Source organism: Crocodylus siamensis, chromosome 4 (assembly GCF_052110815.1).
Source record: "Crocodylus siamensis isolate JL-2025a chromosome 4, ASM5211081v1, whole genome shotgun sequence".
Classification (NCBI taxonomy): Eukaryota; Metazoa; Chordata; order Crocodylia; family Crocodylidae; genus Crocodylus; species Crocodylus siamensis.
The window spans coordinates 235,935,880-236,056,392 of NC_143398.1; the positions used below are offsets into that span (position 1 = coordinate 235,935,880).

The following is a 120,513-nucleotide window of genomic DNA, read 5'->3' on the forward strand; positions in this document are numbered from 1 at the left end:
TACCAAAATATAGAAGTGTGATTGTATGGAGCCATAATGCTGGATTCACTGAAGCTCCAAGTCATTTGGGAAGATCCACCACACATGTGAACCAGACCTTGCAAAGTAAAACAGAAAAAAAAAGACAGAAAGAGCAAGATCTTTCCACACTAGGAAAGATGCATTGGCTTGAGCGCAGAGCATCTTGTACACCCAGTCCACCCCAGGCAGCAAGCACTTGCGATGCATGTGAAAACGACCCTGCGCTGGCTAGCACTATACTGTAAGTGCACAGTACGCTTCAACAAAGGTCCATCACAAACTTACTACATTTCAAAGTATCCCTGATAGCCTGTAACCCTCACAATATCCCAACCTCTCTTCCAAACCTACAGCAGAATAACAACATCTAACAGTAATTTGGGCAACAAGCAGGACGAGCTCGTCCTCCTGCTCAGTGCAAAGAAATATGATGTCGTTGGGATAACAGAGACCCGGTGGGACTCCACCCATGACTGGACCATGGGTATAGAGGGCTATACCCTATACAGGAGGGATCGTGTTGACAAAAGGGGCGGGGGTGTAGCTCTCTATGTGAAGGAAAGCTACATGTCCCTGCAAGCTGATGTCGGCGACCGGCATGGACAGCTAGAGACCCTCTGGGTAAAAATTCATGGGGAATTCGGCATAGGGGACGCAACGGTGGGAGTCTACTACAGACCTCCCACTCAAAGTCCCGAGCTTGACCAGGAGTTCACCCGGGAACTGACTGAGGCCACTTGCTCCAGGACCTTGGTTGTCATGGGTGACTTCAATTACCCGGACATCTCGTGGGAAGATCACTCAGCTAAATCTGAGCGGGCGCAAAGCTTTCTCTCGTGCGTGGATGACCTCTACCTGACTCAAGAAGTCTATGGGCCAACGAGAGGCAAAGCGCTGCTTGACCTGGTACTGGTTACGGGGGACGACCTAATCGGCGACCTAGTGATTGATGGGAAGTTGGGTGACAGCGACCATGAGCTGATCACCTTCACCATCTGCCGTAAAGCTGGCAAGTCAGTCAGCAACACAGAAGTCCTTGACTTCAGAAAAGCCGACTTTGATAAGCTCAAGAGGCTAGTCGGTCAGGCCCTCAGGGACCATGACCCCAGGGAGATGGGAGTTCAAGAAGAGTGGTTGCTTCTCAAGGAAGCGATCCTCAGTGCACAAGCTAAATCTATTCCAACATGGAGGAAAGGCAGCAAGAAGGCACAGCAGCCCCCCTGGCTCTCCAGAGACCTAGCAGACCTACTGTGGCTAAAAAGGAAAGCCTACAAAGGATGGAGGACGGGATTCACCTCCAAGGAGGATTACTCCGCGCTGGTCCGGTCCTGCAGGGACCAAACCAGGAAAGCCAAGGCTGCAACTGAACTCCAACTAGCTTCAGGCATCAAGGACAACAAAAAGTCCTTTTTCAGATATGTGGGGAGCCGGAGGAAAAGCAAGGGCAATGTTGGACCCCTGCTAAACCAGATGGGGCAACTGACAACTGACGCCCAGGAAAAAGCCAACCTATTAAATAGGTACTTTGCGTCAGTCTTTCATCAGTCACACGGGATGCCCATGCCTACTATGGGACAGGGAAATCTGGGTGAGGGGGATCCCCTACCCTCCATCAATGCTGACCTCGTGAAGGAACACCTTGAGAAGCTGGATACCTTCAAGTCAGCTGGCCCTGACAATCTGCACCCCAGGGTACTCAAGGAGCTGGCGAGCGTCATAGCCCAGCCCCTGGCACGGATCTTTGAAAACTCCTGGCGCTCTGGTGTAGTGCCCGAAGACTGGAAGAAGGCCAATGTGGTGCCGATCTTCAAGAAAGGGAGGAGAGTGGATCCGGCTAACTACAGGCCCATTAGCCTGACTTCTATCCTGGGGAAGATCTTGGAAAAGTTTATTAAGGAGGCCATCCTTGATGGACTGGCCCAGGCTAACATCCTAAGGGATAGCCAGCACGGGTTTGTTGCGGGTAGGTCTTGTTTGACCAATCTCATTTACTTCTATGACCAGGTGACCTATCACCTGGACAAGGGAGAAGAGATTGATGTCATATATCTTGACTTCAAAAAAGCTTTTGATCTGGTATCCCATGATCACCTCTTGGCCAAACTGCCCAGTTGTGGCCTTGGCTCCACCACGATCCGCTGGCTGGGAAATTGGCTTCGTGGTCGGACCCAGAGGGTTGTAATCGATGGCAGTCACTCATCGTGGTGCCCTGTGACCAGTGGGGTCCCTCAAGGCTCTGTCCTGGGACCCATACAGTTCAACATCTTCATTAACGATGTGGACATTGGAGTCAGGAGTGGACTGGCCAAGTTCGCCGATGACACCAAACTTTGGGGCAAAGCATCCACGCCAGAAGATAGGCGGGTGATCCAGGCTGACCTGGACAAGCTCAGCAAATGGGCAGACGAGAACCTCATGGTGTTTAACACCGAAAAATGCAAGGTTCTCCACCTTGGGAGGAAAAACCTGCAGCACCCTTATAGGCTCGGCAGTGCTACACTGGCTAGCACTACAGAAGAAAGAGACTTGGGGGTCATCATTGACCACAAGATGAACATGAGCCTGCAATGCGATGCTGTGGCTAGTAAAGTGACCAAAACGCTGGCGTGCATCCATAGATGCTTCTGGAGCAAATCCCGGGACGTCATTCTCCCCTTGTGCTCGGCCTTGGTGAGGCTGCAGCTGGAGTACTGCGTCCAGTTTTGGGCTCCACAATTCAAAAAGGATGTGGAGAAGCTTGAGAGAGTCCAGAGGAGAGCCACGCGCATGATCAGAGGTCAGGAAAACAGATCTTACGATGACAGGCTGAGAGCCATGGGGCTCTTTAGCCTGGAAAAGCGCAGGCTCAGGGGTGATCTGATGGCCACCTATAAGTTTATCAGGGGTGACCACCAGGATCTGGGGGAACGTCTGTTCACCAGAGCGCCCCAAGGGATGACGAGGTCGAACGGTCACAAACTCCTGCGAGACCGTTTCAGGCTGGACATAAGGAAGAATTTCTTTACTGTCCGAGCCCCCAAGGTCTGGAACAGTCTGCCAGCGGAGGTGGTTCAAGCACCTACATTGAACACCTTCAAGAGTAAATTGGATGCTTATCTTGCTGAGATCCTATGACCCCAGCTGACTTCCTGCCCTTCAGGCGGGGGGCTGGACTCGATGATCTCCCGAGGTCCCTTCCAGCCCTAATATCTATGAAATCTATGAAATCTATGAAATTCTCAACCAAGGCACCCTGAGGTGCCTTGAGATCCCTCCAAGGGTGTCACAGGATGCCACTCAATGTTATCACTCTTAGTGTGCAAACATGATTCAGAAGATAAATCTAAAGACTTCAAACAGGAATTTTGCCCTGCTGTGTCTTTGACTTCTTTGCCACAAAAAGAAACACTCCATTATATTTCAGAGGTCCAAAATAATGAGTGAAAACTAAGAGCTGGCATTTTCTAAAGGGGGCCTTGAACCTAAGGAGGTTGAAAACCACTGATCTACCACCTGGATCTGTACCAGCCACTCTCACTTTCCATGTCTCAACAACCATGGAGATACGGGCACCCAGACCCGTCCCATCACCGCCATTTCTACATCTGCCATGGATTTTCAATTAACCCTTACAAAACAACTCTCTCCACTTCTTTAGCTTGATCCCATATACCTCCCCTCCTGCTGACCTCTGGGAACTGCACTTTATCTCCGTGATTTCCCTACATATAGTTCACTTCGAAACAGCACGTTGCGACAGTGGTCTTGCCAACACACCACCTGCTTTCTTCCGGGATTTGATCTCTCAACCAGATCTTAGGCCCTAGCTCAACACTGATCTTTGTCTTACAGACACCCTTTCCTGACAACAGTACCCCACTCCTTTGCAGAGGGGAACTGCCAGTCTCCTCTAGGAATCCACATACCCTTTGGCAAAAGACAATACAGGCTGTGTTGGGCATGGGGGGAAGCTTCCAAAATCCATATGCATCTCCTGGAGCCTGTATTTGGAGCAAGATACTTCCAGTCGCTAGCTTACAGCTGTGATTGAACTCCTGTACGTGGCCCAGAACCTGCTGTGAAGGTGTCGCCCTTTGCTGCAAAAATCTTCCCATTTCCAAAGCTGCTGAGGAAGGGAGACACCACAGGCAGCTAAAAAAAGCCGCTCTGGGAACTAGGGCCGCACAGTATAATGCAGGAGATGAAGTGGAACATGAGCAGTGCAGACAAGGCTCTGCGCCCATTGACAGACACTGCAAAGTGGCTGAATACACCGAGTGCTCAGCTACCGTGATCCCCTAGCAGCACCTTGTGGCTCAACTCATGAACCAGAGAGCTTGGAGCAGCTTGTGAGACTACTCCTGGCTTTTGGTGCTCAGTCGCTAAGAGCCAGAGCAGCACAGGTTAATAGACTGGCCCTGTTTCTCAGTCCACATGAGCAGACTCTGCCAGGAGTGATTACCAGCCCTTGACATAGGCCAGGTCTCCCTGATCTTTACATCTGGGTTTGTTTTCTTTTCAGTGGCAAATAGTTGCTGATGCTCAGGTATTTCCATTTGCTTCCTTTCTGACAAAGGTGTGTAACCCGGGCAGCACTCCAAGAGGCACCCCCTCTCCAATTGAAGGGATCAAAGCAGGTGCACAAGCACTGTGGGGGGTGTAGGGACTCTCCTCCCCCTGTAGAGCGGAGCCAGACCACCAAAGGGGACTTAACCATATACCTTTTAATACTGGGAACATAACAGCCATAAATCAGAGGGTATAGCGGACACTACAATGCCCCAAGGGGGCAGGATTCAACAAAGGTTAGACACTTACAGTCACTGACAAAAAAAACAGGATTAACAAAATATACAACGCAAACAGCAGAACAAACAATACGGGTTGGTGAAATATAATAAAAGCACAAAGTGCAAAATGTCAAGTGACAAGGAACTATAGGGCCTTGGTACCTGGAGGGGGAGAAAGTGGGGGGGGACACAATGGCACCTTTCCACTGCAGGAAGATTTGCTTCTTGTTATCTCACTCACCCCAGGTCACCTCAGCTCGGACACAGTAGGCATGAACACTGCCACACAGCCACCACTGGGGGCACTGCTCCTGCTTGCTAGGGGTCCTGACCTTCCCGGAGCCCCGGCCTCACGTCGAGCTGCCTGGCCTCTGGTCGGAGGAGCTGGAAGCAGATCTGGGAACCTCTCAGGTCGCTGCTCAGATCCTTGCTGGAGCGGGGGAGCCTCTCCTGCTGGCCGCAGCCTCTCCCAGGGATCCCGGAGCCCAGCGGGGAGCCTCTCCTGCTGGCCGCACGCCGCGCTGCTGAGGGTCCCACTGCTGCCTGCAGGTCCTGCTCTTTCAGGCTTTTCTGGGGCACTGCTCCTGCCCCACTGGCTCAGCTCTTGCCAGCTCTGTGAAGCTCCTTCCTTGTTGTCCCTCACTGGTCTCTCCTGAGTCAGCCCATGCTGCCCCTTTTATCCCCCTCCAGATGACCCAAGGCACCAATCAGGGGACACGGGCGGGGGGGGGGTGAGTCTCTGGGGCCTGATTGGTGCAGAAAGGGAATCCCAAGTCCTCCAATCATCTTTTGCCCTTTCAAAACCGCCGGACCAGGTCACTGCCAGCCAGCCCGTCACAGGTGTTTTGCTAATAAACACCCATGATTCCCTCCTGAGTGTTGCTTTCTTCAGTCTTCCCCTGCTGCTATTGCTGGGAAGAACAGTCACGGTTTGCAAAAATCATGAGAAGCGAAGTGCCACAGAAAGATTGCCTAGGACGGGTGCAGCTCAGCACATAGGTTTCAGCTCCTGCAGATGCAATTATCTGTCCACACACAGAATAAGAGAATCGTACTAAAGTAGGGACCTCCAGAAGTCATCTAGTCCAACCCTTGCCATCCACCTCCTCAAAGCTGGTTGCTCTATCCAGCTATGCCCTCGTGCCCCAAATCTGAGGGTCACTGTGACCACTGTATTTCTAGTAAACACAGCTTCATGAAACACTGGGAAAGTGCCGCACAAGCAAAAACCACGCTTCACAAACACTGTTGCTCTAGGCAAGCACAGTTTGGAATTTGAGCTTCTACCTACGCATTTGGATTGGGAAAAATACCCCTTTTTTCTAATGGCTGGGGTTGGCACGTAGATGCCCAGGATACAGTCACCCAAATACATGGTTTTCAGAAGTGCTAAGCACCCATAGTTCCTTTTGGAGAGAACTGGACTCCTGGTCCCAGAGATACAGACTCCATCCTATAGTTGATTCTTACCATGGTGGCAATAGAGTTAAATCGATCAGCACAACCTGATTCACTGGAAACAGAGGGAAATAATCCTACAGTATGATAAGTGGTTTCAGTTCTGACCTTGCAAGGGGTTAATATGAACAACAAAGGGGAAAATTCCCTTTAAAAATAACAAGCCACAGAAAACCATGGCTGATATCTCCAAAGCAGGCTGATCCACACACAGCAGTCAGCCCATTCCCTACAAAACAGGGATACCCAGGATTAGAACGGAAGAGCTGATGTAAGCGAGTAGAAAACACTATCTATTTGGTATGTGAGCATATATGCACATATATCTATATAGATATAGATATATGGTATCTACGTGAGCAGAGAAGCAGACTCATTACATCTCACCTCCGCAAAGGAAACTCTAAGCCCACACATGGCTCACAAGCAACTTCAGGACAGCATGTGCTGGGCGCAAGCTATCGGGCTTCTGCCTTTACTTCCATCCCCAACATGCTGTGATCCTTTCAGCCAGTCACTTTGCCTGTCTTTCCCCTCCTACCTTTTGTCAGTCTGAATGATCTGGATGCCTCCTGCCCCAAAGAGCACAAGAATTTCTTACTGCCCATGCATACAGCACTGGACAAAGTGTCATTCAGCCTGACAGGGCTTCTGGTGCCACCCTACTGTTAATCATGGAAACCACAAATCATTCAGGTATTAGAGGTAACTGGGCATGTCTACATGAGACATTTACTGAGGAGCTGCCTAACTAGCTCTGCAGTAAAGTCTCTGCATCTACACCTGCAGCCCTAGCAGTAAACTAAGAAACACCTGCCCGCTGGCTAGCCCCGAACTGGAGCACCCTTGTGCCCCAGCCAACCCCTTTGCAGCACATTGAGCCAGGTCAGAGCAGCACCTGGCTGGCAGGCTGAACCCCCCAGGCTCCCTGCCAGCTCAACATGCTATAGTGCTGGGCACAATATGTGCCCAAGTTTATTGCTTCATACTAACTGCATGTGTAGATTCACCCACTGAATGTAAAATACTTGCTCCTCTTATGCCTGTATAGCCCTAATCCCACCTGTGCTTCCAAGAGACTGGCCATCCTTTGGCAGTATTCCCTTCTTAGCGATTGATGCAGACCACTGGCTCCTGCAGCAAGGACATCATTAAACTGTGTCCCTGGCTGCTGTCATTATCTGAGTTATCATGTCTCCAACCACGGCTGTTCTGCAGAAATGTCTTTTTTCTCCTCTAGTCAGGTCTTCCTTTGTCCATTGACCCTTTTTTGTCTCAGTAACATGATGTTTTCTTTCTTCCCCAGCACAAGGTCTCTGTTCTCTCTCTGCATGAGCAGCAAAGCTTGGGTGGAGTGCTGTTGACATAGTGTGGTTAATCATACGTAGCCATTCCCCAGAGTTATCACACCTGCTTTGGTGCAAAATCTGATGCCTGTTCTGCCTTAACTCTAGACCATGAGCGTCAGACTCACCTTGTGCCCTAGGCCAGAGCTAGGAAGTGTGGCTCTGTGACCCAGATCCAGCCCAGTGTGTGTGGCAGCTGCAGCAGTGGCAGCTCGGGCCTGGGGTCCACGACAGCAGTGGCAACTCAAACTCCAGCCCTAGTGGGAGGCATGGGGCACGCAGTGGCTGCAGCAGGTCCAGCATGGGGCAGGGGCAGAGCCAGCAGCCAAGGAGGTAGGGCCTCAGCAGTGGCGATGGACAAAGCAGCCAGAGAGCGACTAGGGCTATATTAGCTCTCGCTCCCCCTCCAGCCACCCATCACCATGTTCACTGGATTCTGCCTCAGGCCACTCCTCTCTGCCATGCCCCCAACTTGCAGGTGCCTGCCAAGTCTGAGTGGTGGGCCATATATTTTACACCCCTGCTCTAGACCGAGTAACACAGTCCCATTCTGGTGTAACCCAACCACCCATTAAGGCCAGCAGAAACCAAATATCCAAGGCATAAAGGTTTGGCCCTTATGGTGAATATTTGTGAATGCTTAAACTATGAAAACTTTAAATAAATACTTCTATGATACTGATTTGCAACGTGTGGTCCTAGCTGATGGACATACAAGTGCACTCATATATTACTTATCCTTCAAAACCAGTTCCTAACTGGGCATTCTGAAATTCAGACTTAAAATGTTCAGTTTGCAATCGCATGTGTATGCTCAAACTATCACATCCTTCATCAAGACCATGATTCAGCATAGCACTAAAGCACATGCCTAAATCCAAGTGATTTAATAAAATTAAGATCATGCTTCAGTGCTGTGCTGAATAGGGCCATAATCCTAAAGAGAATTATGCAGATGCTTTACCTGAAGTATGTGGGTATTCCCTTTCATTTATATTTAGACTTTAAAATACTGGGGATGTCATTTTATTAAGTTTTGCACATCGTCTACCATAGCAGGTTTTATTATTTTTACTGGCAGTGGGACTCTGTGCATGTTTAAAGCCAAGCCATGTACATAAATCTAGAGGATTGAAGCCCAAGGCTTGAGTAAGCTGAGGATCATGCTTATGTATTTTACTGAATCAGTGCCTAGATGTGCCACATTACTGGTTAGAGAGCTGCTATGAGAACTATTGGCTCTTTTGCCACAGGAAGAAAATGCTGCCTATATAACCATAAGTGAAAATGTACAGACAAAACTCAGGGGAAAAAAACCAAACAAACAGCCACTGTCTTTTTTTCCTCCTTTAAAATCACCCAGGAATGTAATCTATATTTATTAAAGTATTTCTAGCATGTGCAATGTCTCTTTTACCCTTTAATAGTCTTTTATTTAATATTAATTTTATTTAATAAACACAAAAGTATTTTGTGTTTTCCCAGTATATAGTGGTGTCTAACCAAGTCCTAAATAATCCTGCCTCAAGCCAGAGAGCTCTTTTTTATAGCGCAGTGATGGATCTATATAGCTCTGAGAGGCAGATTCTCCTGAACACTCAAGGCATGTCTTAGAGGAGGCTACTGAACTGATTCTGTCAAAAAGGGTTTGTATTTTCTTCAGGGTTAGTTAGAAAAGGAAAAAAATCTAAATGTGTTTTGACATTTGTATTTCGAGAGTTATCTGTCAAATATGCCAGGACTAGATCACAAATTTCCTAAAGATTGCCGTGGCCGTCCAACATATCAATAGCAATCTGTAGCCCATATGTGATCTAGGCTGAAAGACAAATTTATAAAGCACAAGGCTACATTTCGCATTTGAAGAGGAGAGCGGGTGGATGCTAACACCTTCATTAAAGCTGCACAATAGACCTCTAGATAAGTGATGTCTGACAACACTGTTGTCAAAATCTGGACAGGAAAGAGCAATCGGAAAGGTCAAAGGAGGTCACCAATCCACCACCCAAATCAGATAAGTATCCAAGAAATGTACTCTTCTCACAGGCTTTTTACCATTTACTTTTCGATTTGCCGCAGGGAAAATTTACTCTTTAATAAGTTTAGTCCTTTCATTTACTATTTATAAGGCTAATTGTATCAGAACAATGTCTGTTTTCCAGTTCCAGATGCCTATTTCATAATTTATCTTAAATCAGTGCGGCATTGCCAAAATAACTTGGGGAAATCAGAGCAATGTCATCCGGGGTGAGGAAAATAATAAAACAGAAGCATCCCCTTGCTCTGGGCTTTTGGTAGTAACCCACCCACTTCCCTTCCCTGCAGAAGACGTACCTCCTTAGGTGCTACCCCACGTTACCTGCTAAGGATAGGTAGGGGTAATCAAGCAGGATACCCCAAAGGGAGGGAAAGAGGGAGGAGGATATTCAGGGATACAGCCTTGCACCTACTTATCCATAATCAGCACTGCTCAAAGAATAGCAGTCAGTTTTGCCCAAGACTGTATAGACTCCACGTTCCTTTAAATATTTAACTCTATCCTCACCGGGGGTCCATCCTCCCATCATTTTCAATCAGAACTCCCCATTGACTTCAGAGCCGGTCCAGACAATTTTGGATACTCCAAAAACATTAAATTAGATCTATTTCAAGGTGATTGATCGCATACGCCGCTGCAGAGCACATCCTATTGCTGTTTTTAAAGCATGGTATTCTAATGCTGCATCCTAATAACATGCACAGAGGAGATCTGCAGGTCCCATTATTACATTAAATTAAAATTCATTGTATTGGATACATTTCTAAATGTAATATATTTGCACTGCCAGCAAAACAGCAAGAGTCCATCTAGCACAAGCTGCTGTGTATTATATTAGCTACATTGATTTGTACACGGAGAATGCACAAACTGATGACACATTGTACTCTAACATTATAACTAAAATGCCAATAAAATGTAATATAGTGTGAAGAAATGCAATTTGCTCTCAGCTGCATTAATAGCTGGACTCCAGGTTGACCCAGGTAAAAAGGTACATGTTGGCTAATTTTCTCAGGATTATGCAGGGAGGGTTGATTTGAGCGCATATTGCTTGAGTGTATATTAACTTTAGTGAGTCTACATGTAGCCTGAGTTTGTCAAGGCCAAAGGTGAAGGGATACTTAATTTCCCAAAGGGTGCATCTCCTGTCCACTGCTGTAAAGTTTTGTCATCACTGTTATTATGAACCCCTAATTTCGAGCCGGGGGTTACCCATGGCCTCACCGGATCTCGCTCACGCACACAAAGGAATGCCATGCATTCAAAAGCTTGTCGAACTTTTTCCCAACCATGCAGTTGGTCCTGTAAAAGATATCACACACAAATTCATGCCAGCTTCATATCAACACGGTACGTAAACCTGGGCTGAATATCAGTCTTCTGAGTAGTCCCATTGATTTAAGATTTCCCTCAAAGTAAAAGCATCTTCCCTCACTTGGTGAATTTAAATAACTCATCTAAAAGCAAAGCACTGAGGCTTCAACCCTGCGCTGGCTTTTATAGATGCAGGCCTGTCTAGGTGGAGCGTTTCCTTTGACCGAGTGCTTGGTCAGAGCACAAGGCAGCATGGCCTGGGAGGTGAGGAAGCATCTTGACCCCTCTTCTAAATGGTCTGCATTTTTGCCTAGTTTTAGGATCTGTGATCACTTTCAGCCACAATTATTTCAAAAACCACTAAGATTAGAAACTGAACTTGTAGGGCATGGAAGGGCTGGAAAATCCAGCTTGCCTTTTCTAATCTACTACAGTTTCCCTTATCTAATCTAATCTAATCCAGTCACTTTTTTAATCCTACTGCTTTGCTTTGCAAAGTGCTGAACCTGGAAAATCACATCAGTCTGAATGCCATCCTTTTTTTCCCCCTGCCACTTCAATTCCAAGCTAGTCTTAATTAGCTACAATTTCCAGAACCCAGGCCCCATTTTGCATGCCAGTGGTGCTGAGTGCTTCGGCCCCACCGCATAGCCTTTTATGACCAGGTCACACCCTGCCTTGACACAGGAGCGGAGGCCAATGTCATCTACCTGGATTTTAGGAAGGCCTTTAACACAGTTTTGCATCCTGTTCTCATAGGGAAGCTAACGGGCTGTGGAGTGGATGCCTACACAGTCAGGGGGGTGGCCAACTGGCTCAGGGACCGCACTAGAGGGTGGTGGTGGACAGGTCATTCTTGGCCTGGAAGGAGGTGGGCATTAGGGTCCTGCAGGGTTCGTTCCTTGGGCCAGTATTATTTAATAGCTTCATCAGTGATTTGGAAAAGGGTGTGGTGAGCAACCTTTCCAAGTTCGCAGATGATATCAAATTATGGGGCAAAGTTAATACACCAGAAGGCAGAGAACAGTTACAGGCCGACCTGGACAACTTAGATGAATGGGTGGAACAAAATAGGATGCAGTTCAACAAAGATAAATGTAAGGTACTCCACCAAGGAAGGAGGAATCCCCTGTACACCTACAGGTTGGGGGATATCCTCCCCAGCAGTTCAGGGGCTGAGAGATCTTGTAGTCATAGTTGACTACAAGACGAACATGAGCCAGCAGTGCAACGAGGCCATCAGCAAAGCCAATCGCACCTTATCGTGCATTAGCAGATGCATGACCAACAGATTGAGGGTGGTGATGCTCCTCCTCTACACGACACTAGTCAGGCTGCAGCTGGAGCACTGTATCCAGTTTTGGGCACCGCGCTTCAGGAGGGACACAGGGAATCTGGAGAGGGTTCAGTGGAGGGCCACCCGCATGATTAGTGGTCTCCATGAAAAACCCTACGAGGAGACGTTGAGAGATCTAGATTTCTTCAGCCTATACAAAAAACAGCTGAGGGGTGATCTTGTGGCCACCTATAAATTTTGGACTTTGCTGGAGGAAAGAAGCAGAGGAAAGTGGAGAACACTGACATTTTTATCTCCTGTGAAACTAAACCAGCTTTACGCCAGAGCCGGGAAAGAAATGACTGAGGACAAGCAGTGCTGCAAAGCAGGTGACATTCATGTAATAATGTTCAGGGTTTTATGACATACTGAGACTCACCCACCACCACTGCTCCAGCTGTCCCCAGCTGAGCCCAGCCCCCTGAAAAGTCCCGGTGCAGTGAGGCTAGAGCAGCTCTGCAGCTCCCTTGCCCCAGGGGCAGCTGGACAGAGACATCAGCAGGTGGAGAAGGAGAAAAATGGGAGAGAAGAGGAGAGGAAGGGACATAAGGTGCTGCTGTGCATAAACAGATGGGGTGGGGTGCTGAGAAGAGGCAGGGGGAGAGTTTTACTTGACTCTGGCAATTAAACTCATCTCTGGCTAGTGCCCAGAGAGTCTCTACCCCAGCTGTGGTCTGCCCATGCCAGGGAATGGGGGAAGCTGGGAGTAGGGGTGCACCCCCCTGTCCCCCACAATGCCAGTTGTTGCTCATGCAACCCCCTTTACAAAACCCTGGATCTGCCCATGATTACCATCGTCCCAAATAACTGGGTTCACAGTTCTGGGGAGGGAGAAGGAACTTGTCTCTCACCACCACTCCTGATGAATGAATCCTCACTTCATGGTCCCATCCATAGTTTAGTTCTTTGTCCATTTGTTTAAGAGTTAGTGGAGTCCTGAGCCCTGATCCTGTCTCCCTTGAGGATGCTCGGTGCTATTACTCCAGGCTGTGGGACGTATGGCACTAATGCCAATAGTCAGGCTGACTGGGAAGGAGAACCAGACCTCAGCAGAGAAGGGGAGAGGCCTTTTCACCACTCTAAGTCTTCAGGGATATGACTGAGTGCGTCTATGGTGCTGACACCTTCTGTGGCCTCTTAGAGTTTGCACATGCCAGACCCTATACATGCCAGACCCTATACACTTTGGGAGCTGGACAGACCCTGAGTATTTTGAACTCACCAAATCTGCCCTTCGGGCGGGGGGCTGGACTCGATGATCTTCTGAGGTCCCTTCCAGCCCTAATGTCTATGAAATCTATGAAATCCCAATAACTAGGACAAAATGAGTCTGTCATTTGAGGAACTTCACCCTGTCACAGCAACAACTGGGCATTCAATGATTCTCCTAACCATAACCATTCAGAGGTCATCCACACAGCTATTAAATACACACAACAGAAACTCTTACTAGAGATGAAATCACACTAATAAGACAATTCTAGAAACCCTCCCAGTCTCCCATAGCAAGGTCACCCCAGGACAATCAAAAACTGCTTCTAATGCTTCACTAATGGCTTGGATAAATATTTAAACTGCATATTAGATTTGGCACTAACTACATACAATGCACCTGGATCCGTGCAAGAATTGTAATGCTTGGCTCTCATGTAGTGCTTTTCATATTCAAAGCACTGCAGAAACATTAGCATTGCAGTCCTCACAGTGCGCCTGTGAGCTAGGTAAGTACTAGCAGTTCCAAAGTTTGGCCCGAGTTACAGTTGCTGAATCTGAGACAAAGAAGTAACTTAGCTAACCATGGCAAAACTCAGATAAAAATTCTGCTAGTCCTGGCTTTCAGCCCTGTGATCAGTCACTTCATCATTACCTTTTTAAGTTAATGCTCTACCCTGGGATGCACCTGTGCATAAGTGGGCAGGTAAATAAATCTGATAGGCAATATTGAGGCCATAGATAGGCTGCTGCAGTGGGACACAGAAGTGTGCTGCAGGGTCAGAAGATCAATGAAAAAAAAAATTCAAAGGTCCATCCTGAGCTTGCATCCACCTAATATGACCAGGCAGGTACCAGATAGCAAAAGGGGAGGATGCTATCTGTAAAAGGGCACCAGAAATGCCTGTGTATTTTGCACTCAGGAGTCTGGCCAGGAGGATTATTACCATGGCAGTATGACCAGCTGCAGGAGCAGGCTTTGGCTCGGCCTAAACAAGCTCACAAGCTTCACGCAGCATCAGTGTAATCATTCCCACATTAGCAACATGATACTAATGTTGTGATTTATTAGCGTGTAATGCCAGCCATTGCACTGCACTCAACAGTCCATGAATATTGCCCTACACCCTCTTTGACACATGCAGCAGGGTACACCAGGCAGAGGAGAGAGAGCCTGGCCCACCAGGAGCTCGTTTGTCTAAGCACCTCATTTGCAAAGGCAGGTCTGAGCCAGATGACTTGATGAAGATATTTTTGTGTGTGATTCTAAATACATTGGAAGCCCTTCCTATTGATAGATGCACTTGCAGTATAAATAGTTACATCCTCTTCATTTAGCTCAGTGCTTTAATTAATATATAAATCAAACGCTTATAAAATTCACAAATGCTTGGGAAGATGTAAAATTTAATTAGTTTGCCTACACAACTCCATATGTCAACTGTTAGCTCAATTACTCTTTGCTGTGAAATACTGACTGCACATTTTCCATAGTAGTAATTTCCCTGCATCTCAGAGATATGGTTAATCAACACCCTTAACTCAACACACACGCATTGGAATTAAAGATTGATGATAAGAAGATGCATTAATGATGTCACAGCCAAATTTTGCTTACCGCAAAACTGAACACCACCCCTGGTTGTAGCTGTGCTCCTTCATGGAAACTCTCCTTCCAGCCTGAATTGATGATCCATTTGGCGATCAAGGTGATTCAGGTGCCAGGATCCCATGAAAGGCACTGAGACATTGGCCAAAGTGGGGCTTTGCAGGTCAAGTAGCTGCAATGGCATGGCCATGAAGGGTTGGTGTGCTTCACTGAGGGACTCTACATGGGATCAGACAGCAGGAGAAGGAGCTGTGAGTGAGTAGGAACATTTTCCTGGCCTAAAGTCTCCAAAAAGGAGGCACAGGAGGAAAGCATCTGTTACACCTGGCCATGGTACAAGGGGCTTGTTTCTACACACAACATTTGTTGGACTCAGGCTTTGTCCATTGCAAAGCAACTGTCATCACAGAGGCTAAACAAATTCAGGAAATAATCAGAGCACCTTCTTCTCTCACCCCCCATTTTTGTTCTCGGTATGAGCTTCAGAGAAGCCACGAGACACAGCACCAGCTCTACCTCTCTCATCCTTTCTGAGAACGCTCCCTCCTTATCCGGGCAGAGGGCTCCTGTTACTTTGGTCTCCTTCCCCCATTCCTGAATGCCACTTTGTTCACACACAGAGGCTAATCTTGATGCGCATCATCAGATCCCCTGCACTCTACTTGGAGCAACTGGGTAACATGGCTCAGCCAGCACGTCCTCCGCTGCATGCTCCTGGAGTTGTTGGCGGCCTTGCCCAGTGCCTCCCTCTCTTACCTCCTTACCCCATGGACCAGCTGTTACTCCACAGAGTGGTTCACAGTCTCCCTCTCCCTTCGGAAATGAGAAGGAAACATTGGTACATACCCAGCTGGAGGACAACAGGCTACCCTGCTTCCAGAACTACCTCCTGGGTTCTGGCTGCATTTTCCTTGCATCCCTTCGTGGCCTTACTGACTTGCAAAGCCTCCCAACCAGCCAAGATAGCCCTCCATCTGGCTGGCAGGAGGAAGTTTGATGGGAGGAGCTCGCAACTTTGGGTCCTACTTCCATCCCTGACGTCTCAGGACACAGCTCCTCTAGACAGCATCGGCCAGCTCCTTGGACTTCTCCGAGGAGTAGTGGGCACTGCCAGGGCTTCTCTGCCAAGTGTCTCCCTCTGGATCCTTCATATTGCATCTCAGCCTCCTTCCAATCCTTGTTTTCTCCTTATTCATCCCCTGTATTTAGGCAGACCCTAGCCTTATGGCCCTATCTTTCAAAGCAGGACTTTAACCCACCTAGCCCAGACTTTTCTCCCCTTATGCCTGCAATGGACACACCTGAACATCCTCCACTTCAAATCCACCTTAAAAGGACTACGCTGATGTGTCTGTCTCATACCGCACCAGGTTTTGGATGACAGGATCTCCAGTGTAGGGACTTCCCCTCAGGCTGCTTCTTTGTTGTTCATTTTTTCCAGTTGAGAAGCACAATAAATACCTCCCAGGCTATAGAAATAATCAGGAGCAAGCACTCATTAAAACAAAAACAAGTATGTAAAGCAAGGGAAGCGAAGGAGGCTGTCATTATTTATTACTGGTTTTCACTGGGCTCTGAAATGTGTTAGGCATTTCCAAAATCAATTGGAAAGATGAGTCTCTAATCCTTAAAATTTACAAAGGTTTAATCGTGTGCCAATGATTACAACCCATATGGCTCCAATAAGAGAAGACATAGTTATTTATGATTACTAATAATTATTTACATGATTTATAAGAGCTATATCATGTTGCATATTTGTGTCTGATCCTGCAAACAAGCACTTGCACATGATTAGTGCCCTGCAAGCTATAGTCTACTGCTAATAATGTCACACTACTACACAAAAAACTTATAACCAAGATCAAGGAGATGGATGCTATCGAAATATGGCTAAAGAGACAGTTCCTTCTCTTGCAAACTAAAAAGACTCTAAAATATAACATCAGTGATGGGAAATCACCCCCAAGCTAATAAACAGAGCTGATTGGCCCTGGGGTGTTACTTGCCCGAGGGAGTGTCTGAGTGCTAACAGAGGTGGAGAGAGGGTGAGGAGGAATGGTAGAAATAGGGCAGTGAGGAGGAGGAGGGAGACAGGGAAGAGGAGAGGATGAGATGGTAGGAGATGACAAGGGTTACACAAAGATCCTACGGTTGCTGACCAGGCAGGGTAGCAGGAAGAGGCTGCAGAGCTCTACAGGAGCTGATGGAAATGATGCACTAATATTTGCCCTCTATTTACATTAACAATATGTTCCAGCCCTGTGGTGATACCAGAATGAGTGATTAGCTCTGCTCGGTTTCATTGTCTAATTTAGACATGTTGATAACAGTCAAAATCCTAGTTTTGGGGGGGAAAGCAGGAAAAAAACTGACAACACTTTCAGTATTTTTTTGTTGTTGTCTTGATCAGCTTCTTCCATTGACACGTTTCAAAAGCACCTTCCACGGGAGGATCTCGAACACTCGCTGATCCTTGTAGGGTAAGCAAGTATCATTCCAGGGCATGGTGTCCAGTGTATCACCTGTCAAGGGCTCTAAAGGTTTTCTTTTTTCTGAGCTGCTCAGACCCATGGAGATAAATGCCATAAAGGGCCTCGTGACTTTGAAGCGACCCTTCCTCAGGTCTCTGCTCCAAGCACTGCGCAGCTGGCTGGCTACCCAGCAAACGGGGACCAGCTCTGTGAACCCTGTGCAGACAGACACCAGCCAGTCTGTGAGTTCAGAGAGCCAAGCCAGGCTTCGGCCTCATTCATATCGTGTCCAAGAGGGGTATCTGCTTCTCTCGCAGGACAAGTCTCCCCAGCATGTGTTATCTCCCTTTTCCCGTTCTCTCGGCGCACCTCAGCAGCCACTATCACGGGTGCACGTATGAATTGAACAAAAATGAGTATAGCAGACCCCCAATTTACATGATTCTGACTTACACGTGTCTTGCATTTACAGGATTTTTTATTAGGGTCCAGACTGGAAATTGCCCCTGGAGATGCACGTCATTCACGTATATACGCGAACACCTCACAAGAATTGCAGGCAGAATCAAGTGGAGCTGTGCCGCCATTGTGAGAGCGGCATCTCAAGATGCATAGGTGAGATACTGGACGCGCCTCCTAAAGGCGATTGTGCTGAGAAAAGGGGAAATGAAGCTATGACTATGGTATGTTTGGGGTATGCAACCCCTCGCTATTCCATTATTTCCTATAGGGAAAGTCATCCCGACTTACGCGAATTCGACTTGCACCAAATTCCCCCGGATCGCAGTACTTGTGTAAATCAGGGGTCTACTATACAAGAAGAGAGCACAATCAGACAAATCAACTATGTGCTGCCAATAGCAACAAAATCCAGAATAGGGCTCTCAAAGGGGCCAAAGTCACTGCAAGTAGAAAAGCAAATCGCTATAATTAGTGGATTCAGTATCCAGAAACCTAGTTACTTCACTATCTTAAAGAAAAAATTGAAGGGGGATCTTGCAGGCTAAAAGTCATTTCCTTCTGTAACAAATAAAACCATAAAATAACACTGGTTTAAAAAAAAGCATATGCTTTTTTATTTATTGATGCTATTTGTTTATTTATTGCATTTTTTTTCTCATCTTACACAATAAAAAAATAGACTATTAAGTTTCTCTCTTGGTCTATAACTAGTTTCTTATCACTTTCACTTTCAGAATCTCATGAACTAACTGGAAGATGTGCAGCGGATGGGTTGCACACTGCAGCGATCTGACAATTTGTTTTCAAAATTGTTTAGATTGGAATTGTAAAATCATGGACGCAATCCTATTTGCTTCGGTTTGGACATCAAAGTTTGTGTGTTTCAGGAGCTAAAATCTGGGCCAAATTTGATATGACAGGGTCCATTTAAAAGAAAAATAGCATCACACAGAAGTTCTAGCTATACCAAATGCGTTATAAAATTTAAAAACTCTTCTTTAGTACCACTTTCACAGTCTGCTGAGTTTACAGTACATTTTGCCCTGTTTTAAGCAACTGCATAATAAATGAGCGTGAACTGCCATGCTTCCCATATTATTATACTACTCAGTATTTGTGTTGGGGAAGGAAAGCCTAATGTCTTATTTTTATTTAATAAAAACAAGTTTTACTGAAATAATCTTTGGTATTCATATGGCCCCTTCACTGCAGTATCTGAGACACTCACACTGATGTGGTTATTCTTCCCACCCTGTTCCAAGAAGTAGGCAACTGCTATTTTTGCAGGTGGGAAACTGAGGCATAGGATGAGTATGGGTCCAGATGTGGCATATTTACACTGGTGTGATTTACATCATTGTTGTAGGCTGATGTAAGTTATACCAAGATCCAAAGTGAGTATCTGAACAGCTATTCTGGGCTCTCTCTACACAGAGCAGGCTGCTATTAATGCATCTCACCGTTAGATGGCAGAGGAACAGGCAATAATGTGTTTGTCTGGAGCACATGGCTCTCTCAGGATAGACTGAAAACACCTGGCATGTTCATTCTGATGTAAATTACACCAGTGTCACCTGACCCTTGATTTTTCGTTGAGCAAGCCTCCACCAGATTCAGAGAAGTTACGTCAGTGTGGAACTGCACACCACATGCCTGCTTCTTTTTTACCTCAACATAACAGGGTGCTAAAGTAGAAACCCTGTTACCTGGGAAATAGTTTCAGGAGGCAGGTAGCCAAAGGGGATAGGGTCACGAAAAGGAAAAGGTCGACAGCCAACCGAGCCCCAGATGATGAGGATCAGCAAACTGGGTGGAAATAAGGGAAATGAAAGCAGCTGCCACACTTAAAAGGCAGGAGGTGAGGGACAAAACCTAGCCCTCTGGGCCCTTGGAGACAGAGAGAAATAATACATGGCAGATGACACGCAGAATAGGAACACATAAGTCTGAGGGACTGTGGGTCAATGGCTGACCAATGAGCAGCAGGGTGCCTACTTGAGGGGTCACAGGTGGTGAGGGCAGCTGAAGACAGGCTCGGGGAGCCTGGAGGACAAACACTGGAAAAGGGAAACAGGGGAGGAAGACATGAGAGGTTCAGCAAGGTGGTGAAGAAACCACTCCCCTGCTAGCGAGCAATAAGCATGGCCAATAAAGACTTGGCAACCAGCACTCAATAAATGTAACACCTTGTTAAACTACTATCTGGGTGGTCAATGGTATTTGCTTCATTCAGGAAATAACTCTTATCATTTCTCCCGTCTCAAGTCGTGGCAGGCAACCGCTGAGTGAGGCCGAGGAGATGCATTCACCCTCCCACACTCAGCAAAAAGGTGAATTAAACCACTGTAAATGTATTATAGGCCTAATTCCTACAAAAATAATTGGAAGTCACACAGGGACTCAGTGTCAGAGCAAGGAACTGAATGTAAAGCTCCCAGATCCCATGCTAGCAGCCAAACCACTGGGCCAGCCTTCTTCTGTGAAGGTTAGCTGCTACCACCACCAGGTGTTTAACAAGAACCTAGTAAGATGCCGTCCCTGATCCCTACTCAGTACTACTCAATACTCATTCTATTTACTGAACAGTGAAAAACATTTGTAAAAGAAATTCCTCTTAAACGGTTTTAAGGTCTTAACCCAGAGCATTTGCACACTTGCTTATCTTGCCACCTGCCCATAGTCCCCATGCTGTCTGGAGGGCTACTTACATGTTTAAAGTTAAGCCTAGGTTTAAGTGCTTTGCTAGGTCAAAGCCCTCCTGTCTATTCCTAGTAGAGACAGAATCCATTCTGAAATAGATAGTCTCTCTCCTTTCTTTTCAGCTTTCTCCCCTTATTACTGCACTTGTCATTCATCTAATCTGCATAGGCAATTTTTTTCTAAACAGAGCACATTGACTTCAATCCTAGGGAAACTCCTCAGTCCTACAGAAATGCCTCAATCCTAGGGAAACTCTTTGAGAAGATCATCATGGAGCACATCTGCGATGGGCTGGCCTCAGGGATGATGCTCAAGGGCAACCAGCATGGTTTCTTTAGGGGCAGGTCATGTCAGACCAATCTGATTATGATCGGGTCACAAAAGCATTGGATGCAGGTGTCGCCGTGGATGTAGTCTTTCTGGACTTCAGCAAGGCCTTTGACACCGTCTCCCACCCCATCCTCATTAAAAGATTGGGTGACTGTGGCATTGATACCTACACAGTCAGATGGATTGCAGATTGGCTGAAGGGTCGCACTCAGAGGGTGGTGGTGGACGGGTCATGTTCATCCTGGGGGGAAGTGGGCAGCAGAGTCCTTGGGCCCGCGCTGTTCAATTCCTTTATCAGCGATTTGGACGACGGGGTGAAAAGCAAACTGTTTAGATTTGCTGATGATACCAAAATTTGGGGTGAGGGAAAGACTGCAGCAAGACCTGGATAGGTTACAGGGGTGGGCTAACAAAAACAGGATGTGTTTCAACACTGACAAGTGCAGGGTGCTGCACTCGGGCGGTAGTAACCAGCAGCACACTTATAAGATGGGAAACTCCCTTCTTGAGAGCACGGAGGCAGAAAGGGATCTTGGAGTCATTATTGACTCCAAGATGAATATGGGCTGACAATGCGAGGTCACGGTTGGCATGGGCCGACAATGCGAGGTCACCTGCATCCACAGATGCATCTCAAGCAGGGCAAAGGAGGTGATCCTCCCCCTCTATGCGGCACTGGTCAGGCCGCAGCTGGAGCACTGCGTCCAGTTCTGTGCGCCCCACTTCAGGAGGGATGTGGACAACATTGAGAGGGTCGAGAGGAGGCCACCTGCATGATCCGAGCACAACAGGGCAGACCCTACGAGGAGAGGCTACGGGACCTGAACCTGTTCAGCCTTCACAAGAGAAGGCTGAGGTGGGACCTGGTGACTGTCTATAAACCCACTAGGGGGGAGCAGAAGGGTTTGGGAGAGACCTTGTTTCCCCGAGTGCCCCCTGGCATAACAAGGAATAACGGCCACAAATTGTTGGAGAGGAGGTTTAGATTAGAAATCCGCAAGAACTACTTCATGGTCAGGGCGGCTAGGATCTGGAACCAACTTCCAGAATGACAGAGTTGCTGTCCAGCTGCCACGCATGGGACCGCTAGAAGCACTGTGCCTCACAAACGTGCTTGTAAAGCCTGTTCATTTTAACAGGAGGGACGTAATCTGCCAGGTCTAATAAAATAGCCCCCTTGACCATGGGATCTACACACCTCAAAACACCCCTGCTCAGCCCATCATCCAGATTTCATAGACAGGAAAGCAAGGCTCAGGGAGGCCAAGTGACATGCTGAAGTTCCCGCAGGAATCCGATGACAGGGATGTGAAAGTTGATCACCCGAGTCCAAGTCCCACAGCTTGACACTAGCCTGTCTTTCCCTCGAGCACATCAAATGGAGGAGATTCCTGTAAGCTGAGGTAAGAAACCCTCTTCCCCTAGCAGGTACCCATGTGAAACGTGAGACAAAACTCCACTCGTTTGCACCCATCCAGCTCTATTTGTTGGGGTTGCCAGAGCAGAACCAGAGCAAATTTGAGCTTGCCATTGCTTGTCTGCCTCAAGCTCCATATAAAACCCCCAAGGAAAGGAAAAGCGGAGAAAGCAGCCACTCTGTTATATAGTCCCCATCCCACCCAAAGATTTTGATGGGACTGCTCATTCAAGCAAGGGCTGTGCAGCGGGGCCCTAAATTTGATAAGCTGATACATAAGGCTTTGCTTAATACCCATGCAAAACAGAATGACAACTGTAGAGGTGATGCCATGTGAAGCCCCTCCTCAGAATATCAAGCCAGCACCCTCGTTCCCATCAGATCACACACACGAGGGTTACAAGGAAAAGAGTGAATGAATACACGAGGTCCTGGGGGGCCAGGGCTGATAAGGAATTTATTTGTGATGACTGGTCTACAGTCATTTGGGATACGTTTTGATCCAAAGGCCATGGCATTTCGTGGGAAGACTTTAACAGCCTGTGGGCCAGTCTCTAAGGTGGATGGGCCCAGTATTTGCCACACATTTCACTGCTTCTTCAGTGTATTTAATCAAAATGCCCGATCTCAAACATTTTGCTGCAAACTAATGACATCCTGTCGCCAGGCACCGGCAGACATGGAACAGCTTTGAGAGCACGCTAAGCCTTGGATGAAGGCCTCCACAGCACTATATGGGTTTCAAATATCCCCTAATCCTAACTAATCAAATTAGATCCTGCTCCCTGCAGTGTGTGACACTGTTGCAAACATTACCATTTCAAATGTAAAAAACAAAAAACCCTTTTTGGGGCTTTTTTTTTCCTCCATACACAGCACTTACAATGCAGATGCAAAATAAAATCAGTTTGATTTTATTCTTCAGGCAAGTGCCTTCTTTCTTTAATTCAAATTAGCTCTTCATATTCAAGTCTCATTTTATTTAATCTTCTTTTTCAATTAAATTCAATTGTCTGTGATCTCCTTAACTTTCTCTGCTTCTCTGCATTGTAAATCCAGAGTGGAGACCAATTTTGCATTCGTCCCTTTTGCTATTTTTTTTAATCCAACATTTTGCTTAATGAGACCTTCCTCTAGAAGAGGCAAAGTTGTGGTTCTGATATCCTGATGTCATTTAAGGCTTTTGTGGCTCATTTCAGAAGAACAGGGGTGATGGCTTAGATGCAACTTGCATCAGGTAGATGAAAATAATGGATAATAAAACTAAGAATGTTTGGAGGTGAAAAATATTTTCTGTTGGATGAATGTATTCAGTTATCTTACAGGAGCTATTGCTACGCACATGCAGCCAGAGACATCTAACTAAACCCCAAAGCACGACTTTAACCACAAGGGTAGAGGCAAACGCCTTCCATCTTGGTTTGCCAACATTTAATGAAAAAAAAGCGAATTCTTCTCTGTCATGCAAAATGTCCCAAACCAATCTCCTTGTCCATAATTCGTTTGTGTGCCATTTGCCCAGGTCATGCTGGTGGGCCTGGTGGCAATGGGGTGGGGCTACTCGTGCCAGAGTAGCTCCTATAAAATACCGTAAAGTTGCAACCTCCACAGTAAAGCAAGTATAGGACACCTCAAAACCCCAGACCCAACTGCCCTGTGGGTACTGCTTGGTTGGACAAAGGTTAAGGGACATCACCTGGACAGTCATGAGCCCTTGCTGACGCATAGGCAGTCAGCACCAGTTCTTATCTATTGCTGTCGGACAGAAGCTACAGCCATCAAGGCAGCGAACGCCTGGACTCAGTCTGGGGGTTGGATTCTGTCTCAATGGACTAAAGGAAGGATGATAGGACTTGGGCAGCCTCCACTCCTCCATACTCTTGCCTAGGCATACACATCAAAGGTCTTGGCATGCTGGTCACAGGACCCTGTACAAGCAGATTCATCAGGCACCTAACTACGCCTTTTATACATACACCATGGTCCAGAGGGTCAATAGTTGCCTACACATATATATTTATCAAATAAAGCTCTAGGTATGAAATCTGCTATCTCTGTAAAATGGAAGGGAATATCTCCCTCTCCAAGTGAGGATGAGGAGGGCAGACCCACCTGTGGCTGCGAGGCACTCAGATATCAGCATGAGGCAGGCAAGGGGAGGAGGCAATTCCTTTGCAGGTTGTGAAGGCACCATGAACACAAGAAAACAGTCGGTGGCAACGTTTGGGCAACGGCAACAGAACAGGGCTTGGGTAGCAGATGCCACCAGAAAATAATCTCCTCTGTGCTCAGACACATCAACAGCAATCGTATCCTTTGCAAGGTACCTATTTTAAATGGAGCTCTGCGTTCCTTGCCTGGCCCAGTTTCCATCAGGCTCCGCTCCATGCAGAAGGGGCTTTTCGGGGTCTTGCAGCTTTCAGGTAGTTTTATCATGAGCATTTGGTGTTTTGCTTTAAGCCCCAGAACCTGGAAGCAAGTGCAAAGTGAGAAGCTTAGCTTTCATTTGAGAGTGCTAGCCTTCGTGGTGGCAGAAAAGGGTGAAAGTGTTGCCCCTGTGTCCTTCAAAGGCTCAGACACTTGAAAGCTAAGAAATAAGACTCCCAGATAATTTCCCCTTTTAGGGCCAGGGTATAATTGGAAAGCAGACAGTGTCTGCAGCGTGCCATCCCTGGGACTCCAGATTTCAATAGGAAATCGATAAGGAAGCTGCTGCTGGTACAGAGGTGTTACCTCTAATTTACCCAGATGCAACTGAGGTCAGACTCTGGACCCTCATCTACTCCACTCCAATGGGAGCAAACGTTTATCAGCCATTTATAAATCCCGACAAAAAACCAAGTTTACAATGGAAGCACTGGCGGAGCCTTAATTATAGCAGCACTTGTGGGAGCTGTTATAATTAGGAGTTTCTGGTGTGCTGGAAATCAAAGTGATTCCTTAATCTCTCCTTTAATTAATTCAGGCTTTTATCTGTGGAAGTGAAGATGAATTTCTGTTCTGCTCTGGGCAGCGTGCAATAGCTCCACTTCACTCCTAAGCACCGGCTGATTTTCTGCTTCCAGGACATGCTAGAAATGGCCTGGAAATAAATACAGCAATGTTCTGCTTTGGGTGCCTTGTGCTCAGGAGACTTTTACCAAAAGAGACTTTTCTCACCAAGCAGTGTTGACCAAAGGCCAAATAAAGACACCAACATAGAAAAGTTAAAAGTTAAGTTGTGCAGGAGTCAGAAGATTCAGGATTTTCAACAAACTGTTTTAAAAAAATGCACGTTGGGTCCTTTTCACTTGGCCTTAAAGATTCAGATTCCCAGGGTTTCTCTTCAAAATCTGAAGAGCTAGAAACTTTAAAAAATAAACCACCACACACACCCTCCTCAGCCTGAGGAGCCAAGACTGGAAACTGTCTGCTCAGCTCTAAGGACATAGTCTTAAAGCAGATTGCCACTCTTGGCAGCTAAAAAAGATTTCTGAGTCTGCTGGTTCTCACATGCACACCAAAGCCAGGACATTTCAGCTACTCCCTAAAGACTGCGAACCTAAGCCCACACCTAGTACCTCCCAGCCAAGTCTAAGGGTATCCTGTACTTTCAGTGCCAGCTCAGTCTAGTGCAGTGGTTCTTGATCTTTTTAGACTCAAGACCCACCACCCGCCACCTAAGTTCCAGATTCAGCAGCACCCCATTTCAAAACCTATATTTTCTCATTTTTCTAAAAAAATTATAGAGCAATTTTTTCTGAGCAAAATTATAGAGCAAAATTTTCAGCCCAAACATTAAAGGCTTGGAAATTATTGTACTGATGTACTTAGGTTACCTGTTACACCCTTCAGTGGCTTTGTATTACAATGAGCTATCTTTAAACTGCGGCAGAGAAATGGAGGTTGGATATTAAGAAGAAGTGGGTAAGCACTGAAACAGGCTACCTAGAGAGGTTGTGGACTCTCTGTCCTAGGAAGGGTTTAAAACAGGTTAGACAGACACTTGTCTAGGATGGGTTAGGCACGAATGATCCTGCTTTAAGCCGAACTAGGTTAAACTAGGTAATTTCCTGAGGTCCCTTCCAGACTTCCTTTTCTCTATACTCTTCAGGTTACCAGTAAAGTGAAATAAAAAACTGCTCACTGGGTGTGTCTACATGTGCATTAGATCCAGAAGCAACTGGGAGCAGTTTACTTGTGAATAAACTGCTCGTGAGTAAACTCTCCCAGGCAGGCATCTACACGTGCAGGGAAGCGGGAGCAGAGCAGCAAAACCGCTCCTGCTTCCCGGGGCCCTGCCACGGGCCCCTGCCACCGCCAGGGGGAGATCTAGGCTGCCCCTGGAGGCTAGCCCAGGGGCTAGCAGGGAGCACCAGGCCCAGGCCCTTGCTCCCTACCCCCAGGAGGCTGTCTGCTGCTGGGGGGGGGACAATGTCCCCCTGTCCTGCCAGCAGAGAACTCCTGGCCCTGACTCCCGGATCAGGCCAGGGGACTTTGAAAGAGCGGCATGGGAGGGGCAGGTCCCAGCACTCTGCCCTGCCCTGATCTGGGGGTGCGGCAGCTAGCAGCGAGCCTCTGGCGGAGCAGGATTCCCCACCCAGCCGGGGGCTCACTGCTAGCTGCCCCACCAGCGGATGAGGCAGGGGGCCAGGACCCACTCCTTCCAAGCCCCACACCTCAATCGCCTGATCAGCGTGGGGCTGGGACCTGCCCCCGACCAGGATTGTTCCCAGCCCCAACTCTGCCATCACGGGGCGGGGGCTGGGGAGGCTGTTCCCCACCCAGCTCTGTGATGCCTGGGTGTACTCCTGCACCGTAAAGCATCTCCTAAAAGCAAATGAGTGTTTCTTCTTTAGCCACTAGGTGTTGCTGAGCATAGAAGTACTTAAAGTTTTACCTTCATGGCTGATTTGGGAAAAGATTTCAGATATCTTAACCCCACTGTGTGTTTCCACTGCTAGATCTTGCTTCCTCTGCTCAAACAGGGCACTTCAGTCAAGGATTTTTGATTCTGTGTCCGGCTCGCTGTGACACCTCAGATACACGGCAGAGTAGATCTGCACCTTACAGACCAGGGGCGGCCAGTTATTTTGAGCGGAGGGTCGCTTACTGAGTTTTGGCAAGCCATCGAGGGCTGCATGACAGGCAGCTAGGGGCAGATAAACTTTAATTTTCTACATTTTTAGGGATCCTGCGGGCCAGATAAAATGGCTTGGTGGGCTGCATCCAGCCTGCAGGCTGCATTTTGCCCACCCCTGTTATAGACTAAATCAGCTATATATATATATATATATAGTGTAAGATTTCACGAGCCCAAGCTCACTTCATCTGATGCTCTGAAAGGACATGCACAAAGCAGTGTATGAAATGGAGAGGTGCTGAAATACGAAAATCAGGAAGGAGGTGTGGGGGGGGGGCGCAGTTTCACTTCGTCACTCCTTGCCTCAGTTTCCCCATCAGTAAAATGGGAAAGCTAGAGAGTTACAGTCTAAGCTTCTCAGCATTTTTTTTTTTTCATTTTCCTCCATGAAAGTGTTATGTTTCTAACAACTGTGGAGGCAAAGGGAAACTGAGGTAGGGACACCTGCCTAAATAAAGCAAAAGGCTTGCATTTAAAAAATAGCATTCACCAACGGGCACTCACAGCCCGCTCAGTGCTACCACCTGCACCTGAAATGCAGCTATGTCTGAGATCGAAGGCGCCAGCCTTTGACCAGGGCGCAATCTATCAATACACCCCCTTATCTAATCACAACAGTAAGAGACAGTCAGTTGCACAGCTGCTGCTTGGCCCGACGAACGGCTGTGCCTGCTCCTGTGAGGGCTGCAAGCTCTGCGCCAGCAAGATCGGACAAGGGATCATCAGTTTTGGGTGCTTCTCCCAGCCCCGGGTGCCCCAACCCCATGACCACACTCTCGTCTGGATAAAAAGCTGGAAGCACGTGGACTATGGCATTGTCACTACAGGTCCCTGAGCACCTGTATTTTCCTTGCTGGCGTATTGACCGCACTTGACACTGTTTAGCTAGTGTGATCTGACAAGATAACAACCCTGCCAGCTAATCAGCCTCACGCTGCTGCCAGCACCAGGTGTGCAGGAGCACAGACACCGCTGCACGTGCAGGTCTCCTCCCCTGCTGTCCTCTCTCTTTTCTGAGCGGGAAAAGCAACTTCCAAGGAGAAGAGCGAGGCCTTGAAAAGGGTGGAAAGATGTGAAGGAGGGGAAGAGCAGCAATGGGGAGGGGGGAACGTCTGCCTCTGTGGGAGCCTGGAATAAGGCAATACAAAGTGATCGCGCCCTCGTAGCGCCGACACCGAGCTCCAGCTGTCTCCCCTGCTGATGTGCAAGCCAGGGCAGCCTCAGCAAGGGTGTAGGCTCTGGTGCTCATGCTTCGTGCAAATGCTTTCAGCCTGCCAGCCTTGGTGGTACCCTTGAGTCCATGCCCATGACCGCACTGAACTCACAAGCCCCCCCTGCTGAGAGTATCCCAAAGTTTGGGCAGGTTGTGGATCAGGCCTTGCATGAGGCATACTTCTCAAAATGGAAAGCTCCTGGGAGACCTGGTCCTTCCCCCTCAACAAAAGCCCCTTGGTGATGGCTACCAACCAGCACTGAGCTCCTGCTAGTTAGGCTGCTCACAAGTCTCATCCTGACCCCCAAAGAACAGCAAACCCGAGCTCAGGGAGTCACTGAAGGGAACAAACTGCTTCATCAGTTCAGTCTACGGCAGCGTTTCTCAACCTGTGAGCCATGACCCAAAAGTGGGCTGCAAAAGTATTTCAGAGGGTCACGAGCAGAGGAAGGGGCCAGGGGGTGGCTGGTGCCCATGCTCATGGAGACAGCGGGGTGGCTGGGAGCTGCTGCTCAGGGCAGGCTGCCTGGCATGGTGCAGGAGCCCCAGCCCAGGGTCGGTGTGCCACAGGCCTCCCCTCCTCCTCCCTCCGGCCCGTGCCGAGCCTGACTCCCTCCGCTACTGCCAGCATGAGCCAGAGCCGCTGCGGCCACCGGGCTCCGGCCCCAGCGGGATGGGGGCAGATGCGGAGTTGGGGGTGAGGGGCCCCAGCATGGCCTGGAGGGGGGCAGGGGTCTGTGGGACAGGCGCCGGCAAGCCTTTGATCTTGGCAACTGGGTCCTGGTACAAAAAAGTTTGAGAACCACTGGTCGTGGGGACAGACAGCAGGAAACTTACAGCTGGACATCTTCAAGAGGAGACTGGACGGTCACCTTGCTAAGGTTATTTGACCCCAGTTGTCCTCTCCTGCCTAGTGCAAGGGGATCAGACCCAATGACCTACAAGGTCCCTTTCAGCCCCTGACAATCTGTGGATCTGTCAATCTATGAAGCTGATTGCAAGCAATTGCCTTTCCAGGGTGCCTTGTACAGATGTAGAAAAGTAATCTGTTTCAAGTCCCGTAAAGTAGTTACCTATTTAATCCTCACACCTCACACCTAGCCAGGTGAGTATTAACCCATTTCACAAATAGAGAGACTGAAGCAAAGGATGGTACCCCAACAGACCCAGCTCCCCTTCTTCCTCTCCAGGATGCCTGAGACAGGTTGTGAAGTCTCTGAAAGTTGTCAAACCTTGGGCTGGTACGGCTGAGACAGGGACAGTCCTGCCTGCAGCGAGGGGGTTAATGAAATGACCTCCCTTCCCATCCTATTTTTCTATGACTCTTGTTGGAGAGGTTGTTTGCTTTCAGTTCTTTCCAGGTTTGTCACATTGACCCAGGCTGGCTTTCTCCTAGTGAGCCCAAGTATATTCTTAATGCTCTCAAAGTATCCCGGTGATCTCTTCAGCGTTCAAAGGCAGCCTTCTCTGACACCCGTGGTCTTGTTCTCCCCAGACCACTAAGATGCAGTTGCTCTGGCTCTCGTTTCGGCACTGTTCGCTCTGCACAAGCTCTCTCCTCAGAGCTGGAGTTACCTGTTCTCAGTCTGTCCTCTCTGGCAATAATTAACCTGCTCTGTAGGTCATTCACTTTATTTGAATCACAGTCAGATACTGCTAACTTTTCTGCTGAATTTCTGCCGCTCTGTTCTTGAATACACACACGCAGTGCAGAGTTGCATAAATTTCATAGATTTTTAGGGTCAGGAGGGACCTCAGTAGATCATCGAGTCCGACCCCTGCCCTAGGGAGGAAAGAGCGCTGGGGTCAGACAACCCCGGCCACGTGTTTGTCCAGTCTCCTCTTAAAGACCCCCAGGGTAGGGGGAGCACCACCTCCCTTGGGAACCTGCTCCAGACTCTGGTAACCCTCACCATAAAGAAGTTTTTCCTCATGTTCAGCCCAAATCTGCTGTCCATCAGTTTGTGACTGTTGTTCCTAGTTTCTCCAAGGGGCGCCTTAGTAAACAGAGCATCTCCTATACCTTGCTATCACCCCCCAACATATTTGTAGATGGCCACCAAATCCCCTCTCGGCCTTCTCTTGCAGAGGCCAAAGAGATCCAGGGTCCTCAATCTCTCCTCCTAGGACCTTTCCTGCAGGCACCTAACCACGCGAGTGACCTCCTCTGGACCCTCTCCAGGTTATCCATGTCCCTCTTGAATTGCAGCACCCAGAACCGGATGCAGTACTCCAGCTGTGGCCTGACCAGTGCCGCATAGAGGGGGAGCATCACCTCCTTGGACCTGTTTGTGATGCACCTGCTCATGCATGATGGAGTGAGGTTAGCTCTATTGATCACTTCATCACATTACCGACTCATGTTCATCTTGGCAGTCAACTGTGACTCCGAGATCCCTTTCTGCTGCTGTGCTGCTTAGAAAGCCATTTCCCAATCTGAATGCGTGTTGGTGATTCCTAATTCCAGCTAACGCCATCATCATTGGTAAAGTCTCTTTGAACTTTTCTAATTACACGCCAGGTATTAGTCCTTATATGAATGTAATTTGGAAATGAAAAATGCCAGTGGAAACAGCCCTGGAAACAGGCTCTTTCTAACATCTCTCAATGACCTCTAGACCAAATAGACTCTGTTTATGTATCCAAAGCTGTTGACCAGTTGCTAGTGTTGTAAACTTGTCCTGAAACCCAGAAGTCAAGCTGAGATCTGTGCCTCTTTCATAGGTTCATCAGCAATGAACAGCCCACAGATCAGATTATGCCTCCAGTGACACCTGTGCAAATCCAACACCATCACAGTGTTTCCACTGTCATTGGGACTCGGCCAGCTCTTCTCTTGCTGCAGCACAAGAAGCAATGGACTCCAAACCATTCTCTCTGGACAGGGCTGGCCCTGCAAAGCAAACAGGATTAAGCACAAATCCAACTCGTTATTCTAGTCACAAGAGTCATCAGATAAGACTGACTATACCCAGAGCAGGGCTGGTCTGAAAAACAGTGCTGTTTGACACATGATTCCCCAGTGATGTTTTCCTGGAAAAAAAAAAGATCCAGATAGAGAGGGGGAGGCATGGTGGCCTTGCTGCTTAGATAGGTGCAGTTTGTCTACACTGTTCAGCTACTTATAAAGAGCAAAATTCAGCAGGGCTTTTCCTCCACCATCCCAACCTCCACCATCTCAAGGAGGATATGGCAAAATGCTCCCGCAATTTAGCAACCGTCACCCCTTTAAATGCCCTTGCAAGTCCATTTCCCAAGAATGGCGTGGCTCCCATTTCAACAGGCTATAAATTCTTCAGCAAACAAGCACAGCTTTTGTGGCCTTGAGCAGATTTTGTTTGGACTGGTGCTGTTAAGGCAAGCACAAGAAGGGAAGCAATTTGGTCTGGCTTGCACTCACATACAGCTGCCTCTGATGATTTATGCATGAAAATGATGTTGGAAAGCTGTCTGATTGCTCAATTCCCGACCAATTTTAGCTGCAGGGGCCTTGAATAATGCGCTTCTGAGCAGCCCCACTGTGTTACTTCTCTCTATTCATGGCTTCTCACCTACAAGGGAAAAGACTAGTGGCTAAAGAGCCTGAGGCAATTGAGAGAGGGAGTTAGTCACTAGCCAGACGGTGGGCAGGTTAGACAGACACTTGGCTAGGATGCTTTAGCCAGGGATGATCCTGACTTGAGGGTGAGGGAGGACTAGATCCCTGATTCCCTTCCAGCCCTACTATACTATGATTCTGTATCTGGGAATAATTCTTTCTTGTTGCTACTGAATAACCAGGAGGGAAAAGGGCCCGTTTCAGTGCTAGAAAATGTGGGGGAATTGGTTAGACCGAGCATGGCCAACCTGTGGCACAAGTGCTACAAGCAGCCTCTGTGTAACATGCTGCAGATCAGGGAGGAGGGAAGCAGTATAGTGGCAGACAAGCCATGGAGCAGAAAGCAGAGTAGCAGATTTGGCAGGGAAAGGGCATCGGAGGGCATAGGTCATCCCTTGATGACCTGCTGAAGTCCCTTCCCACCCTATCATCTATGAATCTATGGGTGGCTCTTGGAGAAGCATGGGACTTGATTTGTTGCAAGCCTCCTAACAAGGTTTGAGTCGTCCATCTGACCCACCATCCCAGGGGGTGAGCTGCTTGCCTGGAACCAAAATCTGAGGCATCCCAAACAGGTTTTTGGGTTCATCCAGCCCTCTCACCACTGCTCCATGATGCTCGCCCACCTGGACAGCAATGATACTGGAAGGTCTGAGCTGGAGCAGATCAGAAATGACTACTAGGCTCTAGGAGTCAGCGACACAGGTGATGGCCTTGTTAATTCTCCTGGTTGAGAGCAAAGGCCCGAGCAGAGGAAAATGCATCCTAAAGGTGAATGCATTGCTGTGCAGTTGGTGTCAACAGGGTGGCTTCAGTTTTCCTGACCGTAAGCTAATGTTTTGTGAAAGCAGACCACTGGCAACAGATGGGGCCACCTGACAAAGAAAGGAAGGAGGTTCGTAGCACACTGGCTTGTGGGGAAAGCTTCAAACTAGCTTGAGTGGGGCCAGTGAAAAAAGCACTTGATGAAGGAAAAAAATTGTTACCTAATCAAAGGGCAGGAATCTGGGGTGGAAGGAAGGAGAACAAGAAATTGCAATCGTTTCATAGAAGAGACAAGAGAGAGAACAAGGGGGAAACCTGCCAAACATCTGAGGATGAGAAAGGCAGGAGTAGAGAAAAAAATGAGGAGAATTTGAACGTCTCAGCAAACCACTAAAACTCTAACACAAGTAACAGACACTTGTTAGGACAAATCACAGGGCCTGAATATTGGTACAAAAGGGTATAAATTGCTCAGGACAGGGAGCATACAAGGAAGGAACGAGAGCACCGTGTATCACAAATGGGGAAACTTGCCCTGAGGCTCAGGAAGAGGCAGGTTGTGGAAAGTCTCTGGATAAAGACAAAGATGAAAACAGCAAGGATCATGTCCTGATGGGAGTCCGCACTATAGGTCACATAAGCTAGAAGAGGAGATAGATACAACTTTTTGGCATAATTAAAAAGAAGCGACCAAAGGACTGGAGGCAGTGGGATTTTAATTACCCAGGTATCTTCTGGAAAAGGACTACGGGTGACAGTCCATACAGGGCACATGACTAAGCATGAGACCAAAGCATCATTAGCATCATTAAGCATGAGTATAAGGCAGGGGTGTCAAACATATGGCCTGCAGGGTTCGTAGCGGGGTTCAGTCTGACTCCATGAACAGGGGCCCACTGCCAAAATCCAGGGTGCAGGGTCCAGCTGGGGATATGAGCCAACAGTGGAGACTGAAAGGTGGCAACATTGACACCCCCAGCTCCCTGACACCACTCAGCCCACCCGCCGCTACCGCTTTCCCTGCTGTTGGAGGTGTCTCTGGATCCAGCCTGCAAGGAGCCCTGTGGTCCAAATCTGGCCTGTCAGATAAAACCAATATGACACCTCTGGCATAAAGGAATAGTACAAGCAACTATAAAGATAAAATAAGAAACAATAAGGTGCAAATCAGTTAGCATTAACAAAGGATGTAAAAGGCTTATGGAAAATATTCTATAAATTGATTATAAATAAGAAAAAGAGGAAGAAAAGATGGGCCCACTACTTAACAGAAAAGGAAAGCAAATCATTGATGCCACAAAAAGGCTGAAGTATTCAATGCTTCAGGTTTCACAAGAAAAGATTCATTAGAGCTCAATACTTGACTAAATTAATTTAAACAAGAGGATAGGGTCACAGGCCAGAATAGGAAAAGAACAGGTTAAAGAATATTTCGATCAATTAGATGCTTTCAATAGAGTGAGTGTAATGAAATCCACCCTCAAGGGCTTAAACAACTAGCAGCCACAATCTCTGAACCATTAGCGATTATCTGCAAGAACTTGTGGAGGATGGGGGACTCCCTGAAGACTCTTGTAGGGCAAACATCATACCCCCACCGTGAAAGGGAGCAAAGGAGGAGTCAGGGAAATCGTTCTACCTTTAGTACTCAGAGAGGCACTTCAAAGGATTAAACAAGCAATGAATGCATAAGCACCTAGACTACCATACCATAATAACAATTGGCTAATACGGATTTGTCAGAAACAAATCATATCCAGCCAATCTAATGTTCATCTTTGACAGGGTCACGAGCTTACTGAAAAAGCGGGGAGCAGCAGATGTGATCTATCCTGATACTTACCATTGCAACAGGGAGAACCTTTCCGGGGTATATGAAGAGCAGCGTGGCATGGGGGCAATTCCTCTTCTCTTCCTGGTGCTAGTGAGGCTTTGGCTGGCATATAATGTCCACTTTTGGGCACCACACTTTAAGAAGGCTGTAGTGCCGGATTATGACATGCTGAGGCCCTAAATTATGTCCAGCTTAACAGGCCCTACATGATAAACAGCATTCATGAAAATGGATTTTCATGAAATTTTAAGGTGCACAAATTTATGAACTCAATATGAATAATAACGGTGTATATTTTTTATACATTAGAACAAAAATGTCCCGGGTTTTTATTCTTATTTAGAGGCCTCTCATATTGGGAGGCCCTAAACTGTCACTTTAGTCGTTTGAGCCTAAATCCGGCACCGAGACAGATTGTCCTGAGAGCAACAAGCATGATGAGAAGCTTAGAAACTTTGAGGTCTGAGGAGAGTTCGAAGAAGTTGGGCTGGTTAGGTCTGGAAAAGAAGATTAAGGGCGGAGATGATAACAGCCTTCCAATAAATAAAAAATGTTAGACAGAGGATGGTGATTCGTTTCTTGGCAGTACTGGGGATAAGACACAAAGACACGGGCTTAACTTGCAGTAAAAAAAGATGTAGGTAGAACAGTATGAAAAGCTTTCTAAATGAGAAGGGGAGGGATGCACTGGAGCTGGTCTCTCGGGGAAGTTGTGCAATTTCCTTCAAAAAATGTTTTTAAGACCTGGTTAGAGAGCAATTTTTGCCAGGGATGGGACTTGGCCCTGCTTCAGTGCCGGGAGCACTTCTTGAGGTCACTTCGAGACCTATGTTTCCAGAAGCCTTCCAAAAAACAGGTTCCTACCGAGGTCTGCTGTTGGAGCAAGAAAAAGACACAAAGGAACAAAAGGAGGAAAACCCCCTCCTCATTCTCCATTTCTGCTTATGGACCTTGCTGTGCTAATTACTTTTTATGCCCATCTTCCTGTTGATGGTGTCATCCAGACCCTTAATCTAATGGTAGCCTGACTACAACTGATCATTTCTCATGGGACCTTTCCTACAGTCGTTAAGAGCCAGATCCCATGTTTCTATCCGGACTATGATTGCTTCAAAGTCTAGCTGTTGGCGACCTCACAATATATTACTGGGACAATGGAACAGAGCTGGGAGGTAGCTGTAATATGCCCGCTTTCTCCACATCGAGGAGGAAAAAAGATTATCTCTTCCACACCCACTTGTACCGCTTTCAAGAGCCGATAAGTGCCTGGCCACTGATAACCTATCCAGAGGCCCAGAAGACCACTCCCTGCCATTAAAACGGAAGGCTGTGCAGCTCTAAAATGTACTTGCTAATAGGGAATTAAGATCTGCTCAGACTTCTGTCGGTAATGGATCCAGGATATGTCTAATCTTGGCAACGGCGCTACAACAATCCAGCCCGTGGCACTTAACCCCTGCCAGTCGCCTCCTATTTCGGTTTCGTCGGCAATACAGCACTTGCTGTTTCTCTCCCCTGCTGACCAGGTCGCTCGGAGCCTCCCGAAGCTGAGCTGGAACCAATACCACGCAGCGACCGGCCCGCGCCTCCGGACACGGCCCCAGGTAGGGGCGGAGCGGGGCGCCCGGCCTCCCGCGCGCAAAGCCCGCGCACCGGTGCCGAGCGCTGCGCCGCGCCCTGGGGCGGCCTCGCGCGCCCTCCTTGCCGGCACTCCGCTGCCGTTGCAGGGGCACCTCCCCGAGACAGCTCTCGCGCTCCTCTCCCGCGTGTCTGGGGAGGGCCAGGCCCTAGCGAGGGCTGTGGCCGTGCTCCCTCCGACCCCCCGCCCCGCGCGCGCCCCACTCCTGACAAGTGGGCGAGCTGGGACCAGCCGCTCCCGCCCCCGGGCCGGGGGAACCCGCCGCGGCCCCTCCCCCACACTCCGGGCCCGAGGGCAGCGCGGGGCGGGCGAGGGCGGGGCCGGCGCTGACGTCACAAAGCAGAGCGTTACAGCGCGGGGCCGCCGCTCGCCGGGACGTGAGTGCGGGGCCGGGGCCAGGGCCGGGGCCGGGGCCGGGGCCGGGGCGGCGGGGGAGGGCATGGGCATTTCCCGCCAGCTGCTCCCGGTGCCCTGCCCCTGCCCCTGCCCCTGCGCGGCGGGAAATGCTGCAGCGTGGGGGAGCCTCCCGCGAGGCGGGGGAGCTGCCCGGGCGGGCGTCGTGGGGGAAGCCGGGTCTGCTTCCTCGACTCCTTTATTTCCCCCCCTCCCCGCGGGGGCGGGCTGGGTGCTGGGCGGTGCCCCCCAGCACGAGGGTGGCATCGCCCCCCGGGCGGGCAGGGGTTGGCGTCCCGCTTGGCCGGGCTGGGTTTCCTGTCACAGCTGGCGGGAGCGAGGTGTGAGGTGAGACGGGACTGTTGCTTCTGGGAAAAGAGCAATAGTCTCTTTACCTGGACGGGAGAGGGGGCCGGACCCTGCTCCGGCCCAGGCTGGCGGGACCTCGAGGGTGTCGCGTGGGCGGCACGCGAGGGAGTTGGGGCATGGCACAGCCAGGCGACGTGTGGGCATGGGCCCGCGCGAGCAGGCCGCTCGTCTACGACTGGCACCTCGCTTGTGGCGGGCTGAGGGGGGAGGAACGGGACCAGGTGGGCCAGCTCGAGGCGGGGAAGGCCCCCGCGATAGCACTGTGACACAAATGTCTTCGCGGTGCAGGCCCTGATTGTGGACCCGACCGCACGTCACGTTTACTCCTCTGCAGGCCAAGGCGGCTGCTGGATGCGCGCCGTTGAGTGTTTAAGCTTTGTGAGATTCGTATGTGTGTCAAGCGGCCTTGTTAGTAGCACCGTGAGCTCCTGTGCTGCAGCCACGCAGCAATCCGGTTCGGCTGAGCCCACTGTGACTGACCTAACTAATGCAAGCCTGCATTTCGAACAGTGCCCATGAGAGCTCACTGTGGGAAACACTGGAACGGGTGGCCCGGAGAGGTGGGGAAATCTGCATCCTTGGCGGCTTTTTGTCCCAGCTAGACAAAGCTTGGACTGGGATGATCTAGTTGGGGATGGTCCTGACTTGAACAGTGGGTTGGATAAGATGGCCTCCTGGGGTCCCTTCCAGCCCTAATTTTCTCTGATTCTGCACAGTGTGGGGCAGAGACTGACCACACAGGTTTGCAGGACTAAAGCCCAGGTGTGGCTAGCTGTCTGTTAAAGAGCAGGAAGTCTGAGAAAACATTTGTTCTTTGTATTACGGTTGTACTGAGCCCTGCTGTGAGAGCGGTGCACTCACTGTACAAGTAAATCAGGAAACTGGCCCTTCCCAAAGAGGAATTGAATCAATATAATCTGAAGTAAAACTTGCACATGGAAAAATGCCACCCCCACAGAGAAAAAATAAAATCCAAACTTGCTGGGGGATGAAGAATGCAGCTTATACTATTAGGCTTCCAGTAGGCTGGGGAAGTGGATTAAGATTGGCGTACTGCCCCACGCTTGTTTTCTCCTTTTTCCTTTAATGTGCTACATTTAATATATAAAGTGTTAACATATAAAGTACAGTGCAGTAAAATCAGATCTAATATTCATGGTGCACATTTGATTTCCTCTATAAAGGAAAAAAGTTGCAGTCGATGACTCAGCAAGATTTCCACAAGCAGCCACGGAAAAATACCATTTTAAAAATGTTAACAAAAAATAAGGGAACTGTGCCATGACTTTGACCTTAACATTATAAAAATAGTGGAAAAGGCCTTGTATTCTAGGGAAACTACATTTTTCGTATCCCAGAACCGTTCGTCCAATATTAGTAGTAAAACCAACTTGCTGAAGAAATGGAAAACTTGCTGAAAAAGTAGTTGTCATGCTGACAAAATGTGATATGCCAACTTTTTATAAATTAGTCCTATATTATGACCTTCAGCTATCAAACTTAGAAGCAGATACCATCTCATTTTCACACTTAAAGGTACTGTTTTTCGTGCTGTAGTTTTCCATCTGATCCTGCATTAGATTAGGCTCCCAATCATGCTGGGCTTGCGTTAGTAACGTAGTTTCCTAGGTCAAGAGGTAAATATATTAAAAAAAGGAGTCAGGTGAACTGGGAGCTTAAGTCTCATTTTCAAAAGATATTTAGGAGCTTTTGAAAAGGCCTGAAAAACTAATACATAAAGTGTGATTCTCTGCAATTCTTTTCTAGCTTCTCATGTTTTTCAGAATTTCTGAGGCCTTAAACCTGCAACCCTTAGATACGGATTTAATTTTATCCAGACGTGTATTTCCATGGAAATCAGTGCTTATATAAAGTTATCCACGAGCACCAGGGCTTCAGACGTTTCCAATACGTCCATCCCCAAAGTATCTAGGCATCAAATATTTATTATATACAAGTAACAAAACATATCAACTGGCATCACTTTTATTGTTTAGAATAAATTAACTTTTATTTTAAGATGCTTCTTCGCTGTAGAGAGGTGAACTAGGCAGCAAGCCAGTAGACTGAGCCATCAAATATGTATTAAAAGACTGTCAAAAAATAATATCGGAGAGAGAGAACCTGAAAGCAATAAAGCATCAATTAACACACCATGCCAAGGGCTCTTGGAAATCAAAGTGCAGCTTAAAAGGGGTGGACTCCACAACCCTGCTATGTTCAAGGGGCTTCACAAGAAAGAGGCTGCGGAGCACACAAAAGCCTGGCAAGACCTCGGTGTCTGTGCTTGACCCAACGGAGAAAGGAGTCCTAGGAGATCCAATGAAGTAAGAAGTTTGGACTGACTCCAAAAAGGGCTTTACAGTTACGAACACAAAGGTCATCCTTTCTACCTTGCTAATTGGCCTTCCTACTCCTTCTGCAGCTGGCAGAGGTATTTTTGGGAGCAGAGGCTCTCCAAAGTTAGGCAAAGCCTGCTGATTCAAGAGCTGTCAGGGGAAGGGTGGGTGAGTGCCTTGGCATAGGAGACCGGGGGTTGGCCGACACTCTGAAAATCCCTTGTCCAAGTAGAGACAGCAGTGATGTAGGCAGCAGCGCCGTGTGTCAGCGCTCAGATAGGAAATGCAATAGGGTTCATTCGTATCCAGCAGCTCTTTGGGTAGATGTGATGTCTTTTATTAGACCAAGTAGTTGGAAAAAAGTTCTTTGCAAGCTTTCAAGCATAATATCTCGCATTCCCTCAAAGCCTCCATGCTGGCTTTGGGCTTTCTCCTGATCTAGGAAACCGTGCATGGATAAAAAGGCATAACGATAAATAGTTGATTATTTAATATTTGTTATGGTAACACCTAAAGGCTCCTCTCAGTTATCAGGATCCATTGGGTAAGGCACTGTGCATCCTCCAAAACATTTCCTGCCCGCAAATGCTCATAACAGAAATATCATTTTCCGCTTTTCCCCCTTCCTAGACTGTCCTCAGCCAGGCAGAAATGGCAGTACAGATTTGCATGGTGTTTCTTAGGCATGTATGAAGACGTGCCTGGAACAGCAAACAGCTAGGCAGAGACATGTGGATGTGACCTGCAAGCAGGCAGAGGAAGTGGTAATGTAAGGGTTACTTCCATAAGTCAATGCAAGGCAAGTAATTGCCCTTCTTCCTCCTTTATTTTTAACCTTGTCACCACCTTCCTTTGCATTTGCTGCAGCTCAGACCAATGCCCCTGATATGTTTGTTGGTTTAAAGTGTTGCTCCGTTGTATTGTGCACTTGGACAGGGTGGAAAAGAAGAGAGAACCAGCTGGCTGCGTAGTGGTAGCAGCACATAGATAGGGTCCCTGCTTCTGAACAAGGGGTAGGGAGGAAAAACTAGGGAGTTGTCAATCAGGTACAAACATCTTGCTGAAAGCTGGGGTGTAACGGAGTAACTCTGGATATCCGGGAGCACAGGTTGCAAGAACAGCCGTTGCAGATTCTCAGAGTAACAAGACAGCTGCTATCTCAGCCCTAGAATTGCTCTCCAGATAGGTGACCAGCCCAGATGGGATATCAATCTGCATGGCAGGCATTCCTGGCATTTTGCGGTGTTTTCACTGTCAGCCGGCCAAGGAGAACTCCTGCCTCCTTTGTTGGGGGTGTCTCACTTCCCCCACAAGCTCAAGAGAGGAAAAGTATAACCAAGAGGACCCAAGAGATACCAAATTGCTATCCTATATCAGCCGGTACAAGATCAGTCCTTCAGCTTGAATGCAAAAGAGGGCTGCTGTTTAGATCTGGTTAAAGGGAGCTGGCTGTGCCAATTCGGAGTATATCAAAGAGATACAGACTCTGGGCCAAATCTGAACAAAAAGCAGGGTCAGGTCACAAAGCAGCAAAGTATGAGCACCTGGAAATGCACAAAAGGGAAGATAACCCATCCCCTGCCAGCAGTCTCTTTGAAGTTGGGGCCTTGCGGGGCCAAACCCACAACCGTTCCAAGATAAAGAAAAGGAAGCTAGCTTGTCTGTAAGGTTCAGGAGAGAGTCAGCACCTGTTTTGTTCAGGCTCCTTCTGCACTAGGGACAAGCCAGTCCCGTCTCCCATAATAGAAGTCATAGACACATAGGGTTGGAAAGTGACCTCAAGGGTGACTAGTCTGAAACCCAGGAAGTCCAGGAAAGTTTTGTCCAGCCCAGGATGACAATGTGGCTGTCAAGAAACAAGAGTTTCTAGCAGTTCTCCCTGGGTCCCAGAACAAGGCTATCTGGTGCCTTCGCTGAGCCAGGCCTGTCCTTTCCCTCTGAAGGGAGAAGGGGAGAGAAGTCCAGCATACCTGCTCATGGACCATCCTGAGTCCATAAAGACAGGGGCAGCTATATGGTTTCTCTTCCCTTAACCCCGAAACTTCCTCTCCCTGCATTTCAGGGGCAACACCTGGAACGCAGGGCAGGCTGGGGTTGAAGTATTTTCTTGCAAGCCTTACCAGGGAGGACATACCCAGTTCCTGAGACCCCCAGTCACAAGACAGCACCTTCAAATACCTCCCCGCAAACCAAGTGCTATGCTTGTCCATCTATACTAGGAAAAAAAATAATAAAACAAAGCCATTGTAGCTCAGAAGTCTCGACTCTTACACACCAGCCCCAGGATTATAGCTCAACTTCAGGCACAGTCTGCACGTGAAAAGGTATCCTTTGTATTGTCTTGGGAAGGAACACCTCCTTGCATCCCGCCCGTTATCTACAGGGGGCAGGGTATTTTTTGATGTCTCAGAAAGGATCCTTCTGTCCAGGTTTTTCACCATGCCACACTTCCAGCGAGGTGCTAGTCCTGCTTTTTTCAGGGAGGACAAATTCAGCTTTAGGTAGTAATTAACTTGATAAGAGCAGTAAAAAAACAGCCCACAGGTGGAGTTGATAGAAGCCACGTGGGACTTAATTGCAGTACTCCAGGCTCTTGCAAAATACCCGTCTGAGCCTCTTAAGAATGGTGAGATGAGAAGTCATGAAAATAACCTTCTTATTAGCAGTTACATCAGCTATATGTCATCAGCATTAACATTAAATCTACCATCCTTCAGCTTAAGGACTCTGCTGTACTTCAGTGAGCTTAGCCAAAATTCGTATTCTCCTGGCACGTTGGCTTTACAATTAAATCCCAGGCATTTGTACCCAAACCCCCCAATTCTGACTTTATGAAACTTTTATTACAGAACAGATCCTGTTCCAACGGTTCATGATTGCATCACTGCAACAGCGATGTGCAGCAAATCCAACAGACTGCAGCTTTCCTGAGCGCAGAGAAGCAAAGGAAGCTGCTTAAATGTCATGTTTGTCACAAAAGGAGAGAGGTATCTACTGCAAAGTGAAATCTTTTGCCTTTTCGTTGGCAGTAGAGGCTCGCAGAGTGAATCAGCCTCCTGAGCAGAAACTGGCAGAGCTGAGATTTGACCCTGCCGACCGTAATCTCTCCATAGGCAGGAGCTCTTTATTTTTGTCTAGTCACAGCCGTCATCGTCGGCCAAGCTGGTAGCCCCATCTTTTATTAGCATTGCCGGACACTTTCCCGTTAGAAGAGCCCATTTTCAGTAGCAAGGACTTTGCCCTTTCGACCAAAGTGTTTCATGCCAGGTGTCTGCCACAGGCGGTAGAGGGTTTTTTTTCTTTCTATTTGAGCCAAAACCATTCAGGCTTTTCTGATGGGGAAAATCGCAGTGTTTTTGCCCATATCAAAAAATGGAGGTGAGCTGTTCTTCTGTACGTTCTAGCACTTGCAGCGGGGACATCAGTGGAAGGAGAGCAGATGTGGGGGACTCCGGTGTCCCTCATGTGCCTTTAGCCGTCCCTGTCAAAATCCAACTAAATTTGACCAAGGTTACAAAATCCCAGCTTGGTCATGCTGAAGGGCTGCAGTTTCACAGTTGAATACAACCAGATTTCCATCCGCAGAGAGGCTGCTCCAGCCCAACTGCAATTTTAGGTATCTCCAGGCCTTGTTAGGGTCCAGACACCTTAATGAAGGGCACCAAACCCAGCTGGTACCCAGATTCAAACACGGGGGGAAGGGGAGCCTGCAGAGACCATGTCAGGACAAGGAGCCAAAGCGGGAAGAGTCTGAGAATGGGGGGGGAAAAGGAAACATAGGGCTGGAAATTGGGGTCGGGCATTGGGAGACCTGGGCTGAGGCAGGGGCACCCGCATCCAGGTGCCAGGATTAGCTGGGTAAAGAAGCTTAGGTTTGGAGTTGGGAATGAGACTCGGAGAATGGAGGAGGAATCTGCAAAAGGAGCCTGGGACTAAGAGAGAGGGAGGTTGGAGAGCATGGATTTGGTGGGGAAGGGAGGGAGGGATGAAAAGCTAAGCAAGGGAACTGTCCTGGCTTGACAGAAAGACTGGGAATGTGCTGAAAAGCCTGAGAAATGAAGACTTAGGTGCAGAGAACTGGCCGGGGTGGGAACAGGGACTGTGTGAGAAAACAGAACTTCCTTCTGCTGGTCCCCGCGGAGGCCTCACCAGCGTGCCGTGCGACCGCACTTTTTTCAGCATGCTGTTTTTAAAAACCTAGCAAATTATACATTAGAAACCTGGGGAATGAACAAGTGATTCAGAAGGATAAGTCAAGCATGCAAAAGCAAGGAAATGCCAGAAATAAGGTGCATGCCTATTGTGATACAACCAAAAACCCTGCATATTGTGATGCAGTCTTTATATGATTACCTGCTGTTTTCCCCCTCGTGCAGCGCACAACATGGATAGTGCTCAGTCTCACCTAATGAGTAGCTACTGAGTATTTTGTTTCCCCCATTGCTAGAGGTGTGACCTCAAGCCTTATTTACTGTGCTCAGTTCAGACCTTCTCTGAAGATGAAATGATTCATTTCCTCCCAGGCTTTACTGTGAGGCTCATCACTACAGGATCCAAGTGGTTCATAAACATTCATGACTCTATTTTCACAACAGCTCTTTAAGGGTAGGAGATATTTTTATCCTCCTTTTACAGATGGCAAACTACGGTGCTGAGAGGTTAGGAGCAAACTGCCTGCTAATTTTGGAAGTGCAGGCAGAACCTGGGGCCTGATTTTGCAGGGTACTTAGCAGTAGATGGACCTTTGTGTGTTCAGACCTGACTCTCACTGATATCAGCTGCAGGTTTAAATGCTCATCATTGCACAGGAGGCTCCAGGGTCTCAAATTAGGCACCTGGAAAATGAACCCACAATTAGGGCCTGGACACAGGACATGTTTTCACCCATGTCATTTATATCAGCTTTGCACAATGTGAATTACACTGGCATCCAGATCAGACAGACAGACAGCAATCCTGGGGTAGCTGCTCACAGTCGGTGTTATTACAGCATCTCACCACTTAGGCAGCAGGTAATAGCATGCTGGAACAAAGAGATACCTGAGGTTAGCTGTGGGGTTACAATGGTGTAGTTTTACCCCCCAATTTTTCTCTGGGCAGTTATTCACCAAAACTGAGCAATTTACCCTGGTATAAGGCTGTATGACGTGTGTCTTCTCTTTTTTATATATCAGCATAAAGCCAATTAAACCAGTAGAAATATTCCATGTGGCCAGCTCCTTGATGAAATGAGCTTGGGTTCATGAAAGCTTATGTGCGCACACTCTCTCTCTCTCTCTCTCTCTCTCTCTCTCTCTCTCCCTCTCTCTCTCTCTCTCTCTCTCACACACACACACACACACACACACACACAAAATTCAGTTAGTCTATGACTGGCTTGTCTAACGTAGCTAAGTACCTCTCTCTGCATGTGGATAGGACCATCTGTGAAAAATACGGCTGAAGTGATTTATTCAACGTTTTATAGGCCACTCCAGTCAAGACAGAGCTAGAGCCCAGCGCTCAAAGGTAGTGGGCCCCTGCCTTCGCTATGAGACCCTTGAGTCACATGCTTCATTCGCTGCTCACCGTCCAACTTCTGCCGCAAGTGAAACAGGAGACCTGCGGCCTCCTTTAGCACCACAACTCTCATTCATGCCAGGAGCAGGTCCATCCCGTGCAGTGAAGAAGGCAGAGGTCATGTGCAGGAATATCATCTGATCGTGTAACTAAAGCCCTTATCATAATGCATGTGCAAAGAAAAGAGGCAAGTGAAGAATGCACTGGCAACTTGAGTTCCAGTGTTTCCTAACACTGAGTGTTTGGCTTTGCAGCCTTGATATTCTTTTCACCTATTTGAATGTGTCTGAACAGAGAGAGACACTCATGCATTCTTCATCTCATAGTTTCATAGATGGGTTGGAAGGGACCTAAGTAGAACATCAAGTCCGACCCCCTGCCATGGCAGGAAAGAGTCCTGGGGTCAAACGACCCCAGCAAGGTGTACATCTAGCCTCCTCTTAAACACCCCCAGGGTAGGAGCCAGCACCACTTCTCTTGGAAGTTGGCTCCAGATCCTAGCCGCCCTGACAGTGAAGTAGCACCTCCTGATGTCTAGTCTGAATCTCCCCTCTGCCAGCTTGTGGGTGTTATTCCTTGTTACTTCCAGTAGTATTTGGGAGAACAGGGACTCCCCCATAGCCTGCTGGTTTCCCTTGGCCAGTTTGTAGACGGCCATCAGATCCCCTCTCAGCCTTCTCTTGTGGAGGCTGAACAGGTTCAGGTCCTGTCGCCTCTCCTCGTAGGGCCTGCCCTGCTGCCCCTGATCATGCAAGCGGCCTCCTCTGGACCCTCTCCAGGTTGTCCACATCCCTCCTGAAGTGCGGCACCCAGAACTGGACGCAGTACTCCAGCTGTGGCCTGACCAGTGCCGCGTAGAGGGGGAGCATCACCTCCCTGGACCTGCCTGAGATGCATCTGTGGATGCACGACAAGGTGCGGTTGGCCTTCCTGGCTGCATCCCCACACTGCCGGCCCATGTTCATCTTGGCATCAATGATGAGTCCAAGATCCTTTTCTGCCTCTGCACTGACGAGAAGGGAGTTCCCCAGCCTGTAGGTGTGGTGCCGGTTCTTCCCCCGCAGGTGCAGCACCTTGCACTTGTCAGTGTTGAATCCCATCCTATTCTCATCCGCCCACCCTTGTTACCTGTCCAGATCTAGTGGCAGCCTGTCCCTCTCCTCCAGCGTGCCCACTTCTCCCCACACCTTAGTGTCACCCACAAATTTGAACAGGGGACTTTTTACCCCCTCATCCAAGTCGCTGATGAAGATGTTGAACAGTGCGGGGCCGAGGACCGAGCCCTGGGGGACCCCACTGCCCACATCCCTCCAGGTCGAAAATGACCCATCCACCACCGCTCTCTGGGTGCGGCCCTCCAGCCAGTTGGTGACCCAATTGACTGTGTGGGGGTCGACACCACAGCCCCCAGTTTCTTAATGAGAACAGGGTGAGAGACAGTGTCGAAGGCCTTCTGAAAGTCCAGAAAGACGACGTCCACCGCGACACCTGCATCCAAGGATTTGGTGACCTGGTCATAGAAGGCACCAGGTTGGTCTGACAGGACCTGCCTCTAATGAACCCGTGTTGGTTGCCCCTAAGCATAATCTCCCCTGCTGGCCCCCCGTGGACATGTGCCAGGATAATTCTCTCAAAAAGCTTGCCCAGAATCGAGGTAAGACTAACGGGCCTATAGTTTCCCAGGTCCTCCTTCCTCCCCTTTTTGAAAATGGGGGCCACATCGCATCTCATCTCCCAAACATGCACTCTCCTGGTAATGATGAGCTTAGAAAGAGAAAGGACAAGTTTCTTTTTTTTTCCCCATTGCCAGGAGTCTTCCCCCCCCCACTTTTTTCTTGCTGTATGTAGAGCTGTTTACAGAACAGGAGCGTTATTTCCATGCGGTCTGGATGGAGGTGAAAGGATTCCCCGAACGTGTAGCAGAGCCTGGGATAAAGCAGCTTTGGATAAGCCCTTTTCTTATCTGAATCTGTTCTAGTCTCAGCAAGTCTGTGGCCCCTGCTGTATTCTTCTCGGGGGGGCCTCTTTGGGTTTGGGAAGGAAACTGCACAACTTCTTTTCACTTGTAACGAAGCAGCTGTGAATAGAGAAAGTGAATATTTCTATCTGCCAGTGAAAGTACACAAGCCTGTCTCAAGAGTGTAAACCAGAGGTTACCTAATGCTTCTTTCCAAGTTTATCTTTGGGAAGCACCAGGGGACTTGACACTTAATGTTGAGGCTTTGCAACCTGTGGTAGTATGGACAGGTATGTCCTTAGCTCTAGAGCCCCTCAGGCAGAGGCCACGTCTTCCTCTGCATTTGAAGAGCACAAGCCCCGTGGGGCCCCAGTCCTGACCAGGGTTTCTGAGAACTACTGTAGTGCAAATGAGCCAGGGGCTAAAAGGGATCATCTGGCTGCAGAATGCGTGCCCTTAGTTGGCACTTGTATCACTTGAACAGTGATTTGATCCAAAGCCTCTTGCAAAGTTTAGTTTCTGCTTTTGTGGTTCTGTTTGACCAACCTATCCACATAATGATGAGTAGTGAAGACAAGAGCCGACACTGTAATCAAAATGCTGCTGGTTAATCCCAGCACTCAAGGGGCAGTCCTATGAGAACAGGTTTGCAAGACAGGACTTGAGTAAGCTTTCGTTTTGAAGAACTTGCTATTGAGACCGTAGAAGCGTCCCCTAGCCGTGATGACAGTCTGGCTGCTTGTCGCATCCCAAGCACTGCTAGAGTAGGAGATTTTTAAAAATAAGCCACCCTTTTCAAACCTAGGACTAATAAAAATACATCTCAATTTATTTACCCAACCTAAGGTGGAGCCTGTTTACAGCCAACATACAGACTCCATCCAGTGCAGTCTTTGGAGTCGACGGCATGTGAGAATTCCTGTTAAATCTATTAAGAGGGAACTACAAAAAAGGTGATATTGGCCAGCCTATTTAATTTGCATTATCCAAAATGAGTAAAAGGACTGGAGAAGGTTACTGAACTTGGGTCTTGGAGACCTGGGTTTCCTTTTGTGACACTGACTGCATGTCTCGGCTCCCCTGTGTATCATGTGAGGATAACCAGACTTCATGCATTTTGGTGTAAGTTCGATTTCTCCTACTACACGTGTATCCGACCAACAGCACGGTGCTCATCTTGATTAGGGGCATCTCACTGTATTGCACTGCAAATAGTAAGACTGACTGACACGCAACAAGTAAACAGCACACATAGTGACAAGTCAATTAGATGTTACCAAAGCATCCAGCTATAATGACCCGAAGTACTATTAATAATGCAGTGGAGAAGATTACCTTTTTAAAACAGACAGTGGTATCTGCTTCTTACATCGGGTTGAAGCTCACTGGCCATTACAAGCCTATGTTTTAAATTATCATATGCTGTGCCCGATAAGGAATGAGCCTGAAGTATCTTGGGGCAGTTTCTGAGAAGTTTGGTGAAGGTTGATCAAGGAGCTTTTGAATTACGGAGCTCAAGAAACACATCTGTCTTTCACTGCATTGAGGATGTCCCTGGTTTGGATACCTTGACTGTGACTTGGCCTAGATTCCCCACATCTTTTTTGATGGGGGCTGACCTTGCCGTTGAGAAATTATTTGGATTTCCCTTTGGAGGGCAGAGCTGGCAGTGCATTTAGAAAAGATGGACTGTCTTGTTCACCTTAGCAGGAAACGGCATGTTTGTAAACTGATTTGCCACTGACTCCCGGGCTTACCTGCTGAGCGGAGTCAGATGTTGGAGGCTTCTCCATATTGGGAAGGGGAAGTAGAAGGTGGGCTAGGAGTTTGGGAAGGGTGCATGAAGAAGGGAAGGGGACCAAGAAGGACTTGAAAGTTGACAGGGAGCCATGCTCCCCAATGCAAGAACAGCAGGCTCTGGCCAGGTCAGGTGCTACAGGCATCGTGTTGGTGGGACATGGACGAAGGGCACGGGACCCCAAGGCCGAGAGCAGTGTTGATGCATCCTGGGGTGAATCATATGTAGGTCCAGTGAAGGAGTAATGGAGGTGTAGGGGGAATCGAGGATGCATAGCAGATGGAGGTGAGTCTGAGCAGAGACAGACTGTGCCAGGAGGATCGGGGAAGGGGAGGGGAGGGCATGGAAGGACATTAGGGTACAGGCCTAGCTGGGAAGGAATGACAGAACAAGGGCTGGGAGAGGGAGAGAAGGGGCCTGGGGCATGTGTGTGTGTTTGAGGGGGGGATACAGAAGTTACAAAAATACCATTTCCTACTTGAAGAATCCATTCCCTATCATCTCCTAATAAGATCTGTCATGTTATTTGTGTGAGATTTAGAGGAATCTCGTTACCAGGAGATCTGAGAGCTTTCCTCCTCCCCTCTCCCCAGGTAGTTCAGCACAAGGATTATTTCTCACTTGCATTGGGTTAACATAGATGTAGGAGCTCCAGCCAGGGACCAGGACTCAGTGCTGGCCACAAGGAGAACAACCTGGGAGTGCTGCCCAGATGGCATGTTGCTCAGACTGAATCCCACATGTAATTGTGCACAATAACAGGTTTTGTCTTGAAAATATTAAAATAATCCAATGGATGTTACGATCCCCTTTCGTTCTGCGCTTGTTTGCCTTTCCTTTTCCAACAAGCTAATTGGAAGCAGAAAGGCAGTTTATCCCAAACCATCACCAGCATCCCCGTATGCCTTGAATGGTTGTTGCATAACAGAAGTGCCTCGCTGCAAGGAAGGTTTGCTCGCAGCACAGTTCCTGATCTGGCTGGGCGCTCCGAGAGTGCTTTTGAGGTGTGTTAGCCTGAACAGCCGTTTTGTAACCCTGAACACTGATTCCTGTTCACTTGCCGACGAGCCAGAGAAATTTATCTCCCTTTGGTTTAGAATGACCCTCTGTGCATACAGCTTATTGGGAAGATCGGGCTGACCCAAGGAAGAGAGCTCTTTAAGCTAAAAAAACAAGATTGGCACTAAAACAAATGGATATCAACTGATGATGAATAACTCTTGGATGGAAATTAGAGGGAAGTTTCTAATAGGAGCAGTGAGTTTCTGGAACAGCTCCCAACAGGCGCAGCAGGGGCAAAAAAACCTCCTGCTGTGGGGGTGGGTGGGACGGACCGCACTGTCATAGGGGTGCCCGGGATAGTGTCAGTCTTATGTCCTGGGTCCCATATTCTTGTGATTGGCATTGACATGGGTCCTACTCATGGCACTCCTGGACTCGCCGAGTAGCGAGTGACTAACTTCTTTTGGCTTCAGATTTTCTTCCTGTAGCGAACAAGAAAACCCCCTGGAGTGATACATGGCTGAATTTACTCATGCTTGCAAAACTAAGGAAATGTCTTGAATTTATTTAGCAGGTGCAAATCCACGCAGCCAAGCAATAGCCTCCTTGTTAACTGAGTTCAATGTTATTAATCCACCTCTTCATTTGTAGAAGGGACACTTTTCTTGAATGAGAAGATGCTACAGAAGCACTAAGTAATATGAGTCCAACTCGCATTACGAGTCCTGTTATGAGGACAATTTTATTACTCGTTAAGGAGCTGGAGCTCACTTGAGGCAGTCGTTAAAGTAGACAAGTGCTATGTAGGCTTCTCCATTCATCTCCTTTCATGTTTCCTGCTCCGCCCTTAGCTTTCACCTGTTTTTCCACTATGGATAGATACTTGCAGAGAAGCCAGAAGGACCCAAACAGGTCAAAATGTTCCAACACTACAGATTCCTATTTGAAATATCTGGATTTATCTTGTGAATCATGTGCGTGGTGCGAATATTGTACAGCACCCCACAGTGCCACAGATCCTTGGTTGGGTGGAGGAAAGCAAGGGGTGGGACTGGAGACTAGCCAGTGGATCTCAGGCTATGAAACCACAGGCCTCCACTGTAGAATAAGGTCGCAGGTTACCCACACCCACTCAGCATGGTGTCTGTCCCGCACTAGTGATGGCTGGGTGTAACAGGAGTCTCGTTTTTGGAGTCTCTCCGCATGTGCAACTCCAGACTCCTGCAATGGGCCCACCGCCCGCCTATTCTTGCCTGCCATGTCTTGATCTTGTTTATAAGTGAAGAATGATGAAACTTAGTGGGAAGCTGCCCATTTGTACACGCCCCGATGGCAGGGGGCACTGTCTGTGGCTCCTTTTCCTCCCCTGCACCGCAGCCCAAGCCTCGCAGACGGTACTGGAATGCTCTCACTAGGGCCGTGGTGCTAGGTCCCGGCCCTTTGCTTGCCCTCAGGGCTCTTCGACACCCCTTCTCACTCCCGGGGTCCCTCACTGCCCCCTCACTCTGAGCTCCTCACTGCCCCTCAGCGCCGGGGCTCTTCACTGCCCCCTAACTCAGGGGCTCCTCACTGCCCCTCAGCGCCGGGGCTCTTCGCTGCCTCTTAATTCAGGGGCTCCTCACACCCCCTCTTCGGGGCTCTTCGCAGCCCCCTAACTCCGGGTTTCCTCGCGCCCCCCAACTCAGGGGCTGGGCCAACGTGCCCCCCCAAACAAAGCTGTGCCCTCTTTGGCACCATTGGCTGTGCCCTCTGGGCACCAGGAACCCCCAGATTACTGGGGAGCTCCCATGAGGCCTCCTCACACCCCTACAGCCTCACCCGGTCCTCCGGTCTAACCATAAGCAAACAAAGGAATCAGCCCGCCGACTGCAACATAACCCAAAAGCCTACCGGCTTGTAACCCAAGCTCATAAACCCTGCTCCACTCCATGTGAGCTCTACCTTACCTCCGTCAGAGTTCCCTTGCCCCTGCATCATTGCAGCCCGTCCGGGTGGTCAGGCTCCGGCCATTGCCCCGGGCTGCTCAGCTCGCCCACAGAGCTCCTGCTCCTGTGGCTGCCGGAGGGGAACTGAACTCCTGGCCTTCTGCCTGGGCTTAAGAAGGGCTAAGCTCTGCCCCTTCCTGGCTCCAGGCTTCCCAGGTCGCCCTAGCAACCCGCACTGGCACAGTCTTAGAGACTGGCAGTTGTGCTTCCCCTTTTCCACCGCTAGGCGCCTCTCCTGAGCCTTTTCTCCTCCCAGTCGCTGGCCACCTAAGAGCCCTGCGACACCGGGCCACGTGTAGAAATGTTGATGAGCCAGCTGTCTTGTCTCCTGGAACTAGAAGCAGGACATGCTTAGGCTTTTAGATGCAGACATACCATCTTCAGTGCCCACAGTCCCACCCAGGGAACCAGTGCTATACTACCGAACGGCAAGCTAAGGAGGGAATTCCCTCCTTCCTGAGCCCACAGTAGATCCCCATTGTAGTAGGAAGCATTTGCCACTTTTCCACGGGTTTGTTTCTCTGGGACACAGACAGGGATGATAGGGTATGCAGTAAAAACAGCAGCTTTGCATGACCATTTCCTTTCTGCTTTTGTCTCAAAGGATGTCTGGAGGAGACATGGCCAAGCCGCTCCTAGGCCGTCGGAACGTGGACAATGACCCAAACCTGGTGCCCACGGCCAGCCGCACCATCGGGGTCCTGGGAAGTGGCGACTTTGCACGCTCCCTGGCCATTCGTCTGACATTCTCGGGTTTCAAGGTGGTGGTTGGAAGCCGCAACCCCAAGCGCAAAGCCAGCCTCTTTCCGTCGGCCGTGGAAGTGACTTTCCAGGCCGACGCGGTGAAGAAGACCGATATTATTTTCGTGGCCGTTTTCAGGGAACACTACTCTATGCTCTGCGAGCTGAGTGACGTGCTGACGGGCAAGATACTGGTGGATGTCAGCAACAACGCCGAAATGAACCTCCACAAAGAATCAAACGCAGAGTACCTGGCTTCCCTCTTCCCAACATGCACTGTTGTCAAAGGATTCAATGTGATATCAGCATGGACTTTGCAATCAGGTCCCAGAGATGGAAATAAGCAGGTAATGTTTTCTTCTACCAAGGGCCAAACTCTCACTGACATGAGTTCTGACTGCATCCGCTGAGTGCTTCACTGTTAGGTGGATGTCCAGAAACCACTCAAATCAGGTCTCACTTTTGACAGAACCTCTCTGCAGCCTTAGATGTACCCGTTTTGCTTCCTGTCTTCCACTCCCCCCTCTTTAAAATAGGGATCATATATGTTAATTAGCATGTGACAGTTTGGGTGTAAGGTCCCGAGAATGTGTTAACAGTGCTATAGAAATACATAAGGAGCTTAACAATTTGAATGAGAGATCTATATTTTTTTAAAAGCTGGACAAAAACTTTTCTGCCACCAAATTGTAATTAATGCTTAAAGTTTCTTGATTTAACTCCTCTGGGCCACATCTGTGAACAGAGACTAAAAATGCTTGTGCTCTCTGGATAGACGGTAGCATATCACTCTAAGTAAATACATAAGTAAATAATACCTTGAACTCCTCTCTCTAAACGAATGCCTGTCCTGGGCTTGATGTGCTCTTGGCAGCCTTTACATACACACGCGTGCACACACATGCTCGTGCACACGCACTCCAGAGAGCCAAGTGATAGCCATTCAGCTGTTTGAAATCTAGGAATCCTTTCATTCCTTTACAACTGCGTATTTTCTGTGTCTTCTGCTCTCTTCTTGTGTTAAAGAATATTTTTCTGCTCATTCCAGGTCTTGATCTGCTCCGATAACCAAGAAGCCAAATGCGCAGTTGCTGAAATGGTTCGTGTCATGGGCTTCACCCCTGTGGACATGGGCTCCTTGTCTTCAGCCTGTGAGATTGAGAACATTCCTCTGCGCCTCCTCCCGGCTTGGAAAATCCCCGTCTTTCTGGCCCTGGGCCTCTTTCTCTGTTTCTTTACCTATAACTTGGTCAGACAAGTGATACACCCCTACATCAGGGAGCAGAAGAACAAGTTCTACAAAATCCCCATTGAGGTGGTCAATACCACGCTGCCATGTGTGGCCTATGTCATGCTGTCACTTGTCTATCTGCCTGGGGTCCTGGCAGCCTTGTTACAGCTGTACTGTGGCACAAAGTACAGACGCTTTCCAGACTGGCTGGACCAGTGGCTACAGCACAGAAAGCAGATTGGTCTCCTCAGCTTTTTCTGCGCAGCCCTGCATGCTGTATACAGCCTGGCCTTGCCCATGCGCCGGTCTCATCGGTATCAGTTAATAGAGACAGCCGTCAAACAGGTAACGAGTTTCTCACCTGGTGAGCCTGCGTCATCATCTTGGATGCAGCTCCAACTTCTGGGTAGCCCATAGACTGTCCAAACCATGCATTTAGCTCTTCAGTTTTTGCATGGTTCCTTTACAATGAGACCAATCACACATAAGCAAGTTAGGAGCTAAGCACATACCCCTTCCCAGAAACTAACCTTGAGTCACTGGAGGGTGGCAGCTTGATGGTATGCCATCACTTGACAGCCTCTGCCGTCAAGTGGAAAGTTGTAGTGATCAGCAATGATGGTTATTTTTAGTCAGATGTTTCCAGTCCTGCAGCAGCAGGTTAGAGAGCCAAGGTCCTCCACAGCAGTTGACTATGATAGGAATGTAAAGTGAGCAAAATCCACTTTAAGGGGAGCAGTCCTTGCCTCCCTGGGTGTCTGGGCTTAGTATTGGGCTGGGAACAATCCAGGGAGGGGAGCGATCCTAACCCACTGTTGTTGGGGGGGTTTTCCTCCCCCAGGTTTTCCATGAATTCTCCCCATGTTACTAGTGGGAGATTGTGGGCTTTTCCTTTTGGATGTGGCATTTCATTGCTGCTTTACTGTTGTTCATAAACCCTTTGTAAAATAAAATAGGACTGAAGGGAAGGTCTCGGGTTCGAGAAAGTCATGACATTGCTTGTTTTACTGAGAATCACCATCAGGGAGCTGTTGGTGGTACCAGTGACAAATCCACACTAGAAAAACTGAATTGGAATCACGGGAATTAGCTCTTCAAGACGCTTGTCTTTCACTTTAACATCCTCCAGAGGACTGTTATGGAAACGGAATGAAGAACTGAGCATAGGAGTCAGAGACAGGGGGGAAGTGATAGGGAAAAGCCTCTTGGACTTGCTGTGAACAAGCTAACAGTGTACAGCATTTATTGAACATAAGTCCTCGCTTTCTAACTTTATGGAAGACGAAGTTTGTCTGAAACAACAAAGAGATGCAAAGCACCGAGGGACCAGCTGTTCTGAAACACAGCGCATGATAGCTGGATGATGGTTAGCAAGTGGCATTTATAAACTGCTCAAGGGTCCTTTGGGAAAGGTTGGTATGAAGGAGAAGGGTTGGTTTTACATGAGGGTGACAAAGGTGCATTTAGTGCATCACAACTGCTGAAATCCTTGTGGATGGATATTGTGTCATGTAGGATTTTATTGGTGTAATGGGATGGTCAAGAGAGACACAAATGCAGGCTTCAGTCAGGGTTCATTTACTTGTGATCTCCAAAGGTGAGAAGAAATCTGTACTGGTGTCAAACACCTCTCAATACCAGCACAGAGCAAACTCCCCTCTGCAGTACTTGCTGCCTATGACAGTCACGAATAAGTCCCAATAAGGTTTGGTGTCAGTTTTCTCCTCCACATTTTGTTTTCTAGCAACATCCTGTTTTAGTAAATTGAGTCCACTTAATGGCCTAAATGGATAGTTATAAATGCCACCGTCTGGAACGCAGTACAAAGCCCATTTTTCCTTCCATTAGCTTGAACAATTTTCCACGTTTTCAGTGCACTTAAAATGAGTGCTCTGAGGCGGCCACAGTGTATTTGAGCAGGTCTGTAGTTGTTTGCATGGCTTTAAACTGATTTCTCATGTTAATTTTCATTCTAGATGCAACTGCAGGTCTTGATTCTGAAGGTTTCAAGTACCTGCACATCCAGTGAAGGGCTGTGGGAGCTGGACATACTGAGCGCTTTTCAGTCAGATGTAAATTTTTCAGTCAGCAAATTATGGAAACTAAGCCTTTCTGCAGCTGCCACAGGTGCCCTTGCCTCCCTGAATGAGTTAGTCTCTCAGGTGCCATCCTGCCCTGCCTCTTGCCAGTGGTTTATGTAGACGTGGCATGTCAGCAGGGCTTTTGGGAGACCATCCCCTGCTTGAGGATAAGCAACCATGGGGTTAGAGCTCCATTCCTGCTGCTCCAGAAACACAAAGCCAAAGGAGAGTGTTTTCTAGCCGTAGTCCAACACATGCAAGCTTTTCCAATACCATTCACTAGAGACCAAACCCACATGCATTAAATCTGTTGAATATTCAAGTACAAGTCTAAAGGCAAGTTTAAAGGCTGGTTCCAAAAAAAGCATAAAAACCAGTTGCTGTGACCCTAACCACTCTGTTTAGACAAAGCTGTTTAACTCTTCATTGTTGTACCAGGCAATGGAGAAGAAACCTGATGTGTGGATAGAGGAGGAGGTCTGGAGAATGGAGATTTATGTCTCTTTTGGAATAATCGCCCTGGGCTTGCTGTCATTACTCGCCATCACGTCACTTCCATCCATCGCCAACTCTCTCAACTGGAGGGAATTCAGTTTTGTTCAGGTAAAGTCAACCCTGGCCTACTCTGGAGGCTTCTCCCACAGGTTGCAGAAAGGAGGAAAGGGCATAGCGTGCTGCTTCCCCCCACCCCACCTTTCCCCTCCCTTCCTTCCCCAGGCACCTGGGACCAGCAGATCCCATCAGACCCCAGATTTGGTGGGTGTTGTTAAGCACGGGTCTGTGAAGTGTAGCCACCCTGCTAGCTGAGGACGGCTCTGCATGTCCACCCCTGCGCAGCTGTGTTGTATTGCTCAGGGTTGGGTCGATCAAGGTTTTTGTGGGGAAGGTGTAGAATTTCTTCTTGTCCCTCTGCAATTACTTCACTTCCATTAATGCCCCAAATGCTGGCTAATGGCAGGCTCTGCCTGTGTAAGCGCTGCTTTGCCATGTCTAGGTTTTTCTCTCTCTGGTTTCTCCTGATCAGGAGAGGGGGTAACCCTGCTTTCCTGGCAGGACTCCAGGAAAGGCTTGGCTTGTCTGATGTTCCTCCTGCGGGCTCCGTTGGATTCCTGTCCAGCTCCGGCTCCTGCACAGCATTGCCATGTGCAGTTGAAGGGTTCCTAGATTCAGACCAGTTAGAAATGCAAAATACCTTGCAGGTCATTTCAGTCCATCTCCCTGCCAGGGCAGGAATGTTCCTTCCAGTTGGCCTGCTCCCTCGCAGTGCTGGCTGCACTTCAGTCGTGCATAATGTGGTAGAGGTGCTGTGGACAGCTTGCAGAGGACCTTGGGACACTCCAGGATGAAAAGCAAAGGATTATGATGACTGCAGGAAGCCAAGGCCCATGACTATTAGGGTTTTGCTAGGAATAACCCTGTAAAAGATTAATTGTTAAGGCAGTTGGCAGAGGAAGTGTCCTGGGAGCAGAGGTTTACTGGGATGCAACCTTAACTAAAAAAATGAAACCTAAGGGATTCGGGTCTAATTCTGTCCACCTCAGGAGCAAATACCTATTCTGACATGTGGACAGGGCTTTCTCAGAAAGCAAAGGGGTTGGATACAGAAAGGATTCCCTAGTGTCCAGGGCTTCTGCAAAGTGCCCGTGAAACAGCAGTCTCTGTGCTCCTGCTCACACCATGGAGTTAAACTGCATTTGCTGTATAAAAACAGAGGGAGAAGTAGAGATTTGAATCCTGAAGGCTCACAGGTGGTATGTTGTAAGCAGTGGCTACAGGCACACAGATCAGTTACTCTGAGGCCAGCCAGGAAGTGAATTCACCTGTGCCTTAATAATGAAGACTACAGCCTTTGAACACCCCTTAGCCAGTGGTTTGGGTACTCTCCTAAGAGATGTGGAGTCAAATCAGCCAGAGGAGAGATATAGAAACACATGCCTTGAGGTGTGGTTCATATCAGTGGGCACAGGGCAGGATGGCAGTTCCCCTTCCTCGTGCTTTGTGCTGGTCTGGGTTAAGCAACGAGCTCCAGAAGAAGTTTCCTGGTGGCCAGTGCCAAGTAAAAGGAGTTGCATCCCCAGGCATTAGGCCATTGGCTCGCTGCGATGGCTTATGTCCAGTATGCTGGCTTTAGTGGGTCCCACTGCAAGGTGCCTCAGTGTCCCTATGGATTGCAAAGGCAGCCGGCACCTCACAGAGATGCTACCAGGCACAGGGATTGTAGGGCTCATTTACCCCAGAGGAGCTAGTCCCTGGACACCTGGGTTATTTCTAAGAATGAGACACAGTCTCTTACCTCTCCTTCTAGGCACTTTTGAAAATGCTTCCCATGGTCGAGATCTCCTCTCTGAATGATACTGCCTAGCAGGTGCTTCCCCCCCATCCCAGGGGTGTATTTCTGCACACATGTACGTTAGCCTGGCAGCCTACACAGGTCTCTTTTACTAGTGCATTTAACACGAGGCACTACATGAATTGTGGGAATCATTGTTTGGGTGTATGACTGGGATGTAGGTGGTCAGGGCTTGACCCTAGGGGGTCACAGCCCAGGGCATCAGAAACAGGCAAGGTCAGGGAAGCAAGGATCTAGACTAGAGCTGGGAGACAGGGGATCAGGAGCAGGCAGGTGAGGGAGCTGAGGTCTATAAGGGACTGGGCATAGGAAGTCACCCTGAGAAAAACCACAGGCCAAGGGAAGGGGTCAGGGAGGACCTAGCCAGGTGTCACTAGGTTTGGAGCAGTTAGTTATAACTGTATGGGACAGGACAACCAAAGAGGCAACCAAAGAAACCAGAAATGGGTCAAAAGCCCCGGGCTAAGCAGGGTGGTATCTGTCTCGAGTAACCTGGTGGACACTAAAAGGCTACTGCATAGAAGCAGACAGCGATGCCCAGCAGGCAGGTGGGACCAGGTGTGGCAGTTTGGCTAGCCTGCTGCTCTGGCCCCTGACACCAATATTAACAGTGCATGAGTGTCAAAGCCAAGTAAATGAATGATGCTATTCCCAAAAAAACTCCTGGCTTCCCTACGTTGTGACTGGCTGGCTTAGTGCATGGAAATCCCTGCTCACTTCTACCTATTCCTGGAAGTGCAGAATAAATGTATGACACTGCATCACAAGATACCCATTCCAGCTGATGATGGGTACGTTGGCGTTTTATGTAGGGTTATCATTTTTAAACACCAAATTCTAGATCTCTTTTTAAGGAGAAATTTTTGGCTGATTAATCCTTAAACAAATTATTTGTGCATTTCCAGATAGTGAACAACATTAGTACAACAATTTTGGGTGCTTTTACTATTTAAGATGTGAAATTTCAAGCATCAAGGTGTATTGTTTTCCCTGCTAAATCAATGCATAGTGGCAGGTTATATTCTCGTACAATTTGCATGCACTTATACAGGCTGAGGAATGACTGGCTAGGCTGCAATACTACAGAGAAGGATCTGGGGGTGACAGTGGACCATAGGCTGTATATGAGCAAGTGTGCTACTGTCACAAAAAAAAAGCCACCACCATCTTGGGTTGTATTAACAGAAGTGTCACTTGCAAATCAAGGGAAGTGATTCCTCCGCTCTATTCAGCACTCGTGACGCTTCACCTGGAGTCCTGTGTCCAGTTTAGGGTCCCATGTTTCAAGAAAGGTTTGGACATATCGGAAAGAGTCCAATGGAGAACAGTGAAAATTATTAGAGGCCTACAAAGCAAGACTTGAGAAGAAATGCTGAAAGTTCTAAGGTTATGTAGTCTAGGAAAGGGAAGATGGAAGGGAATTTGATCACAGTCTTCAGATACCTGAAGGGTGAAGACTACAAAGGCTAAAAACAGATTTGTCCCAAGACAAAGCCTTTTATTCTGGGATCCTAGAGAGTATAAGCCCACTGTCCCACTTTAAGTATGTAGTTCCTGTGAAGAACCAAGATAACATTTTTCCTGGGACAACAGGGGCTAATTCAAGGAGTTAATTGCCATTCAAGCTGTATATATAAAGGACTGTTCCCAAGCTGTTGTGATGCCAGTCAGAGCCAGGAGAAATTAGACCTGGGATAAAATTCCTATCTGTTTTTAGCCAAAGAGGATGGAGATCGGTTTTTCTCTGCAGCGGCAGGGGACAGAACTAGGAGCAATGACTTCAAACTGCAACAGAAGAAATTTCACTTGATAGGGTTACCATATTTCCAGTATAAAAATGAGGGGAGAGGAGAGGGGGGCAGCACATATGATTGGGGGGGCAGTGATATGCCTATGCCCTGCCTCTCCCTCACTCCTAAGCCCCTGCCCTACCAGCCCCCCCCTTACTCCCATCCACAGCCCCTTGTCCCCCCTGCCCTGCTGGTGCCCCTCACTCCCAACCTGTAGCACCTTGACCCCCAGCCCTGCTGCCCAAGCAGCTCCCATGTGCATGCTTGCATGCACGCACATGCACGCAGGCACACACACCCCTCCACAGCCAATCACCTTGCCTGCCACTCCCAACCCAGGAAAGCAGAGGCAGAGCAAAAACCCGGACATTTCCTTGCATTTAAAAACCCTCCCAGACACAAGGACAGGGGGCCAAAAAAAAGGACATGTTGGGTTCCCGGACGTATGGTAACTCCTTTTCCTTCTGGGAGAAAGCCCATTGTCCCACTTCAAGCCAGAGATGAAATGTGCTAACACTCCCTCCCTTGCTGCCCGCTGCCCACACGCGCTCTGCCCTTTATCTTTATAAACTAATGGTGGCTCAGTCAGTTCAGTTGCCATTCATTCCAGGGACTAGCCCAGGGGTCGGCAACCTATAGCACATGTGCCAAAGGCGGTGTGTGGCATGCTTTTGATTGACACGCAGCCTGCTTCCTGCCCCAAGGGGTGGGAAGAGCCATGCCCAAATCTAGCAGCACATGGCTGCCTGGAAACAGCCCGGCCCCGGCCCCAGCCCTGTGCCAGCCCCAAGCCGGGGGCTGTTGGCACCCCAACCCCAACCCTGCACTGCCTGGGCCCAGCCCCAGCTGGCACCACTGCCGTGGCTGGCCCCAGCCCAGTGCCACCGCCGGGCCGGGGCTGTCCCTGCACTGCCGATGGCCCCAGGCCCAGCCACATGCTGGCGACAGACCTGGCCCCAGCCAGCACCACTGCGGCCACCAGCCCCAACCCAGTGCTGCTGCCAGGCCGGGGCCGTGGACCTATGCAGGCCCTGGCCCCATCCTGGCACTGCCTATGGCCCTAGCCCGTGCTGTCAGCAGGCCCAGCCCCAGCCCTCAGCGCACCAGCCCCAACCCAGTTCCACTGCCGGGCCAGGGCCATCAGCAGCATCAGGATGGGGCCGGGGCTGGGGCTCGCACAGGGCCCAGCCCCAGCCAGCACCATTGCCACCGCCTGGCCTGGCAGCAGCACTAGACTGGGGCAGGTGGTGGTGCCAGCCGGGGCCAGGCTCACCAGCAGCATGGGCCGGGGCAATCGGCAATGCCAGGATGGGGCTGTGTACATGAGTATGTGGGGGCGTGGTCCTTAGCCATGTGCTGCTGGTGAGCTCAGCCCCTGCTGGCACCATGGTTGCGGGCTGCCCTAGCCTAATGCCACTCCCAGGCCAGGACTGTCGGCAGTGCTGGGATGGGGCCGGGCACGGGCCCCGCTCATGCCTTGACCCCATCGTGATGCTGCCAACTGCCCCAGCAGCCAGGCCTAGGCTCTAGCCATGGAAGTGGTGCCAGCTGCTGGCAGGCCCAGGCCTGGCCCCAGCCCTCACCACTGGCACCGCCAGCCCCAGCACAGTGCCGCTGTCAGGCCAGGGTTGTCAGCAGCGTCACCGACCCAGGAAGTTGGAAGCCCTGCTGCAAGCAGCCTGGGCCCCGTGGCTATCAGCAGCTGCCCAGAACCTGGGTCGGCTGCAGCTGGGAGGCTGAAACAGCTGCTGCCTCCTGGCCCCGGCCCCAGCTGCCTCCCAGCCCCAGATCCAGCCCTGGGCTCCGGGAAGGCACCAGAGACCGGCAATGCTCTCCACTGTGCTGCCCTTGCCGCTGCTCTGTGTGAAACCCGGCACAGCGGGGGGGCACAGAAAGCTGCCTGCCGCTCTAAGCTCCCCACTGCCCTGGCTACACTTGCCCTGCAGGCGGGGGCATCAGCAAGGGGCTCAATCCTGCGTGCTGCCCGCACTGCTCCCATGCACACAGGAGAAGTGTAACCCAGGCGGCGTGGAGCTTGCCGCAGCAGGCAGCTTCCCTGTGCAGGACCCAGGCCTGGGAGGGCAGCAGAGCTGGGAGCGCAGCATGTGTGAGGGCAGCACAGCAGGTATCTGCTGCCTCCCTGGAGCCCAGGGCTGGGGCTGGGAGGCAGCAGCTGGTCCAGGTGCCAGGTAGCTGCTGATAACCACAGAGCCTGGGCTGGGGGGCGAGGGGCAGCAGGGCTGGGGAGCAGGGGCTTTGGGTGGGGGGGCAAGGGGCACAAGCCGGGCATCCTGCCATGTACCCCCTGCCCTTGTTTTGTTTTTTTGGCATGCCGGCACTCCAGCACCTTCCAAAGCAGGCATTGTGGACGGTTTTGGCACTCCGGCCAAAAATCATTGCCTATCCCTGGACTAGCCTATCAAGCTAAAAACAGACAGCTGGCTTGATTCAAATTTGAGTATTTTATCTTGCAGCAAACCCCAGACCTTACAGATGGACAAAACCCATTTTCCCATATTAAGTACCTGTGAATTATCTGAATTGGCACTTTGCCTTGGAATAATCACAGTTAATTTGAGTTAATTGCTATTTAAGCTTCATGTGTAGATGACTGTCTGTCAACTGTTTTGATGCAAGCCATACCCCAAACCAATCAGAGCTACATTAAACTGGTTGTGCCTCTTTAGTCTCCAAGGGGCTACAACCAGCTTGGAAAGATATGCCTGTGTAAGAAGCTATCCCTGTCCTCTTTTTCCCAGGTTTTGATCAATCAGGACTGCTTCAAATGAAACAGCTGCTTATAGTCTTTCTCACTATGAGGATGATTAGGCACTGGAATAGGCTACTTAGAGAAGTGGTAGAATATACATCCCTGGACATTTTCAAGAGCAGGTTAGACAGACACTTGGCTAGGATGGGCTGGTCAGGGACGATCCTGCCTAGAGCAGGGGACTAGATCAGCATTCTTCAACATGTAGATCACGACTAAAAAGCGGGTTGCAAACATATATGAAAAGGTCCCAAACAAACTTTAAAAATGGATCAACAAACTTACATGAGAAACCGTGGCTTTTCCCTTGCAGGCTGTTACAGTTCCAGTCTGCAAGGGGCTGCTTGCCGCCCCCACCCACATCCCCGCTAGCCCACATACCCACCCCCTCCCCACACACTAGGGGGCTGGGGCTGGAGCCTGGGGGTGGGGGGCAGCATGTTGGGAGTGAAGCGCACTGGGTCGGCACTGCTCATCAGTGTTTACAAGTGGGTCCGGGTACAAAAAGTTTGAGAACCACTGGAGATGACCTCATGTGCTCCCTTCCAGCCCTACTTTTCTATAATCCTATGAAGCTCTCTGTACATAACTAGGGCCCTGAGAAAATCGCAGTTTTGCAGACTGTGCAGATACCATGACATTCTCCCCACACCATGATTTTTAAGGGTTGTGAGCATAGGCCAGGGCTAATGGGGCTTAGCCCCTGCAAACATGGAGCAGCGGTGGCAGCGCAGAGGCTCCACCCCAGTGTGTGGGCTCTGGACAGCTGCAACACGGGGAGAGGCACGCATAGACACAGGTGTGGAGCCTGCACACAGCCAGGACTGCAGCCAGACAGCATGCGGAGCACTGCCCACCACTGCAGGCAAGTCAGGGAAGGAGAAGGGGTCAGGGTGCAGATCAAGACCCCTACAGTTAGGGAGGGTGTGGGGCAGGGCCTGGGGCAAATGGGGCCCTGAGGCTGGGGTGGGTTGCGGGATGGTCGGAGCCGTGGGTGGCTCATCCAGGGGTGCAGGGGCCTTCTGCTGCTGTGTGCACCCCGAGGGAGGCACAGGGGGCATGCATGCCCCAGATCTGTGCATGGGGCATCGCAGAGGCAGGCTGCCGCTGCCCCTGCCTCAGGAGCCCGGCAGCAGCAAGCACGTGGCATCGCGCACAGCAGCCAGCTCCCGAGGTAGCGGGGCGCAGAGCCCAGCCCACAGCAGCAGCCTGCCTCTGCTCCACACACAACTCGGGGGGCTTGGGCCTCCTGTAGGGAGTACACAGTGGTGGGAGCCCCCCCCCGCCCCGTGTCTCTGGATGAGCTACCCAGGCTCCAGCCATCCCACCACCCGCTCCAGGTCCCCATTCACCCCTGCTCCTGTCTCTGCCCCACTCCCTCCCTCACTGTGGGGGCCTTGATCTGCCTCCCCCCCACACCCCTTTCCCGACTTGCCTGCTGTGGTGGGCAGTGCTGCACACGCCGTCTGGCTGCAGTCCTGGTTCCCAAACTCCCCAAAGACAGACACTGCCTTATCCAGCACAGAAAATACTGGCACATTAAATGGTGCCCCAGCTACAAACTAATCAATTGACTTCAAGAACCAGCACTGTGTTAGGTTAGGAACACCGGCAAACCAGAACAAGCATCTTCAGGACATCTGACAGACCATTAGGCCAATAGCATTAAATCAACACTGGCTTGTGCAACCTTGCGTGTATGCCGCAGACTGACCTGGTATTGTAACTTGTATTGGACTTGGACACACTAGGCCAGTGATTGCCAGCCAGGTGCCGTGGCATCCTGAGGAGCCGGGGGATTCTTTGAAGGCTGCCACGCGATGTTAACGGCGTTTGGTGTGCAAACTTGGTTTACAAAATAAACCAGAGATTTCAAACAGGAGTCCACAGGGTTAACAACATTCTGACCTGCTATGGTTTTTCTGAGCAATAGAAAAACTGTTCTGTTCATCTTCTGTAGTCAAAAAACTGAGAGCCACTATTTTTCGAGGGGTGCCTCGAGTCTAAAAAAGGTTGAGAACCGCTGCACTGGGCAGTGCTGTCACATCCATGGTTTTAGTGAGGCTAGCGCTTCATCCAGTAGAGGGCATTAGTATACAACACACATACCCATGCACCATAAGACAGACGGACAGAGTTCAGTACGACTCCCGTGGCGAACAGAAGGCTCCTATTGACTGCAGTGGGAGCTGGATCAGTCTCAAGCAGCGCATTGTCACCGGTGCTTATTTGTGCAGCTAATGAATTGGCCCATTGTTGTGCTCCGAGGAATTCCTAGTGTTGTTTTGGACCACGTTCCAGACTTCTCTGGATTTCTTGCCAGTGAGTGTTTTAGTTTCATGCCATTGAACGGCAGGTTGTTTTGCATTTGATATGAACTGAGCCACTGATACGTTGTCTCCTTGTCTTCTGTACCCACTAATTTCCACTTCTGTCTTCCCCTTCTGCCTTCTTCAACAAGCTGTTTAAAAAGAAACTGCAATGAAACAAATTAATCAGCTCCAGCCTCGAGTGTTAGCCATGAAAACCCTTTCGGATTAACTCTCTGAAAAAATACTTTGCCTAATGCATAAAGTTATGGCTACGCTTGAACTTTACTTTGTAATTTTTTTTTTTTTCCGATTTTAAATCTTCTCTGAAAGATTAGTCACAAGCTGGTACTTCCTGCCACTTTTCACCCAGGGATTTTTGGCTGTCGGTGAGAGCTAACAGTAGATAAATGATGTATGAGCCATGATGACTCGATTCCTGCTGCTAGAAGCATTATATATTTCAACTGCAATCAGAGTATATTCCAGCTAGTTATCATTCTTAATTTTCCAAGTACTGTAAAATGAATCTTTCCCCTCCTAGCTTGCAGTGCTTGTTCTCTAGTAGGCTTAGAAATGTGTTGTGGCTTTTGGTTGGTAGGTAGGTGGGTAGAGAAGGAGAGCTGGCCAGGGTAAGGAGAGTGGGCTAGGAGACAGGGCACGAGAACTGAAGTCAGAAGACTTCAATTCAGCTCGTAGCGCAATCACAAATTTCCAGCCTGGGCCTGGCTAAGTTCCTTATGTGTAATATAGGGAAAATATTTCTCTCTCTTGAAACAAGGTTGTGAGGCCCCAACACCACAGTGAACACAGTTAGGTAAGTACCCTGCTATGATCCACTTGTACAAAAGCACACCCTAGAGAATGTCTTTCTCCTCCAACTCCCAGTCCTCCTAAAAACCTACTTAATTACCCCTCAGGGACTGAGGTAATTAATTTTAAAAGCAGCAAGTTCCCAACAAAGCTTTCTTCTCCGACAGGCCAGTTTGTCACTCCTTCCCCTTTTTTGGCTCCTAGCCTTTCTGTCATAGGCTCCTGCTGCTTTGGGAGGGCAGTATTTCTTATCACTAGCAAGCCATCAACCAAGACTTCAATGAAGTGTAAGTGTTTATTGCCTGTGCCGGTACAGTGACAGATCTCAGCAAAGATGGGGGTGGCAAGCACGCAACCACCTTCCCGAGTCTGCAGGCATGCTCCAAACTGGAAATACATCAGCGAGGCCTCCATCTCCAGTTGCCTTGAGAAGCCCTGGGATCAACCGTGGAGTGGCTTCCCTGGGGCTGGAGCCTTCCTGAAGGCTCGGGTGCTTAGGGCTTGCTGCAATGGTCAGGAGCACACCTAGGACCTGCCACCAGGAAGATTACAGGCAAACTTTGAAATGGCCTGAAGCACCTGGCACAGGTTCAGCAGTCTTGCAAAACAGACAGCTTATTAAATGTGGCTCATAAACACTATAGTAGGCCCAGAGGACTTGCCCCAGTTCCAGTCATCAGTGGCACCAGTGCAGACTTGTTGTGTAAACCGTTGCATAATTTTAAACCCTCAGCCTCTGCATGCCCAAGTTGAGGATAACATCTACTCACAGGTTGTGAGAATGAATAACTATACGTTGTTCTCAAGATATTTATCTTTTCTGAGGACAGCCCAGCCCTGATGGCAACTCTCCCTGGGAACAGGTTTTGGGTGCGTTAGGTATTATGTTCTCTGGGCACCAGATGTGTTTTTCTGCATCAGAGCCTGTATCAAGGTGCTGTTTCATATGTGCTTAGCATTGCTGCCATGAGAGTTGCTGTTAGAAGTTCAGCACCCTACTAAATATTATTTGCTGCTTTTTCTTCTTTTTTTAGTCCACCCTGGGATTTATTGCTTTGGTCATCAGCACCCTTCACACGCTCACCTACGGATGGACAAGGGCCTTTGATGAAAACCAATACAAATTCTATTTGCCTCCAACCTATACCCTGACACTACTGGTGCCATGTACTGTCATCCTTGCTAAAGTCTTCTTTCTCTTGCCCTGTGTCCGCCAAAGACTGCTTCGTATCAGGAGGGGCTGGGAAAAGGGTAGGTATGTGAAATTCACCCTGCCCAGTGCAACTGGGGAGTTTTCAAGTGGAGAAACTTCCAGTAACGTGTAACAAGGCACTTCTTCTTGGGAAAGATAACAAAGCACTATGAAGATTTCTAGAGTTCAGCTGTATATGTTTGGTATAATTGTATTGTGGGTAACTATAGGCATCTTCGGTGACTTTAGAAAATCAATCACCACGGAACTAGTTTATGCAGAAGTATTTAAAGTATATTGCTGATTTCCTAGTAAATTGTTGCCTTAAAAATCACCATGACACTGGAGCTAGCTGCTCCGGATATAGACAGAATGAATACTAAGGAAGTCTAGAGGTTGCAGTGGTTAGTTGGGAATATAGATGGTGGTACACTGTACTGGTATTCTCTACTGCAGCCCCATCTACACCCACAGGATTTAAATGCTTATTTTAAGTGGAAGAGGGTATAGACTTTCTTCTTGCCCTCACTCCATGAGGGCAAGGAAATCCATTTCTAGATGACCCGGGAAAAGAAAGCCTGAATCTATTGAACTGAAAAGACGGCTCTGAGATGTGCGGTGGGGTTTTTTTGTTTTTTATGGTTTTTTCTTTCCCCATCACCGGGGAGTGGACATGAAGGTGAATGAGGACAAGGTAAGTTTTGCCCTTAACTGTTCCAGTTATGCAGCAGAAATGTCCAGGTACTTTGCAAGTTGTTGGAGAAGCTTCTGAAGCTGACCCAGGGACTCAGCAAACTAGAGAGCAAATCTAACTAGCCCCTGCTTTCGAGGGCAAACTGGGCATTTCTGCTTCTGCAAATAGGGTCAGTGTAGGTGCATATAAGCGGATATGGAAAAGATGATCTCTTTCCAAAGGCAGTAAAAGCATTAGGTTCTGAAAGTCAATAATGTGCCCAAAGTGCATTTATACCTTAAAATAATCCATGGGGGCTATTACTGTCACATGTTCTCAGTTTTTATGAAACCAAAGTTGTATGCATGACCTAGTAGCGGAAAAAACACAGACCTAAATTTTCCAAAAGGACTCGCAGCCTTGCAATACTAATTCAGAGCATTGGGGAACTAGTGGCTAGCAGAGCAAAATGCAAGAACTGAGGTCAGGTGGTTCAAAACTACTCTCTCCATTGGATCCAAAACATTTCCAACAGTTTCTACAGCAGCAGCTTTCACTACCAATGAAGACAAAGCAAAACGTTCGTATCAAGGATGCAACTTGTTATTCCATCACCAGGTCTCAATCATGGAAAGGGCAGAGATCAGTGACACGTGATGGGCCTGATTCTCCGCAGCCCTGCACACTGAAAAATTCTTCAGGGACAGGTCCAAGGGACTGAATAGATTTGATTTTGATGGAGTTTGGGGGGCCTAAATATGAGTTAGGCTTGCTTTGCACAGGGCTCATGGCCACAGAGAACAATGGAGAACTAAATCTTATTGTTCTTTCTCTTCCCTCTGTTCACCATCCATTTGAACACTTGGAGCCAGGTCCCATTCTGCCTCTTAGACATCTCAGTAGGCCTAGACACCCAAGAGTGATCCTGCCTGAGCCCCTAAAAACCATTAACACATCTACTTTGGTAACAGGCTGCTACCAAGCTGTAAGACTGTCACAGAAAGCAGCAAAGAAAAGGACAGACTCACTTTTTGCACTAATGGATTGTCAGGGTCTTGAGCAGAGTGGAATAGAATCCCACTTAGACACATCACTTCACTTACACATTTAGTAGTTGCATAAGAATCTGGCTGCTGCCCTTTATCACAATGATCCTTCAGCCTGTGGGCAGTACAGGTTCATGTTTCACCCTGAATGGCAATACAGAATGGTGCTTTACAGACTTGCAGGGAGAGGCAGTTGAGTGCTAGAGACACAGGGAGATTGTCTTAGGAAACAGATGATAGGAACTGGTTGCAATAGCTTGGTTTTCCTACAAAAGAACAGACTATATAGGTCAGTGCTGGATAGTGCCAAGAAGACACATGTTAAATACCTCAAAAGTGGGAGGATTTTTAAAAGCAGCAGTGCAGCGTTAAAGTGTCAGCAGTGGCAATGACTTTCCAACTCCACAGACCAGGGATAATAACCCAGAATTTCTGTTGTTTCAAAAGGACAGCCTTGAAATCTCTAAACAACCCCTTTTTTCTTACTAAATAAAAGGAAATGAGAGTAAGTGAGAGAAAATGAGGATTTCACCATCAATAATTTGGTTGTAAGACGGGACGTGTCGTGCATTCCTGCTGTGTCTTTCAGGGCAAATCGGATTATCCCAAACCTCTGTGCTCCAATTGTAATCTGCTAAAATTGCTCACAAAAGCAAATAGACTTGGCAGCAGTATAAGCAATCACCCGGCAAACAATAGCTTCTGCAGGGATTTGAGTCGGTGCAGGTGGGGAGGGGAGAGGAACTCCATTCACTTCAGTTTAACTCTGTTTGGAGGCAACTTCGCATTCAGCAGGATTGTTCATTCCAGCTTCCTGTTCAATTCTCTTATCAGGCAAAGCTGACATAAAGAGTGCCACTTTTCACGTTTTCTGGCTAACAGAAGGTACCCTGATCCCAATGTCTTCTCTCACAATTAAGTTTCCTCTCTCTCCTCTTTAGCAGGTAACCTGGCAGAAATACCTCATTAGCCAAAAGAGGAGAGGGAGAGAAAGTTATTTGAGATGGAGGCTTTGTCTTCAATGCAAAAGAAGTGTGGCGCTTGACACCAAGAGAACTAGAAGTAAAAACTCAAATACTTCCTCGCTGAAGGCAAAGTTTGCACGATGTGCACTTCTGGCCCACCCTGAAAAAGGCCAGCGTTCCCATTGACATCACAGGCCCTGCTCACATGAGGAAGAGTAAGGGAGTTGGGTACATGCAAACACTTGAGGATCTAGGCATGTCTAAATGGCTTCCCCAGTGCCTCCCACAGCCTTGCTCTCAAAAATCCTCTGCTCACCCGCTCTTGTCTGCACATGGCAAACCTGGAAATGAAGCCATCAAGAGGGTGCCCCCTGCCCACTGTTCAAGCACTTCAGAGACAGATTTCTAGAACATGCTGATGGGCAGGGGAGAGGGGCACCCTTACCGCAGACTCACTGCCTCATTTCTGGGGGAAGAGCAGGAGCGGGGAGGCAAGATTTTCATGAGCGGATACCCTATGGCTTGGCAGGCAGCTGTCTGAGTAGCACACCCACAGCTCTTCAAGACTGAAATGAATCCATGTCTTTCTGTACAGACCATGAAGTCCTTACAAGTGCAACTTTTAAAATGGCACTCTGCTTTGGTGTCTATATACAAATTCCTTGACATGCAACCATTTCGGTAAGTTATTCTGACTTTGTAGAAACAGAAAAGTGGTGAGAAAAATTTGTAAATGATCTTTGCTGTTTTTAAGTTTTTTCCCCACTGCATTATTTGATGCGGATAGGAGGTATGAGTGAAGTTAGCTTAAAGATGTCCTTGTTACATTTTTTGTACTCAAAAATACTATGTGTATATATGTGGATATATATATTTTGCTGCAAAATTTATAGCTGAAACGTATAATCTTTGTATTTTTATTTTCTGTACTGCCTACTTTGTGCCTCTAGAATACATATAAACATACTAAAAAGCTATATAAAAAAACAGGGCCAGTTTAATCTGTCATCATTGGCCTCTTATTCTTATATAGATGTATAAAGATACTATAATGGTCTATAAAATGGTATCACTCATTTGTGCCTACTGTCTTTCTTTCTATAAACAATATAACATTAATCTTAGGCATCTTTCTATTAAATAAAACCCTCAGACAACTGATGTGATTATCCATAATTTAAATATGCAAGAACAGAAAACTCACTACAGCAGTGTTTCTCAACCTTTTTGGGCTCAGGGCACCCTTCATTGGACTAGAGCACCTCTCCACCCCCATAGTTTTTGTGAACTGAGTGGCACCCAATTTGAAAACCTAATTTATATATTACAGCACTTACCTCTTTGCCAAAAGGCTGGGCAGAGGAGTGGGGGTTCTTCTAGAAAGTACAAGCCTGAGCCTGGGCTTAATCTGCCTCTCTCCTCACCCCTCTTATCTCATGGCACCCTTCAAAGGATCTGGTGGCACCCTGCTTAAGAAACACTACTACAGCAAGGAAGTGGTGCCAGTTATTGTCATGAATATGCAGTTAGCAAAACTAATGCTCTGATCTACAATATCCGTTCTTTTGTCTCATGCATATCACAGAATTGTGCACGTTTTTGTATTAGTTGCCTCTGAAATGAGATCTGTTTGTAACTGTGAGGCATAATGGGTGCTGGCTATTCCACAAACATTTGCAGCTCAGGGAAAGTCAAACTTAATGGGGTAATCACAGTTACCTTGATATAAAGAACGAGGGTACAGATGAGTCTGGCTGGCCTACAGAGAAGATGGATGCCATACTTGTCTTTCTGGCCTCCGTTTCTTAAATCACAACTTCATGGAAACGGGATGCCAGGTCCACCAACTTCTAGACCTGCAGTGTAGCATTTTAATGAGCTAATTTGTAAGTTGATTTTAATGAGTTCATTTAAATTCATGTGCTGAAGCTTAACCTCTGCAGGTACAGCTAACTCACTCCTGTATTATAATATGAGGCTTTTAACAGTGCAATTGGTTTCCTATTCTTCAGGGCTTTACTTACAAAGTGATGAATCAAACATGGTTAAATCTGAAGTGAGATACAATTGTTTGCACACTGCTAGAAGATGCTGCCTAGCCTAGAAAAAAAGTGTACTAGCTATGACAAAACCAGTTACAAAATTCTGACGCATCCTGTATCTCAAAATTGAATGCATCAGGTTGGAATCTGCAGGCTTTGAAACAACAGATCTGTTACACTAGGGAAGCTTTGCTTTTATTTTTAACATCACTGCAGATCTGCCATACTAAGTTTCCTGCTGCAAAAAGCTTCTGAGCAGAGGTCAAAGCCAGAGAAGTTCAAATTAAACATGCACTATTCAGTAGGACAGTACAACGTAAGCTTAGCTGCTGTTCTTGTTGTGGGAGCAAATGAATCACTTTCCACTGACTTTTATGGTTGGAAAGGACCAATTATGATCATCTTGACTGATCTGAATAATATCAGCCACTGAATTTGATGAATCCTGCAATGTACCACCCAATGAGCTACAGTTGCACTGAAGCCTCTCAAAAAGACCTCCAGTTTGGACTTATATAGTGGAAGCTGCTTGAAGTCTCTCATTCTTGGATAAGCCATTCTGCTGGCTATTTACCCTCACTGTCAGATATCTGGCCCATATATCTGAGTGGAGTTTATCTAGCTTTGAATTCTTGTTATGCTGCTGTCTGCTGGATGAAAGAGCCCTCTGCTATCAGAGATCTGCACTTAAATAGCTGTTTCATTCAGCACTCCAGAGGCAGGGTGGGAACGCAAAAGTTGAAAGAGAGCCAAGACTGCTTGCTACCAAGCTGCGGTTTCTCCAGGCTCACCTATGAGTAATTACCTGTGACACGGGCCTTCACCTCTAACCATTCATTTGACTCTAGACAAAGTCATTGACTAAAGGCCATTGATCTGAATCTAGTTCATGCCAGACACAGAGCCCAGCATACAAATAGCTTCCCAAACGTATTTTCCCTTTATTCCAACCCCCGGTACAACCCCTGCTGCACAACTGAAGACACTACAAGCCGTTTTCAGATTACTGGAAAATTGTATCATTCAATGGAGGCAGACTTGGAGGCATAGGGACGAATGCAAGGGTAAACTAGTAAACAGACTTTGCATTATTTTCTGATGTTTTCAGTGCATGTTTTTTCCATGCAGGCTCCCATCCAACTTATAGTCAGCCTCTAGCCCTTCAAATCTGGCCCACTGCACATACAGAAATTAGCTTCTGTAAATCAGGACTTCACAAGCCACAGGGCGAATCAGGTGGAGCACAAGAAAGCAAGCTCGGCTGCACCTCACGGGCTGTTTGAGGGACCAAAATCCTGTCCAGGCTACAATAGAAACAATGTAGAAGGCAGGAAGGTAGAAGATGGGCCCCTTCTTCCATCCCTCCCTGGAGCTATCCACAGCCCAGCCTGAAATCTGCTATTTGAGCATCTCCTTGCACAGCCGTTCACCAAGCTGTGCCCCACAAGATGAGAGGCTGAGGCTCATGCCATATTGATGCACAACATACAACAGAGGAACAAATGTTGCAAACACACAAAACACCCTCCACATGCAATAACTGGGCGCCCTCATCTCTAAATCTGCACTACCACTAACCCACCTACGTAGCATGCTCTGCCTTGTTCAGGTGAGTCATGATAAACAGTGAAATCTGGCTGTGTATTATGCATCAAATACAGAATCACGGGCAGGGGAGTATTTTGGATTATTATACAGTTATATTACTTGGCAAACAGGTTTTTTGCTCCTGCAAAAAAAAATAAAGCAAAATGCTGGAAGATGGTAAGAAGGTTAATGTCAGCAAGACCACCACACATCTTCACTTTTTGTGCATAGCCAGACAGGCAAAAAGATGACAGGAGTCTGAGTGTAAAGAATACTTCCTTGCACACACTTTAGGTTATGCAAGCAGACTCCCCGGTCAAAGTACAACACTGCAGACCTGTCTAACTTCCCTGTGACTCATATTTCACCCACCCCCTTCAGTTCCTCCGAGTTTAGATGTGGGGGCCTTAAAGACAAACAATGCAGGAATTTCTCCCAAGGCTGCTCCTCAGGTTGAAGAGGGATATCAAGAGGTTAGATTTCAGAGTAGGAGGGAGATGCTTGCTGTGCATTTAATCTGCTTTGCTGAAGATTGATTGGTTTTGTATCAGTGTTCTGGATGCCTTGCCTAGAATTTAAGAGGCATATTTCAAATGCATGTAAGTGTGCCACAGCAACTGAAAGCAGGTGTTTACCAGCAAATGCATCCAGTGAATGGTCTGGGTAGGCTGATGCCCAATGTGCAAAGGGTTAGACACGCTGGGACTGATTGCAAGAGATGCCCTGTAACAGGAGGCATTTCAGCTTTGACACCTGCCTGATTTTCTGCTTCCCGATTCCAATATGAAATACCACCCTGCCAACAAGGAAAGCGTTAGCTTTTGGCTCCAGCACGGTTAAAGGCTTCGCAAGTTAAAGCTACTCACAGTCCAATACTGCTTCACAAAGGCTGTTTCCTTGCTCAGACAGATTTGGAGACAAAAGGACAGGCTGTGCTGACATCTGGTGGCTTTATCCACAGACAGAGACACCTTTGCTGTATTCCTCCCTCCCCTGCACAAACACATGGCAGAGTACTTGGTGGTTAAGCTGGCAGGTGGACAGGGTTATAATCACTGGAGATGCTCTGTAGAAATCTGTTTCAAAATGATCCTTTAATTTGATGGCAAGCAGCCTTTTCTGGCTGCAGCTCAGAATGACCCGCATCAGGTCAGGGGCACTACAGGAGGTGTGTGGGCGCTATGACCCACCCACACTGGCAGGCACTTCCCCACAGTAGCAAGGGGAAAGCTCCCACAACTGAAGCACCCCACCACCAAATGCCTCCAAAACCCTGCATCTGTGAGCCAGATCCAGGCCGTGGAGCCAATGACTCTGCGGGCCGTAGGTTGCTGACCCCTGCTTTAATTCTCTTCTCCCTCGGGTCACAACTGGATGGGTTGGATGGCTTATGGCTTTTAGAAAGACAGAGATTCCTTTAAAAGGAAGCGACACCTGGTTGTCCAAATTAAGCATGGGAAAAGGGAATACAGAGTGGCAAGAGGGGGAAAAGAAGCACATGGGAGGAGTGAAGCCTACTCAGTATAAATGTTTCAAGAGTAGGCAATAACATACTGATCATCTGAAAACAAATCCATGTTCAGCAGCACCCCAAAGAGGAGATAACAGATTTGGTCCCAAATAGTGAAAAGCAGAACCCGACTAAAACACTGCAGGACATACAACTATGTCAGACACCCAACTTTTGCAGCGAGTGGTTCAAGTATTTACACCACTGACCTCAGTGGAAGCCCAGGACCCTCTTACCAGTACAACAAAGCACAGCCAAGTATAACGTGTCCTTCATTCTCGTTCCTAATCCCTGACCTTTAAGATCATGGGCCATGGTTTCCCTGCTACTCTGTGAGGACAGGAATCCACAGCTGCTTCTGAGCAGTGATGAATGTTGTGCAGAAGGTGACACGCATGTCTTTTTTTCCCCCAAAAAAATTAACCAGAGGGTTGTGAGCTGTGCTCCAAAGAAAGAGCTTTCAGCCCATACCAGGGCTTGCTCAATACTAGCAGTTCATTTCTAAACCAAAGTGATTTCAGCCACTCCTGTAATTAGCCCCTGTCATGGTACAAGACTCCTTCCCAAGGAGGAGTCTCAGCCAAAAACAACTGGGAGAATTTATCTTACCTATTACACATATCCACAGTAGCAATATCTTTAGCCTGTAAGAATCACTAACTTCAGATTAAAATAAAACATACTCTGAATACCAGAAGTGAAATGTGTCAGAGCCAGATGCCTGCAGAGCCACAGTCTGAAAATGCATTTTAAAGGGACTACTGAAGGAAACAAATGTGTGAAAATTAGGGCACTTTTTTTATATCCAGCTGACCCAACAGTAACGGAGAATGGATTCCATTAGTTTCCACTGCACCTCACCACTTGCTCGCACTGGTGATTCCTCCCCAAACTAGCCCTTTCCTGGTACAGCTGCCTTCCTACCCATGCCAGCATCTAATACCACTTCCATTCCCTCTAGGGCCATTTTTGTCTCCATACCGTATCTCCAAACTCTCTTCTCCCTACCTACAGCCATCTCTCTGATCCATAGAGCAGAAAGTTTAATTCATCTCACCATCCAGGCTGACTTAAGGCAAAAGCCACCCAAAATAAAGACTTACTGCTCTTTATTTTATATATTACTTCAGAGCTAGGGACAGAGGACAGGAAATAACTCTGAAAAGCAAGTCCTCATAAGTTATTCTGGGCATGTCTACACGTGCATTAGGTGCATTAAGTTTAGTACCTGTAATAACAGGTACCAACTGAATGTGCAGTAACTGGCACTACTGCACACTAGTGCTGACGCACACCTTTTTAGTAATGCTAATGTCCAGTAGACTCATTTTATGGAGCATTAGCACAGCTTTTGCTGTGACATACTAATGCACAGTAGAATTCATCTACTGCGAATTTAGCATCTGGTGTAGACACACCCTCTGTCTTTATTATAAACTGCCCTGAAGCTAGGCTATGAAATCCCATTACCATGGGAAAAGAACCAGCTTCAGGGCCCCAGGACCAGCACTGCTCCTCCAGGCGTCCCAGTGGCTTAAGCACACCTTTTTTGGAAAGGAAAGCATGTAAGTCAAGGGTGGGCAAAACGTGGCCCAGGAGCCAGATGCATCCCGCCAGGCCATTCTATCCGGCCCGCGGGGCCCTTAAAAAATTTAGAAAATTAATATTAATCTGCCCTGGGCTGCCTGTCATGTGGCCCTCAATGGCTTGCCGACACTCAGTAAGCAGCCCTCTGCCCAAAATAATTGCCCGCCCCTGATATAAGTAAATATTCCCCCAATAACAAAGCACAAGCAAAATTCATAGGGGTTACCTCTCATTGCCTTAGAGAAGCCACCTTTGTGATTAGTGCTGTTACCATGTCCATCCAGCTCATGGCTTCTAATAAAACTCACATGTTAAATATGATGATCTCCATATCAAAAGAAGGCCTCATTTCCTAAGAAGCTGGACAGAGACCTCTAATTCACATTGGTTACCAAGAGAAATAGATGCCAACAACTTTTATTTGGCACTCAACTGATCCAGAATCTAACAAGCGTCCAGTGGTGAAAGGCTCCCTTGTCCATCGCCCAGGCTCCCTTATCCTGTTCCAGTATTCTGCTTTTGAACAATGTAAGTGTTGGTGATTTTCTGTAATTTTTTTTTGGAAAGACTAATGTGGTTTAAAAGAGCTGATAAAAAACACCAGTAGAGCAGTACTTCAGAAAGAGTCTGGCATACAAAGCATTTAGTGAGAGCATAATAAAAGGCTCAATTGTGCTACTGTACAGCAGAGGCAAAGCGGTGTCACTGCCTTACAGCAGTATTAACTCTTCCCTTTGAGGAAGTTTAGCTAATCATTCTGGGATGATGCGAGAATCCAACCATATAACATCAACCAGAACCCTAAACTGCTAAAAGTGCTGCAGCACTGAATGCCTCAGTGTATGTGAAATGTAGCGTTAGCTGTCAGCACTGTCACACAGCTCATGGACCAGGAATAATGGCAGGTCATGAACCCTGACAGCTCCCATTTAAGTGGGAGCACCTTGGGACAACAGGATTACTAAAGTGCAGAAAAGCTAGTCCCAGTTTATCTGGAAAGGTTACAGGAACTCCCCAAACAGGAGAACAAAATAGTCAGGTGTTAACGCTGGATCTTAAAAGCACAAGAGGATGAGATGGGTAGGGGGACTCAAACAGGCTCCTAAACACAAGATGCATGATCATGAAAGAAAAAGCAAGAAATGAGTGTGGTTTCATTTCAGGGTGGTCCCAAGACCCACTTGGGAAGACATAAACTAGCTGCACACAAGAAAGACTCTGTAATTTGGAGAAACAGCCATGACCTGCAGCAGAGAGATCCAGAGGGCTCTGCCCTAAGCCTGAGGGGCAGTAAGCAAACTGAGGCAGGGATATGCACACAAGGTTTTATTATTTTTTTCCCTGATTCTCCACCTTGCTTATGCTGTATTTAGACATCTCTGCAAAGCCACAGTGTCTGTCTGCTTTTGCTATCTGTTGTCCTTAAAAAAAAAAAAAAAAAAACTCAAAGTGCTCACAGGATTGAAGCCCTGAGAAAAAGGTGTGCTTAAGCCACTGGGACGCCTGGAGGAGCAGTGCTGGTCCTGGGGCCCTGAAGCTGGGCTATGAAATCCCATTACCATGGGAAAAGATAACAGACAGAGCCCATGTCCAGGAAGCATGACGAGGGAAAGACCCGGGGCTGTAGTCTATCACACCAAGAGCAATCTATGCATCTGGGGTGGTAGGACCCAAACAGCAGCTCGTGGGTACTTGCTAGGAAGAGCTCTCCCAGTGATGCATGACAGGACTATTACTGGTCTTGACTTGGTGGGCACAGCAGGAGAGTACAGCAGTACCAGGAACTACCTGGAAGTAATCATCTCCAGAAGAGGGGGAAAGAATTACTCCCGATTATGGAGATATCCCAGGAAATGCAGTGACTTAGGCTTTATTTCAGTACTGAAGCCACCCGTTTGCAATCCATTTGGAGGAATGCGCAAAGTCTGCTTCTGCATACTAATGTCTTACAAGAAGCCGGGTTGCTACTTTGTAGACCGCGACATCTCCATGAAATAACACTAAAAAACCAGGCAGGCTACTCCTCAGACACAAAAGCCTCCAAACAGCCATTTGCCTGTTTCATCACACTAAAAGGGGCTGGGATACAGAATATAAAGGGAAGCATTCACCAGTGAAGAATACAAAACTCTAATCAGTCTGCACCACTCAAACAAAGCCGACTGAACATAAAATGGGTAGAATAAAGCCATTACTTGTAAGGTAGAGATTCTCTAGCTAAGCCCTTTTAAGTATCCAGTGATTTGGTCATAAAAAGTTTCCATTTTCATAAGAAAGGATAACACTCTGATGATGGGATTTACATCTGCCTTGTACAATTTCCATACATATCTAACATCCCTTGTGCAAAATCCATTGTTGTAGGTTCGCACACAGACTGTGCATGTCACAGGTCAGAGATCATTTACACTCCCGACATTCTGAAATGTTAAAAGAGAAAAAAGGAACCATAAGAAAAGGAAAGCGCATTTGGGTCAATATATTTTTTCCCCTCTCAGTTGCAGCATCCTGAAAGAAATGAATGTCTATAATAAGGGAATTGCAACACCTGTGGAGCAATCCTCTGAGATTTATTGATCATTAAAAAAAAAAAAAAACACCAAACCACAATTGCAGCAAAATAAAGAGTTTACAACAGGTACAAGAAAATAAAATTAAAAAACCAGGTTCCTTGGGATCTTCACCAAGCCAAAACAGGATTAGCTTTGTAGTTTCTGTAATCTTCCTCACAGAAGAATGCTAATTCGGTTTCATTTGCTGAAAAGAATAAAAAAAAAATATTAAATTTGTCAAATAAATTAACCACCAAAAGCCCTACTGTAATTAGGGCTTGAAAGGGCATTTGGTGCCTTTTTGGTTTAAAGCAATTGCTCCCCTGGTATTTTTTCCATAAGACTCCAGTGTCGAGGATGTGACTTAGCTTGGTTAAAAATAAAGATAACTTTTGTAGGTAGCTGTAAATATCTGCATGTCTTATTTAGCCAAAAACCATTTGCATACATTTAGCAAACTAAGAGACTGCATTTTTACTCCTTAAAATGCTAGAAAATGCTTGCCCAGTATTCAGTTAGGAAAGAAAAAAACTATTTCTTTTTTCTGAAATTAGCCTGTAGGTATAATAATTTAATACTTAGAGGATCAGTAGAATATTTTACAGATCACTTTACATTCTCCCTCATGACCCATCAAAATATGTGTCTGAAGAAGTTAATTTTTTGCCCTGCTGATGATTAATTCATGAGGCTTCAACAATATGCAAAGTGAAAGACACAAATTGGCTTCTCCAGCAATACCTTCAAATACCTCTAATTATTCACAGGGGATACGGCAGAGCTAAAGGACCCACAAAGGTTCAGAGCAGTCACAATTCTTTCAACCCAGTAGGTCAAGGACTTCCTCTTCTAAAACAATAAGTCAGCAACATTACTAATTCAGAGAGGAGACAAATCTGATGGAAAGCTTTCACAATTATTAAACATGGAATTCTTTAAGGTGCTGAGCCAATAAGTTCCACATTCATTTTTTAAATTAAACCTGAAGTTAATGAAGTCTGCCTGTCATGAAAAAGAGCAGGAGGGGTTTTAGAAGCTTGACTGGGAAACAGACAAGGCTTTTTGCAATGAATACTGAACACTTTATTATCATACACCCCGCTCTCCAAACAGGCACGCATTAACTTTGCTTCCTAGCAAATAGCTGTAATAATAATTGCCACCACAGAGGATTTCCTAAGAATACTTGGCTTAATGTCCTTATTTTTCTTTTTTTTTTTTAACATCTTCCCAGCCCAACCCTGCCAAGGGCTAGAAGCCACCTCATTAAGATCTAGGAGAGAGTTCAGCAGAATCAGACCCTTGGCTTTTTAAAGGGAAATGTCAGTGGGATTTTTTGCAGCAAATGTTGCCCTAATTGAATTTGGGAGGCTTACGACTCACCCAATTACAATGGGAACAGGTTCAGCTCCAGGACTAAGCCACAAGATGCTGGCTTTCACTTGCATGGTTTACAACTTTGTTGCACTTCTACTATAGACCAGAAATTCAAATCTACCTTTAATGGCTAAAACCAGGAACTACAAAGATCTTAACAAAATACTTAACTACTCTAAGTCACCCACTTGCAGAGGTAGAGGGCTTTTCACACAGAGGTTTTAACTGTAATACAGCAGGATTCAAGAACAGTTCTTCTAAAACCTCAGACTTGACACGTACCAGGTTCTGTCTTCCATCATACAAAGCAAGAACTTCATTTTTCACACGCAACAGACAGGCACTGACAAATGGTCAGCATTTGTGACTGGTATACAAGTAGCCTGAATAATTATAGAAACACTATTTTAATCCTTTTCTCCCATGGTTAATCCATTCCTTCCTCCCCTTTGTAGAAATATTCAAACTTGTTGGTGGATCCCAATTTTTTTTAAAAAACAACTTACTCGTGTTTCTATAACACAGAATTATTGTAACTGCTAGCTCTACGAGCCCAGGGTCAAAGGCAGGTATGTACAAATAAGTCAGCAATATCTTTTGCAAGAGAAAAGTCTTGGGTGCAGTCAGCTCTTAAAGAGATACCTGCCCCTCTCCCCTTTGCCCCTTACTTAGACCATTAGCCTACATAGTCCCTTAGGTCTTAGACATGATAAGACTCATCGCTAAATAAGCCATATAATAAATTAAAATTCACAAGACTTTGAAGTCTTCAAAATGCCAAAACCAGCCTTCCCAAAGGACAGCTTTTCTTTTGAGTTAAAAAGTCTAATTCAGGAGGGAAGGCTAAGAATGACTATTATTAATATTACAGTAATGCCCAGAGGCATTTGAGAGGGCCCAATTCTGCTCAGCACAGTGAAAACTTATAGTAAGAGATACTTCTTCCCCTGGAGATAACTCCATACATTGGAGAAGTGTCAACACCACGAGAGAAAGGGGGATCATTGAAGGTGGCTTAATGAGAGGCAGCCAGGAGTCACAGAAACAAATTAAGAGAGGGGTTTTCTAAGATACCATTTAATTCTTTTTCCAGTAGTAAAAATGTATGTTAGTTATCTCAGGGAGTGGAGGCAACTCCACTGCTGAAAGCATTTTAGAGTAAGCCAGACAAAAACCTAAAGAATACTTTCCAAAGAAATCCTTCACTGGTCAAGGGACAGGATAAATGGCCTAAGGCTGAATGGGTTTTTCACAGTTTCAGGCTGGAAGGGACCTCGTGAGATCATCAGGTCCAGCCCCCCTGCTCTGGGCAGGAAAGACGGCTGGGGTCAAATCATCCCAGCAAGGTGTGCGTCCAGCAGGTTCTCACAGTTGTATCAACTTGTGTCATTTCACCCACAGAGTAAGACTGTGTTGTCTTAGATTTAGGTACATCTCGTTCTAAACCTGTAAGCGCCCCAAGTCCAATATACCAACTGGGCCTCTTCACTACTCTGCTGCCACATAATGGCTCAGCTCCATTTGTGTGGAACTGAAGCGACATCCAGTGACCGTCCGGTCTGTCACAGGCAGGCATTTCCTTACATTATCATCACAGGATGTGACCCATGTGCATTCTCGTGTCAAAGTACAAGGGATCAGGGCAGTTTTCAACTCCATGCCATGTTTGGCACATTTTCTAAATGATACTATTTGTCCTACCCTTAGTCATTTCCCTGATTATCAGGCACACTGTGTTGCACATTAAACAAATCTAATCTCATTTCATTATTCCACACTAGTTCCACTACTTAAATTTCTAACCAAAACATCAGTTTAAATGTTACTGATAAGACTAAGCAGACATGGTACTAATAACCTATCTGTCAATCATTTAAAATTACTCTCAGCAGAATTCTGAGCATACTTTCTAAAAATCACAATTTGCATTCTGAACATCGGGAGTGCAGCTACCTGCTGCCCTCAGCCCAATGATTTGAATGTACATTATCCCCCCCCCGTCTTCCCTGAATAATTATCAGGTAGTGTAAAGAGCATGAGGAATAGCATTTACTTTTCAGCAGGCTATCCAAACATAATCACTCAGTTATCAGTATGATGACAAGCACAATGAACAGCGCCTTCAGTCAATACAAGCGTGCTAGAATAACCTCTAGTCGGTGTGGTGCTTTGGTCTGGCAGCTCCTGCACCCAAGCTGGTTCCAAACGTAGATACCTGCCATTCCTTTGGATTAAACCAGTAAGCCTAAGAGGGGGACACTGGTGCGTGGGCAGCTCAGTGTCTCCATATACGCTGCCCAGGTTTTTGTGCCTTGGAAAGTCACCCCAGCTTCACTTTATTTTCAAGTGAGGATTATGTTCAGTGAGCTGATGTCTCACTCGGCATAATTCTATTGTCTCGCGAGACAGACAGATGCCTGCTACTACCTACCTATTCCAGCTGCTTTCAAAGTGCTGTCATCTCTCAAAACGAGTTTGTCATCATCTTCCAAACTCACTACTAGTTCATTGGTCTAGAAATAAGTAAATGTGGATATAAAGATAAATGTGAGTTTGATCAGCCTTGTCATGGTGTTGTCAAACAGCACAGAAAGCTTCCTGCATCAATGCACACAAAACAACGAAAGAAAGAGGCTACATACCTTAGATCTGTGTGCTTGGTGAATAATCTTCATTGTATCTGAAAGAAAACAGAAGGCTCTCCATGATGTGGTTTGCCTGGCAAGCTAGGCCACAAAAACTGCACTGCAGGCTGTACCTTTGTTATGTTTCAAGAACTTCATTAAAATCATGGAACGATAGAGCTGAAAGCGACCTCAATGGTCTCACTTCAAAAGAAAGGGAAAAAGCAAGGACCGCTCCTCCTACCGTGAGTCCTGTGATTACAACCTTGCATTGGGGCACACCACAAGTTCTCAGGGCCACTCTGCAAGGCACACTTTGCAGTGGAGAGCCACACTCTTGGGATCTGGCACTTATGGGATGCAAGCCCTCAGCAACTTTGCAAGCAGGAAGCTGAACCACAGGCACATTCATAGGAACCAAACGCTGCACGATGAGGACACAGCATTCTCCATTTTGCTTTTCATATTACAAAATGGAGTCGTTTAAACACAGAATTATGCTGGGCCACTGATATCCCACTGTCTTCATTCCATGACCCCAGGAATACCTACCCAACTTTTCTCTGGTAAGATGCACAGAAACTAATAGAAATTTAGTGAGTGGGACTGCGCAAGGAAAGAAATACAACTCGCTCTCCTGTAGCTTTGTCAGGTCTACTGTGCTAGCAACCGTGGGGAAAAAATAAGAAAGTGTTTTGTCACCAAAAGTAGGCATAGAGGAGCAAACACCCACACAGGGAGCAGGGCTGAGAAAGGAGCTGCAAAGCCAGGATTCCAAAGAATCTATGTTTTGAAGAAAATCAAATTTAGGACACAGATCCTTCTTCAGAAAAAGAACAAAAACCCAATGCTGTTTGCCAGCTCATTTCCTATTCACTTCATGTGCATTGTTTTAGCAGAAAATTATATGTTTAAAAAGTCTACAAAGAAAAGGATTCAAGACAGCTAAAAATATGGTCTGGTGCAATTGAAGGGTCTGTTCTCCAGTACATAAAAGATTGGTTTCTGATTTCAAGATTTGTCACCATGCTTTTAACACATGCACACTCCAGCCAGTTTCATGCATTCTATTTATGGTATCAAGGAAAGTTGAAGCACCTGTTCTCCCACCATAAAGGTCACTAAAGGAGCAGATTTAGCATGCAAGTCCAGTTGCCATACTACCGAATTCTCTCTTTCAAAAGCAAGATGTGCATCAGGCAGCACTTACAGGAATCTCATTATATTACACAGAGCTACTGCAAACAATCACACTGAAAATGTACCAGGCCTTCATCACTGGGATGCAAACGCGACAATTACTAGGGATCCTCACTGACCTCAGCCAGCTCTGTATGCCAAGAAGTACAATCCAACATCTGCTTACTGGTTTTCAAGTCCTAGCGCAATTTCACCATCTGACCTTTTTTTTTCCCCAACCCATTAAGTCTCCAATCTACTTGCTTAATTGTACTCATTCATGGCTTCACCACCAACAGCAAGCATCACGGCATTTCACCATCTGCCCTAATGAAGAGCTTCTCCTCAGCTCCCCATGGCAGATAAAATCTGGGTCTCTCTTCTACATCCTGGTAAAAGCCTCATTTCCTCTGGCTAGCTACCCATTTGACCCTTGCCCAGGGATGGATGGGAGAGGGGAAGGGAGGAGGATGTGCAGCAGTGCAGGTACACCCCCTTTCTGCTACTGCCACTGCAGTCATCAGCTGACCTGGACACAGGGGGAGCCCCAAAGCTCCAACTGCCCCACTCCAGCTGTGGGATGTGGCTGTGGGGTGCCAGGCTCAGCAGGGGACAGCAGTGGTAGTGGGTTTCCTCTTGCTGCATCTGCTCCCTGATATCCCCACCCCTATGGCCCCCACTGATTGGAAGCAGGAGGAACCTTCCCCACTGCTGCTGGCGGACACAGGCGCATGGGGTGCCCCAGGGCCATTCCTGACCTGCTCCAGCCACAGAGATAGCAATAGCAGTACACACAGGTTCCTCCTCCCAGCAAGCAGGGACTCCTGGGGGTGTGGGAGAACTAGAGCACCAGGAACAAGAGCCAGGAGGAGGAACCTGCACACTAGCATCACTCAGCGCACAGCTGCTCCCTGCAGCCAGAGCAGGGTGCAAGGTGAGGCGCCCCCCAAGCCCCAGGTCAGCTAGGGTCAGTGATGGCAGCAGGTTGGTTCCCTTCACCCTTCAGATACCCACTCTCTGCCCAGTTCCCCTGTCAGCTCAGGGGCTACAGCCACATCTGGCCTCCATCTCCTAGGGTTTAGGGGTTGGTGCACCGCACCTCCTTTGGGAAATTCTAGATCTGCCCATGTCCTGCCTAGTCTCATGTGATCACATTCATAAGTCTTACTTTGTGTCTTCTATCAACAGACCTCTCCAAGACCAGAAATGAAAACACTCATAGAAGACAGAGTAAGAATCAACTCAAATGAAGCCTCTAACTGCTATTTGCATTGGGTAGAACCTAGAAGACACCATGAGGTTGGGTCTCTGCCATGTTTGATACAATACAAACGTGTAGCAAATGACAGCCTCTGCCTGAACAGCTTACAGTCGACCACATATAAGATATGCCCAAGACAAACAGGAAAAAGGAGGGGGGACCCGTTAGTGCAAACTGGCTGTGCATGATTTATAGTAAACCAACTGGAAACACCAAGCACTACTCACAACCTGCTTGGCCATTATCAGGCAGCTGTTTTCTGCAGGCATCATGACAGAGATAACTTAGGTTGCCACTTTGTGGAGCTTCTCCCATACTGTCCCATATATATGTGGGAGAAGTGCTTGTGAGAGAAGCAAGTAGGCTGCCAACTTGGCATAATTTGTGGAGCACAATCAAAGTCAATGATAAAACGGTAAGATGGACTCAGAGGCAGGAACTACAGGGTTCTGAAAGGGGAAGAAAGCATGTACAGTATGGTGAACCCAAGGGAGAGCGTCAACAGAAGGACATGGAAGAAGACAGGTTAATCGTAGATAACAGTCAAGATGATGACTTTGATGGCCATATTTTTACTGAACATCAGAAAATGAGGCTACAACAGTAAAGTCTAGAAAAGAGAAAGCTGAAGTAATCAAGATAATAGAGACCCAGGACCTGGATGAGAGTCCTGGCCACATGAGTTGAGGCAGAAAAAGGAATCACTTGTGATAGTGTTGTATTGAAGTAGCTAAAATTGCTTATATGGCTATTTTTTATAATGAATTATTTATCCATTAAGATAAATTTCATAGAATTTCATAGACATTTGGGCTGGAAGGGACCCCAGAGGATCATCGAGTCCAGCCCCCTGCCCCAGGGGCAGGAAGTCAGCAGGGATTACAGGATCCCAGCAAGATAAGCATCCAAATGTGTCTTAAAATTTATCTTGTTATGATTTAATTTTCCATAATATATTTTAATCAGTCACTATTTTTCTGGAATTAACCATCTATTTTAAATTTTCTACTGCTCAGCATAAATATATTTGACCTATTTGTCTCATGATTTTAAAACTTAAATTTGGTATAAGAAAAATGCTTATGTAAGGTCTGTGGTATGCCTGGCATGTTTGAAAAGAGGTAATGAAAGAATGAATGATGTATGTATGTGACAACATGAAGGAAGACAGTCCTCCAGCAGGTGAAAATAGCTTTCTGTGGTTTAACAAGTAAAAGTTGCGGCGATGTCAAGTCAGCAGTTAAGACCGACTACAAGCAATGACCCTCCCTGAAGACTGCAGACAACAACAAGGCCAGAAGATCATGTCCTACCAATCCCAGCCTGCCAACAGGACAAGGAAGATGACCTTTGCGTCTGACTCAGCAGAATCCATCTGCTTGTATGGACAGCTATCACTATAAAGAATGAACACAAAGAAAAGGCTTTGGGTCTATCCACCTGCAAGAATGGGTTTTGGGCACGTCCAACAAGACCTAACTCCATTCCTTGTGATCAGTCTGGCCGGCCACCAGACTGATCCAAGCATCTTTAGAATTTGGCAACCTTTGCAGGTCTGTCTGACTATCTGTGTGTGTGCTTGTTTTTTTTCTATGAATGAATGAATGAGTATGTATGGGAATGAGTGAAGCTGATAACCTTACTGTTCTTTTTTTTTTTTCATGTCATATGTTTTACGTTCTGATAAAACAGCGGCATTGTGCCTTATCCCCTGATAAGATTTCTGCTTGTTTTTAATTCACACCTTATACCCCTGTGCAGACAACAATGGCATGCAGAGAGAAGCAGCAAGACCTGTACATTTCCTTCTTGTAGATAGGCTAAGGGCAAAACCATAGGGGATGCGTAGATGATGGACCTGAACAATGGCAAGAACCTGTAAAGAAGCAGAGGTACCAGGGCAGACCTAAGAAGAAAGGATCTCAGTCAGGATCAGGATCTCGACTGTAATTCTTTACAAGAAAACTCAACATAGCTGGCACTTCTGTACTTAGAAGAGGCCACAGCTGAGCTAGTAACACAGGATTCCAACTGCTGCACCTCTCGGTACCCACATGCAGTGCCGCTGCCAGGACTGTTCAGATCCACAAGTAACAGCTGTCCAAAAGCAAATCTAAACTGATGATCTGATGGTGAGTACCGTGAGCAAATATGAGGCAAGGATAACACCAGGGACATGCCACCTACACAGCATAAGCAACAGAATTATAGGTCACATCTCCTTTGTCTACCAATAAAGGAAGAAACAGAGGTAAAGGATAGCACCTCAGAGATGCCACTGCATCACCAGAATTTTAAATCCTTAAATACAATGTCAAAATTAAAGGGGGGGGGGGGGGAAGACAGAGATTGTGTGCGTGTCTAGATACAGATATCTAACAGAAGATACCGGCACAAATACAGCAGTCTACACTCTAATTCCCGAATTGTCTCTCTCATACTTCCATTCTGTACCTTCCCCCTCCCCGCTCTGTGTAAGTGGAGAATCAGCTCCCTAGGCCTTCTCAGTTTCTTCAACAGGTTTCTTCATCAGTACCAAGAACTAAATTTGTGCCTCACTTGGGGAGATGCTGACCAGTTCTTGCTGACTCACTGTGATGAGTGTGGCCTGTCAGCTCCAACCTGGACACAGGGAGGTGGGAGGTCATGGTAGAAAGGCCTCCAGGAGGAACCAGCTGGAACAGCCAGGCTGTAAGAGGTCTGTGCCAGGGGATACGTATTACTGTCTTCAGATTTACCATCAAAGCCAGATCCCTGAAAAAGGGTAAGTATGGACTAGCAGAAAACAGATTCTATTCAGACTAAGACACTCTACACCTGCTTACACCAGGCTTTATAGAAAGAAAACCTGCAGCTATGAAGTTTTACATTGGAGCATCGATTCAGAGTTAAATATTACCTCAACCTATTTCATTCTGTCAATTTGTATTGAAGAGCTTTCCTATTCACCTTTATACATGTTCTCCTCCTCCTCCTATTTAATATTTATTATGTAAATTCTCTAAGTACATAAATCTAAGCATTTTACATTCGATGCCTTCAGCTCCTGCTTAGCCATCCCTCACGACCTCACAATTAGTAGCTAGATATTGAAATGCATAAGCACGCAGAGGAATGTGGTTTCAAAGCATGGCAGGTCACAGGTGGCTCCGTAGAATGGGAACAGAGTTAAAAGACACTTATAAAAGTGATAAAAAATTAATACTCAAAATATGCCTTTGTCAATTAGCAGCAGAATGTGTAATGCAATGCCTAATTCTGAAGTGAATACAGAAATTCATAATAATGGCTATGCTATGCACAGACATACAATGTAAAGGTAACGGCTGATTGGACACAGCTGCAGTCGGACACACAGGCACATATCTATGCATATTCCAGAAAGCTAGTCCTAAATTGCTATATGTTTAGCTGGCAATAACTGTAAATGCATTAAACTGCAAACTCAACATGCATTTTCTAAAGAATAAAACAATCCAAAAACATACCATATTTGTAATTTCTGAAAGGAGGTGGAAGTCCTGTTCTTGAAGACACATCTATTAAAAGTAAAAAGACTAAGTGAAAAAAAACCTCAGTGACTACTTCAGGAAGGATGCATGCTGAACTTGTTCTTTTACAAAAGATTATCAAAACGGGAGTCTTGCTTTAGCATCAAAAGCTGATCTGTATCATTGGGCCCAAATCCTGAAAACCCCCAGTGTAGTTGGTAAGGGGAGCTGCACTAATTTCAACAAGACCAACCCCACAAATAACTGTAGGTGCAAACATGAAGGGTCTTTTCTTCCAAAGCTCTGTCAGGAGTCTCCTGTATCCTCTAGCGTACAAACGCATGTGCATTTGCATCCAAACTGACATCCTACATGAATTGTTTCAGTAAAAACAGACACATTAAACAACTCACAAAAGGAAGCCCTGTTTATGGGCTCTAGTCTGTGTGGTGCAGAGCAACTCCACCTTTCAACTCTTACAAATTTAAAAGGAAGGCTGGGGTGATCAGAAATTCCTGGAGTTTCAGCACCCTGTAGGATGAGGCCTTGTGTAGGTGAGTTTTTTAAAATTCATTTCAAAATCATCATTCAAAGCACACTACAATACAGATTAAAACAGTTGTGCTCAACCCTTGCCCTGCAGGCTTGATCTGACCTGCATGGCTCCCCTTGAGTGTGTGATCAGCACATGGGACCAGATGGGGCTGGTGTGGGACCCCTGGAGCCCAAACTCTGCAGGAAGAGACAGTGCAGGGCCCTGGGAACAATTCTGGCACACTGGGTCTGATCCAGCCCGTAGGCCCATGTCCCTCATCTGGCCACAGAACCAAAAGTTTGAACACCACTGGATTAAAGCAGGAATGGCCAACCTGTGGCAAACTTGCCATAAGTGACATGGGAAGCCTGTGTGTAGGGCAGAAAGAGGAAACCCACTGTCACTGCTGTCCTCTGCTGAGCCTGGCACCCCCACGTAGCCACAGCCCATGGTCGGAGTGGGGCAGGTGCAGATTAGTGAGGGGACAAGCACCACAGTGGCAGATAGGGCAGGAAGCAGAGCAGATCAGGCAGGGAAAGGGGATCAGAGTGGCACTCAGGGAGGCTGTAGAACGCAAAAGATTGTTCCCCACTTCATTAAAACATACCTTTTCATAGATTTCATAGGTTTCATAGACATTAGGGCTGGAAGGGACCTCGGAAGATCATCGAGTCCAGCCCCCCACCCGAAGGGCAGGAAGTTAGCTGGGGTCGTAGGATCCCAGCAAGATAAGCATCCAATTTACTCCTGAAGTTGTTCAATGTAGGTGCTTGAACCACTTCCGATGGCAACCACTTCCGATGGCAGGCTATTCCAGACCTTGGGCGCTCGGACAGTAAAGATATTCTTCCTTATGTCAAGCCTGAAACGGTCTTGCAGTAGTTGATGACCATTCAACCTCGTCATCCCTTGGGGCGCTCTGGTGAACAACCGTTCCCCCAGATACTGGTGGTCACCCCTGATAAACTTATAGGTGGCCATCAGTTCACCCCTGCATTAGGAAATACAGTATCTGCCTGCAAGATGTTTCAAAAGCTCTACACAAACCATAAACTATGTCCTGATGACCTTGAATTACAATAAAACATATTACAGGATCAAATTGCTTAGTATCGGCTGCTATTTATGCATATGGCCTGTTTTTAGTACTGGCCGTTGCACGTGGCATGTAGGAAACTGTAGATTTCAACAGACTTCCTCAAATCTAGTCACCCCTTTCTGCTCTCCAAGAGCACAAAAAAACCCCCAAAGAACACAGTACAAATATTTCAGCTTTGGTGCCCGGGTCTTGGAATATTACCATGGTGGTATGAATATGATGGGCGGTCCTAGATCAGACCCCCCCCCCCTTTTTTTTTTTTTTTTTTTTACACTCATTTCCCATTCTGCATTCTTGAACTTTCAGACTGCACACTATGGATTCTTCCATCTCAGCATATGCAAGATCAGTTTGATATTCTAACCAGTAAGCTGGCATGAAGCTCAGTCTGAATTAATTAAATGCTGTCATACTCAATGTTATGTTCAACCATTCTTTAAAATTCAAGGTCTACACGGATTACAAAGCTCAATAGAGAGGAAAATGCACTTTAGAAGAAATATAGATGTAGTAAAGCCTTATACTGTAAAATAAAACTCTTCAAAACTCTTCTCTCCCATCTATTTGTGAGGCTACCTTCCGCTCTGCCAATTAGTGGTATTGCTCCTTGTCAAGTACAAAGAGTGCCCAGGGATTCTTTACATACCATAAACCTCTTAATGCCCCTCTGAGTAGCTGTTCTGCAAGGTAGCCCAGGCAGCTTGGGGCAAGGAGCCAAGTGCAGCACGGCTTCTGGCCTTGCTATGACTGAGCAAGGGGGGATTTCCAAGGCAGTGCACAAGGACAGTCCCTGAAGATAGTCAGACAAGCTACAGAGGTTCATGGGCCCGTGCAGACCCTGCCAGCCTTTCCTGATACCATCCTTCTCACCCCACACCTCTGCCCCCCAGAGAATACAGATCTGGTAACTTCCTTAACCACAGAGTTTTCCCATGAATGTGCTCCTGCCTGCATTCTTTGGCAGCAGCAGCCACACACTGGATCCAATTGAACAAGCAAGACTGTCCTTTACCATTTCTTACGAATGCAACAAACTGCTTTACGGTTTGGTCCAAGTGAACTCCATGATATACCACAGGTCTGAAATTACGGTGCTCAAAGGAGCGGACAAGGCGAACAGTAATGGTTGCAGTTTCTGATGACATGTGAATTAACTGCCAAAAACCTAAAAGACATTAAAGAGATACAGCATTGAGTTGCATCCTTGTACAGATACAAGGAGAGGAACTGTGATGCAGGTGCGTTAGCATTCCACTCCCAAAGGCTTAAACTCTTGCAAGCTTTTAAATAGCATTGTGCCTTCACTTCAGCCCTGATTCTGCACCATCTTTATCAACACAGGCAGGGCCAAAGCCCCTTGACTTAAAAAGAGTTGCGCAGGATACTATGGATAAAATTTGACTCTGCAGAAAAAATGGCCCATGCCTGTGCCCGACCAACATACAGATCTTCTACTGAATTTGGAGACAGCTTCATACACAAATCAGCCACAGCATCCTGCCCTATTTTAAGATAACAGAAATTGCACAAACATATTTTAATCCTTGCAATGTATGCTTTACTTTTTATTTTCAGTTCAAGCCCCTGAAAACTCTGTCTGCTCCAATCGGGGTCTGGACACTCTAAAGGCTAGCATTTAAAAAGACAAATAACATTAATTTATACTGCATTATACTGCATAGAAAAAATGCCTGCACTACTACCCAATGCTCCCCTTTACCCCACAGTGCATAACACATTGAAATCAAATCCAACAAGATCAGAGGGGGATAATTTATCATTTTTGAAGCAATCAAGGGTCAAATTTCTAGAGCTAATCCAGAGTAGCCCTACTGGGACCTAAGTAAGAGCAAAGTTTGAAACAGTGCTTTGCTCTTAGTTTAAGCATGCTTTTCTGCCCCTGACACAGTCATAGAGTCATTTTGTTCAGCACGTTTAGAGTTGATTTCTTTTCTCTGTAGACCAGGGGTCAGCAACCTACACCCCGCGGCACAACTCGGTCCAGCCCAGACATGGGGCTTTGGCAACAATTGCTTTCCCCGTGCTGCTGTGGAGAGAAGCACCAGCTGTGGACCTCACCCCAAGCTGCTGCATGGAGCAATAGCAGCAGTGGCTAGGTGAGAGCACCCATCTCTGCCTTGAATTGGGTCCCTCCAGCCTACAGCCAAAAAAGGTTGAGGATCACGGGTCTACACAGAAAGAAGCAATTCCCTATCACTGACAACATCTGTTTTCAGTGGTGAGCGCTCCTCCGCTGCCCGTTTCCTGTTTGGAAACTTTCACAACTGCTGCAGCAATGAGCGAGCCCCAGCTTTAGTGCCAGGCAGCTTGTCACGCACCGAGAACTACGTGCGATTTTCCTTGCGTCCAGTGAAAGCCATTTCAGTCCTCCTCTCCAGCTGCCCCGCTACCCAGCCCTGTCATGGCTGCTGGTGTCATTTGACTGTTCCTGGACATGTTTCTCATAGTCTTGTGTATTTGCTGTTTCAACATGTTTAATGGTTTCTTGACTCTTAAACTTCCTCTGATATATTCACGCAGCTCCTCTCACCACAGCATCCGAGTCCCTCACAGTCTGAAGTGGATTTAACCTCATTACACCCCAGGGGGGTAGGTATTTTTCAGCCATTTTACGGATGGGGAGGTCAAAGTCTCCCATGTGCAATGCCATTAGCAGCGGGCCAGCCTTCCTTCCAGCCAGGACTGTCAACGCCTTGCCTGGATCAGTTTGGCAGCCGCGTTAAACAGCACCAGAGCTACAGGGCCATCCATCACTTCCTGCCACCTCCACGCCTCCCCAAACCCTCAGCTTTGGCAACGGGGCCCACTCCTCCTTGCCCTGCTTTACAAACCGCTCGGGCAAGGTGACACCGCTCCACGGGCGACCCACGGGCCCTAGGTTTGACACCCCTTGAAGAGAGCCACTGCTTCTCTTGTCACTCGCCGTGTGCGCGGGCTGCTGAGGTTTGGAAACACAGCAGGAAAACACGTGTGTTCACACATCTGAAAGTCGCTCTCGTTTCGCGGGCAGAGCTGCAGCAGGAACGTAACCGCGTCACGTCTCATCGACGTTGGGCTATAACGGGCGCCTCACCCGTAGACACCCCCCCCCCCGCGACACGGACCCGCCTGACGTACTACCCCGCCCGCTCTTACCGCGGCCCCAGGGCACTTCCGCGTCACGTTCCTTCCTACCGTTCTCAACCTGCTCAACTCCGCGATTGGCTGCATAACCCTCTAACCCCGCCCCCTCGCTGACGCCGCAGTGCAGCCTTCTTTGTGCCTGGCGTCTGGCGTTCCGCCCACTCCTCTCCTCCCCTCATCCTCCTGAACATCCTTCCCCCCGCTTGATTGGCTGCGGTCCCAACCTTGGCCCGCGTGATTGGCGGGAGGGCTGTGCGTCCCCCCCGCCGAGCGCTGCGATTGGCCGGCGGGACCCTCAGGTGAGGGATGGAGGGGAGTTATCGCGACCGCGTGCCCCGCGTGCGCTTCCGTCCGCCAGGAAAGAGCTGCTCCCGGCTGCTGCCATGTCTCAGGTGCGCGGCCTGGCGGGGTCCCCGAGGGGCTGGGGGGCCAAAGCGTCGGGGAGGGAGCGCGGGGCTGCCTCATTCGCCCCTCCCCCCCTCCCCACAGAGACATTGGTTCATTCCGCCTCCTCCGGCCTAGGGGGTGGGGGAGGGGAATGGGGGTGCAGTGCCCGGGGGGGGGGCAGGATGAGCTGGGGCCCAATGCCCACCCCCCCACCCCCCTGTGTCCTGCCAGGGGCAGTCCGGTCTGGGAGCCCTCAGCCCCTGTGGGAGCTGCCGGTGGCGAGGGGGGGCTTTGTCCAAGCCGTACTACTCGCTGGGCAGATGGGGAAAGCACTGAGAAATCAGCAAACGGTGGTGCTGGTTTTGCCATCGTGGAGCCCTCCTAGTGATCATGTGACGACTTCTTGCAAAATTGCTCTCTGTGCTTCATGTGAGCTCTTGATAACCACAGACGAAAGGGGTTTTTGATTCCAGTTCCTGTGTCATGCCTGATCCGCCTGCCCTCTCTTTCTTTCTTTTTTTATTTGATTTTTGCACTTGGTTTTCCTGGTTACCCAGGGTAGCCGTATTGGTAGCCGTATTGGTAGCCGTATTGGTCTTGAGGAAAAAGCAGTCGGGACTCATGGTAGAGGTGATATCTTTTATTAGACCAGCAAGATTTTGGCCCCCCCAGAAAAATTAAATTCTTGAATGGCAAGCTTTTGGGCACAAACACTGTTCAGTAGGTGTTGGAGAAAAGGTTATAAAAGTTCTCCTGGGAAGAAATGAAAATTTGTGTTTCATAGGATTTCACAAAGGAGTCAACAGATGGGGAAATCCTCTGGGCAGTCTGTTCATAGCTGGTCTAGCGTCTCGCCTCTTGTGTAGTTCAATAATAATGCAAATTACCTTTAAATCCTCTGAAATATGAGCCTTCATTTCTACCCTGGAGGACTTTTACAATCTTTTCTCCAATGCCTGATGAAGGGAGTTTGTGCCCAAAAGCTTGCCATCAAAGGAATTTTTTTGCAAAAATGTTGTTAGTCTTATAAAAGAGATCCTCTACTATGAGTCCTTTTTGGTTACGTGGGGGTTAGGATTTTGGGTGTGTGGTTTTTTTGTGTTTTTGTTTGTTTGTTTTTGTTTTTTTTATCTTGAACTGCCCTCTGCTGACAAAAGTGGAAACTAACACCGCTCGGTTGTCTTATGCGCTTGTCTCTTCTAGGCTGAGTTTGAGAAAGCTGCCGAAGAAGTGAAGCAGCTAAAATCGCAACCAACAGATGAAGAAATGCTGGACATTTACAGTCACTACAAACAAGCCACAGTTGGAGACATAAATACACGTATGTATGGGAGATGAGCTCTCTATGACTAGGTGAAACTTGCCTGATCAGAAAAAAATGAAATGCAGCTAACTGTTAACTTCTCTGTTTTGAAGCCTACCTGGCATATCAGAGTAGGTCAGGAAGCACAGTTAATAAGTTTATTTACTTCAGGTTTGCTGTACATGATGCCTCTGTAGCGACAGTGCACCGTGGGTAATGTAGAGATGTCAATGTCAGGTGCTCTGTGCATGGCACACCTCACGCTCATTTTGTGCTGAGAGCTGCAGTAGGAACATAATGGTCATACCCTGTTTCACTCAGTTATGTCTTATCTATATTGGGCTATAACATACTCCTCACCCCTGTCCTCCACTCCTACCCCTGTTCCTTAATGCTGGAGCAGTACACTGCTTTGATCTTCACAGACACTGTTCATTGTTGTGAACTTATAACCAAGTTGGTCACTGCTGTCCTACTGACAGCCTGTGGGGTGCATGCTGCCTGTGAAGGGTTCATTTGAGACCTTGGGCTTCTACATTACTGCTGCTGCTACTTTCCCTATGGCTCCAGCAGCAGCCAGGAGCTTTGGGCTGCTTTCTCTCCTCCAGCTTCTATTTCTTGCCTCTGTTGCAGGTGTTAGGGTTGTGTGGTGCAGCCTAGGCTGTTTGCACAGCATTGTGCAGCAAACAGCTGCAGGGAGCTAAGGGGGAGGCCAGGGCAGGCTCACATGGTGGAGAAGGAAGGAGGTGGAGTCTCTGCTGATATGGCCTTTGGGCGTCTTACAGCTAAGTTTAAGGCTGTTCAGTTTGAGTGACATGTAGGTTAAACATGACTAGCTAACAATCCTGTAAAGGTCTCATTAAATAAATGACTGCTTATCCTTGCTTTCAGAACCTGAAGTACTGCTTCAGGCAACTTGCTGCAGGCTAGTAAACGGATGCATGGTAGCCATGTTGCTGTCCTGTCATCTTTAAAGATTAAAAAGAATGAAACAAAACTTCAATCCTGTCCTGGCATTGGTTGGAACTGAATAACAAAACATGTGGTGTGACCTTCTTCTTTGGCTTAGGCTGAAAAGTGCAGCATCATGTCACTATATCTGTAGCTGTATCGAGTGATATGAACTCTAGATTATGCCTGTAAACATATAGGTGTGATGTGAAGAAATCTACCCAGGCAGCTGTACTAAATTTGAATGACCTAATAAATTAGAAGTATCTTACATCTGTACAAGGCTGTGGCCTGGGACAGCACTTTCTCTCTACTTTTGAGTACCTGTTGGCTAAAGAGTTGGTAGAGAAGGAATTCTGCTCATGTAAGTGCTGCCTCGATAGCAGTGAGGCTAATACTAGTATAATTGCCAGGACAACCAGCCCTACTGCAGTGCAATGTTTGCTGCAGTAACATAGTTAAACTAATGCAAGATGGGGAAAAGGCTTACCAAGCTCTGGTAGTAAGGAGAGCTGAACAAAGCTGAAGCAGCAAAAAGCAAGGAGGTTTTGTATAAAAGTAGGGAACCATGTGCTGCCCAGATCTGGCAACTAGATTGGTTTCTGCCCCAAATCTTTTACTGCAGCAGTGACTCTCAGCTGATGAAAGACTGCAAGTCTTGGTACTGCTCTAGCATTATAAATAGTGCATATTCAAGTGTATTAGGTGAATGAATGATCCAAACAACAGTACTTTGCAGCAGACTAGCATCTAAGCAAATGTAGCTCTGTAAAGCAAAAAAAAAAAAAAAAAAGCTCCTTAAAGCACTGGCCCTTTGCCAGTTAGCTATTGGATCAGCTGGATGTGTTAGCTGGATGATTGTAGTCAGACTTGTATAGACAAATCTGCACTGCAGTCATACTGACAGAAGGGCAGCGGTAGAGACAAAGCAATAACTTGCCTGGCTATAAGGTTTGAGACTCTTGCCCTGACTTGGATTTAAATATTGCTCTTTGATCAGGGTTACTGTTCTAGAAGTGGGAAAGCACCAGTCTGAGCAAAGCAGTGTTTCCTAGCTTGTTTCTTGAGCTGGCTCATGTGTCCCCTGTCTCCCTGAATGGAGGCGGAGCTGCCAACTAGTACTAAAGGTTGCTTTACTGCTGTAAAACCCAGTGCACGGTTATAGCTATGCATATAAAGTTGGGCCTCTGGTCTCTTAATACTTTGCAGTGCCCCTCAACTGAATTGGGAACTTTTGAGCTCTACTCACTTGGATTTATATGAAAGTTATTTTGGGGGCTTGTCATACAGTTGAAAACCTACTGACTTACAGTGTGAAAAGATTGCACCCCTTAGCTGGTGTTTAACTACAGCTACTTCTCTCTAGCCCTGTGCCTGCTGCTTTTAAAACTGATCTCTTTCCTACGAATGATACCACAAGATAAAACTGGGAATTCTGTTGATGCACAAAGTGAACTAAAAGCTCTTTAAATTCCACTTCTAGCCTCTTGTGTGAATACAAACTTCTATAAAGAATTATCTGTATGCAAAATTGCAAGGCTCTTGAGGGAGGAGGGGTGGCAAATGCTTATTAATTCTGGCTGCTGAGGACTGGAATCCCTTCAAGGTGAGGGAAGAGTTATCATTAACTAGCCAGGGAGGACACAAACAGCTTTCCTTTCCATAGCTAATGTTATGTCTCTTCTTCAGAGCGCCCTGGCATGCTTGACTTCAAAGGCAAAGCCAAATGGGATGCCTGGAATGCATTGAAAGGTAAGTGTCCAGGAAGGCTAATGTAGAAATAGGCAGGATTGGTCACACAGTCTTGAAACAAATCTTGATTTCACTGCCTCTCTCAAATGGCTGACAAGCAGGAGTCACTTCTGGTAAAGTCTGGCTGGCTTGTAGTATTTGATGGGGATTCATAGACAGCTAGTCCTCTAGGGAGGAAGGTCCTTCCCTGGGAGACACACTATCTCCATGCTGGCAATAAGCCCTTTGCAAGCCTTTAGCAAACTACGGACAATGCTGCAGGTTCATAAAATGTAAAATAACTGCTGTCTATCCTTCGGGAGGATGACCAGGGGGAGAACAATGAGTTAACAATGTTGTAGCGTCAGAGTGCTCGAGTACTTCATGTCTGTCATTTCCTGATCTCTCGAGCTAGAAATACTTCCCTACTTGCACTTTTTTTCAGATAATTTTGTGTCTTGCTAAGTGACTGGCTTGACATAAGTCTGAGATGATGAGACTAGACTTCAGGTCCCTAAGCTAAATTCTAGACTAGTATCAGTTCTTCCTCTTGAACAACAACGCACTGGTTGTGTTCACTATCTAGAAACTAAAGTTGTCCAGCCTGAGTGGGATATTCTGAGGCACTCTGCTTTCAAGCCCTCGCTCTAGTTACTGCTTTGTGGACGCTAGAAAATGCAAACTTCCCTGAATACCACCCCCCCCATCTCCCCTCACTTCAAATGTGGTGTAGGTACCTGCACTATCAGCCTTTGTCCTGTTTCAGGCCATTTCATAGCCCTTTTGCCAACAAAGTAGAAGTGGCTTGCTTTGACATCAAACTTTAATGTTCGGTCATGTCAAATGATCCAAATTCACTCCAAGCAAAATACAGTAGCCTGGAGTGTCTCAAATTCTTCACAGTTGAGTTGCTTGCCGTCTAGTGCCATAATAGATGAGTATTTAGCATTAAGATGCCATCTTAGCCACAGCCATGCATTTAACTGAATACAGCTGTCTGCTCTCAAAAAATGTTAAAGGAACATTTGGAAAAGGAGGCCATGCCCCATTTGTAGGAGGCAGCAGTGTGACACTACACTGCAACCACTCCAACAAAAGACATACACTCTTACTTGTACAGGGGGTTAAATTCTTATTGCCAGGCCCTCCTGGTAGAAGAGAAGAGGAGGTATCTGTAGACCAGGTTATAAATTGAACCTCTTCCCAGGTGAGGAAGCCCTGTCTCCTGGAAGCTATCTAGGAGGGTGAATTTAACACTGCTGTGGGTCAGAGGACTACAGTTGGAGCTACTTGCCCAGCCTCCTTTCTAACCCAGGGGTTGCTTTTTGAGGTAGGTGGGAAGGTTAGTAATGAATCCCCTAGGGGAGGCAGGATAGAGTGGCTGGCATTAAGTTCCCATAGCGGAAAGAAACTACTCTACAGTTCTGCAGGGTCATCCATGAACAGCTCTGGCTAATCTGGCTGTCACAAGGGTGCGGTACTTTATTTTGTACCAAGTGCTGCCCCCCAACTCCCAGCAGCTATGGTTGTGAGAGGGTTTGCCCTATAAATCTTAGCCTGAAGGGTGAACTGTACCCCAGAAGCCTGGCATCCAGCTTGCAGCAGTGTCTCCAGGCTTGCAGAACAAGCTGCCTTACTTAAGGGTAGGGTGACCATATGTCTCCATTTGGCTGGGACACTCCCGGATTCTGTAGACTCATCCCATCCAGTTGGTTAAAAGTCCTGGGTTGGAGTCTGGCAGGGAGGCAGAGCTGCATGGTGTGCCAAGCAGGCGTCCAGGCAGGCACTGCTACTGCTGTGCAGGAGCAAGGTGGGTGGACTGGAGCAGGTGCTGCCCCTCCCTACATGTGGCATGTCCCTGCTCCCGCACAGCAGCAGCAGTGCCTGCCCAGGCCTTGTCTGCACTATGCCACTGGGACTGGCCTATGGAATCTGGAAGTATCCTAGCCAAACCAGGACCTATGGTCACCCTACTTAAGGGGCACACCCCAATTAGGAGAGCTTTTTTGTGTTGTTTTTTTTGCAAGGGGGAAGGGTGTGTTATAAACTAAATGTGTATATACTGGGATGAAGCAGTTCCAGTCTAGGAGAGACATAGGTTGGAAATACCTATAAGGCAAGCAGCTGTTGGAATTCAGTTCCCACCCAGCTGTCCTTCAAATGTACATATACTGCACTCCAGTGAGTGAATTGGAAGCCTATGTATAGCAAATATCTCCACTATTTTTATTATATTATGGCATAATCAATTGGGTATTCCTGACCATGTGCTAATACTAGTCTGTACTCTTGCAGTCAGTAGGAGGCTGATATGGCTGGTTGTCTGACTTAACAGCTAGTAGAAAAAACCACTGGAGAACTAAACAGTGAAACTGAGCATGGTCTTTATTTAAAACGGCCTGAACCCAGTCGTACAAAGCAACTTCTGGTACGTGGTTTTGCTGGCACTCTGGGCCACCTAAAGGTGGCAGATTCTGTCGGTCTCTCTCTTCCTGCCCTTGCTATCCAACCTAGAGCTTGCAGTAAAGCTTAAACAGAGAAGACCTGGCTAATTAAGTCAGACAACTGTTAAATTCTTATGAGTGAAGATTTTGTCTGATCCAGCCACCAGATGAATATTGTTTCTTTCAGGAATGTCTAAAGAAGATGCAATGAAAGCCTATATAGCAAAAGTAGAAGAACTAAAGGGCAAGTATGGCATCTAAGAACTGAAGTCACCTGCCACTCGCATGTGTGAAATCTGCCTTACTTCTGATACTGTGGATGATCCAAAATGTGGAAACCTAAACTGCAGAGCATTAAATTTCTGTAGTGGAAGAGTTCACACTACTGGAGTCCGGATTAAACTAATTGCTTCAATTACTCCTATGAATTGAGTAGCTTTTACTCTAAATCATTAAAATGCATTTGATATATTATCTGTGGTGGTGGTCACTCATTTTTGTTACTGTCTCATCTCTATCTCCTAACTGACAGGAAGTCTGTTTCACCCAAAGAGTTGCTATGTTGTAGCAGTCAAGCATCTGGACATCCCAGCTTCCTGTGGCAACACCTAAAACTGACAGCTAGCTCTAAAACGCCAGCAGCTGTCCTGACCGCTAGAGGGCTCCAGTGACCTGTAGTTAATGCAGTACTAACACAACCGTTCCCTGCCTTCTGTCCCTAAATTGCCCGTCTTCAAATTCTCTAAGCATGACCTTGATTAAACTGAGGTAGCTACTCTATATTCAGTTACTTCTGGTAAAGTCCCATCCTCTTGCAACTGCAGCACTATGCTTTGCCTGATCCAAACTCTGTCTGTGCCTTCTCTCATAGTTTCATAGCTTCTAGGGTCGGAAGGGACCTGAGCAGATAATCAAGTCTGACCCTCTGCCATGGGCAGGAAAGGATGCTGGGGTCAAATGACCCTGGCTAGGTGATTATTTAGCCTCCTTTTTGAAGACCCCCAGGGCAGGAGCGAACACCACTTCTTCCCTCGGAAGTAGGTTCCAGATCCTAGCCGCCTGACTATGAAGTAGCACCACCTGATGTCTAGCCTGAATCTACTCTCAGTCAACTTATGGCTGTTGTTCCTAGTTACTCCTGGTAGTGCTTGGGGGAACAGGGACTCTCCCACAGCCTGCTGGTCTCCCTTGGCCAGTTTGTAGACGGCCACTCGATTTCCCCCCTCAGCCTTCTCTTGTGAAGGCTGAACAGGTTCAGGTCCCATAGCCTCTCCTCATAGGGCCTACCCTGCTGCCCCCTGATCATGCAAGTGGCCTCCTGGACCCTCTCGATGCTGTCCTCATCCCTCCTGAAATGAGACGCCCAGAACTGGACGTAGTACTTCAACTGTGGCCTGACTGATATCGCATATAGGGGGAGGATCACCTCCTTGGCCCTGCTTGTGATACATCTGTGGATGCGTGACAAGGTGTGGTTAGCCTTCCTTACTGTGTCCCCACATTGGCGGCCCATGTTCATTTTGGCATCAATAATGACTTCAAGATCCTTTTCTGCCTCTGCACTGACAAGAAGGGAGTTCCCCAGCCTGTAGGTATGGTGCCGGCTCTTCCCCCGCAGGTGCAGCACCTTGCACTTGTCAGTGTTGAATCCCATCCTGTTCTCATCTGCCCACCCCTGTAACTTGTCTAGATCTAGTTGCAGCGTGCCCACTTCTCCCCACATCTCTCACCCAAACCTGTTCAGGGTTGCTTATTCCTGAACAAAATGAGCTTTAACTGTCCTAGCTTAGCTTTTGCTTTCCACAGAGGGTAGGAAGGGGCACAGAGTAAATGAGCAGCTGAAGCATGGTAGAGTTTTGCCCCATAAGTTTCATCACAAATTATTAGACCAGAAGTCTCCTACAATAATAAGTAATTGCTACAGCATCTCTTTAGCTACAATAACTTGAGATCTGGCACCAACTAAAAGTTAAATGTAAAGAACAGACTAATTGAAGGCTGTAGATGTTGATCTCAGGATTTTTGCTAAGTTAGTTTTTCCAGCTACAACCAGTGTCTTTATTGTTACAATTTGAACTGAGCAGTGTTTGACTTAAGTATTAGAAAGCCTGCCTTTCCTTGTCATTGCATGCTTCCTGAGTATCTCTTCCTTCTATAAGAATCCTTCCAGGGATAAAATAGAGGCCTATACTAGTGTTTCTCTAATTGGAAAGGCACCCACGCACCTCAAATCATTGCACTATGATAGACCATATTGCATAGCTGCAATATTCAGTGGAAAGGCTTTCTAATTGGTGACCTCTTGCTGTGTGGGGGAGGCTGCATGCCACCAGCACAGCCCATGGGGAGGAGAGGAAGCGTATGCTGCTGGCACTGCCTACCTGACAGGGAGGTTGAAGGGGACTGTCCCCACAGTGTGGCATGTGGCCCCACCCTGTGTTGCACTGAAGTTGGACAGCCCAGTTTTAAAATAATTTTAAGTTGACTTCAAGCACTAGCCTTTCCTGGCACAGCAGTTCAAATGTCTTGAATGCTCATTGACACTGAAAAAAATCTCATTGGGGAAGGGATTAAAATCCCAGCGCTTGCTCTCAAGGGCTGCCCCTCGGCAGTATCTAGCCTCCCCTTTTAGGGACCTTTTATAATCTTTCAGCAGTCAGATGAATGCTAAGTAAGTGAGGGTACCTACTGGCTGGTTACAATATTGGGGTTGCTGAAAGATCAAATGATTAAGTGAAGTTTTCATTCAAAATGACTATAACGGATAGGATAAGATAAGAGCACTATATAGATACTATTATAGAAGCTGCTTTATATGAGACTGCTGCAGCCTTCAGGTGTAACTAATTCTACCTAAACATGTTTAACCTGGGGGTCTGAGCCACATTAGTCTAAAGATGGGCAGAAAGGGGAGAGGGGAAGTTTAGGCTAAGAGCAGACATTGCACTTAAGCTGGTTTTGGTTGGGACAAAAATCAAACCTGCAGCCCTTTATGCACATAGTTTGTCCCTAGAATGAATAAAAGTTAAATAGGCTGTAAATGTCCAGGGGAGAAAAAGTGCTAGTACATTTTCAGTCTCACATTTCATAGGGACTTAAAGTGGGACAATAGGCTTGTTCTCTGTAGCTTTTTTACCCTGGGATCCTAGCTCCCCCAAAAAATCAGATGCGTGTTTTTAGCCTTAGAGACTTACAGTGGCATGAACTTTCATAGGCAACAACCTAGCATCTCATGAAGCAGATTGTTACCTGTGAAAGCTCATGCCTCTCTGGACTCATTAAGCTTGGAAATGTTGTCCTGCTCTGCTCTTCTTTCTGCCTTGTAAGCAGGTAGCAGTTAACAAAAATGTAAGGATTAATGGATTGATTTTTCTCCTGGTAACCAAATATTTGTAGTACTTTGTTAACCCATTTTTTTTATATATATTTAAACACACTGCAAAACATCTATTGCATTCACTCAGACTATGGTGTTTCTCAAGTATGGCAGCAGGAGGTAACATGACTTCACCCCCGGCTCTTGCATAATTTTTAATGATCCTGGCCCAGTGTTGCTTTTCATTTAAAATGACACTCCTGCTGCAGGTTCAGCTTTGCAGCAGGAACATGGAGGGAATGTTTTCTGAGGTCAAAATCTTTGCCAAGTTCCTTTGCTTTGTCAATCAATCTGTCTTTGTGTCTTCTCCTTTATTCCCCTGCATTGTAGTGGCTTAGTGAATAATAACAAGTGTTAAGTAATATTCCCCCTCTGCAGAGAAGGGTGGGTGCAGCTTTTCACTTAACACATGAGCTGTTTTAACTCCCTGACAGTCTTGCATTCCTTAGCTGGCCCAAAACCTCCACAGCTGTATTTACAAAGCCAGTTACCCTTAGGGGTGTCTTTTAACTGCTGCAGTGAAATGTAACTAATGCTGGTAAATACCTCCACTCTGTTTTTATTTGCTAGAAGTGTTCATAGGATTAGTCCACAGCAGTTTGCTAATGTGCCCTTTGTCAGGCAGAGAGTGGCCGTCTGCATTGCATGTTCACTTTCCAGAACTCCCCGGCAGCAGACTATCAGGATCAGCTCATGGATAAAATCCTGGCCTGTATCCCATTCCCAAGATTGCATCAAACTTCTGAGCGACCGGGAGTAGGGATGAAAAGCAGGGCTTGTAAAGTTTTCTATACTCCTCCCTCTTTTCCAGCCTATTTTGAGGGACTGGATGAAGAACCATCTCTTTCCGTGCATCCGTACAATTCCTAGCACAAGGAGGCCTTCATCTCGGTCGGGGCCTTTTGACCCCGTTTGTTATCTACAAGCAATAAAGTTGTTTGTCAGTGTCTGGAACGGATGCTGCTTTCTGGATCGAGCAAGACTTCTGCACTAATTGCAGAGTTTTCCGAATCAAGTTTATCGTACCGTACTTGGATTCACGTAGTCTCTGTCATTCCATGAAGTTTGTCTCGTATTCCTACCGTTAGAAAGTTCCTGCGCAGCTAAGTCTTTGCTCAGAAAGCAGCGGAAGATCTCAGCATCTTTCCCGAAAAACAGCCCTACCTAAATCACAGCAGAAGTTTGTGGCGCAGCGGCATCTTTAGTTTGTGCCGCACCACCACTGTGGACAAGAGGGAATTAATTAATGCCATGGCTTTTGCCTCTTGGCTGCTCAGCGCCAGAGGGGCACAGCGAAAAGAGCAAGATTAACAGCACCACTGTGCCGCGAACTTCCACCGCAATTTAGGTAGATCCCAATGAGCAATGCGACTCTTACAGGAGCTCCTGTGGCTTGGCCGGTTTCCTGCATCCAAAGTGGGCCTGAGTTTTCTGTCATTTAACACCCTTGGAAATATTTTAGATGACCTGAAAACTTCTGAGCCCGTTAGCTGGTGTTGTCAAGTGTCAAACACTAGAATTCCTGCTCCATGGATGGTTTTGGCATATTGTAGCATGCAAACTTTTTGCCTCAAAATGAAGCTTTTCAAAAATACTGTTTCAGGACAAATAAAGTTTTCAGTCAGTAACATTGACCCAGCTCCTGAGGTTTTAGGGTGGGTTGTTTCATGAAGCACAATCTGAGGGAACATTTTGCAATGAAAAGTTATTTCACAGTGAAAAATTGCAACATTCTGTTCTAAGATCAACAAAAAAATGCTTGACTTCATTTTTTTCCCCCCAAAAGACAGTGTTTGCCAAAATAACACATTGCCACAGGACGTTTCAGTTAGAACAAAATGCCATTTTCCAGTGGGAAAATGCTCTGTTTGGAACCTTTCCACCACGTTGTAGGTGTGCAGTGTTCATTAGTAGCTTAATATGCTAGCTGTTGGTGCCTTTGAAAGTGTGCTAGCAGTTTCATCCACCACAGAAAAACCCTCCTGTTTCTTAGGCAGAAGAGAGAAGCGTGGTATTCTGGAAATCTTTTGGTAAAGGGCATTTGTAATGCTCAGTCAGCAGTTCCCATAACAATGCAAACTGGGTTGCAGAGTGCCACTATACTGCAGGGGTGGGCAATTATTTCAGCTGGAGGGCCGCTTACTGAGTTTTGGCAAGCCATCAAGGGCCACATGACAGGCAGCCAGGGGTGGATAAATATTAATTTTCTGAACTTTTTAGGGACCAGATAGAATGGCTTGGCAAGCTGCATCTGGCCCATGGGCCACATTTTGCCTACCCCTGCACTATGGCCATAAGAAAGCAGTTTGCTAAAGGTCACCCTCATGCTTTTTCATGGTGTTGGAGGGCAAGGAAGAAAGTGCCTTTTAAGCTGTGTAGTTGAGATCAGTGATTCTTAAGGTTGTTGGTACCAACTATTTCCCTGCAGATCTTACAGTTAAGATCTGCCTTTAACCATGTGGCTGGTTAAGTAATGTGTTTCAGCTCCATACACTGGCTGATTAGCATGTGAGGCTAAATTCAGGGGTGAACTAAAGTGAATGTAACTTGGACCTTCTTCCCACCCCCAGTTCACTCATCATACAAGCTGAATCTGCTTAGACTCCCCTTTGAAACTACCTCTCCATGCTCTGCAGGGCATCTCCGAAGCTGTAGAGCCCTGGGAGATAAAATTTAGGAATTAATACAGAAATAAGGACCACGTGGCAAAGGAAGGTGAAGATAGTATTAGGGCTGGGATGTTTTAATGCAAAAGTTAATGTTTGTCCCTGATGTGGACAAAAGGCAGCAGTAGAAGGGTCAGCTCTAAATCCACTGAGCATTATTGAGGCCGTTAGATTTTCAGGTACACACCTAGCTCAGTGGATGGGTCTTGAAGGATTGCGTACCCTCTTTCTGGTCAGAAATACTGTGCTGCTCGTCAGCATTGCAGCCAAGGACAGTGTGGAAAAAGGCAGCACCTACCATTCACAGGTTAGAGGTTTGTTTCTCAGCAGGATAAATGTCCAGCAGCTCCCCCAGATTTTTACATCTCCCTTTTTTCCTGCTGTTTATAAGATGTTGGTGTGCAAATCTTTCCGGGCAAACTGTTCCTTCTTTATCCCTTAAGTGTTTTGCTCTTCTCGAGGAGCTAAAGGAGCTGTTAACTCATTAACTACATTATGCTTGTCAAATGAAAGCCTGGCTAAACAGACAGGGTTCTGGATTAACGGAGGAAGAGGTATTTCATTGCTGGAGGATGCTGTGAAGAGGCGGGTTCCTCTAATAGCTGCTCAGGGAGCTGCTGCCCTCTCCTCAGCTATACAGATTTCCATCCCAGCAGTAAAATCACAGCTGTGAAGGACAGCAACTTCTTGATTTCTGCAGAGCATGTGGAGGCAAAAGACGTACGATGAGGAAAGGAAACCTGATGGAAGTGGGCCAGAGGGCAGCTGGCAGTATTCAAGCCCAATTTGCTGTGTTTGCAGGGAGTGGAGGATGGAATTTGGACTTTGTATGCACCAATAATAACTTGAGCTGCCTTATCACGTACTCAAGTTAACATTTATCATTCTCATATTAATCCTAAATTACTTGCATGGTATCCAGTGCAATAGAAGATAAACCTGGACTTTACTTGTTAAATATGGACTTCCATAAGGCCTTTGATATGCAATCCCATCTGATATTCTCTTAAATATATTGGAGAAACATGGACTGGAGGGTTAGAGAATTACTATCTGGGGTATCTATGAGTGGTTGAATAAATGAATCCAAGGTGCAACTATTAATGGATCGATGTCAGACAGATGAGAGGTCTCTAGTGATCCTCTGTTCTGGGGTACAGCTGTATGTGGCATTTGTATTAATGGCTTGGATGCAGAGATGAAGTAGCCTGATCAAATTTGCAGAAGAGACAAATCTGGGAAGAGCTGCAAGCATTTTAGAGAACAGACTTAAAGTCCAGAGGGGGCTGGATAAATTAGAGAACCAAGACATCAACAAGACAATGCAAAGCAACAAGGAGAAACACAAGGTGCTACACAGGAAGAAAAAAACCAAAGCACAAATACAGTACAAGGAAAAAGGCTTGGCAGTAATACTTCTGAGAAAGATCTGGGGGTTACAGTGAATAAATGAAACACAAGTCAGCAGCTTGAAGATGCAGGAAAGCAAATGCCAGTATACAATGCATTGAAAGAAGCGCCGTGTTCAAGACGTGGAAGGTGATAGTATTACTCTACTCGGGGCTGCTATGGCTTCAGCTAGACTGCCATGTCTAGTTTGGGGCATCACATTTTAAGAATGATGTGGAGAAACTGGAGTGGCCTATAGGAAAGTGGCAAAGATGATAAAGGGGTAGACAACAAGTTCAACTAGGTATGTTTAATCTGCAGAGAAAGAGATTAAGAAACAAGTTCCCACAGTGTTGCCAATAAGCCACTTCGATGCAGCCCATGGCCTGGTAATACTTTTTCTGAACAGCTACCAGGGGTTGCAAAGTGTAGCCCACAAGCCAAATGCAGCTCCTTTGATGCGACTCACCACCCAAGGCGTCCCTCTGGGATGGGACTTTAGGAATCCCTGGATTAAAGGGTGACTTGGTAGTAGCTTTTAAATATTTGAAAGGCTGCCATAGGAGGGAGAAGACTATTCTTCCTTGGCACAGAAGCCTGGACACCAGACATTACGTTTAAATTGCAGCAGAGATTTAGATCAAATTTCAGGGAGAAAAATCCCAGTGGTAAACACAGTAAAACCATGGGTGACTGGTGCCTCCTGAGACTAGGAGGGGGGCACAGTTTATGGGCAGCAGTGTCGGTGGTGGGGTGGCAAGCGGCGACCAATCTCAGGGTGGGCACGTGCCCCCGCTCCCCATCGCCTATGAGTAAGACAGTAGAACAAGCTGCCTGGAAGAGTTGTAGGGTCTTCTTCACTGGAGATTTTCAAAAGGAAACTGGCCAGGCATCTGTTAGGGATGCTTATAGGAATAGTGCATTCTGCGTCTGTGCAGAGGATTGGACCAGACGGTATTTGAACTTCCTTTCAACCCTGTGATTCTGTGAAACTGTCCAAGGGATGTAGTTTCATTGGTGGTTTTCTGTAGGGACAGAAGTTACACATAAACTGGTTGAAGTGAGCAGAAACTGGCTTAAATCTGTAACAGAACATGGTTCACTGCACATAAACCAGTTTCAAAATGGCCGAAACCAGTTTGAGATAAACCTGGTTGAATTTGGTATCAGACTTAACTGATCTGGGTCCAGTCGGTTTACGGAACTTCTTTCCCAGACCCCTTTCTGATTTAAGTTAAACCAGAGTCCCTCAGCATCCCAGCATGCTCTGCAGCCTGGGACTGGGGTGTGCTCTCTACTCCAGGAGAGCAGGGCTGGCCCCACCCCTCTGCTGGACCAGGGGTGGGGGCATGGCCAGACGCCGGCCCTCCCACCCGTCCCACCAGCGCAGACCCCAGCTGGGGTCTGACAGGCAGGGGCACAACAGCCCCTGCCAGGCATTTCTCCGCTCGCTGTTCGTGAAGCAAACGGAGGTGGGGGTTTAATTCCCCCCTCTGTCTCCTGTCCCAGTGGCATGGACCCCAGCCAGGGTCTGCCTGGCCAGGGCACAGCAGCCTATCTCAGGGTACCCCCTCCGCTTGCTGCTGGCATGGCCCCCTAAGGCAAAGGGGGCAGGGAGGGAATTTATTCCCCCTTTAAGCTCCTCTGCCCCTGGGGGACCACAGCTGGGGTATGCCAGCCCCGGCTGCTGCCTCCTCCAATTACTCCCTGCACCGGGCGAGCAGTGGAATAAGGCCCCTCCCTGCCCCCTTCACCAGATGCCAGAGGGAGGGGGGAAATAAACCCCCTCCCTGCCCTTTTTGCCTAAGGGGGCCATGCTGTTCATGCCCGCAGTGCAGCCCCATGCTGGGAAGAGGCTCACGCTCCTGGGACACCATCACAAGGACTGCTGCCCAGTCAGGGTCACTCCCCCTTGCCACCCCAGAGGCAGGGGCATGGCCAGAGGCTGGCCGGCATGGCCTCCTTGGGCAAAGGGGGCAGGGAGGGGATTTATTTCCCCCCTTCCTCCATCCTCTGGCAAAGGGGACAGGGATTTATTTGCTGCTCACCCCACACAGAGAGCAAGTGGTGGAAGCAGCAGTCCCCCAGGGCAGAAGGGTTGAAGGGGGAATAAACCCCGTCCCTGCCCCTTCACCTCAGGGTGCCATGCCAGCTGGGTTTTGGCCATGCCCTCGCCCCAGCCGCTGCATCGGTGGCTTGAGCCACTGCAGGCGTGTGCTGCACTTACTAAATCAAAAGGGAATGTCGAGTCATTTGCAAATTGGTTCAATCTACTCAGGTTAAACTAATCTGCAAAGATTGAATCAATTTAGGCTCCAGTTTTTTGAATGTCTGTCCCTAGCCCATGTGTTTGGTGGACATCCATCGAAGTGTAGTAGCATGCAACACTCATGATGCAGCTTGAACGATAGGATCACATGCACGTTGCCCTTGAGAAAGACGCTGAAGTGATGACCTGGGAAAGCCGAGTTCTCTGCTCACAAAGTAGATTCCTGACAGGCAACAGCAGTGCGTGATTCCCCTCTGCTACGATACCTCAGCTCAATCCCACTATGAAGCAAGGTCCTCTCGGGATGTGAAGGTAGTTTGACCTTTGGACCCGTTTGACCCTAATGACTGCTGTGAAGGTGGTGCTAATTGTGCTGCGAGCTTGTGTAACACATGCTTGTCCACTGCGACTTCCAGAGTGTTCAGTGATAACAACGTGGGACGGTACCGGTCTGGATTGGCTTAGGTCCAGCCCCTGAGCTTTGCATCTGTGATTAATTATTTTTTGACTTTTGCAGAACAAATAAAAAGTACAGAATGTAAAGTGACTCACAGCCTGTTTATCTTCCTCGAGCCCAGCCATTTCACAGGAGCTCCCGCAGAAGGGCACGTTTGTTCAAGGCTGCATGGACGCGGGACAAGGCAATGCTCCAGAGCGTGTCAGAGCGAGGGTTATGGCAATGAAATAAGAGAAAATATACATGAATAGGAAGAAGAAATAAGGGCAGAGGATTTGGATAGAAGATCTAGTGTTCTTCGAGCAACTTCAGCATTTATTTTATTCAAACGTTTCCAGAAAAAATACATGTTTTCAATCTCATACACTTGATCTTTGCAGCTGTAAGCCATTCCTTCTTTGGCTGCTAACTAATATAGGTATAATTACACTATTCTGGGTATAAACCGACTTCATCTTTTTTAAATCTTATGCTTGGCAATCATTGCAGCCCTCGATAGCCAGGCCTGGTGATGAAGTAGCATCCTGCAGTATAATTTTCAGTAGAAGTTTGACTGCTAAAGTCCATTAGTGTTTCAGCTCTCGCATCTATCTGCCTGTTCCACAGTCCTAGTCCACAAATGTTTAGGTCCCTTTTTCTTTATTCCAGAGCCAACATGTCAGGGGACAAAGCCTTATCTTACGTAAGCATTATGGCATCCCGTGTATTTAGAATACAAGAAAATCATGTGCTGTAGCAAGTTTGGCAGAGACTTCCAGAAGTATTTCTAACATTATGTAACCTGCCCTGTCTCTAGGGCTCTCCCCAGGGCTGTAGTAAATCTACTTCCCACACTTCAACAGTGAGCTCTAATGGAGTTCATCTTTGCTCATAATGCCTGCACAAGCCTGGACTAGGGAGTTTAAGGAGTATTTCTAAGGCTCCCAGGAGCTTTGGCATCCTCCAGCGGTCCTACGGTATCTGGGCAAAAATGATGACACTTGAAGAGTTTATGACTAGGATTATGTGACACTGTTGCCTGAGAGCACAGGACTGAGCATGATCCTGGAGTCCCTTCCAGTTCTGTGTCTAATAACATGCGAGCACCACCACCCCTCTGAGGATAACAGTGCTGTAGGCTTAGGAAAGAGATGCAGTCCCCACCGTTGACTAACTCGGAAATCCATTCGATACTCCTTCTCAGCCAGTTTTTCCAAATGACAGGTTTGTTCCCAAATTTCCAAGTCTAAGCTGCCCCATAGAAGTGCTTCTGCATGACGGTGAAGATGAAACGGATACCCCTTGCATAGATAGCCCAGATCTTATATGCAGCCTCTATTACAGGAACTTTATCCTTCTCTATTGGAAAATAAGAGATCGGCAGGGGGAATCAGATTCATGTATAAGTCTTCAGTTTCCCCCTATAAAGATACTAGTGTCTTGGACCCTGTCTGAAATCTATGACATGAAAAACATAATTTTATAGGTCTGGGAGATTAACTTCGTCTCTGCTAAGCAATAGTCATAGGTGTTGAGTGGGTCCATAGGAAGGCTTTAATAAAGCTATTAAAAATAAGAGACATATCAAGGTAAGCTTCTTGGGATATAGCCAGAATATTCATTTGTACTGTGTTCATCCTCCCTTCCCACCAAAAGACAATTCTTTAAGAGAGCACAGTTTTACTTCACTAGTTTGAAAATGTTTCTGGGTACATTTATACTTGAGTTTACCTGCGGAAATTGTACATGCCACAGGCCAACAAGTTGTGTGCCAGTAATTCAGTTTTCCAAAGGTTTGAATTCGGGGGCTGGAATTCTGCTCTCCGCGCTGGAGCTATATGCCAAATGCATATCACATCAATGCATGCTCTGTAGGGCCAACCTGTATGCTTCAGATATCTGGGGGAACCCATGCAGCTATTGCCAAGGGATCAAGAGCCAACTGTAAATTATGGATACAACAGGCACCCTGCCCTGAAGGAGCTGCAGGTATGTAAGATATGTGTCAGTAGACAGGGCAGCAGAAATTGCTCCCAGCTGGCCCTGGGTACTTGAATGGGCCGGGCTGCCACTAGGTAACACTACCCCAGCTGGCCCCTGTTGCATGGGCACAGTTGCCTGCTTACAGCCGCAGCTCTTTTGTGCTCCCTGGGCTACTCAACAGGAAGGAAGTGTCTCTTGTCTAACCCTGGGCTTCTGACTCCTTTTCAGATTCCTGCTTGCTTGTTCCTAGGTTCCTGTGTCCTGCTTGTTGGTTCCTAGTTTTCTAATCCCTGGGTCTTGCTTGTTGGCTTAGAAACATTGAATCATAGAAAATGAGGCTTGGAAGAAACCTCAGGAGGTCACATCTAGTCCAACCCCTGCTCACAGCAGGACCAGCCCCAGCTACATCATCCCAGCCAGTCTAACTGAGCCTAAAAACCTCCCAGGATGGAGATAACACCCCCTCTCTGGGTAACCTGTTCCACTGCTTCACTACCCTCCTGGTGTGAGTTTTTCCTAAATATCTAACCTAAACTTCCCTTGCTGCAGTGTGAACCCATTGCTCCTTGTTCTGTCATCTGCCACCACTGAGGACAGTCCTGTTTCATCCTCTTTCGAACCCCCCCTGCAGGGAATTGAAGTTTGCTATTGAATCCCCTCTCAATCTTCTCTTCTCCGGACTAAATAAATCCAGCTCCATCAGCCTGTCTTCAGAAGTCATGTGCCCCAGCCCCCAAAACAACAAGGCTTCATCCTTGTTCTTGGTTTCTGCCTGCTGATTTCTGATTCTTGCCCCCTGGCCCCTTTGCTCCAGACTTACCAGGTCCTGACTCCAGTCCAGACCTGTCTTCTTGACAGCCGGCTCCAGGCTTGTGGTTTGGCAGTCGCCCATACCCCAGCCCCTGACAGCTCCAGCTGACTGCTCTAGACCCCCGGCAGGAGCGGACCTAGGGTTTTGAAACGGGGGGTGCAGATGGTGTGGTGTATTGTTGCATATAACATAACACATATTTTTCTCCAGGTAAAAAAAAGAAGAAAAGAAACTAGAAGGTTTACTAGAGGCCTCGGGCTATATTATTCAGTTTAAGATCAAAGCAAAAACAAATATAATGTTACTGGAACGTGCATTCATTTTCTGTGTCATATATTACATATTTAAAAAAAATACAACCAACTAGGTAAAATAATCAAAAGTTGCTGTTTCTTTAGTCCTCTCATTATTGGAATTAAATGTACATCTCTTTCAGATTCACAAGACAAAATCAGGAGTGTACGTGGTAGCCGTGTTGGTCTGAGACAAGAAGACATAAAAAACTAGAAGTCTTGGTTCCAAAATGATACCTTTTATTAGACCAACAAGGAAATCGCAAGAAAATTGACAAGCAAGCTTTTTTGGGCATCCTGACAGTGCATCCAATGCTTCACTGAAAGTTGTTTCCACACCTGAGTTAATGTTCACCTGAGTTAATGTTTCCACATCTGAGCTAATGTTTTTAGCCAGAGTTAAAAACAACCTTCAGGGCTATAAAGCAGGAGTTGCATTACCTGGAGCTGCTACAGACAACAGAATTGCAACAGAAAGGCTATCTTGATTAGTGGAACATTAAAACCAGTGATAAAGAAGAGCTGGTCATTACCACTGATGGAGCGCAGGGTTTAGAAGGAATCGGGCAGATTACAAGGAGCCATGAAGTCAAGTGACTCTGTCCACTGCTGCCTGAATAGAAATGCTGCTGCCTTTGCAGGTAGTTGGTTTTAAACGTCAGGTGGGCTAGGAATCACTGCAGCACCCCCGCCTCCTCCCTCCCCATCTGCCCTTGGCCCCCTTGCTGTTTCCTGTTCCTAATCTCCCTGACCCAGGGTCCCTGCCTATGTCTTGACCTCTCTTGATCTCCTGACCTGTCTGCTTCTGATCCCCTGATTCTCGACTCTAGTCTGGACCTTTGTTCCTGACCTTGGCTACTAATCTCCTGCGTTGTTAACTCGGGGGTAGTGGCTCTCAACCGCGGTGCCCTGAGACCCTGTCAAGGGCTGAAGCCGGATGAAACTGCTCTGTACACCTCTGTTCCCAAGAAGTGCTTGTGGTGCTGGACTGCGAAGCAGCTCTAGCAAGAGGGGCCGTCACCATTAGGGAACGCAGCTTGCCACTGTCCTGTTTTCTTTGCACTTCGGTTAATGGTCTGCTGGCAAGACTGCTTTGTTTTTAAAACTTATCTAAGAAACATAAGCCAAATATATGAATTGTAGTGAAACTGCATCTAATATATTGGGATCCATTAAAATCACTACCATTAATATTTTTAAGCTAAACTATGGTATAGTCATCACTCAGAAAGAGGCTCGGGGCCTCTTGTGGAAGGCATGCTTCTGTGGCTTGGTCTACGCCCCTTGAGAAAATCCAAAGGAGCCCGATACCTTCTGCAGTCTTGAGGCCAGAAGGGCTGCTAATATTTTGTGTTCCTAGCAACGAGGGAAACTGGAACGTAGCATGGTGTCTTCTGATTTAGGAACAACTGAAATTAGGGCTTCTCTCGGCGAAAGAGAAAGCAGCTTATTAACCACTTTTAAGTATCTTGTCAGACAGGAATTCAAAGAAATATTCATAAAACTTGGTCATCTGGTATGAGTGCTTTTCCCATGCATATTTTAAACTGCCTCGGGGATTGGGCCCCCCACTTGGGGAGCAACTCAGCCTTGGCTGCAGTCTCTGCAGCATTGTGATAGGTTTTTAGAAAACTTGATCCTTCTCTAAGATGCGGGGGGTTGTTTAATTTGTCCTGATCTTTATACTTATTAAAGCACTGTCTTAGTGATGGTACAATATCACTTGCCATGTCTATAGCGCATAGTTATCAATCATGACCCCACTCTCAGTAGCTGTTGTCTTAGGCAGTATGCCAGCAGCTTGCCAGCTTTTTCACCCAGTTCCTGAAATCCTAGGTTGCTTGTAACCTGCAGTGAGCATTGAATTCTTATTCAGAGCTGTGATTAGGAATCACAACAGATCTGATTTTGTGGTACATTGTAAAAGAAAACAAACACTTCCTCCCCAGAGCCATTTTCCTCAAATTCCTCTTTGTTTTGCAGACCTGAAACTAATAGTTCTGCCCTCCCTCTGCATCTCCCACAATAGCAGGCTAAATGATCCTGAGGCTGCGTTTGCCTCCAAGAGCAAGACAGTTTCTCTCTCAATAAACACTTTGAAACTGGGATGCAATACAAGTGATCGATCTACAGGGCTGTTCCTTACTCGGGTCTTCTGTTGCTAGTTGCCCTCGTAAGGGGCATGATCAGAAACAGCAATTCTGCCAGCAGAGGAACCCATGCAGGATTAACCAACACTCTAGAGATCAGAAAGAAATGTCGAACCTGGACATATGCACTAGGGAAAATTATGAATAGTCTCTCTATCCATTAGATGTACAAACCAGATTATCTCCTGGTCCCTGATCTTCAATGAGCAATTCCAGCACTATTCTAGCATTGGTTAGTTCATGCCCTTGAGGTCCAGATTTATGATTTATCATTGTTAAATATGTGTAAGGTACCTAGTGCATTGGTAGGTGAGTGCTGCTTAGTCTGAAAATGAAAGGCTCGAACATCTGTTTACTACTGCCTGAGCGATTCAGCAATTCTCCTGAAGAGAATATTGCCTCTCCTTATAATTTAGAAAGGGAAACAACAGCAATCTGAAATCTAGTCCATTGAGAAAAACGGGTTTTCCACCGCTGAGTTCCTCTGACAATTCCTTTTGTGTTACAACCATATTTACCTATTATTGCTTTTCTCTCTCCTGTTGCTGTTTGAAAGATCCACACAAACAAGTAAGCAGGGGAAACCAAAACCGATGAGGCACCATGTACTTGAAGTAATATATACACAGAAATATATCATCTCTTTCCATTAACATTCTTATACTCTGCTGTTACTTGCATGCACCTTTATGTAGGTAAAACAGTTTCAGACACAGTGATTTTAAATTGGCAGGGTCTCTTTTCCCATGCGTACTTATGCCATTTTCACATGGGTAATTTCCAAAATATTCGCCTCCTGGGGCTGATTTTCATGACTTGAAATGCTTAAAGGTGATGATGTTGTTCTTAAAAAATTAAGCAAAACACCTTTGGCTTTTGAGGCTTGGGATAACAAAAAGAAATACTTTATTTCCCCAGTTATACTTGAGTTTAAAAGATATTTATAGAAGGCATATCAACCCAGCCATCCTTGCAGGAGAGTGTTTCAAGCCAAATAATAACAGGAGCAATAGTGGAGTAATGATTTATCATTAATTACTATTTATCCAGTAACACCCAAAATATTAACTTCTTCCTGATCTCAATCACTTCAGTAAAGGACAAGTTTCAAATAATCATTGGAAACTGATTAAACTCTTGCATTGACTGTGGGGATTTTTTTGTTTTTCCACTTTTTGCTTGTTAAGAGTAATAAAGAAATCATATTTTAAAAAATGACGTAGAAGCAATATTCTGATTGCAGTTAAAATCACAAAATATCAGAAAGTATAGAAGATACAGATCTGATATCAAGCCTAAGCACCCTCATCTGAATCATAGTAACCATAGTTTTTCAAACCAGCGTCACATACGTAAGCTCTTGATCTTGCAAACATTTATACACATGCTCATACTTACTCACGTGAACATTGTCATAGGCTCCGGCAGGATTACCCGTATCAGAGCAGCTGTGATTCAGTAACATAACTGAGAATATGCCTAACTTTAGCCTCGTGAGCATTCCCACAATTCAGACAGGCACACGCATGAGCATCTATTCGAGTCACAGCCTAAGTACAGGTAGCAGTAGGCATCAGTCTGTCTTGCTAAACAACAGAATTACAGCAAGCAAGACATCAGCTTGCTGAACGGTAATCCTCGCCATAAAGATAAAATGAAGCTAGAGTGACCTCTCCAGAGCGCAAAAGCCTGGGCAGTGTATATGGAGACACAGAGCTGCCCAACACACAGCGTCCCCCTCAACCTTGCTGGTTTAATCCAGAGAAAACCTCCTGTGGCCTAGCTGGTTCCATATGTGCAGGTTTCCCTCGCTTTATGCAGTTCCTGGACAACGGCGCATAACTCGAATTTGCGTAAAGGGAACCCACTTTACAATGTAACAAACAGGGATACGTTCCAACACCTCGACTGTCCTGACCCCCAGACCCATTTCTACTACTTTTACAAGACAAGTTTGGTACTCACCAACAGCAGACAGCACACACCAGCGCAGGGCACTGTCATAATGGGGATGGCAAATACAGAAACGCATGTCGCCGACAACGAGCGAGGAGCGCAGATCCACCCCAGAGACTATATTTTGGTGTGCGTCCCTCCCACGATGCCCCACACAAAGCAGCTGCCTGCAGGCTTGCACCACACCAATCACATCCGAGTGAATTTACTTTGCGTATAAGGAATTTTTGGTATATAAAGGGTCTTCGCATAAGAGCGAATTTGCACCTACCGACCCACATGAAACAAGGGAAACCTGTACTGGCACAGCCAAAAAGTGTGTAAGTGTTAACAGGACTGGGCCTAAATCACTCAAGGGCCAGATCATATAGATCGTTTAGAGGGTAAATAGTTTATTGTATTCAGTTTGTCTGATCATGAGCAAACCTACATGCAAGTGTAATTCTCTCATTCTGTCCCATGCTTCTGGACAGCAAGGGAGAGAATTTGGGGGGGGCAGGGGGGTTGCAATTTTATGAGCTAGGAACAAACACTCTCAGGTCAGAACTAAGGAGGTGGAAAGGTCCAAGAGTCAATACATGCAAGCAGTCTGAACACTACATTGTACAAGTATGCCTTGCAAAATAAAATGCGCATTGTCTGTTTGGTAAATCCCATCCTGTGATGAACCTAAGACTGAAAGGGAAAAGAGGAAGTGTAAAATGCTATTGCAAGATAATACATTAAAATATCTATCTATCTATCTATATCTATACAGACAGATATAGATAGATATATATACACATACACCACCCCCATATATATACGCATGCATGTGTGTGTATTAGCTCACCAACAAACAAAATAAAACCAAAAAAAGGAGTTTCTTACCGACCCTCCAAAATGTTGCTACATCTTATGTAAGTACAGAGACAAATATGCTGTTCAGAGTCTGGTGAAAGCACAACGTAAGAATTCACTGGATTATTTGAAAAAAATACAGGTAATATTTGTTGTGATTAAGCAAACATTTCTGGAGGAAGGTGAATGTGTGAGAATTTACCCAAAATATGTGAAATATAAAGTAAGATTCTCAATGGGGAAGAAAACTGATTTTTTTGAAAAACAAACCTTCAGGATAATGTAAAACAATATATTTTTCAAAGACATAATAAAATGGTTTTGGTAAAACTGCTGAGGGATGAGCTAAAATAAGAATATGTCTTAACAAACATGTTGTTCAGGAATGGACAGGACATAATGATGATTATCTAATGGTAGATAGTAACAAGCAGCTCACCAGAATTTGCTACAGCTGTGGAAAGAAAGGGAACGGGCCTAGGGTCTGTTCTCACTTGTAATGCTGTAAGACCTCAATATACAAGTTCTGGCGCATGTACAGTCATTTATGGCATCAGGACCTAAATCTGGAATCACTCCAGACATTTATGGCTATAATTGAAATCAGAATTCAACAGTAAGGCCAGGACTTTTGATGACACAGTAAAAAAAACGCAACTTCCTGGTTGTTTAAAAAAGTTTCTGGAGAAGAAAATAAAGCAACTGGTAATTCTTCACAGAGAGGGGATACGTAAATAGGATAAAACAAAGAGTATAAAACTTTATGGGTGAAGAGATTTGTGCTGACAGCACAAGTCAGATAAGGATGTGTACTCTATCCAAGGTGAGAGCCTGCAAGCACAATCTGCTGGGAGGGGACTGTGTGTCAGGAAATACAGCACACGCAGCAGGTATTGATGTGGAGGAGGGCACAACCAGGAGACACCTTGCGGCTCCCAAGAGAAGAGGCTTGTTTATTTGATGTATGAGTCTTTCCTGTGGCTGCTTCTCACTTGTGGGATCTACAAATCACCTCCAGGACAGTGGGGCAGAAACGCGATGAGCTTTATTTACATTTCGTAGGATCCATAACGGGCTGTAGGAAAGGGTAATGCACATTTATGATCAAGCCTCGATGAATGAAAACAAGGCTGGAAAGTGAAAAGCAGCAGTGCAGCACTACCTACAGCATTTGCTATGTGCCCTAGAGATACAGACAAAGCTTCCAAACTTTTGTTTGAGCCTGCTGAAATCAATAGGATTCACCGTGACTTCAACAGGGCAGGATCAAGCCTCATGACCTCTCAAGAGCACAGAGGCAGAAGCCCACAAAGAAAGGGAATAAAAGTTTAACAACGAAAAAAGCTGCTGCATACACCAAGTCTTTGCAGAAGTGAGAAGTGCTACCACAAAGTGATGTTTTCTTTCGAGACATTTTAATCGGAAAAACGAGCATGTGAGGGATGACTCACTAGATTCCGTTCAAAGCAAAAAATGTAAGTTCAGCATAAATGTGCTGCATGGGCCTTCAGCACGCA

The 120,513-nt window shown here is 47.1% G+C and overlaps 3 protein-coding genes across 8 annotated transcripts; 2 read left to right on the forward strand and 1 right to left on the reverse strand.

Moving 5' to 3' along the window:
- Nucleotides 1-36,495: 36,495 nt before the first annotated feature.
- STEAP3 (STEAP3 metalloreductase) lies at nucleotides 36,496-71,099 on the forward strand. 2 transcript variants are annotated; one of them, XM_090045910.1, is made up of 5 exons: nucleotides 36,496-36,625; nucleotides 52,667-53,150; nucleotides 53,852-54,379; nucleotides 56,554-56,718; nucleotides 67,182-71,099. In XM_090045910.1, exons 2-5 carry the CDS (start codon nucleotides 52,668-52,670, stop codon nucleotides 67,470-67,472), a joined length of 1,467 nt encoding a protein of 488 aa, XP_089902036.1. In that variant the 5' UTR covers nucleotides 36,496-36,625; nucleotide 52,667; the 3' UTR covers nucleotides 67,473-71,099. The 2 variants fall into 2 exon arrangements, with proteins under 2 accessions (XP_089902036.1, XP_089902035.1); XM_090045909.1 differs by lacking the exon at nucleotides 36,496-36,625 and adding an exon at nucleotides 36,649-37,037.
- A 7,071-nt stretch (nucleotides 71,100-78,170) lies between these two features.
- On the reverse strand, nucleotides 78,171-94,162 carry C4H2orf76 (chromosome 4 C2orf76 homolog). 4 transcript variants are annotated; one of them, XM_090045914.1, is made up of 6 exons: nucleotides 94,063-94,162; nucleotides 91,880-92,032; nucleotides 89,231-89,281; nucleotides 83,321-83,358; nucleotides 83,110-83,191; nucleotides 78,171-79,506 (listed from the first exon to the last, which is right to left on the reverse strand). In XM_090045914.1, the coding sequence occupies exons 2-6, from the start codon at nucleotides 92,010-92,012 to the stop codon at nucleotides 79,430-79,432; spliced, it is 381 nt and encodes a 126-aa protein (XP_089902040.1). In that variant the 5' UTR covers nucleotides 92,013-92,032; nucleotides 94,063-94,162; the 3' UTR covers nucleotides 78,171-79,429. The 4 variants fall into 4 exon arrangements, with proteins under 4 accessions (XP_089902040.1, XP_089902039.1, XP_089902038.1 ...); XM_090045913.1 differs by lacking the exon at nucleotides 94,063-94,162 and adding an exon at nucleotides 93,812-94,011; XM_090045912.1 differs by lacking the exon at nucleotides 94,063-94,162 and adding an exon at nucleotides 93,720-94,011.
- A 108-nt stretch (nucleotides 94,163-94,270) lies between these two features.
- Nucleotides 94,271-101,301, forward strand: DBI (diazepam binding inhibitor, acyl-CoA binding protein). 2 transcript variants are annotated; one of them, XM_090045916.1, is made up of 4 exons: nucleotides 94,271-94,403; nucleotides 95,602-95,719; nucleotides 98,342-98,404; nucleotides 101,015-101,301. In XM_090045916.1, the coding sequence occupies exons 1-4, from the start codon at nucleotides 94,395-94,397 to the stop codon at nucleotides 101,086-101,088; spliced, it is 264 nt and encodes an 87-aa protein (XP_089902042.1). In that variant the 5' UTR covers nucleotides 94,271-94,394; the 3' UTR covers nucleotides 101,089-101,301. The 2 variants fall into 2 exon arrangements, with proteins under 2 accessions (XP_089902042.1, XP_089902043.1); XM_090045917.1 differs by lacking the exon at nucleotides 94,271-94,403 and adding an exon at nucleotides 94,680-94,827.
- The last annotated feature ends 19,212 nt before the right edge of the window (nucleotides 101,302-120,513 follow it).

Bases quoted from the DNA above. Each gene is read 5' to 3' on its own strand.
- STEAP3 (XM_090045910.1), top strand. From the start codon at position 52,668: ATGTCTGGAGGAGACATGGCCAAGCCGCTCCTAGGCCGTCGGAACGTG. The intron at 53,151-53,851 runs GTAATGTTTTCT...TGCTCATTCCAG, and splicing joins CCAGAGATGGAAATAAGCAG to GTCTTGATCTGCTCCGATAA. The intron at 54,380-56,553 runs GTAACGAGTTTC...TTGTTGTACCAG, and splicing joins TAGAGACAGCCGTCAAACAG to GCAATGGAGAAGAAACCTGA.
- C4H2orf76 (XM_090045914.1), bottom strand. From the start codon at position 92,012: ATGTCATCAGAAACTGCAACCATTACTGTTCGCCTTGTCCGCTCCTTT. The intron at 83,359-89,230 runs GTATGTTTTTGG...GTTTTCTTTCAG, and splicing joins TTTCAGAAATTACAAATATG to ATACAATGAAGATTATTCAC. The intron at 79,507-83,109 runs GTAGGTAGTAGC...TATTCTTTTCAG, and splicing joins TTTGAAAGCAGCTGGAATAG to CAAATGAAACCGAATTAGCA.
- DBI (XM_090045916.1), top strand. The intron at 95,720-98,341 runs GTATGTATGGGA...TCTCTTCTTCAG, and splicing joins AGTTGGAGACATAAATACAC to AGCGCCCTGGCATGCTTGAC. The intron at 98,405-101,014 runs GTAAGTGTCCAG...TGTTTCTTTCAG, and splicing joins TGCCTGGAATGCATTGAAAG to GAATGTCTAAAGAAGATGCA.